The sequence below is a fragment of the Pocillopora damicornis genome, chromosome 1 (assembly GCF_964200805.1).
Source record: "Pocillopora damicornis chromosome 1, jaPocDami1.2, whole genome shotgun sequence".
Taxonomy (NCBI): domain Eukaryota; kingdom Metazoa; phylum Cnidaria; class Anthozoa; order Scleractinia; family Pocilloporidae; genus Pocillopora; species Pocillopora damicornis.
In genome coordinates, this window is record NC_142670.1 from 10,090,758 (window position 1) to 10,210,860 (window position 120,103).

At 38.2% G+C, this 120,103-nt stretch overlaps 9 protein-coding genes and 1 long non-coding RNA gene across 19 annotated transcripts; 4 read left to right on the forward strand and 6 right to left on the reverse strand.

The window, feature by feature from the left end:
* Positions 1 to 2,970: 2,970 nt before the first annotated feature.
* On the reverse strand, positions 2,971 to 16,654 carry LOC149051890 (stimulated by retinoic acid gene 6 protein-like). 2 transcript variants are annotated; one of them, XM_089200359.1, is made up of 20 exons: positions 16,552 to 16,654; positions 15,760 to 15,817; positions 15,156 to 15,241; positions 14,442 to 14,584; positions 13,693 to 13,813; positions 12,579 to 12,627; positions 12,097 to 12,237; positions 11,677 to 11,759; positions 10,461 to 10,522; positions 10,196 to 10,257; positions 9,914 to 9,995; positions 8,812 to 8,887; positions 7,880 to 7,955; positions 7,396 to 7,444; positions 6,942 to 7,050; positions 6,723 to 6,833; positions 5,382 to 5,545; positions 4,689 to 4,805; positions 3,897 to 3,953; positions 2,971 to 3,767 (listed from the first exon to the last, which is right to left on the reverse strand). In XM_089200359.1, the coding sequence occupies exons 1-20, from the start codon at positions 16,578 to 16,580 to the stop codon at positions 3,583 to 3,585; spliced, it is 1,860 nt and encodes a 619-aa protein (XP_089056485.1). In that variant the 5' UTR covers positions 16,581 to 16,654; the 3' UTR covers positions 2,971 to 3,582. The 2 variants fall into 2 exon arrangements, with proteins under 2 accessions (XP_089056485.1, XP_089056535.1); XM_089200409.1 differs by lacking the exon at positions 15,760 to 15,817 and having other exon boundaries at positions 16,552 to 16,634.
* Positions 16,655 to 18,498: 1,844 nt separating this feature from the next.
* LOC113680304 (ras-related GTP-binding protein C) lies at positions 18,499 to 32,097 on the forward strand. The gene is made up of 17 exons (XM_089202239.1): positions 18,499 to 18,592; positions 18,694 to 18,758; positions 20,192 to 20,266; positions 20,977 to 21,071; positions 22,516 to 22,547; positions 22,754 to 22,855; positions 23,622 to 23,678; positions 24,961 to 25,030; positions 25,496 to 25,568; positions 25,730 to 25,769; positions 26,342 to 26,416; positions 27,355 to 27,419; positions 27,861 to 27,938; positions 28,540 to 28,638; positions 29,571 to 29,620; positions 30,405 to 30,451; positions 31,225 to 32,097. Exons 1-17 carry the CDS (start codon positions 18,587 to 18,589, stop codon positions 31,354 to 31,356), a joined length of 1,161 nt encoding a protein of 386 aa, XP_089058365.1. The 5' UTR covers positions 18,499 to 18,586; the 3' UTR covers positions 31,357 to 32,097.
* A 133-nt stretch (positions 32,098 to 32,230) lies between these two features.
* On the reverse strand, positions 32,231 to 39,846 carry LOC149051891 (uncharacterized). 2 transcript variants are annotated; one of them, XR_016185671.1, is made up of 5 exons: positions 39,539 to 39,846; positions 38,411 to 38,731; positions 36,251 to 36,562; positions 34,587 to 34,859; positions 33,389 to 33,931 (listed from the first exon to the last, which is right to left on the reverse strand). XR_016185671.1 is itself a non-coding variant. In XM_089203142.1 (4 exons), exons 3-4 carry the CDS (start codon positions 33,687 to 33,689, stop codon positions 32,332 to 32,334), a joined length of 642 nt encoding a protein of 213 aa, XP_089059268.1. In that variant the 5' UTR covers positions 33,690 to 33,931; positions 34,587 to 34,859; positions 36,251 to 36,526; the 3' UTR covers positions 32,231 to 32,331. The 2 variants fall into 2 exon arrangements, 1 of the variants encoding a protein (XP_089059268.1); XM_089203142.1 differs by lacking the exons at positions 38,411 to 38,731; positions 39,539 to 39,846 and adding an exon at positions 32,231 to 32,672 and having other exon boundaries at positions 36,251 to 36,526.
* A 5,789-nt stretch (positions 39,847 to 45,635) lies between these two features.
* Positions 45,636 to 78,947, reverse strand: LOC113670538 (uncharacterized). 5 transcript variants are annotated; one of them, XM_089199820.1, is made up of 6 exons: positions 64,493 to 64,868; positions 63,402 to 63,722; positions 49,668 to 49,979; positions 48,862 to 49,134; positions 47,953 to 48,471; positions 45,636 to 47,238 (listed from the first exon to the last, which is right to left on the reverse strand). In XM_089199820.1, the coding sequence occupies exons 1-6, from the start codon at positions 64,815 to 64,817 to the stop codon at positions 46,898 to 46,900; spliced, it is 2,091 nt and encodes a 696-aa protein (XP_089055946.1). In that variant the 5' UTR covers positions 64,818 to 64,868; the 3' UTR covers positions 45,636 to 46,897. The 5 variants fall into 5 exon arrangements, with proteins under 5 accessions (XP_089055946.1, XP_089056074.1, XP_089056036.1 ...); XM_089199948.1 differs by lacking the exon at positions 64,493 to 64,868 and adding an exon at positions 67,249 to 67,582 and having other exon boundaries at positions 45,637 to 47,238; XM_089199910.1 differs by lacking the exon at positions 64,493 to 64,868 and adding an exon at positions 78,382 to 78,720 and having other exon boundaries at positions 45,640 to 47,238.
* Positions 58,962 to 63,722, reverse strand: LOC149051892 (uncharacterized). Its single transcript, XM_089203273.1, has 5 exons — positions 63,402 to 63,722; positions 61,699 to 62,010; positions 60,867 to 61,137; positions 59,731 to 60,258; positions 58,962 to 59,404 (listed from the first exon to the last, which is right to left on the reverse strand). The coding sequence occupies exons 4-5, from the start codon at positions 60,029 to 60,031 to the stop codon at positions 59,064 to 59,066; spliced, it is 642 nt and encodes a 213-aa protein (XP_089059399.1). The 5' UTR covers positions 60,032 to 60,258; positions 60,867 to 61,137; positions 61,699 to 62,010; positions 63,402 to 63,722; the 3' UTR covers positions 58,962 to 59,063.
* On the forward strand, positions 69,980 to 72,396 carry LOC149051893 (uncharacterized). The gene is made up of 2 exons (XR_016187074.1): positions 69,980 to 70,259; positions 71,540 to 72,396. It is a non-coding gene; the product is annotated as an uncharacterized LOC149051893 (long non-coding RNA).
* A 2,062-nt stretch (positions 78,948 to 81,009) lies between the features above and the next one.
* LOC113670545 (uncharacterized) lies at positions 81,010 to 83,702 on the forward strand. Its single transcript, XM_027186700.2, has 3 exons — positions 81,010 to 81,386; positions 81,811 to 82,110; positions 82,487 to 83,702. The coding sequence occupies exons 1-3, from the start codon at positions 81,254 to 81,256 to the stop codon at positions 82,876 to 82,878; spliced, it is 825 nt and encodes a 274-aa protein (XP_027042501.2). The 5' UTR covers positions 81,010 to 81,253; the 3' UTR covers positions 82,879 to 83,702.
* LOC113670544 (uncharacterized) lies at positions 83,294 to 89,919 on the reverse strand. Its single transcript, XM_027186699.2, has 7 exons — positions 89,436 to 89,919; positions 87,979 to 88,188; positions 87,045 to 87,311; positions 86,453 to 86,653; positions 85,446 to 85,616; positions 84,312 to 84,563; positions 83,294 to 83,731 (listed from the first exon to the last, which is right to left on the reverse strand). Exons 1-7 carry the CDS (start codon positions 89,707 to 89,709, stop codon positions 83,487 to 83,489), a joined length of 1,620 nt encoding a protein of 539 aa, XP_027042500.2. The 5' UTR covers positions 89,710 to 89,919; the 3' UTR covers positions 83,294 to 83,486.
* A 5,850-nt stretch (positions 89,920 to 95,769) lies between these two features.
* On the forward strand, positions 95,770 to 107,758 carry LOC113670535 (uncharacterized). Of its 4 annotated transcripts, XM_027186690.2 has the most exons (6): positions 95,770 to 96,048; positions 96,608 to 96,678; positions 100,645 to 100,711; positions 102,544 to 103,221; positions 103,464 to 103,708; positions 104,079 to 107,758. In XM_027186690.2, the coding sequence occupies exons 2-6, from the start codon at positions 96,628 to 96,630 to the stop codon at positions 104,982 to 104,984; spliced, it is 1,947 nt and encodes a 648-aa protein (XP_027042491.2). In that variant the 5' UTR covers positions 95,770 to 96,048; positions 96,608 to 96,627; the 3' UTR covers positions 104,985 to 107,758. The 4 variants fall into 4 exon arrangements, with proteins under 4 accessions (XP_027042491.2, XP_089056242.1, XP_027042493.2 ...); XM_089200116.1 differs by lacking the exons at positions 95,770 to 96,048; positions 96,608 to 96,678 and adding an exon at positions 97,762 to 98,375; XM_027186692.2 differs by lacking the exons at positions 95,770 to 96,048; positions 96,608 to 96,678 and adding an exon at positions 97,763 to 98,365.
* Positions 107,759 to 109,391: 1,633 nt separating this feature from the next.
* Positions 109,392 to 119,790, reverse strand: LOC113670534 (chitinase domain-containing protein 1). Its single transcript, XM_089202098.1, has 14 exons — positions 119,549 to 119,790; positions 117,314 to 117,457; positions 116,511 to 116,596; positions 115,882 to 115,928; positions 115,509 to 115,553; positions 114,791 to 114,897; positions 114,220 to 114,281; positions 113,169 to 113,261; positions 112,705 to 112,803; positions 112,361 to 112,497; positions 111,894 to 111,909; positions 110,952 to 111,032; positions 110,193 to 110,235; positions 109,392 to 109,573 (listed from the first exon to the last, which is right to left on the reverse strand). Exons 1-14 carry the CDS (start codon positions 119,678 to 119,680, stop codon positions 109,475 to 109,477), a joined length of 1,191 nt encoding a protein of 396 aa, XP_089058224.1. The 5' UTR covers positions 119,681 to 119,790; the 3' UTR covers positions 109,392 to 109,474.
* Between the last annotated feature and the right edge of the window lie 313 nt (positions 119,791 to 120,103).

The window sequence follows — 120,103 nt, forward strand, 5'->3', positions numbered from 1 at the left end:
GGGAAAATTAACTTATCGCAAGCACGTTCATCATAACCCGAGCACCAAGTACGCCTCGAGATGTTGAGCGAAGAGAAAGTGGCTCCATGTTTTGAGAGACAAACCATGTCCTGAAGTTCGAACAAATCGAGTAGAAAGCATGAAAAAGCCTTCGAAAAAAGGCCTTCGAAAAGGCCTTCGACTCAGTTCCTCATGACCGTCTTCTACTCAAACTAGAACGCTTTGGCATTACCGGCTCTCTACTTTCCTGGCTATCCAATTTTCTCCAAGGTCGATCTCAACGTGTTGTAATCGAGGGCTGCCAATCTGACTGGGCGCCTGTCACATCTGGTGTTCCACAGGGGAGCATTCTTGCCCCCCTGTTATTTATCCTATACGTCAATGACATCCCTGAATCTTTATCAAGTCCTGCAGAAATGTTTGCTGATGATATGTTAATCTATAATTACTGTACTCCATCTCAAACGTCCATCACTGCCCAGGAGAGTCTAGATAAAGTCACTGATTGGTGTGGCTCGTGGCTTTTAGGAACAAATGCTGACAAATGCGAGTCCATGAAGTTCACCAGGGCTAGAACTCCCTCTCCGTGCAACTATTCTATTAATAGCAAGCTACTTACCCAAGTATCTACACACAAACATCTTGGGGTAGTTCTTTCCAGTGATTTATCTTGGAAACCCCACGTACTGTCTGTTGTTGCAAGATCGAACAGATTATTGGGCTTACTCAAGCGGACATTTGGATCTCACTCTGGGGCTCTATTTACTGGTTATAGATCCATGATCCGTCCAATACTCGAGTACGCTTGTCAAGCGTGGAATCCTCACCAAGCATATCTCATTGAAAAACTTGAATGCGTGCAAAGGAACGTTACAAGATGGATCATTGATAAAGACACTCCGTATGAAGACCGACTGAAATCCTTGAAACTAGCGACACTAGTTCAGCGCAGAGAGTTTCTTAGTTTGGTTCAGCTTTTTAAGTTCATTAAAGGACACTCTTCTGTAAACACTAATAATTACATATCCTTCAGTAACAGGCAATCAAGAAAAAGTCATCAGTTTAAACTATATAAACCATTTAGCCGTACAGACATCTTTAAGTACTCTTTTTGGCACAGACATATCGACACATGGAACAGTTTACCGTCATCAGTAGTTGAACTTGACTCAATTAATGCTTTTAAGAAAGCTCTTAAATCAACATTTTTTAACTAGGCCTATGACTAAAAATTAAATTATTCTATGTATTATACATTATTTAGTTATAATCTTAAACAAAATAGTTATCTTAGATATGTCTTCTTTATTTAGATTTTATATTTATATAGATATATGCCTGTATGTAAAATGTGTCAGTATGTATATGTATATTGCATAGTATTAAATTTTTATATCTGGGGTATAGTTTACAATGAGGATTAAGTTCCTCCCTTCTATAACCCTTTTTTAATAATAATATGTTATATGTTATTATTTAAATAAAGTTGTTATATATATATATTAAAACATATCGCTGAAAAGTACTAAGACCAAACAATGAAATTGCACCCGTAATTTAATTCTCAGATGTTTGACGGGTTCTCACTTGACAGTATTGTCAAAATCAAATTACCGCGTCAGACTTAATGTAAACATTAACATCGCTGACTCAATCTCATTTTATTCCAATTTCGAGAAAGGCCATTACTTCGTTCTTAGGGTAAAACAACACATCTTCGACAAAGCGCGATTTTCTAATAATTAATGTAAACCCTACGATAGTTAAGTGAAGAGAGAATAATGGAAACTTAATTGCTCACGCCGTTCGCTATCATTTGAAAACTTTCTAAGCAAAATATAATCCGTGAGATAGCTTCTCTTCCCTTAATACCACGACTTAATTAAAGATTCCAAACGATAGGACAAGAAACAACTTAAAGAATACGAACACTTAGAAATGTTATTCGAGCGATGAACCGGCGCGAGAATTTAAGGCTACGAATGCCAAAGTCATTGTTTTACCGAAACGTGATTTGAAATATAAACTGAAGCTATTATCAAACGACGATTGGTGAAAGAAGATTTGAATTTTTCTAGGCCTTAGCGTAAGAGAAAAAACCCAGATAGGACACGACTTACCTCCACTTCTCTTCAGCGTCCTTTCTAATTTCTTACACGATTTTCTTGACTCGCTTTACGCTTTTCACCTCTTCCTTTCTTTGGTCGCTCTGTCTCTATAATTTCTTTCCAGTCTATTTCCACTCAAAACCCACGAACTTGAATTATAACAATTTCCTCCGTTTGAAAAAACTTTAGTTGTGCCGGTATCGTTGCTTTGCGAGTTGATTAAAAATTGCAAAATACTAAGAATTTCTGTTCAACCACGACCTCACCAGTTCGATTTCCCGCTTAAAACGCGGGCTGCAAACTATTTGCTTATGCGGCTTCACATTTACTGACACACGTGAAGCACTCGTGTAATGTCTAACCTTGTACTCACTATACGCTGCACTAAAGCTCGGTACACGAGTATGTGCACTTCATTGTTATTTGTAGGTGTCTCCTGGCGCACACTAAAGTGGTATCGAAGATACGCACGCTATCGCGCCTGCGCATCCCCTTTTCCCTTACCCTTCCATTGCGTGAAGGCTAGAATGGTGCCTGCAATACAGTTGGCCGCGCATGCTAAAAGTAACACCTTGTACGGTCGGTCGTAATATAGTAGTAAGTCCACATTTCTTCGGCGGGGTGAGGTGCTCCTACTTCCCATAATTATGGGGTTACGCTGCACGCTGCAAAATGGTAACGAGATCGTTAACCACATTAAAAAAAAAAGATCTTTTTTTTATTTTGAATCAATAACTGGCTGGCGACGAATTGGCTTCACTTAGTCTTAGAATCGTAGTTTAACTTTGAAAGTTACAAAAGTAATGTTAAACCATGTTAAGAAAAACCAAATAAAGCTCCATTTACCCCATACTTGTCACCAGATTGCAAAATTATCAGCCTTATAGCCGAGCAGTCGTTTTTAATGCATAAATGTAACATAGAATACAACTCATGTTATCCAATACTAAACTGTCTAACTTAGTCTTAAAGACGCACTTGAACTTTGAAAGTTTCATGATGATAAACTATGTTAAGAAAAACAAAAGAAAAAATTCTATTTTCTTTTTACATGATGGGCTTTTTTTTTTATGCAGTATTTAATTTGGAGCATAAACCTATCATGGAATATACAGCTGTTTCGAGAGAGGTGGTCCGACAAAAAGCGTAAAAATGCACACGACAACCATGAAAGGTATTGAGGGTGGTTTTCAGATCACGGCACCTTGACTTCAGGATGCAAAGGAAATCTGAGAAACGTCATTGTACGGACGAGGTACAGCGAGTTTGATTAACTAATATATTTTCCTTTACTTAATAAAATTCATTAGTTACCGGATACCCAGATTATTTTCAGAGATTGTCGCCTGCAGTTTTGTCCGTTTTTTTCCGATAACCTTTCTCGTAACAGCTATATATCTTGCAATACTTGGCTATTACAATGCCCTTCATTTAATCCTTAAAATATTTATGTGCTATGAGCTAAGCCTTACGATTAGACCATAGAATCGACTAAAACTGATACTGAAGACGTGTCGACCTCACTCTGTTCAATGGGTACCGAAAAGGAATGGTGACGATACTGTATGATTGTGGGATTGCGAAGGAGAGTTACAGCTAGAAGCCAGCGGTTGACCACCCTCTGTGACAGGCGTGGATGGCGGATTTCGCGTTTGAATCCTGTTTTAAAGTACATAAACTATATTACTGAAGTGCATTTGAGAAAATCCAAACTATATGTAGACTCCCTTAAAAACGGAACTCATGCACTGTCCGGTAAGGCTACGATACATTAATTAAGTGACATACCAGTGACTTGCTTTGGCTCCTCAGCGTTGTTTGGCTGCACAGAAATGCTGGAATGCCCTGTGACGGACAGATTTTTAAGTCAGTTTGTTAAACACAGCTATATTTAGTTGTAGAGGTGCGCGCAATCTGATTGGTCGAGGATTGCGTCATATCTCGCCTTAATCACTTCGTTTCCACGGAAGTGATAAATGTGATAGGAAAAAAATTTCAATTGAAAAAAGCACAAAAGATGCTATCATACTGAGTTTGGTGGAATACGGCTTTCAATGGCATTAAATGACACTGTTAAATTTTCTTTCTTATGTACGTAGATATAAGTAATCAACACAGTTGTAACAAAATATGCGAAATGCTTTCTTTGTTTAAATAATTTGCAAAATTATTCGAAAGCACCTGAGCAACTGTACTAAATGTTATTCGCCTCAGGTTCAGTGAACATTGATACGGGAATTATTCAACAGTATTCACTTCGCCTTCGGCGAATAATTGTTAATAAAAGACAGTTCGGGTGAGAAAAATATCGGAATAACAGATAGACAGACAAACAGAGAGGCAGACTGAATAACTGACACGCTGACACATTTACTTATTGCTTATTGACTGACGGACTGACTGACTGAGTGACGGACGGACTGATGGACTGACTGACTGACTGACTGATTGACTGACGAATTGATTCACTTGGTTACTGACCGAGCGACTGATTGTCTGATTAACCAATCCTTCTCGAGTTGATACTATCAATGTGTTCTTCTGAGATCAGAAGAATTTAATTTCTTAAAAGTTGCTTACGTTTCTCCTCCGAAGTTGTCCCCTTGTTGCTTTCAATGAGCAATTGGCAGAACATTAACACAACAGGATGTCTGTGGGCTACCAACACATGAAGAAATCCAAGATACGCAACAAAACCTGTTCGTTAAGTTGAAGGGGAAAATGGGCGTTAGATGGGGATTTAACTGAAGTCTGCGTTGCCGTTGAGGTCCTTTTAGTTGAAGCATGGCTAAAGTATCTTTACCAATCATAATTCATCACTGGGGTTGAGAAGGGGAAAGAGGATTTTGCAAGTGATCGCATGGCTTTCAGTGGGGGAGGAAGGGGAATCAGTCGTCTCTTACAGAGTTGAAAGGGGGGAACTATAGCAAATTGACTGCCAATAAGGATTAAAGGGGGAATTCATTAGAATACTACGGAGTCTTATTGAGGGTCGGGTAGATTATATTGTGACACAACCAAAATCCTCCGATCCCCTTCCCCCAGGCCAAAAATTATTAACAGTCCCTTATGCTGTGTTCCATTTTTATTCAAATGCTTTGTTAATTTGAGAAAATCAAACGCAGCAAGAAACAAAGTCTGAGAAGCAACAAGCAGTTACCCAATGTTTCAACTTTTTGGCAGAGATACCGCCGTTTGGCAAGCACTGAATGGCAGATTATAGGTACACGGAGGAATTAACTTTCTAAGCATGCGTTTTTTCGGAGAGCTTACCTTTGTCCCAGCTCTGAAATCCTGGCATTAAAACAGTTCGGTCGAGACGCGAGATGAAGAAAAGTCCGAGAATCGTAGCTTTAGCTATGCGAAGAAGACCTGACAGGAATCCAACAATGGCGTTGAGGAACACAAACGCATACGACATGATAGAGAACAGTCGTCTAAAAAATGATTCCAAAACGAGAACAAAATAGAAAAAAGTGAAACAGAAATAACTAATAGCTGTTTATAGTAAGAGGAACAATGTTGAGTAGAAAACGTGGCCTATTTTCAAGAAGGTAAACATAAAGAAGAGCGTCTAAGTGGGGTTAACCATTAGCGGTTACGTGGCGGAAAAATTAGCTGTTTGGCGTAAAAAAATGTTTTCTACCTACGATCTGTCGTTTCGAAAGTTTTCAAGTAAATGTTGCTCGATAAAGGCCAAGACCGTCAAGAAACCTGGAGGCAGCCCCATGTGCTGATTCCCGATAAGCCTCTTAAAAGCAGAATGACCTTCTTCAGAGAAGAGGAGAGGTAAATTATTCAGGTGATTTTCTATAGAGCTGCAGCATTCTTATTGGTAGCACATTATGAGAAACTCCGCACAAACAAATTTTTGTGCCAAAATCTCGTGCCTTTGGCAAGACTAGCAGCATTTGCTTTAGTTGCAGATGGCAGATGAGACGAACAGCCATATTCTCTATAAAGTGTCAAAGCCACTATCTTGGACAAATTGTGTTGGAAAATTCGCATACACAGCTAATGTTACATAGTGCAAGAATGCAAGCTTTTGTGACATAAATTGATTCATTTAACGTGAAGGAGGTGAAGAGGATTAAGACTCAGAATGGCACACCCACCCTAAACGCCAATGTAATCTCTAACTAACACATAGACGCCATGTTAACTCGCTTCTGGTCAGTAGCTCACAGCTGACTTTGCAGTGCAGGCGTCTCATTAAGGCGAGCTAACGTTATAAGCTCGCGATCGTTCATCCGACCGGCCATTTTGATTTGGAGCTAGAGTGAACGTCACTCCTTATTTTTGACCGTCGACCGCCCCCTTAGTACAAATTTCTTTCTCTCCCCAGCCTTCTGCTGCTATTAAAAAAAAAAGTTGGCGGCCAAGAAAATACTGAGCACTCGCTCGATAAAATTGCCGAGTGGTTCAGCGATTTTCTTACCATAAATTGACGTCTTTTGTGATCTATAACTGAACACAGCCACGTTAACAATCAATGATAAAGCAACGAAAATGTGTTTATCATGACGTCATCTATGTGTCAAGAACCAGTCAAAGTACGTGCGCAGCTCAGCTTATCACGTTATTAGAAACAGAAACTGTTTTTTTTTAAGTTACCTGTTGTCAATCACGACTGAGAAATTTGGGTATTCTCTGTCACGAAAGACATATCGAGATAGGAACATGCGCTGGAACACTCCTAATATGACAGCCAGCACTATCGATGGTCTGGAAAAAAAAACAGCAAACAGCTAAACAAACAAAAACGATTTAAATACCTGAGGGAAAATGTAAACAACATATATGACAACCTATTCACATTATCAATCTACTTACACAAGTCCCTTTGCAATTGATAAAATCGAATCGCGTATTATCTTGAAATGAATTGGTAAGCTTAGAATGAGAGAAAGAAGGAAGCCCAAATTTGACAACACAACAAAACCTGCAAAGAGAAACAAGCGAAAAATTGAAAAAACAATACTAGAGATCTGAATATCTCACAATTTGCATACTGATTAGAAACTGCTTTGCACTCTACGAAGCCTTGTTTTAACACAAGAGGTGTTTAGAACATACGTGAAAGTTATGCAAACCCTCAACTTATTCCAACTCTTAATTATCTTAGGCAAGGTAAAAACGAAAAGAAACCTCTTTTGCGTTAATAAAGGATCGCGCCAGATCTGTTACTCTGGATGTTCCTGTGAAATTAATAATAAAAATGGATAATTGGAACTACAGCTTTTGCATTGCTTTTAATGCTTTTAAGTTTGAGGAACACCATACATACCGATCACGGAATAGGCGATTTGGTATCCGGTATAACTCAAACTTCTCCCCTTCAAGACAAAATATTCAGTAGTGAGAAAAAATGTACGTGACCTCCTTTAAATCATGATCGTGACCATGACGATGAACGCAGCTGTAACTGTGATGACCGTGACCGTAAGCCTGAACGCGAACGTGAAGGTGAAGGTGAAGGTGAAGGTGAAGGTGAAGGTGAAGGTGAAGGTGAAGGTGAAGGTGAAGGTAAAGGTGAAGGTGAAGGTGAACTTGACGCGTTTTGACTGTTGTCGTCAGTTACATTCAACCATCTTTAGGCTATTCATGGAGCAAATTCTCAATTTTCTGGAAAAGGCTGAAAGCTTTCCAACCTTTCAAATCATCTTGCCCTTCATGTAAGGTAATGTTTCAACAGATATCGGTGTAGGCAAGTGTTAGTCATTTCCTCTTTAATTTTTATAGGAGTATTGAAAGCAAATTTATCGCCATACCACAAAAGAGGCCGGTGAGAGGCAAACATTTTGCATTAGACGTCTATCTCCACGGTAAAGCTGGAGCACGTGGTCCCTTGGAGAAAGAATTACAATAGACGTTGTAACAATCTTTCAGTCCGAATTCAAAAGAAAGCCTTAAAACGAGTAAGCGTTGTGTTGCAGGAAAAGACTTACACAGCAAGAGTAATACCATCTCACGAGCCAACATTGAGCCCGAGTCAAGCTCGAGTAACGAGTCAAGTTCGAGTCAAGGAGCTATAGATCAATGCAGAATTAACCCTCACAAACGGCCGTCAAAAAGCTTAAAACTAGGTGCTCTTGTATCCCTCACATCATTTTGACACAGAAATCAAAAAAAAAAAAGAGAAAAAAATCTAAAAGCTAAAAGAAGGGAGTAATTTAAATTGACTCGAACTCAACTCGTGACTCGAACCCGAAATATTTTAACTCGCATTGGGAAGAAGGGACGTGTCATTATTGATCACCCGGTGGCGGTGGGGAGGGGAGGAGGGAGAGAAAGGGGGGTGGTCAGAGGGTTTTCTTTTCCACAAACACGTATTGAGGTCGTTCTCAATAAAATATATGAGTTACCTTAGCTTTAGAGCTTTAACCATAAAGAATTACGAATTTTGAAAGAAATACTGACAAGCGATCGAGATCGGACAGTGTCTTAATAGAAATTTAGCAGTGGACATTCCATGTGGTGACTCTCCTTGTTCACTGTTTCCACGAGGAAAATCAGAGGACCCGGAGGGAAAAAACCTTCAAAGCATTTAACACCGGATCCGGTAAAAGAACCCGGGTCGAAGCGGAGGGAGACGGGCGCTTTCACTCAGTACTGTGCCATCCCTGATCCCTCACAAAACTCAAGTGTCCTGTTGAACAGTAATGCTCCACACGAACACGTCTAGGAAACTAGTCATAGATACCTGTGGCACTTCATGAAATGAAGTGTTGTTATGACATAAATCAGAGCTGCGAAAATGTACGATCCGTAAAGACAACCTAAAATCAATATAAGAAATATATAAATCTAGCCAACAAAAGATAGAAAACAGACCTAAACCGTTCCAAACAAGCAACTGGGTAATAAAACAGCGGAATAGGGAACAGCGCATTTCTAAACAGTGCGATTAAAGCGGCGGTGGAGCAAAAACAACCAGAGGAATTTGGTTGGTTCACGTAACGATCCCGAGCCAAACCTTCCTCGATTTTACTCGTCTGTAACTATTGCGTCGTTTACAATCGTTTCATTAACTGAGCGCCTAGAACAGGCTAAAATAACCCGTAATACTGGAGCTGACCTTCTCGATACGACGTCGGAATGGAATTCTCCTCACTATATGGAAAGAGATCTCTATGTGCACGATAAAGGCTTTTTGCATGAGCGACCTTCTCTCGCTGAAGTTTCAAGTTTATAATCATCTCAGCACGATTTAGAACGATTTAACCTCTGCAATATAGCAAAATTTTCTGAGGAGATCTTCGACTCCTTACGTGGTCTTTTTTTGTGGGGTGTTCTAATAGTAATGTTCACAGGAGTAACAGTTTCTAAGAAATGGCGCAGAAATTACAGCCTATCAGAGTGCAGTTATCCTATTTGACATATGACAATGAACAATAGTAATATGACTAATTTTTATGAAGCAGTTTCCGTGGATCATAATATGTTGAGTCGTTTTCGGAAAAGTTTTGATTAATTGACTGATGGACTTAGCGACGAAAAAACTGATCAAATATATTAAATTTCACATGGCAACCAGGTGGGCAATCAGACGTGGTTTGATGCTACTCTAACTTAAAGATTTAATGAATGTAACCCAGAGGGGTCTATGAATTGTGGGCTCTATCAATTCCTAGGGTCTATGAACTTCTCGCTTACATTCATTAAATCTTTAAACCAGAGTAGCATCAAACCATATCAGACTGATGAAAGATTGTCCGCCTCACATGGTCAAGTCCATCAAGGCTTTGACCTTGAAAGATTTTAGGAACCAGGTAAATTATCATATTTTACTGCTAATACATCACCTCTCAGAGTATGAAAACTCAAATCGAAACCCCTAAATGCGCCCATAATTTCTTCAAACCCTGAGAGCAAAAGCACTAATACCTAAATACAACAAAGAGAAATAAAATATATAGGAATCATTTTATGGCAAAAATTTGTTATAGATAATATGTAATTAATATACACACGCGTGTCTGTTATAAAACTTGAATCCTTGCCAAAGACAAATCAAAATGCAGAGAATAAATAACTCCAATTCCATATCGATAGACAAGGCATCTTCTGATACACTGAGTACTTACTTCAAAGACAACTATCCCGACGAGAAACACTGTTGATATCAACTGAGTGGAGAACTTGAAATCTGAAATCATACAAGTTGTCCATGTCATGAGTCCAATCTCTAAGTCTATAAGCTCGTTATTAAAAAAAAATATTGAAATAAATAAACAAAATGATAAATGAATCAGGGCCTATATACGATTGAAAATCATGAAGTAAAAACCAATAGATCGACCGAAAATACAAACGTTAATTGTTTATGTTATAATGGAATACCATACACACCTTGTCTTGGTGTATAAAAAAAGTAGAAGACCTTCCAATACCACTCTGTCTTGTCCGGGTATCTAAAAATTTCCGAAGACGACACTGCTGGCAATAACAATAACTCTTATTCTGATCTATAGCTCACCATGACTAGAAGGAAAAGAACGAGGACGGGGACTTGGAGGATAAGGGCAAGAGCTAAGGCTAAAGTCGGGTCAGGTCAGGTCAAGTGCAACGACAAAGACACTAGAACAAGGACAAACCAAGGAGTAGGAGAAGGACTTGGACAAGGACATGGACAAAACGAGGATGAGGACGAGGAGGAGGACGAGGATAAGGACAAGGACATGGACAAAGACAAAGACAAAGATAAAGACAAAGACAAAGACAAAGACAAAGACAAAGACAAAGACAAAGACAAGGACAAGGACAAGGACAAGGACAAGGACAAGGACAAGGACAAAGACAAAGACAAGGACAAGGACAAGGACAAGGACAAGGACAAAGACAAAGACAAGGACAAGGACAAGGACTAGGACAAGGACAAAACAAGGAGAAGGAGAAAGAAAAGTACAATGACAAGGAGAATTAGAAATACAAGGACAATAACAAAAACAAGGACAAGGACAAGGACAAAGACAAAGACAAGGACAAGGACTAGGACATGGACAAAACAAGGAGAAGGAGAAAGAAAAGTACAATGACAAGGAGAATTAGAAATACAAGGACAATAACAAAAACAAGGACAGGGACAAGGACAAAGACAAAGACAAAGACAAGGACAAGGACAAAGACAAGGACAAGGACAAGGACAAGGACAAGGACAAAGACAAAGACAAGGACAAGGACAAGGAATGGGACAAGGACAAGGACAAGGACAAAGACAAAGACAAAGACAAGGACAAGGACTAGGACTAGGACATGGACAAAACAAGGAGAAGGAGAAAGACAAGAACAAGGACAAGGACTAGGACAAAGACGAGGATGGGAAAAAAGAGCACAAACAAATATGAGCACAAACACAAAGACAAGGACAAGGACAAGAGCAAGGACAAAGACAAGGACAAAGACAAGGTCAAGGACAAGGACAAAACAAAGAGAAGGACAAGGACTAAGGCAAAACAAATCAAGACAAGGACAATGAAAGATAGTGAAATTTAACTGTTTTTAGTCGTACACTAAACAAGAGCTTGTTTAGAGGACCAACTTCTAGAGCTTTAAAAAGATATTTTACATTGGAAGTTTTTGCCCTAAAATGAACTTCACGTGAACAACGTCAGCATCATGAGCCAGTGAGCGGGAGCAGGAGTCCTTTCCCTAGAGAAAAAGATTTGAGGGACGGTTACCAATACATTCAATCCTTTAAATTTGTACCTTCCTGTTGCCATTTTCTCCTGTTTGTTTATAAAGTCTTGAATACTCCCAGATCTCATGATATTTGGTAATTTTCTTTTTTATTTCGATTTTAAAGCGTCATTGAAACCTTGCTCCACACCCTCCTTTGAATTTTATGATGTTATTATTGCCTCGCCGTGCTAAACTAAACAGGGAATGATCTAAAAACTCCAACCAGTCGAAGACACATGCAAAAATTACACACTTCTGTACTTGCTGTAAAGGGAGGAAAACATACATGTATGAAACTCTAACTTACAGCTGACTCTGTAGAAGATACAGACCACATCTGTCTAACTCGTCGAACAATAAGGAAAGCAAATCGCGCTGTTATAAAGATAAGGCACAGTGTTGTAGGCAGGTTATAAATAAGAACCCTTGTTCCATAGTATCCTGTTTTCTAAAAGGAAAAGAAATACATTAGTAAGTAAAGACATAAAGGCCATAATTTTGTTCCATGACACATTAAAATCTAATTTATAGCCAACTGCAATAATGGCACTCGAAACAACAGCGAAAAAAAATTCCCGGGGAGTGCTCTCTAGCCTTTTCTACATAAAACAAATATATAGCAAAATTTATCCACGTATTATATTAGTATTTTGGATGACTTAACTCTTTCTCTGTAATTCATCCCCTAAGGTTTTAGTCGTTCATAAAAACATAGCAAGCAGCTTTATCTGCGTGATCATAAAGAAACACAAGTACTTCATGCTTGTTGATGCATTCCAAAACTAATACCTTATACGCAACGTGGCAACGTATCTGTGTAGCAAGTTGGAAAGAAAACCTGAAAGAAACCATGAAAATCAATTAGTTGCCTATCATCTGGCCTATATAGTGCGCACAAGTCCTACGTAATTCCTAAAAAGCTACCATGGTAAAAATCTTTATGTACGCACAGCCGTGCATCCATAACATGACGTTTGCAGTTTCACTTCGGCTAAAAGTTCCCGTCGATCGAGGTTAGCCGCGAGCTTTCAAAACTTTCAAGATTTCTTCCGTTTTATCGCAATAGACATGGACCTTTTCCAGCTCAAGATGAAAAGAAAATATACTAAACAAACTCGCGTCGCATTACAATGGGCATGTAGCTCTTTCAAGCGACGAAATTAGTGTTCTAGTTGACGATACTTCATTCCTACACGCGATGCGAGTTATGGCCGAAAACAAAACTGAGTTTCCTCACCTCAGCTAAGGCTTTGTGGCGTTAGGCACTCTTCATTAGAATGGTAAATATTATTTTGAAGTGTTGATATGTTCCAAAACAACTCAAGCGCGTAAATCTATCGCGCGGGTCTTGTTAATCCAAGAAATTTGTAATTTTTTCGTACGTTTTTCGAACGGTTCATATTATTTTTCGGTGCTGACATTTACTAAAACTATTTTCGAATAGAAGATTTTGATTTTCAAACCATACGATAAAAAAAATCAAAACTTTTACTCGAGAAGGTAGACTTGGTTTCGGCTGCGCCTCGAGCAACCCTAACGCATCTCCCGTGCTCTGTAAACTTCCAGCGTGCACTTATAGTTCGATATATGTACGCTAAGCATAGTACTCAGCGTGTTTAATGTAAAGAAACCTGCATCAACTTCGAGGAGTTCCGATTTTTTTTAGCCCCAAACCCAAAATGAACGTTCATATCCCATGCAATCGCAGGTTTTCAACTCACTGATGTAATTGAGAACTAATGTCAAAAGCGTTTTTGAAGTTTCAAGTAAAACACCCAGCATTAAAAAAAAAAAAAATTGAGATGACCGGAATTTCTACACCGTCCTACCGATGTAGATGAAATCTGACGTCATTAACTAGTGTAAAAAATCTCATAATATAAGACAATACTCATATACACACCTCAACACACCATAAAGAAAGCCAAGGATAGAACCAACGAACTTGTATTCAGTTGTGAGGCAGACAAAATATGGATAGAATAGTATTGTACAAAGGAGGACGGCCAACAAAACGTCAATAACTGAGTAAATAGAAAGAAAGAAATGCTCGAAGTTTTAATCAAGGATTCTTGGACCTCAAATACTTCTTCAATTACCATAAAGGAACTCTTTTAATTCTAGGTTTTTGCAATTACTTTGTCGTTTCTCTAAAATACTTTTGGTTCAGTCTCCTAGCTTTGGTTGTCTCCTTGCAGAGGTTGTTTTTGTATGGGTGTGTTCTTGTCTACTTGTTTCGTTTTTGCTATCAATTTCTAATCAATTCATGTTTGGCTAGCTTGTTTAAATTTTGGTTTTGTTTGTTTTCTAAGCCTTATTTTGCCTCTATATAATGATTTCGTTTTGAAGTTTGGGATGTTATTACAGGTTTAAATGAAACATTTAGTAATATGGCCATGCGCTTGTTGTGATGATAGTGTTGTACTTTGGAGACCACAAGGGTTTAGCTTCTTATTACAGAGCAATTTAATGGAACCTGCATTAGACATTCATCGTGCATTATGCGCATGACAGAGAGATTTCTGAAGGTATATGCTTTACATGTGTTACTGTACTTTTTATTTCAAAGCTTTTCCTGGGAAAGGCTCCGTAATGATTCTTACTGTCATCACCGCTAAGAAATTCGATCATAATACCGTTAGAGTTACCTACTTTTTACCCAGGGAGATTCAGATGGGACAATCGAGATACCGCCTTTTCCAACTATTGCCATGGTCATAACAGTGCTACCTGTGGCTCCAAACGTAACAGCAATAGTCCACCTGTTACTGAGACCACCAAGAAAATTCATCGGTCTAAAGAAGAATGATACAGATATGTTGTCACTATGGAAAATTGTACTGCTGCTTGATCAGAAGCCACATAACCAGCAACTTGCTGATAAATTGCACCACTACCCTTTTTTTGTTTTTTTTAAAATCCTGGTTGGTGTTACACTAGCCTGCAGACCAAGCATAATTTTGGCGACAGGACCAGAGTGGAAGTTAGTCAGTCATCAGTTGAAACAACTTACCGCACCTATGCTTGAAATTTGGAGTCAAACACACTTTTACATGTGATAAACAAGCTTTTGAGACACACTTTCAGTTTTGAACCTTTAGCTTTTGAATGTTAGGGGTAAATTATACATAAATTGTGGCGTCCATAAAGATTTGAATTATTTTGCAAGGTAGACACTTTTCATAATATACGGGATAAATTGTACTGCAAAACGAGACGGGTTACAGTGGAGCAAATCACTAGGGCAGAGGCTTTTATCTTAATAGGTGCACATGCGTGCATGTGTATGGGGGCCAAATCGCTCAAATTCTAGCTTTGCTATGAAATAATTACGAAAAGATCTATTTTCATACACGGACAACATACATCAGTAGTCCTGGGCGCCCATCCCAGAGTTCCAATTTAAGCTTAGTGCGTCGCTTCAGGAATGAAAGAACAAAAATAATAACCAACTGAAAAGAAAAACATAAAGAAACATTAGATGATTCTTTAAAATGAATCTTATCTCAAGGATTATACAAACAACACCAAATGAGTAGAAAAATTAACTTCCCATTGCCTATTGTTCCACCTATTGCCAAAATGTTGCGGCGCTTCACAAACAAGTATCGCACACAAGCTAGCGACCTTTTATTACAAGTCTTATCATTATTACTTTTCAACAGACATAACTTAGAACACTCAGAGCAATGAAATTATTCACATTTCTTCTCTATTCCAACTTTAACCAATTATGGCTCCTTTCCAAGTCCATATCCACTCGATAAAGAGCAAAGAAAAAAGAAATCCCTTATCGCTACCGTTTACGTCGTCGTCATAGTCATCATCATCATCATAATTATTATTATTTCATCATTCTTATTATTATTATCATAATCTTCAACCTACTCATCGTCATAATTGTTATTGTTATCATTATTTCTTTAATGGTTTACCCGACAAAATATTAGAAATTTAACAGAGCACTCACTGCGGGAGCAAGACATCCAAAATTAAATTGTCTTAGCTGGCTGACAGCCTTAACACAGCTACAACAAGAGGAAAGTGAAATTTAGTAGCTCATGCATCCATAACTTTCAGTACGTATCATCTCGCTATGTAAATGTTTACCTTTCTACATATATCCAGAACTGAATAATCAAGCGGTTACTAACTGAATTCTTTTCAATAGGAGCAATGAACCGATGAATGGCAATGGCAATCAAGAGCGAGTGGAGTCCAATTTGGTCTGTAATCATGCAACCGTGAATCGGTGGTGCGGTTTTTTTGATCAATGGTATTAGATTTCTGACAGAAATGGATGAAAAAAATTCTATTTCACTTTCCATTTCTAAGCATGGCGCATATGAAACAAATGGAAGAAGAAACTCTCAAATTAGTGGGGATATATTTGCAGCTTTAAAACAGTAGTTGGCCTATAAATAAACTAGTCTAAAGAAGCTGTTATCAATATTTGCGTATTATAAACCAAGCATGAAGCAACCAAATTGAAATCTCTAAACATTGCGTTTGTGAGAACAGATCCATTTTATACATTTAATTTCAGCCAGAGACTTTGCCAATAAACTCTTGAATTCATTGGCACCTTTCGATGTTATTTCTTCTCTTTTTCTCTAACCGACTTGAGGAGCTTTGCTTTGAGACACTTCCCGCCATGTCAGTTCACGTGCGGTATCAAGTCTTAGAAACTTTTTCAACGAGATATATGTATTCGATAAACGAGACACATTAACAACTTGTTACAACTTTTTCTATCACTTACTCATTCTCACTTGTCGCATCTGAAGCCATTATGACTGCTTTTCTGAACCCAGTAGGTTTCTGCTTTGCTGAAAACTAAAACTTGTCTAATTTTAGAAGGCTCCCTCCCTAGGGTTTTTTAACCGCGCGAGATCTGGACTCCAACGACACCCAATGTATTTTTAGGCTTTTTACGCCTGAAATAGGCCAACACAACACCCGTGGCGCGTTTGGTCGCTTCGAGAATATTTCAAAAATTAGGAAAACAGGGGAATCATTACGTAAAGGCCACAAAATCTGGTCAACGAAAACTGACTTACAAAGACGTTTGCGAGGAAAAGGAAACACCTACAAAACGGGCTCTAAGGTTATCTCGGGTATGTAACCTACGATGTTAAGGCTATTTGCTTTTTACCGTCCTCGGAAGGTAAACATTATTGTTCTGATCGATCGCGAAGTAAAGGTCTCAAAAGTGGCTCACCAACCCAAAGTGGCCCACCAACAGGCGGCAGCTGAAAATCTACAGGGAACTGGAGTGGTTGATATACAAACTTTTGCACAAGGCCTCAAGGAATGTTTTTTCTGTAAGCGTGGTAAATGTGAATAATTTTTATTTTTACAACAATAATAACCGAGTGACACGCACTGTTTGCCATAGAGCAGCATTATTTCGATGATGCTTGCCAGGATTCCTCGAAATGCAGCTTTATAATAAGAATAAGCATGCCAAATGAGTACTCGTGGTCCTTGATTCGAAAGGCTACGCATGCTCAGTTACCGATCTTGGCGAATTTCTATTCCATTACGTAATGTTTTGCCACAAAGAAAATAGTTATCTTTCAAGCAAAATTTATCGTGTTTCCTTCGGTGAAATTTCGTATGATTTGTTGGACCATTAAGCATATTTGTGTCCTTCCTAGTGCCTGTTAATAAAAAAAATTAATGGGCCCAAATTTGAGATAGAGGAAAAGAGGACAAAGTTGCAAACAGAGGGAAAACTGCCTTTGTAACCCCTATTTTTGGGAGCTTTTAAATGGTCGGCAGGACAATTTTCACTACTTGCGGAAATTTTGAGAGATTTCACCGAAGAAAATTGAAGAAAATCAAAGGCAAAACCCAATTGTCATTGGCGAGCGCCTCCCTTTGTGGAGCCTTGGCTTAATAACTTAAATTATTTTCTTAATATTTACTACAGCAAACGATAGTCCAAACCTTGCTCATTGGCTTTTGATAGCTCTCAATGACATAGAAAAGCGAAAACGTAGAAAATTTTCTGGAAAAACAGTACGCTGGCGCACGCGCCAACGTTGAGCAAAAACCATCCGGAGCCACCTAAAATAAATAAATTAAAATGAATTAATTAACAATAAATTAATTAAAATAATTAATTAAAGCGAAAATTGGACAGTCTCACTCCCAGTCTTCTCTCTCTTTTCTTTCCCGTTACGGCTCTCTGCTGTTTTCAGGAGTTCTCAAATTCTAGACAAATTTCTAGGTAGGGGCAGGAAAGCCAAAGTTTTGAGAGTGTGAGTGTTCCTAATCTCATACCCAGATCCTATCGTTTAATTCTAATTGAAATGGCGTGGAAGGTCTGGGTACGATGCCATATTGATACTTAAGTCCCCCCCTCGAAGCCAGAGAGGATGATGGGAAGCTGTGAGACATTTCAAAAAATAATAATTGGTACAAGCTGGGGATGCCACTTGTCTGTATAGCAAAAATCTTGCATCCATATTAAGTTACCATCTATTTGCTTTTTCCTTTTTTGTTTTATCTCAATCAGATATATGTATTATGGAGTCGACGCCCCTGCATCCATAGAAGCCCGTCGTCAACTGACATTGGGTCCGCAGTCCGAAGTCCCGAATCCACCTGTATATTTTTACTGCCGAGTTAGCGAAGAACGCTTCGTGCACTGTCGGAAGAATTCCGCTGAATCGTGATACTTTCGACACCGGAAGCTTGTTTGAACGTGACTGACCGTCACATGACCATAGGAAAATTTTACTCGTGAGGAACCGCACTCGAGATTCGTGCTGAAGAAGGTTTCCTCTAAGATGACGGTATACACATGTGAATTAGTCTCATTTAATACCCATGATGGTTATTTGGAGAGATAAATTAACAAACTTTCTTATTTTTACTTCCTACATGGGGTAAACAGTCGTACGAGGATGATGAAAACTTTGGAAGTTACAGCGTGGTTGGTTCATTTCCCAAAGATTTCGGGTAAGTTCTCAGTCTGTATCGATTGAACCTGTGTCACAGTGGACGATAGAAAGTGCAAGTTGTCTTTTTTCAACACAGCTAAGAGGTACCATTTCGTTTCCGCGATTAAGTTTTGTTTTAACGTTCAATAGCCATGGAAATATGAAGTCTAAGCGTAAAACAGTTTCTAACGAGCCAAGCCGGTGTACAACTGTACACAATTTCTTAGTTTTCTCAACGTTTTCGAATGTTTATTCTTCGCTGGAAAAATTGCAAAGGCTACTTTTCTTAACTTACTCTCGAATTGTTGGACAATTGGAGTAACCCTAGTGTTCAATGGCTCATAACGCGATGATTTGTGCAATATCTGTAATTCTTTGTATCACATGAAATTCATGGCGAGGGTTTTGAAGCAATATCATTGATCAAGTAAACTGAAATGGTTTGTACATGGTAAATAAAATTGCTCAGCTCTAGATGTATCGTGACCTAAACTGCATGCGAGTGACATTGATCACATTGTGAAATAAATGGGATTATGTCACTGAACAATTAATAGATATATATACGAAAAAAGATGCTCACATAGGGTTAAAGGAATTTGTGGTGGAAAGTTGTGAGCTCCTTGAAGATCTTTTTGTCGATTCTCCTTACTGTCTGTTGAGGGGAATGTTTAAGAGCTAATTGGGAGAATTGCAAGCTAAATTTTGGGAGTTCAATTTAAAGAAAACACTTTTCATGAGCTTGACTATAAATTTAACCTCCAACAGCAAATATCTAATGGTTAATTCTTGGCTGCAGCTTATTTCCTTGTTAATAAGCTATGAGAATTTGGTGTGAGATCAGGTTAACAATTTATGCCTGATAAGTTTGAGCATTCTCATTACCAGTTGCTGGATAATATATGGATATTGTGAGGAGAAGTTATGCATTGATCACTTCTGAGAGTAAAAGGCGTTTAGTGAGTGGCTGTGCAGATTTGTTTAAGCAGCTGATATACAGGAAAGTTGTTTGTCCAGACTCAATGCTTTCTATTTTGCACCCCACATGCAGAATGCCAATTCTATTACCACAATGTAGACAACTTGTAATCTGTTTTGGTAATAACATGATTTCGAGTGCTATTTGGTGTAAATAAGCACAAGCAGTGTTTTCAATGACAACAAAATTGCATAAACCTGTAGGGCAAGTCCAATTTGTAGTCTTCGAAAAATGTACAAGTGCTTATTACATCTAATTAGACCTAAAATCATGTTATTACCTTTTAATAATATACATGAAAAAACATTACAGTCAAGAGAGAGAACATTTTAAAAGCATGCAGGATAAATTTTACTTTGCACTTGTGTTACATCTTTGTTCTCATGGGAATGCACTCATTTTCAGCCAATCAGAAGTGCTTAATTTTTTTTATGTATATTATTAAGTGAAAAATATCTTTATTTTGTGTTTAGCTATGGTCCAGAAGACCAGGATGAACTCTCAAGCAGTGACAACAAACCCAGGATTCTATTGCTGGGCCTTAGAAGGTGTGCAAATTACAACGCTGTTATAGTTTCAAGAGCAAAATGTTAGAAAATATAACTTAACCCTTTAACTCGCAAGATCTCATTAGAAATTCTCCTTACTGTCTGCTATACAATTCTCAAGATGTTATTTTGGAGAATTTGGTATTGGATCGACTGATAATCTTGTAACTGATATTTCTCTTTATTCTCATTACTTGTCTGCTTGATGTTGTTTTTACTCAAAGGGTTAAGTACATGTACACCTGTATTCCTTCTCTGTCCCCCTGATGATCCTTTACACCCTAAGAGTGATGAGTGTCTTATTTCTTCTTACTGTATCACCCTGAATTGCACATTAAGGTGAAATGTATTTACTTTATCATCTCAGTGGGAATCTTGGATCCTCAAATCCAATCAGCAAATTGCTCGCTTGTAACTGGTCCAGTTTTTTTCCTTTTCTTTACAATACAGAACAAGGTTTCAAATTTTTTTTAATGCCATTAGCTGCGAAGCATAGCAAATAAGGAAACTAGCAGAAAAAGACTGCATCCTGTCTTCAAGATCTTAGGAACAGTTTTTTATTTTTCTATGTCCTCCTGCATAGTACATAACATACGTACCTGATTTGTGTTACAGTGTAAGACACTTTGTTAACTCCCACTTAATTTTTTAAAATGGCACTGTGTATCAGCTGATTATAATTAATATCTCTGCTTTCAATTTTCTTGAAGGAGTGGCAAATCTTCCATCCAGAAAGTTGTTTTCCACAAGATGTCTCCAAATGAAACACTTTTCTTGGAAAGCACCAATAAAATAGTGAAAGATGGTATCCTTGAAAACAAAGGATGGTGTAACATTTTAGGTTACAACTGAAGTACAGAAGATTTCAAACTATCTAAAAAATAATTTACCAAAGGCAAAGTGAATAATTGTGTTGGTATAATTGCTCTTGATGTGCTTTCAAATTCTGTTATAGATTTGTTTTTTCTTGTTGAAACACATTGTAACATTCTGTGACAATTGTTTTGATAACTTGTATCTAGGTACATATAAGAAGCCAGTCTCCAGTAGAATTTAACAGGTTTATTCAATTTCATCAGCAAAAACTTTGTATCTTTCTTTGAAATTGTTTTGCCAAATTTAATAGAACTTCCTCTGCATTTCAGAAGAGTGTTTTCTCCTAAATAGCATTTATCGCTTCCTACGTAACATTGGCAAAACGTAAAGCAACCATTTTGACATTTAGCTCCTCTGCTATAATCACCTTGTGCAAGGTGATTATAGCAAGATATGATACAGTCCTCAACCAATCACAGGGCAGGCATCTCTATAATCACAAGAGCAATTATGCTTATAAAAGAACCTTAATTTAATACACAGAAGTAATAAATGTATAACCTCTCCTTACAATATCCCAAGAGGTAATGAGAATATCTACATTTATCAGGTTGAAGTTGTTATCTTGAGCGGACACCCAAATTCTTGTTGCTGTATGTAATCTACCAGACCAAGTGAATTTGTAACAGCTAAACAGGAGAATTGTCATGTACTTTCTACTTTTAATATCCATATATTATCCCAACAAACAGGTTAATGAGAATACTCAAACTTATCAGGTAGAAGTTTTTATCTTGATCTGACACCAAAATCTCATGGCTAATTAACAAGTAGATGTGTACCAGTTAGAGGGGAGAATTACCAATTGGGTCTTGAGAGTTTTTAAAGGGTTAACATGATGATGTTCAACACTGGTTCAGCTGATGATACCAACATATTACAGATAACCTTCAGCCATTTTCCTAAATAAAAATCTTAAGTTCTTAAACTTATTTTTTAGTCTTCATCCTCATTCATCCTTGCCCACAGTCCCTTCATGTAGTATTTTGTTGATATTAAGTAACCTCACTTGCTTCTCATGTTGTCAAATACTCCATGGATTTCTCCAAATTGATAAAAGTATTTTAAGTGATTTGTTCTCAACCCTTTTACTCCATAACATCAGTATGCTTATTCTCCATACTACTCTCTAGACATTTCCTGGGGTTCTGACAAGGAGAATTTGTTCATTAGTCAAGAGCTTCCTTGGGTGGTGATCATTTCCTTTATTCTCATGACCTTAATGTGTGACTCAGGGGTGATATTGTAAGGAGAAATTAGATGCTGGTCACTTTTAGGGGTTATAGGGTTAAAATTGATTTATGTAGGAATATGGACCACAAAAAATTGTTTACTTGAAGCATATTTTTTTCCTTAACTTCATGATCCCTAAGACATATCAAATAGCTCCTTTGTGCAGTTCCAGGTATGTTATTTGTACTTTCTGTTTTGTATTCATGTTTTGAATATATGGTATTTGAACAATTTTTAAGCAGTGTACTGCAATTTCTATAGGTTTACCAATGAAATCACACACAAACAGGATCTTTGTAAATCCCAAGCCTAAGTTTTACGTTGTGAAATGGTCCATCAAGTTCTCGTTTATCTCAATTTTTTCTTCTTCTTGCATAGATTTGGGACTTTCCAGGCCAGATTGATTTTTTTGACCCAGCATTTGATTCAGAAGTGTTGTTTGGCCATTGTGGAGCTCTTGTTTTTGTTATAGATGCACAGGTATGTCTATGTTATTTATTATTCATGGAGGGGTATGTTGCAGATGAAAATCATTTGATTGATGTTGTAATTAAATCATGTAGGGGAGGGCACTTGTAGATCTTGGACTACCTGAGCTGCTGTGATCTTGAATGTCTGACATGATGATTGCATTAACTCAGGTTTTAAAAATGATGGACAGTCTGCAAAATATGATAATTTGGTTTCATCAGCCTAGTATTTTCAATTAGTCACTGTTATGTAAAGAGTTTCCAAAGCTGACATTTTTCAGTGCTAGCCCTTTGATGAAGAATACTTTCTCTTCATGGTGGCCAATTCACATCAACCAGCTCCAAGTTGATGAAACCAAATCATCTTGTAATGCCCTCCACAGTCTCTTTAGAATTTTACCCCATTACTTGCCAGTAATCTTATGAATATGAGCGGAACATTCGAAGCTTAGTAACCGCGCATTAGATCGGACAGGAAAATGGAAATGTTCCCACAGATAAGCTACACCCCCAATTTCTTGCAAAGATTTTTGGAAAAAAGATGCAGCTTATCTGCAGGTTTTTACAGTATACTGCTCCTTTTCTGGACTACATTCATAGGAAAAATTTATTTACAAGACACTTCTACTGGTATTCAAACTATTTTATCTCTCTACTGGCGCCCACAATGACTTGATTTTTGCCTTGACACCTTGTTTATGGTATCCCAAACAGCAAGGGCATTTTTTTCTTGATACCATTTTTTTCTCAGAATTAATTTTCTTGGTATATTTTAGGATGATTATATGGATGCCCTTGGAAAGCTCCATATGACTGTAACAAGAGCATACAAGGCAAGCTTGAGCATCAGTCACCATTTGAGAATGTTTTTATAATGTCCCTTTGACACTTATGATGAACTAGAAACGAATTTGTCCCCACTGCATCACCCTTGAATCACACATTAAGGTCATGAAAGGAGATGGTCAATCGCTAAAGAAACTCTTGATTGATAAACAAATTCTTCCTGTCAGCACCAAGAATCTAATGTCTCCCAACAATGTCTGCCCTGAATCACACTTTAAGGTCACAAAAAATAGAGGATATGACCACTAGCTAATGAAGCTCTTGATTGGTAAACAAATTCTTCCTGTCAGCACCAAGAATCTAATGTCTCCCAACAGTGTCTGCCCTGAATCACACTTTAAGGTCACAAAAAATAGAGGATATGACCACTAGCTAATGAAGCTCTTGATTGATAAACAAATTCTCCTTGTCAGCACCTTAGGAAATGTATAGAGAACAGTGTGGAGAATATGCTTACTGATGTTTGGGTGTAAAGGGATAAATGCATTGCGCCTACCATTGTGAGCATGTTGCTCTAACTCCCAAGATTTGATTGTAAATTTTTCCCTCCAGCAGCTTCACATTTCCTTGTAAATAAATTAGGAGAATGTGGTGTTAGATCAAGATAACAACTTCCTCTGTACCTGATAAGTTTGAGTATTGTTGTTACTTGTTTGCTGGGATAATGAATGAATGTTATAAAGAGATGTTACATATTTACCACTTCTGGGAGTTTGTGCCACTGAAACTGGGATGAGCTTTGACAGGAAGTGGCCTTACAGGAAGTGGCCTGACAGGAAGTGACCTGATAGGAAGTGGCCTGATAGGAAGTGGCCTGATAGGAAGTGGCCCGATAGGGAGTGGCCTCACAGGAAGTGGCCTGACAGGAAGTAGCCTGACAGGAAGTGGTCTGCAAGCGCACTTTACCTTACTTTCCACCCAATCATCTAGGTATTCACTCTGTTAGCCTTTAAAAGGTTTTTTTTAACTTAATCCTTTAATCCTAGAGGTGATTGACATAAAACTTCTCCCTATAATATCCATACATCATCCAGCAAACAGGTAACAAGAACACTCAAACTTATCCGGTGGAAGTTGTCATCTTGATCTAACACCAAAATATCATAACTAATTTACAAGGAAATGTGTAGCAGCTAGAGAGGAGAATTAATAATCAGATCTTGGAAGTAAATAGTTAAAGGTGTGAGCTTATATTTGTGTTTATGGGAATTTCACTGCAAAAGCAAGATCTACACGTATCGACAGAAATCCTTTCTTGAATCTCTCCAGGTCAATCCAAACATAAAGTTTGAAGTATTTATTCACAAAGTAGATGGATTGTCTGATGATCATAAAATTGGTAAGAGAACTGGTTACTTCCCTCACAGTGCAGTGCTCCACAATGATCCCTGAATTTTTAAGTGAAAGTCGGCAAAGTTATGTTTGTCAAATGGTGAGAGTGTCCACAAGTACATTTATATGTCCATGTGGGAGTGTGTTTTTATCAAAGAAATATCTGGTAAAAACTTTGTATCATTGTATTGTGTGGTAAGCTACACTTTCTTGTTTGCAACATACTGGTCAATTTAGCCTGCAGAGCAGTGCTCAGTATTTTTTTGCTAACTAATTTTTTTTTTGGCCGCCATCTTTGATTTTAATGGCAGTGGAAGGCTGTGAGAGAAAAAAAAATTAGCACCAAGGGGGTGGTTGACGGTCAAAAATAAGGAGAGGGGTGGGGGTGGGGGGATTGAAGATTACTGGTTTCTTTTGATGTTTTTCTTTGAGTCCTTGGTAAATGCTCTGCAATTTTGTATTTTTAACACAGAAACTCAGCGTGATATTCACCAAAGAGCGACAGATGAGCTTGCAGATGCAGGTCTGGAAGGCCTTCACTTGAGGTAATTCAATTTTAGTTGACATGTAACGCGCCTTGCTTGATAGTGTTTTCACACTTATGTAGACCAAATTAACGGTAATTATGTAAACATAGCACTAGACTGACATTGTCGTGCTCTGCAATATGTAATCCGTTTGATGGATTTTCCGTCTTATTTTACAGCTTTTACTTGACGAGTATATACGATCACTCAATATTTGAGGTAAGGTAATATGGTGCTCATAGGAACTTAAATTTTAGAGCTGTGATCATATACATGTATAGTACACAGAGTGATGCAGAAGCGTGCGCAGAAATTGAATGTCTCTTCGAGCGTTCAACTCGAGTTGAACACGCGAAGAGAAAGTAAATACCATTTATACAAGGAAACATGTTTTTTTAAGATTATTATACATGTGCATAAACTTCATATGCCTTTACTGACTTAAAAATTCGACAAGCGACCATGGATTGAGAATGGTGACCGCCACGCCATTCATTCATCAATCTGACAGAGTAACGCCTAAGGCGAGTGACGTGTCAGTAGCTGATTGGCGATATCAAACACGAGTGATTATTATCGTAATTTTTACACATGTGCTGTTAAGGCTTTTCTCAGGGCTGGAAATCCTTGTAAAACATCGCATTTTATATAACAAAGTTTATTGTAGTTCATGTGAAGGACTGCTCTGGCTGCTACAACTGTAGATCTTTCCTGCATCACTTAAAACACAGGGTCACCAAGTTTTTATGATTTACTAATTGTCATCATGTTTGTCGTCTTTTCATTATCAGGCTTTTAGCAAAGTAGTTCAAAAACTCGTCCCTCAACTTCCAACACTGGAGAACTTATTGAATATTCTTATAACAGTAAGTACAGCGCCTCGGTTCTATAGTTGAAATAATTTGGTTTTAACAATTGAGTTGATAATGTAAATTGGCCACCGTAGAGAAAGTGTACATGTGAAGCTGACGTTTCTAGCATTATTCAGCCCGCCGTCTGAGTTTTATTCTGTTTTTTTCTAACAAAGGGCAAATGTCAGCTTTAGAAACTCTCCGCAATGGCTAATTTTCAACTCAGTCCCTAAAACCAACTCATCTTGTAATACTTCCACCGACATAGTACCATGGTATCTCTAGAAGCTTATCCTTTAAGTTATCTCTCAACTCAAGTCTTATCATTTCATATGAGATAATTTGAAAAAAAAAAAGTTAGTGAAATTACTTTAAACTGACTTGAAACAAATGGAGGGGTATTTTCTACATATATGTGTAGAATATACAGAGCATGTTGTATCTACAACATGCTCATTTCTAATAAAAAAAATAAATAATGGGTCAGAGACTGCTTCTAGCAAATTCTGCCCTGTGATCCACATTTGTTGTAGAAAAATTCAGAGTATTTCATCTTGGGAGTCTTGTCTGCGACTCTACGTCATGAGGCCAAATCATGTCGTATTGTTATCAGCTGTTCAACATTTCGCAATGTTTACTTCATTAGGGATTGAATTGCTAGAAGCCTCGATAAATCTTTTCCCCTTCCTATTTTTTCTTTTTATTTCTAATGAAATAACAGAGATATATAAAAAAAACTTTGTGAAGATGGAAAAAAAATGCGTAACTTTGAAATGGCATCAAAATGTACAGAAGCCATTTAAGCTACTACGACATGTGTGCTTTAAAATGCTCGTTTTTGTATTCCTGAATTTCAACTCTGTAAGCGTTATGTAACATTTTAAGTGCACATGTAGACACCATCTTTAATGTGAGATTTACCCTGTTTATCTGTTTTGTTTTCCTTTTCCAAGAATTCAGGCATCGAGAAAGCCTTTCTGTTTGATGTTGTCAGCAAGATTTATGTGGCCACGGACAGGTAAGTGGCAAAATGTCCGCGTTTATCTTACGCTGAACCATCGAGTAAGGTTTATGTGTACGTATGTACAGTTTGGAATAGATTCAAACTAAATGCAATGAGTAGAGGACTTTTTTCCTAATTAACATAGCGTCATCTAATCACAAGGGTGGTTGGGAAATTCGAAGAAGTGATGCAACCCAGGACACAGTCAAGGGTCTGCTTAATTTTTTTTTTAATTCTTTTAACCATTCTCATGTTTTTACAGGATGTGTAAACACGGAAATAAGTCGTCCACTCTGTGAATAAAATAATTCTCCGAAAGCATAGAAATAGTGTTGACAAAATCTCGTGCAAACTCGCTTGTGCAATGAGAGCGCGCTTACTGTCTTAATATTTGATAAATGTGGTTATTTTTATACTGTGGTCCTTGATTGTGTTGTGCTCTTTTCTTGTGCTTAGTTCACCGGTGGACATGCAGTCCTATGAGCTTTGTTGCGACATGATCGACGTTGTTATTGATATTTCATGCATTTACGGGTAAGGAAGTCAACACTGATGTTTATTACACGTGCACTTTGCAGTGAGGTTCTTGATTTCAGCTCTGTGGATGAGGTCCTAAAGCAGAGGTTACTGGCGGTCTACCACCGCTTATAAGACTTCTCGCCTCCGCTTGTTTAGCATGCGAGTAGGATTCTCGTTTTTGGATTTCGCCTGACGCTTCGGTCACCAATTACACCATCGGCAGCCGGTTGTGGAAAAAGTTATTGAAACCTCTGCCAAAGTGTGTTAATTTACGTGTCGTTTTGAGCCATTTAACCAATTGTTTGTGTATTAGGCGTGTTTAATGCAAATTTGCCCAGATTTGTCTAATAAAAAACTCGTTTGCAACAAAAAATCAATGCCCCTTGAATTAACGCTAGTTGAAGGAAAATTGGAAATTACTTCCCCATGAATAAAATTAACGCAGAAGAGGCGCTTGAGTTTCAGAGTTAGAGAAATCGACGTTTGCCTCCAGTTCGTAACTTTACAAACTTTTCTCGTGTTCTTCCAACATCCCGCGTGTATTATTACGCATGTAAACCGATAGAAACTGCAATCTGTTGCTTAAAAAGAATCAATCGTATTTGGTCATCAACAGGTTAAGAGAGGAAGGAGATAGCAGTGCATATGACATGGAGTCTTCGTCGATCATCAAACTCAACAACTCGACTATTCTGTACCTTCGAGAGGTGAACAAGTAAGTGAGCGTTTCCATGGCGCAGAGTGGTCGTGCACCCTTAACTTAAGTATTGCATGACCCGTTAGTTTGTTTACTTCAGACTTCAGTCAGGTCGTGGCAGTCATCTGGTGTTTGATAGCTGGTTTGTCGTACTGCAATGTATATACTTATTGAATGAGGGAGAGGACCCAGCGGACGGGGCTAAAAGTCATGACGCACGAACCGAGCGCCAAACGTTTTCCCGTTCAGCCCGACCAAATTCAGTCAATAAGCACTTAATCATTTGACTTTAAGTGCAAAACATTTTTAAAAGTTTGTTTCAACCTGAATATAACGCACTTGCATGCAAAAGAAGGGCGCGCACCAGACAACTAATAAAAAGATTCTTCAGTAAAAGCCGCTTTCCTTTTATTTCAACGAGTCAGAACGAGAACTCGTAATTCATTGAGAAGCGCAACTCATTTTGTCGTTTGTTATATTTTCAGTTAAAGAACGCAATTTTAATTCACGCCCTCGGAAAATGCAAAAGGGCCGTGAAAGTGCACGGCAGAACGGCTTTTTACCGGGCTGGCTCACGTTAACCCGCCCGTCCCTAACACGTCATCTCTTACTATGGTTTTTTATGGGATTACGCGCGCGGGGCTATACGTATCATAAGAGAAAGCGAGATATGGCATGAAATACACCAGCTTTAAATTGCGGTTGAAATCACGCACTTGTTTTGAGCATATTCCGGGACAAAGAACCAACCATTATTTAGCTTTGCTAGAAGTAGCGCCTAACTAATATTTGAGTTGCATGGGGTAGGCCTTTTTTTTCTGCAGTTTCGTTAATTGAAGTTTCACTGTGAGTAACGTTTCTAATTATAAAGTAGGCCACATTTTTGTCAGTTATTACGGTCATCTTTTATTATATTCAGAAACAATTCAAGTTTACTGATTTCTTCACAGATTCCTTGCCCTTGTCTGCATTCTAAGAGAAGACAACTTCGAGAAAAAAGGTCAGTGCACAGCGTGCAATGTAGCTAAATGAATGTTGTACACTTTTCAGTTTTGAGAGCGACTAATTCTGGAACAAATGCTGAACGACCCTTTTTCTCGCATATATTGCTATTGTTTTCGATTAAAACCTGAAAATTTCGTAACCGTTTACCACCAAACATCAGTAAGCATATTCTCCGTTCTATTTTCTCGACATTTCGTAAGTTGCTAACAAGAAGAATTTGTTAGACAATCAATAGTGTCTTTATTTGATGATCATGTCTTTTATTCTCGTGATATTGTGAAGAGAAGATAGATGTTAGTCCTTCTAAAGGGTCAAAGGTTTAAAGATACGTGTTATGGTCTTTAAATAAATTAACGCAAACGTAACCTGGAAGTTTATTGAAGTTCCTTTTTTTTTGGTGTGATATTGTATAAAGTTGCTTGTGGAGTGCTTTTACGACTTGTTCTGATGCTATATACAAGATGTCAGCCAGCTGCTTTCGCTACATCTAGCTTTTCAAAGAGGACTAAACACACCTCGTCGCCATAGCAGTGTGTGAGTAGTCCTTCATAATCAGCGCTTCCGCACATGTGTTTCTTCGCCTGCGGGAAATTACGAGGTCTTTAAAATTGCGAGTCAGCGAAGGGTCCGTCAGGTGTTTAGCAATGATTATTTTTAGTGCCAGATCCCCGGCAAACTTCTCCTCGATTCGTCTCCAATCTTTCCCAAGGGTGAGAAACGCGTGTCTTGAAGCGCTAATAATGAAAGTCAGCTCCAACATTTCTTATGATTTGTCGTAGGTCTGATAGACTACAACTTCTACTGCTTCCGTCAAGCCATCAGTGAGGTATTTGAGATTTGTTTCATGTACAGCTCTTAAAGTGAAAAGATATATCAAAAGACCGAAACAAGAATAACCACTATGGCCAAGAGATAATGAACAGAATAAGTGTTCTCATGAGAACTCAGGTTAAAAACAGGCAAACTACTAAATGCGCGGGAAAACGCGGGTGACCAAACCATGAGTAGTTTTCGGTGTACGGCTGATTGGTCTAGAGGAAGGCGCGAGTTTTTTGGACCAATCGCAGGGCAAGGTTTACAATGGTTCAAACGGTGCGCGGAGATGTTTTGTTTCATTTGTTGTACAAAATATTTTTCACTGATGTTTCCTGTTCTTCTTCTCCGCTCACACCTAAGTTGTTCTTGGCGCGATTTGCGCAAATCTAGGTTTGTACAGGGTTTATAGGCGGTAAACCCACGGTTTGTGCTGATTGGGTTTCGAGCGATCAGGCTCAGGCTCAGGCCCAGGTCTCTTTTCGCTCATTGCCGATGAACACTCATCCTCAGGGGCACCGAATACTGTTGTTGCAATAGTAGTTTAAATTTGTTTCTCTCTGTTTGTTTTTTTTTTGTCTGTGTTTTTGTTTTATTTGCTGGTTTTGGTTTTTGTTTGTTTGTCGATTTTTGGTTTTCAATCAATCAGACATTAGACACAGTAGAAAGGCAGTTCTTCCCTGTTGAACTTTTCTAAACCTTGACCTTGTACACCAACTGACTTTATGTTCTCGAATTAGTCTTAGTGATCAATTAAATTGTTGAAATTTCGTTTCCTTTTGTCAGGTGTTTGAAGTCAAACGCCAGATGAGGTCTGTGTCCGATACTGGCTCCCAGTCCCCTTCAGCCGCGTACTCAAACGGCAGCGCAATCCCCGCCCTGGATCATGAAAGAAATGACAACGCTGTAGTAGTGTAGCGCAGGCTCAAATGTGCTGTTTTGCAATGTATTCAGTAAGACAAAAGCGTCGCTGTACTTGTGAGGGAGATTGTCTCTTACTTTAACAGGCCTTTCATCTCTAGAATATGAAACAGCTTTCGCTGTCAGTTTTTGTCAAGCTGACTGATCGTAGTTCTCAAAATGCTAATAATGTGATCGTTGTAATCTTGAACCATGTCGAGTCTTGCGTGGTACTGTATACCGTAGACTTGACGCTGTTATAATTGTCTCGTTTTGTTTTCGTTCTTGTTTGTCAGGGTTGTTGTATAGTTCTATGTTTGAGGCAGTTTGATAAGCCAAACAAAACAAAAACATAGGCAACGGGAGAAAAAAAAGTAAATATAAAATATGTTTTACCGAAGCCGGGCTTATTTCAACCTTGCTTTCCGATAATTTTTCACTCCCAAAATTTCCAAGGTCTCTCCTCCGCAAGTTAATAAAACCAACGTTACGTGACGGACTTAGCACGAGCCAAGAGTGTAGCGTGACAAGTTAAGAACCGACGATGAGCGGACCACCTGTTTTGGCAAGGAGTTAATATGAAGTAGGAAGCTGTCAGGTGATTTAGTTCATGAACCGGGCAGGTCTCTCAATTAGTGTAATTTAATGTACTAATTGTAAATAATTATGTAATTACGAGAACCCTGTGTTTCTTAAAAGGAGAAGTTTGATTGGTATTCGATAGCAAATCGTAACAAATAAAGAATCGCTTTCCCTCGATTTTTGTACAGAATTTTGCACTTTGAAGTGTTTCTCCTTCGCCCGCTTTTTCTTTCAACTGCATTGAATAAGAGCCTGGAATGGGAATGTTTTTGCATCAGCCTCTCTAAATTTTAGACCAAAAAAACGAATATTTTCAAGGTTGTCACACTTTTTTATTTCCAAGGGCTACCAATACAAGCAAGCGGTTTGAAATCAAAGATATAGTTTTCGAAGGTTATCGATCTGATCTTGCTACAGCAGTGTAATGATCACCCGACCGTGACCAGCTGCATTATAACAACATTCACTCTGCTGATCTTTACCAACATTATAGGAGCCTCCCCCACCCCCACAGGCATCATATTCATTATCTCCACTGCTTCCCCCAGAGTACCCTCCTCCTCCTCCAGCGCCTCCTGATCGTCCATATGAACCGCCACCACCTCCAAAACCACCCACAATATTGTTAAATTTGGCTCTTCCACCCACCCCTCCCTGAAGGAAACCTTTGCCACCTTCTCCACCATCTCCCATGGTGCCACCAAACATCTTTGAACTTCTTCCACTGGAGTAAAAACCGCCCCCGCCGCCACCTGTTATAAAAGTCATAACAAGAATGAAATAAAGAAAAAAAAAAAGGAAACAAATAAATTAATAATAATTTCTCTTCACAATCAACCGGGCAAAGTATTTTGAACCAAAAATGCAGTAATTATCAAATACACTTTATGGAAGAGGTGGGCCAGAGGAAAGGAAGGGAAATACATCATAATATTATTATCACCAAATCTCCTTTAATATATGCTAAACTCAATTTTCCGATGCAAAACGACATTCTTTAAATGCTTGTTTTCATGTGCTGAACCATTCTTGCAACTATCAACACAAACTTTTTCAAATTAAGCTAAATTATCCTAAAACTCCTCTTATTAATTCCACCTTTCGATGTATTTTATGTTTTTTAGAAAGACCCCAGAGTTCAAATAGATAAGACTTACGTTAAAACCTTTTTCAAAAAAAAAAGATAAGAAAACATAAAATGAAAACAAGAAAATATCAAATTCACCATACATACATACATATATATATATATATAGGAAGTCTGTGTATTGATTTTTCCATTTTACAGTGCTCGACACTTAGGAGTAGAGCGTGATATACGTTGCGATAGGGGGAAGGATCTTTGGTTACTATTTAGAAGCAATTAGCAAGATCCCATTTGACTTTGTACATTTCTACCGTATGAGAAGGCATAGCAATTTCAGCGTACAAAGCTGAAAAGGGTTACGTGATCGTAGTGCAACCTTACCCGAATTATCATTATCAGCAGTCTGTGCACCATGTCCATTGCTCCCCCCTGACCATGATCTGTATCCAGGATTCCCTGATGTGCTTACACTGGCGTCGCATCCAGGCTGCCTTGAAAGTAATGTATCCACGCCTCCACCACCTCCAGCTATTATTAAGGGTGTACTACCACCTCTAACGACAAATGTCCCTCCACCACCTCCACTAGCTAACGGAAACTTTGGACTGTTGTTGATCGTTCCTTCTTGACCAACAAGTATGTGAATAATCTCACCTTTGGATAAACTGAAACTTCCAACCATTCTTGCACCTCTTCCTCTGTAACTAGAGGTGCTGCTCTTTTTGTCCTTGGTCTTACCGTACCCTCCAGCTGCTCCTATTGCTTCTACTCTGTATTCACCAGTGTACGGCACAGTCCATTGTTGAATACCGCTCGACAATTTCACTTGTCCGTCGTGATCCTGACCTGTATAGTAACTGCCCAGCTTTGCTGGACCAAATCTTCCGCTCGCACCAAGATTTGTAAAGACGGCCCTAAAGGATGCTTTATCAACATAAAATAGCGTATAATGTTTAGAATTGAATGATTCTGAGTCGCGTAAGTAATTGATAAAAGTTTGTTGTGCTAATTTACTCTTGATGAAAGAAATAAGTTTCGGGAGGAACCCATTACTTGGAGTAATTACTTGGAGTAATTGGCTCCTGGTTTCGAGGACTAAAGTTTCAAATTGAATGCAGGGCTAGACTTTGCAACCGTCAGTCGCAAAAGGAGAATTCAATATGGTTAAACAATTTCCCTTTGGAAGTCGAGAGAATTACTTGGTAATTTGGTTTCTGGTGAATTTGCCCCATTGGAAGTTCGCCCCCAAACGTAAGACAAGTTCGCTCCACCCTCACCAGTTCGCCCCAAAATATTCCGACTCGTTCACCCAACCAAAGAGCGTATTAATTTCTTACAATGAGCAAAACAACGTTTTCTCAGTCATCAATATGAACAAAGATGTCACTTTCAACTTAACTCAGTCAAGTGGTCTGCCTCGTGTGCGTCTAAGTGGATATTAACTTACAACTATATAGTGTCTGCCAATAGTACTTTTATAAAATGCTTTAAAAGTTTTTCGGTCGGTGAAAAGTTCGAAGGTAAGACGACATCGCTAGTTCTCAAAAATTGCCACGAACAAAATCGTCCCCAGACATACCTGTGTGTATATAATTTAAGGTTGTCAAAGCATTAACAGATCCCAGCTTGTTGGACGCGGTACATTGGTACGTGCCAGAATCTTTAGGATCAAAGTCTGATATATGTAGAGTTCCATTGCTGACACTTGTTCGACCTTGTGGTAACGGGACAAGTCCTCTTGACCAGACTATTTTTGGCGAAGGAAAACCAAACGCTTGGCAAGAAGCAGATGCGTTTGTACCTCTATTGACTGTAATAACTCTGTTTGGAGTTTTAGTGAATCGTGGAGGAACTGAGGAACATAAAGAAAAAACATGTTTTTATCTAAGTTCACTTAACAATTCTCAAAAATTTGGCTCACTTTTTTTAAAATAAAGGAAAAAGATACAAACAAAAACTGTTTTTCTATGCTTTCCAACCATTCATATTCGAAACTGTGATCACCAATAAGCTTTCCTCCCTTACCAGGGTCAAGTAGTTGCTTAGAGGACTAATTCGAGCCTCATGATATATTATTATTCCAACTTGCATCTTCCTCTATCTACGTTTAAAATTGATTTAGTAAGCATTCCGAATTTTCATCTGAAATCCAGGTATAAAGTTCAGGTCAAATATTATTTTATTTGTTGGAAAGAGTTTTAGAAGACCTACGTCAGTAAAATTAAAAGCTTAAGACAAAAGAGAAATTATAATTGCAGTAACGATGAGAGAAAAAATACAGAATATAGACCATGAATAAAGACCTTTAGTATTTTCATCATTAGAGTAATTATTATTATCTTTATTGTTGTTATTATTATTAAAATAATTATCATCGTGATTATCATTGATATTTATCATAGATTTCATTATCATTATCATTTTTGCTATTATCAAACTTACTATCATAATAAGTAAAGAGTTACGGTGATTCTTGGTAATGCACTGTGCATCCTGTTCTGCGCACAAAATCACGCAATCAGGCGAATAAGCGCACACGCTTTCCGAGAGAATAGTATTGTTTTTCAATCAATGGACCAGGTAAAGAGGTGTGATGGTCTTATGCTCTTAAAAGAGCACAGTGAACTATATTTTTTATTGCATGATTTTGGTGTACAAATTATCCCCTTTAAATTAGAAAATCTAAAGAAAAAATTCAGAAAAAAAAACAGAGATGCAGCTAAAAACGTGCACGGAGCCCGTTACCCACTGATGCAAATTATAACCTTGAAAACAACGACTCAAGGAACGTTTTAAGTAGATGTCGTTTAAAATTGTGTGAGTTTTCCCTAAATTGTATATCAAAATGTTTCAAGCGCTCGAGACGTTCTACTTATAAACTTTATTTCCTGTTACTTTGAAAACCCTTGCTTCCAGGTAAACGAAAAATGTACCGTGAACCGATAAAATAACTTGCGTGATTAGTGCCAGTACAGGCATAAATGAGGTAAGTTTGGCCGATCGTATCTCTTAAAGAAGCATGGTGACTTATCGTTTTCATTATATATTTTTTAAACAGACATGGCTAGGAAACATTTTGGGGAAGTTAAAAAAAAATTGCTGGGTAACTTTTTTTTCTGAGGAATCACCTTAATTGAAGTCTTTCCGTGAAGATTTACATCAAGTAAGATAAGAAATCAAAGAAAAACTCATTACGGTCACAACTGCTAACAGTAAATACTTTACTCTCCAAAGCATGCTTACCTTCGACAAAGAGCTTCACCTACCTTTGCACCTCACCCAATATGCTCTTGGCCGTGCAAACGTAAGCTCCCGAGTCATTATACGTAGCTTTTCTGATTTCCAACTTATTATGTGGGCTTGAAATTGGTTCCGTATCACCTGTTCTACTCCAGTTGACTGTAGGCGTTGGATTCCCATCAGCCGAGCAATAAAACGTGACAGTTTGGTTTTCAGTAACAGTGTCTGAAGTCGGTGATACAGTCACCTTTGGTGCAGATAAGGACTCGCCTGGTTCACCTTTGGCTCCTGGTTGTCCAGGTGTCCCTGGGTTTCCTAAGAAAAGGAGAGTTGCCATTCAAAGGAAATAATTAAATGATAATCATTAAATATTGTTAAACGATAAAAATGGGAATATATTTAATCTAAAAATATTGTAACGGTTTCCTATATTGGTGTTGGGAGAATGAATGTAAGTAATATATTAGCATAAGTCATTCCTTAAACATTGTAATAAGCCAGTTGATCATTTCCTATTCCTTTTGGCGGTCTTATCTTACCGATAGAGTTTGGTCACCTTTTCCTTACTGTGATCGTGAATTTGACATGGAGACAGATGTTTTTGCGTAAACTGCGGTTTGCGGCTAGTTACCGGTACTTTTTCATTATGTTGCTCAAAAAAATAATTAATTACCAAGAAAATGACTCCACCCTATAAAAATTGATCCTGCACAGGAGTTTCCTGGAAATAACCCCCCTTTACATTTTATCCATTTAATACTCTCGCTTTTAAGCTAAATCCATGTCGAATTTCCGATCAGGAAAATAGTTTTCAGTTTTTAATTTAACAGATTCGACACCTCTTTTTCTTAGAGGTGATTTAAGGTGTAAACGTGAAATACTTTCATGTTCCGCACTGAATTTGTAATTAGATAACTTATACGAATAGCTCGTAACTCTCTTAGGGGCGGCACCTTGGGTACGCCCTTTCTTCTCCGAATTTTGTGGTCACTCTGCTATTATGAAACAACCTTCGAGGACAATTTTCTTTTAGGATACCTTTCCAAGTATGATTTTAACTCTGTTACTAAGTTTATTATAATTTTTATATTGTCAATCTTGTTTTTGTTTTGGCTAAACTTGACTGCAAGACCAAGAAATTTAAGTTAGAAAGACATTTCGGAAGGCGTAAACATCGCGAAGGGAGCTACATATATAGTATGCGAACTCCGTCCTACGTAGCCCAATGTGATTCGCTATTTAATATAAGTGTAAAAGCATGACGAAGGTTAGAGATTGACAGCTCTGTAAGTGTCACCTTTATAAACGGTGACCCTCTCTTTCCTCGAGAGATCAGAGCTAGTCCCCGTTGTGACAACTAGTGTAAAAGGATAGAATAAAGAAAAAGTCAACAAAACGAGTGTTAGAGTAAATTTTACTCTTAACAATGTAGCTACTTTAGGTAGAGACATGTAAAAGATCCTGGGTTTCCTGAGGAAAGGAGAGCTGCCAGTTAAGGACACATGTAATGAAATATTAATCATTAAAGATCGCTCCTTTAGATAGAGACATATGAAAGATCACACTTGTAACGTAAACTTAACGACAATGACGAAAACGGCTTTAGTATCATATGATTGTAAAAACAAAAAAAAGAAACTCTGGTACTTCTCTTGTGCTCTCCAAACTTCCCCCTTGTATCGATACCTCGATATACGCACGCTTAACATTAGGCAATGTTGCAAATGAAGCGATAAATAGAAATGTTTACAGATAAAAATGAATGAGTTGTTAAAATCAAACAAAGGCTCATCCGAACAAAACTATCATTGCGAACTATTATTGTAATAAGAAAGATGTTTTTTCGTCTTGTCACGAGCGTGGGACAATGAAAAATTCTGAGTCCCCATGAGGAATCGAACCTCAGACCTTCGGATTTGCGCTCCGACGTTCGGAAGGTCTGAGGTTCGATTCCTCATGGGGACTCAGAATTTTTTCTTTTTTCAAGTCGAAAAATCATCTTTAATTCTTTACTGAGCTCAAAACTCACCATCTCTATTATTTCTATTATTGTAATAGTTTTTGACCACAAATTGTTTATTCTTTTCTTTCCTTTTTTTTTTTAATAAGTTTTACTTTAGTCGTTATCATCGTTATGATTATCATCGTTATCCTATTATTTACCTTTTTCTCCCTTGATTCCTTGAGGGCCAATATCTCCCTTGATGCCTTGCTTTCCCGGTCCTCCTGGAGGTCCCACAACTCCTCGCGTTCCCTTTTTTCCTCTAATTTCTTTGGGCCCTCTCTTTCCGGGAAGACCACGAGCTCCTATTGGTCCGGGGGACCCTGCCACACAAACCCTATCTGGACTCTGACAGACATATCCTTTCATAGTCGATCGCACATATCTCTTGATAGCCGCTCCGAGGTCATAGAGGCTAATCGATTCATTGCCGTTGACGGTATCCACGCTGCGACGAACAACTGGAATTTTGTATTGGATGGCTAAAATAAACAAAGTAAAATCATTGACTGATGTTTTAAGTATATTTCAGCAGCATTTAAAACTGACATATTCTCCAATAACTTTGTAAGAGTAGACAACATATCTGGATCAGGCGATTTGAAAAGGTCCAAAGAGATTTTTAAAGCGTTTATACTCGAGCCCAGATGCTTCTGGAAAGAAAGAGAACCTTTTGGTAGTTGACAATGGTTCTTTTTGGAGATTCTAACATATCAGTGTAGTATAAATCTTACTACCGTTCTAAAAATATTTCTGCAGTCTGATTGGCTTCGCTATTCGTTACTTGTTTCGTAAAAAAAACTACGCGCTGAAAACGGATAAATCCTCATGAAACACGAGCAAAATTGTAATACAAATGCAAATTACGAATAGCACACGCACGCTTTAACTTGCATTATCGGTGCGGCAAATTTTGCTGTCTTTAAAAAAAAAATTTACTCGTTCTTATTGACATAAAATTGCACTCGAAATCATATTATTTCTTATACATATGGCGATTAAACCTACTAGCCTAATTCTGCGTGCCTGTAGACAAAAATGAATAAAAACACAAGCCTGTCTTGACGTTAAGTGAACGACTGGTGAATTGATACTAAAACAATTACATTAGTCGCCCATGGATCAAATGCGAGATAAAATTCTCGTGCCCATTATCTTATTGTACTTCTATCCAATGTCCAGAAGAAAAACACAGATGCCGTATACTATATCAAAGAGAACATATACACGATAACAAAATTTGGGCTAAAAATTGGAAAAATTTCAGAGTAAGTTCTCAGTCACCCTACCATTTGATGTGTCAAAGTTTTCACTCCCGTGGGAAGAGGCTGAACTTTCTTTCAGAACGTCTCGGATTTGCTGAATTTGCAGCGAGAATTTCGTGTCCATTGTCCTCAAGTCCCGGGCGACAGTTTCTATTCTCGCAAACAAAGCAAACACTAAAACAATTGAAATGATCGATAGCGTAGAAGAGCACGTGTAAAATATTTCGCTTCGTTCTCTTTTTCTGGTGGTCATTTTTGTATCTCGTACGTTGTTATCCATGGCGAATGGAAATACAAAGGTGAAAATTCATGTACAAGTTCGTTGAACGCTTCGGGGGCCCCTAGAATGTGTAGCAGGAGCGGAAGGAACTTCTACAATCTCCATTTGATTATCTCATACGTGACCTCAGATATATACTTCCTCTTGATACATCGCGCACAGCATTCCCACAGGAGCACTTTTTGCTCTGCTTACAACTTAATTCGTTATGACTGTGAATATATGAACTACGGATAAAGACGTGAATATGAAAGCGATCTTCACAGTAATGAACACTACTTTAGCAGTAGTGAAAATGAGGCCTAAAAAAACAATAATAATAATAAAAAGGTTCAGGCCCTATTTCCACTACTGCTCATTGTGTTCATTGCTACGAAGATCACTTTCATATTCACGCCTGAATTCGTTATTTTCACGCGTTGAGGTCATACACATCGATAATGCTGTCTTGATTGTCCTGTTCTGTGGCCGCTTCCTCAGCTATTAATCATTGTTTTGCTTGATTGCGACTTAAATTTATAATCTTGTATGCCCCCTCCCCTCCCACCTTCATTGGCGATAATGTTTGCCTTTCGTATGATGTTTTGATGCAAATATTATCCTGTGAGCGTGTCTGCTGAAGCGATTCGGTTGTTTTTTAAATCACAGCTGACCCTACGGGGAGCCTTTCATAAATCAATAACAACGTCTGCGTTAGCTGTAGTTTGCGACCTTTCAGTTGACCCGTGACGAAATCATGTTTACAACATGATTTCAAGACATCGCGCATCGTTAGTGAGTTCCGATAGCGTGTCAAGCGGTTCTGATCGAAGTATGGATTGCAATTTTGCGTAACCCGGTCGAGCCAAAGTAGTAATGGCAAAACTAGACGGCGCTGTAATGCCGCCGAAGCGTACTAAAAAGGTACCCAGATTAAGTCCAAAATCAGTAATGAGATAACGGCGTCTATAGAATATACGATTTTACGCCACTATCTGCGTCCATCGTTATATACTGTAAGATTTTAAACCGTTAACTAACGGCGTCAAATCTCTTAATATGTATATATAACGACTGGAAAATTTTACGCCGTTAGTTACTGGTGTAAAATCTTATATGTATAAATTACCAACTGAATAAAATTACGTCGTTAGCTACTGGCGTAAAATCTTACAGAAATCTTAAAAATCTTAAAATCTTATATATATATATATATATATATATATATATATATATATATATATATATATATATATTATGAGAGGGAAAAAAGGACGTAACTACATTTCCCGACAAGCCTGTTTCGTGAATCGCTTCACTCTTCAGGGGCCTTTCTTGTCAAATTCACGCTTCACATATCAATTTTAGCCGCAATCACGCGTCAATCGCAAACCATTTTGCTAGCCACTTGACGAGTACATGTAACGTCTCGGTACGCGAAATATGTTGGTTGAACCAAGCCTAGCAGCGGAGCTACAGTTTATTTTCCAGTCCTTCACTTTATCGGAATTTCTTATTGGACTAATGATGTACATAAAAAATCACGCGTTTCTGATTGGCTGATATCAAGTGCATTCTCATGTAACACGAGTACAAAGTTGTAATATGAGTGCAAATTACAAATATCAAAATTTCGTTTCTCTTGACTCTCTGTGATGTTTTTTTCATGCACTTTACTAACAAATAACATTATGATGTCCCTTGGTGGTGCAATGAGCACTTGTAAATATTTCGAAAACTGCAAATTGCATTTGCCCTGCGGGCTGGTGTAATTCTGTTGCCTTTAAAAAATGTATAAGTGCTTATCAAACAAAATTGTACCCGAAATCATGTTATCACCCAGACTAATTACGTCAAGCAAAAACAAAACAAAACCAAAAATGTATTCATTTTAGCGATTAAAATACATATCTAACAATCCCTACGTTGGGGGGGGGGGGAGGAGCATGGAGGGGCGTGGAGTTAAGGGTTTTTTGTTAGTGATAGCAGGAGCTATGGTTTTCCTTTCGACAGTCAACAAATGAGGAGATTATCATCTTCTTGTAGGTTCAGCGGAAAATTAGAGTGAATGTTTCATTGATAAAAGTTATTCGCGCAATTATCCAAACGAGGATAAAATGCAGGATGTTGTCTGCTCAGCTCTCCTATTTAAACTCGGTACCGTCGCTGTCAAGCTAAGGCAATCATATTGATAAAGGTGAAACCTTGACACACTGGTGCGACGTTAATAAGTCAATGAGCAAACTGTTTGCTATTTTCTTTTTAAATTCTGACAGTAACTAAATAAGTTTTAAGTTTACATCTAAAGACTGATGATTTTACGCTTCATTTTCGCTAATTGTGACAGTTATGAGAGACGCAGACTAACAGTTAGAAAGTGTTCAGAAAAGAGCCCTGGCGTGTATTTTTCCTAGAATACCGTACAGGGAAGCGTTAGAGCGCGCCTGTTTGATCTCCATCAGGGAACACCACGAAGACATTACAAAGTCTTTATTTAGATCAATCAGCGAGAATCAGGACAGTAAACTACATCACCTAATTCCTGAAGCCTACAGCCCTCATTATAATTTCAGGCGCCAAAGAACGTACAATGTACCAGCAGCCAAGACAAAGCGTTTTGCTAATTCGTTTTTCGTGAAGTGTGCGGCTGTAACCAACTCAAGTTTGAGATGAATGAGAACCCCCTTTTAACAGAACTTTAAGCCATTATATTTATAATTGTACATTAGTAGCTTGTAAATAATTACGCAATTCAGTATTTTACTGCGATGTGATTTAATAATAAACCAGTCTATTACCAGTCTATTATTATATAAGTAGGGAAAAGCGGGCAATCTCTCGAAATGAATTTTGATTAAAGATTTATATTGCTGCTTTAAGTTTGCCTGGAGTGCATTCAGGCCTGCAATAGTATATCTTATCTTTCATTTCTTTTAATTAAAACAAGGAGATGTAAGACCTTCTCCTATTGATTAGTTTTAGAAATCTTGTCACGGTATCGCCTAGTTACTGGGATTCCTGTGGTAGCCCAGTCATAAAATGCCTTTGTTTTTTTGTCGTCTTTTTTTTTTTACTGGGATACCTGTGGTAGCCCAGTCTTAAAATGCCTTTGTTTTTTTGTCGTTTTTTTTTTTTTCCTCCGCCACAAAATGGAAAAATTGCGCAATAGTACCCAGAGGTCATTGGGCCCTCAACACCATGACAACTAACTGTGATCCAATGAGGTGTTCACATGCTGATCACGCGTGCTATCTTGATGATGATTGACGTTGTAATGCACGGACAGGGCCGGGTCACATGACGAACACGAGATTTTTGCCCATAAAACTATTTTGTCAGTCGTTTTGTATTTCAATGTAATTTGATTACGATCATCTGGAGCATTATGGGGCAAACGCTCAAAATACTTATAGATGCATACACAAGTCGTATTGTTCGCGGCCAATCCACACAAAAAGATGTTATTGAGCGGTAACCGTGAGACTGAAAAACAAAATTCAAATGGATGCAAACTGCTTGTGAAGAAAGACGCCATGTTGGATTCACTTGATGCCAGGGAACGTAGCTAAGATAACAGTGCGAATGGTATTAATTTCACGATCAGAAAGGTGAATCTTATGTTTGTTTCCATTGTAGTTGTATGGATATTCTTTTTTAATAAATACATGATCCAAAATCCCGTGTTTTTTGTGTATAATGTTATTATGTCAAGTATTGTTTACGCAATTGTCTTGTCACAGGCGACCCAAGGTCACGTTTCGAGAAAGAGCCAACGATTAATTCACGAACGCGTCACGCGTTGTGTGACTCAGAGTAAGTTATTCTAGGAACCGTTGAAAATTTGAACACGTTATCAGGAATAGTATAGGGAACGAAATATGGTCGATTTACAACGATAAGTATTTCGAAATATGAAAATTTTTCTCGTGAAATCAATAAAACTTACTCATACCCTGTGTATCCGTTGTAGTTTCTGGTGATTGTTGCCGTTTTAAGCTTGCTTTACCATCACTATTATTCACGTCATCTACTTTTATTACACTGGTAAAATCTGTACAGACATCACACCAACCAACTCGCGCGCAAAGTAAGAAGACTATGTTGAAGGCTTGAAATAATATTACGATCGATTTTCATCAAGAAATGGGCCAGGAATTTTCCACAATTGTGCAAATTATCGTGAAGGCTGATCGCGGAAAAGCGATTGCGTGACGCTCGGTAAGCTGTAAGATGACATGTTATTATATACCAGACGTAAAAACTCTTCAGATTCTCAGTCTGCATATTTTACCCACTCTGCAATCTATATTTTGTATCCGGTCTGCAGTCTGCTGTCTACATTTTGTACTAACAGGTATCCGTGGCACAAATACAGTTTATTTTTGGTTACATTTATTCGTACAACACACATAATCTACCACAAAATACTTGTGTGTGAGGTAATTCGACATTTTCATTCTTTCCCGCGTTAATAATCTTCTTTCCTTTTGTAAGAACGTAGACCACTTACAATGTTTCAAGTAATCCAGCCACCCTAGAAAAAATAACTCTTGCATGCATAGCATGCCTATGTTTTGAGACAGGTGTATGCCCTTGGCCAGACTTGAGCTCACTATTTCAGTATACTAGTCCGACACGCGTAGTATCACTACACTTGATTCCACGGATCCAGTACCATCCAGGTATCCCAGTTACCCTGCTCACAGGGTCTAGTTTCTTTTTTTTTTTCCTCCGCCACAAAATGGAAAAATTGCGCAATAATACCTAGAGGTCATTGGGCCCTCAACACCATGACAACTAACTGTGATCCAATGAGGTGTTCACAAGCTGATCACGCGTGCTATCTTGATGATGATTGACGTTGTCATGTACGGACAGGGCCGGGTCACATGACGAACACGAGATTTTTGCCCATAAAACTATTTTGTTAGTCGTTTTGTATTTCAACGTAATTGGATTACGATCATCCTGAGCATTATGGGGCAAACGCTCAAAATACTTATAGACGCATACACAAGTCGTATTGTTCGCGGCCAATCCACACAAAAAGATGTTATTGAGCGGTAATTTTGGATCGGACAGAATCGCGAACGCTTGAAAGCCATGAAAGCATTGAATGCCTTGTATGTCTTGTATGCCAAGTATGCCAATGTCTTAGTTGAAAACGTAAACTCGTTGTAAAAAGCAAAATCTAAAAACTGAAAGCAAACTGCATATACTCTATGCAATCTATTGAACAACACTACTACCGTGAGACTGAAGAACAAAATTCAAATGGATGCAAACTGCTAGTGAAGAAAGACGCTATGTTAGATTCGCTTGATGCCAGGGAACGTAGCTAAGATAACAGTGCGAATGGTATTAATTTCACGATCAGAAAGGTGAATCTTATGTTTGTTTTCATTGTAGTTGTATGGATATTCTTTTTTAATAAATACATGATCCAAAATCCCGTGTTTTTTGTGTATAATGTTATTATGTCAAGTATTGTTTACGCAATTGTCTTGTCACAGGCGACCCAAGGTCACGTTTCGAGAAAGAGCCAACGATTAATTCACGAACGCGTCACGCGTTGTGTGACTCAGAGTAAGTTATTCTAGGAACCGTTAAAAATTTGAACACGTTATAAGGAATAGTATAGGGAACGAAATATGGTCAATTTACAACGATAAATATTTCGAAATATGAAGATTTTTCTCGAAAAATCAATAAAACTTACTCATACCCTGTGTATCCGTTGTAGTTTCTGGTGATTGTTGCCGTTTTAAGCTTGCTTTACCATCACTATTATTCACGTCATCTACTTTTATTACATTAGTAAAATCTGTACAGACATCACACCAACCAACTCGCGCGCAAAGTAAGAAGACTATGTTGAAGGCTTGAAATTATATTACGATCGATTTTCATCAAGAAATGGGCCAGGAATTTTCCACAATAGTGCAAATAATCGTGAAGGCTGATCGCGGAAAAGCGATTGCGTGACGCTCGGTAAGCTGTAAGATGACATGTTATTATATACCAGACGTAAAAACTCTTCAGATTCTCAGTCTGCATTTTTTACCCACTCTGCAGTCTATATTTTGTATCCGGTCTGCAGTCTGCTGTCTACATTTTGTACTAAAAGGTATCCATGGCACAAATACAGTTTATTTTTGGTTACATTTATTCGCACAACACACATAATCTACCACAAAATACCTGTGTGTGAGGTAATTCGACATTTTCATTCTTTCCCGCATTAATAATCTTCTTTCCTTTTGTAAGAATGTAGACCACTTACAATGTTTCAAGTAATCCACCCACCCTAGAAAAAATAACTCTTGCATGCATAGCATGCCTATGTTTTGAGACAGGTGTATGCCCTTGGCCAGACTTGATCGAGCGCACTATTTCAGTATACTAGTCCGACACGCGTAGTATCACTACACTTGATTCCACGGATCCAGTACCATCCAGGTATCCCAGTTACCCTCCACACAGGGTCTAGTTGTAATTAATTCTTGACTTTTCTCAGAAATAGCGCAAATCCAGCGATCTTTAAGTCTGGAACACTTATGACTTTTGTTTTTGTTTTTTGTTACCCCTTCAAAGATTTGATGTCGCATTGAGTCTAAAATCCAAAAAAAAGTTAAAAAAAAAAAAACAAAAAAAGGACACAGCGATAGGGCCCACTTCTCTCAAACTAAATATCTTCAGCTTAATAAACTAAACTAACGCACTGATTTCTACAAGAACCATGGGCAAGCGTCGACCTTGAGAAATTTAGGGATAAAATACGATGAAATGAAAATATCGACTAGTACAATTACATGACTTCCTATTTGTCGTTAAATGAAAAATTACAATCCACTCGATCTTTATGATATTTTAAAAAAGCCTCGAATGGCAAACTGGTATGGTCCCCTTAAATCCAATGATTAATATGATAGCGTTTCCTTGCAATACACTGTTATTTCATTAATTGGCAAAGAATTTGGATAAAAAAAGGAGAACTGAATGTTGACCGACTTTTGCCTCGAGGAACAGATATTTTCCCACTCGGCTCCGCCTTAGGAAAAAAGGCTGTTTACGTCGGGATCAGTCTATAAGTGTTTAATAATGCCCAAAACACTTTTCTCTTTTCACAGTAAGGTTATAATCACCTGACCATGGCCAGATGATTGATAGCAACATTCGTTTTGTCGATTTTTACCAGCATTATAAGATCCGCCACCGCCTCCACAGGAATCATATTCATTATCCCCACTGCTTCCTCCAGAGTATCCTCCTCCTCCTCCTGCACCCCCTCCATTTCCGTAAGCACCTCCACCTCCACCAAATCCACCAACAGCATCGTTAAACTTGGCTCCACCCCCCACCCCTCCTTGGAGAAATCCTTTTCCTCCTTCTCCACCTCTTCCCATGGTACCGCCAAACTGCATTGAACTTCTGCCACTGGAGTAGAAACCTCCGCCACCGCCACCTGTCGGTGTTAACAATAACAAGAATGGTAATTATATGCAGTTGCTTCTAAATCTGTACATTTGGGTTCAGAACTTAGTATTATCGTTCATTCTTTGACTGATTAGACTAGAAGTTACTTTCGTGCGTCAGAGATTAGCGGAGATCGATGATGGTTGCTCAGAGAGACCGAGTCATTGAATGCAGGTCGATATCACAATAATGCCGGAACAAATGAGTTAATGTTCATGAAAAATCTATGTGAAAACTTCATTAATCGGTTTGCACTTTGAAAAAATAAAAATGAAGTAAGAATTTAAAAGATAGCAATGCCTACGGGCCAAAATTGAAATGCAAAATTGCAACATAAAATACATGACGATAAAACTCATCTTCAATTAGATTTCTAGCGACTATGATTAGGTGATATGACAAATGCGAGAATATCAAATAAACAATCTGTTCTCAGGTTCCATTCGGTAGCATTAAAGTTTTTAAGCTTTGCTTAAAAAATGAAAAAAAAAGGAAACAACCACCAGACAAAAGAAACAAAAACCAAACAAAAACAAAATAATTTAACATTTAACAATTATAAATCCCTAGCCTTCATATCATGTAGTTCGCCATTAAAATGACTTATCATAACTTTAATAATTTTTACTTTCCGCTTTTTTCTGGCGATAATTGACCGACATGCGGATGATACACATAAATATTTTGGTTCAGTTCCACTAACCAGAATTACTAGCATCAGCAGTCTGTGCACCATGTCCATTGCTCCCCCCTGACCATGACCTGTACCCATGATTTCCCGATGAAACAATATTAGCATCACATCCTGAATGCCTTGAATGTGCAGATTCTATGCCTCCTCCACCCCCGGCTATAATCAAAGGTGTGTTGGCTCCTCTAACTACAAATGTTCCTCCACCACCGCCAGAAGACCGACGCGCCTTGTTTATTCCTCCTTCTTGACCGACGAGTATTCGAATAACTTCACCCTTGTTTAAGCGGAATGTTCCAATCATTCTTGCTCCTCTTCCTCGGTACTGAGTACTGTTGGAGTATGTATCATAACCTCCTGCTGCTCCTATTGCTTCTATTCTGTAATCACCAGTGTACGGCACAGTCCACTGTTGAATACCGCTGGACAGTGTAACTTGTCCGTCATGATCCTGATTAGCGTAGTGACTACCAGGCGATGTTGGACCAAATCTTCCACTTGCACCAAGGTTGGTAAAGACGGCCTTAAAATCTTTTTAGTTAACACAAAAAGATAGTATCTTTTTGAAAAATTGATCGATTCTTCGTCGTGTTGGTAACTGAGAAATATTTGTTATGTCAATTTACCGTTAATGAAAATGACGTTAATAGTCCTAAACATACTCCTTCCTCACACTAGAAGAAACAAAAAAACAACCTTTTTGAAGTTTTAAAGCTGAAATCGAATGCAGTGTTAGACTTTGCAACTGTTTTTAGTTGCAAAAGGAGAGATTAGTTTTATTGAAAAATTCCTGTTTTCAAGTCAAGGGGATTACTTGGTAATTTTGGTTGAGTTTGAGTACACCGATTTCATTCATCAATAACAATCAACATCCTTAGCTTTTTTTCGAAAAAAAAAGAAGGGTAGCGTTTTCAGACATACCTATGTGTATATAATATAAGGTTGTTAAAGCACTGACAGATCCCAGCTTGTTGGACGCGGTACATTGGTACGTACCAGAATCTTTAAGATCAAAGTGTGATATATCTAGAGTTCCATTTCTGACACTTGTTCTACCTTGTGGTAACGGGACAAGTCCTCTTGACCAAACTATTTTTGGCGAAGGAAATCCAAACGCTTGGCAAGAAGCAGATGCTTTTTTGCCTCTGTTGATTTTAATGACTCTGTTTGGAGTTTTTGTGAATCGTGGAGGAACTGAGGAAAGCAAAGAAAAAACACGTTTTTATCTAAGTTCACTGAGCAATTCTTAAAAATCTTGGCTTACTTTCTGAAGAATAGGAAAAAAAGACAAGTAAAAGAATTGATGATCGAAACTGCTTGATTTAGTGAGCATTCCAAATTTTGAACTGAAATCCAAAGATAAAGTTCAGGTCAAATAGTTAATTCCTTAGGATGTCAGTGTTCTAGGAGATCTCAGTCGGTGGTAAAATCAAACGCTTAAGACAAAAGAAACAAAATCATAACTGTAGAAACGTAAGAGAAAAAATAGAGAATATAGACCGTAAATAAATATAGACCTTTAATATTTAATTAATTAATCATAATTATCATCATCATTTATCATAACTATTATTGTTAATATAAAATCTATTATCACTATCATTACCACTATTATCGAACTTATTATAATAAATGAAGTTACCGTGATTCCTCAGTATTGCAATGCGCATCATCATGAGGCTCGCAATTTCAGACTGTAAAAACTCTATTCATTAAAATATGCTTACCTTCCACAAACAGCTTCACCTGCTTTTGCACCTCACCCAATACGTTCTTGGCCGTGCAAACATAATTTCCCGAGTCATTATATGTAGCTTTTGTGATTTCTAACTTATTATGTCGGCTTGAAATTGGTTTCGTATCACCTGTTTTACTCCAGGTGACGGTAGGCATTGGATTGCCATTAGCCGAGCAATAAAACGTGGCAGTTTGGTTTTCAGTAACAGTGTCTGAAGTTGGTGATACAGTCACTTCTGGTGCAGATATTGACTCGCCTGGTTCACCTTTAGCTCCTGGTTGTCCAGGTGGCCCTGGGATTCCTTAGTATAACAATGAGAGGAGGAAAATTTTTAAAAAAATAGTTAAATAGCAATCATTAAAGATCGCACCTTTAGATAGAGACATTAAAAAAACACACGATTAACGTAAACCTAACCGCAATGAAAAACACCGGTTTTATCATCGCATTCTACGATTGTAAAAAGTATAATACCCGTAATACGATGATCGTCTCTCAGAGGACTTATAAAGGCAGTGTCATAGAAACCTGACAGAAAAAAAGGGTCTAACCGCGCGACCGGTTCTGTAACCAACAAATCGACAGTGGGCTGTACTTTAATCGACAGCGATGTTCGTCATCACAGCGTTCTAAATGTTGTAGACTCGCGAGGCGCTGCCGTTGAGTCCGCAACAAATTTTAACCTCCTCCTATTGAGCTATCGTTGGAAATCTCTAAAGACGTTCGTCCACAGCATAACGTGTGGAGTTGCATTTAAATGCCAAACTCGCGTCAAGTTTCGGCTCGAGTTTCGAGACTTCCAAGTGAAACGAATTCCCTTTCCATCATAATTGGAAATGACCTTTAGAGCTCAAAATGAAAATAATTATTCTACATGATAATCGATTCGGAAAACCCAGTTAGTTTTGGGGTTAACGCTTTAACAACGCTTTAATTCTCAAACGCGATATGAATTACAGCTGGAAAATTAAAGCAACTGTTTGATTTCAAGTGAGGCTCTTCGATCTTTTAACTGTGCTTAGGACCAGTAAATATTATTTTCAATTGGTGATATATTCTAAACATTTCATTCAATAAAGGATTTTGATTGAAAATGGTATAATTTTCGGAGTGTTCAACAAAAGGCTATGCAATACTTTTGTTATGAACTCTAGTAAACATCAATTCAAGCAAGGTGAATTTATTGGACTGATGTCGCATACACAAGACATTCCTACGTCTTTCGATTTCAAACAACACAGTTAGCACTTCTTTGCGAAGATCTTTGATCTTTTCCCTTGCTTTTTAATTGGTGTTTGGGTTGCACGCGATGATCTGGTAAAACTGACATAATATTGATAAAACAGTTTTTCGTGCACAGGATGTGTCATGCCTTTAGTTGTGCGTACATGTGTTGTGTATGTCTAGGTTAAGATTCATTTTAGAAGTTTAGAGAACAATGAAAAAAATAGATTTTCTCTCGGCGCAACTCTGATACTTCACTCGTGCTCTAAAAATTCCCCCTTGTTTTGATATCTCGATATACGCACGCTGAGCATTGAACAATCTTACAAATGAAATGATGAAAGGCATTATACACTAAAGAAACGAATTAGTTGATAAAATCAAACAAAAGCACATCCAAATAAAATTATGGTCGCAAACTATCATTGCTTTAGTATTTGACCACATTTTTTTCGATATATTTTTTTTAGCAAAAATAACTTGTAATTTTGTCATTATTTTGATTATTAAGATTATTTTATTGTTCACCTTTTTCTCCCTTTATTCCTTCAGGGCCAATATCTCCCTTGATGCCTTGCTTTCCCGGTTCTCCCGGAGGTCCCACAACTCCTCGCGTTCCCATTTTCCCCCTAATTCCTTTAGGCCCTCTCTCTCCGGGAAGACCACGAGCTCCTGTTGGCCCGGGGGACCCTGCCACGCAAACCCTGTCTGGACTTTGACAAATATATCCTTTCGTAATCGATCGCACGTATCTCTTGATAGCCGCTCCAATGTCACAGTGGCTAATCGATTCATTCCCGTTGACTGTATCCACGCTGCGACGAACAACTGGAATTTTGTATTGGATCGCTAAAATGAACAAAGTAAAATCATTGACTAATGTTTCAAGTATATTTCGGCTGCATTCAATATTGACATATTCTTAATTGTATTATTAAGAGTAGTTAGAATTTCCGCATTCAATCGTAGGAGCAGACGATATAGTCTGGATCAGGCGATTTGCAAAAATCTAAATACATTTTTAAAGCGTGTGAACTCGAGCCCAGATGCTTCTAGATAGAGCGAGAACCTTTAATAGCCGATATTCTGCCCTTCTAAACAATGTAACATAATTATGTAATATAAATCTTACTAGCTAAAAATATATCTGCAGTCTGATTGGCTTCGTCATTCGTTACATTCCGTTATTAATAATATACATGAAAAAATTACACGCATCTGATTGGCTGAAAACGGATGTACTTGTCATGTGACACCAGTGCAAAGTTGTAACACGAGTGCAAGTTACATACAACGCGCGCACGCTTTAACTTGTCCTACGGCTCAGGCAAATTTGTCGTCTTTACTCGTAATTATCGACACCAAATTGCACTCGAAACCATATTACTACCTTTATGCATAACGAGTAAAGCTACTAGCCCAATTTTGCGCGGCTGTAGATAATCAAAGTGCTCTGTGAGCAAACTCGTGAATTGACATATGATTTGTTAGATTATGTTTAATGTTATCTGGTTTAGGGAATTTTGTGGTTGATTATCATATCTAGAGTACGAGCAGTAGTTCAGTGTTCGCTAATGTAGCAAAGAAACAAAGTAACGTTGGGATAAGAAGGCATTACAATTGAAATGATCATACTATTACATTTGACAAGGGTGGATGATGTCATGTGTTTTAAACGTCTATCATTTTTGTTTCTGGTTCAAAAGAAAAGGTTGGAAGTAAATGTGGGTGAAAAGTGCAATTTACTGTCTTTCATTGTAAATATTAGAAAATCAAGGCAATATTGTCTAATGAAAACATTAACGATTCCCTCTTTATCAAATGAGAAAAAAGGGGACGAGTTTTGAGTGATATAACTAAGCCAAGCCTGCCACCGTCATTTTGGATCTCCGCCTGGGTAGATTTGAGTCACCAACTAGGCAACGTATAATCAATAACAAGATAGAATTTCATTTCAGGCCTATTTATCAATTTTGTGGTGTGTAACTTTCGCATTTTAGTACGTTGTATGTATGTTGAATCTTCAAATTGTCTTGAAACTTAAAAGAAAATTGTTCTTTAAAAATTCACTGAAAATAGGTAGCTAAAATTGTTTGTTTAGGTGTTATTTGATTTTCGTGCTAACTTGTAATTTCGTCAGTCGTCGGCATTTTTTGTTGCTTAACACAGGAAAAATACACGCGACGAAACGTAATGATCAATTTTGTCCTCAATCTCACGCCATAACAGAAAAAGCTTTTGAACATCTGTAAACTCCGAGCGCTTCGCAGTAAGTGATATTTTCAATGAATCCTCGGATTGTTTTCAAGTTCAAGGACTGTAAATTAAATTATGAAAAACGAAGGTTGTTCTGTTATTTCAGTGTGAATCCTTGCATGCCTGCCAATCGCTGGCGCCGCTTGTTGAAACTAAAACGAAAAAAAAAACTCTTTTAAGATTATCATTGGCTTCTTTTTCACCCCACCACTATTCTTAGCAACAAAAGTGGCCATTTCGTCAGTTTATTGCTCGCCAAAAACTATCAAATGCACTCAAAAGCCTAAAATCTAAAAAAAGTTTACAGGAATCGACCAATCGAGCGAGCGAGCGAGCGAGCGAATGCCATTCCCCACATCGTATCTACATTTCGCTCTTGCGCATGCGCGCAATTCACGAGTCAAAAATGAATAAAAACACGAGCCTGTCTTGATGTTAAGTTTTAAATGATTAGTGAGTTAATGCTAAAACAATTACATTAGTCACCCATGAATCAAATGCGGGATAGAACTATTGTGCCCGTAGTCTGATTGGTCTTTTACCATCCAGTTTCCAGACAACAAATTCAGACACCGTATATTACATAGAAGGGAACATATACACAATAAAGATATTTGGGCTAAAAAACTGCAAAAAAAATACGAGTAAGCTCTCAGTCACCCTACCATTTGATGTGTCAAAAGTTTCGCTCCCGCGGGAAGAGGCTGAACTTTCTTTCAGAACGTCTTGGATTTGCTGAATTTGCAGCGAGAATTTCGTGTCCATTGTCCTCAAGTCCCGGGCGACACTTTCTATTCTCGCAAACAGAGCAAAACCCAACACAATTGAAATGACCGATAAAGTAAAAGAGCACATGGAAAATACTTCTTTACGGTCTCTTTTTCTGGTGGTCATTTTTGTATATGGTACTTTGTTATCCATGGCGAATGGAGATACAATAATGGAATTGTTATTTATGTGCGATTCAGTTGAAGCGCTATGGGGGACCATCTCCAATTGCAAAACTTCCCCTCTAGATTTAGCTTATTTACGTCAAACGCGACCTCAAATATCTACTTCCTTCCACATTCCATCACGCAAAACATTCCCACAGGAGCACTTTTGCTCTGCCCACTACTTAATTACTTATGTTCACGCTTTAAGGTCATGAAGCGACCTTAAAGTAGAAGAGCACATGGAAAATATTTCGTTACGGTCTCTTTTTCTGGTGGTCATTTTTGTATATGGTACGCTGTTATTCATGGCGGATGGAGACACAATGGTGAAAGTATTAATTCATGTACGAGTCAGTTGAAGCACTATAGGGGACCATCTGTAATTGAAAACCTTCCTGGCTTTAGCTTAGTTACGTCATACTTGACCTTAGATATATACTTCCTCTTTCTTAACATCGCGCAGAGCATTCCCACAGGAGCACTTTTTGTTCTACCTATTACTTAATTACTTATGTGCGCTTTGAGGTCATAAAACATCGATAATGCTGTCTTGATTGCCTTGTTCTAAAGCCGTTTCATCAGCTCTTTATCATTGTTTAACACTTGATTGCGATTGAAACTTATAATCTTAAATGGGCCCCTTCCCCTCCCCCCTTCATTAGGGATAATGTTTGCTTATCGTATAATAATACGATGAAAATATCATCCCGTGAACGTGTCTGCTGAAGCGAGTCAGTTGTTTTTGTGGTCACAGCTGACCCTGCGGGTAGTCTTTCATATATCAATAACAACATCTGCCTTAGCTATAGCTTACGACCTTTCAGTTGACCCATGAGGAAATCATGTTTACAACATGACTTCAAGATATCCCGAACCACCAGTATGTTCCTGCAGCGTATCAAGCGGTTCTGGTCGATGTATAGTTTGCAATTTTCCGTGACCCGATCGAACCAAAGTACTAATGGAAAAATTAGACGGCGCTGTAATGACACCGGAGCGTACTAAAAAGGTACGCAGATAAATTCGAAAATCTGGTGATACCTTTAAGCTGTTAGGGTTAGTTAACATCTCTTACACATCCTGTCACGAGACCCAAAAGGAGAATTAAATAAGTTTGTGATCAAATTTCGCAGAAGGTGACGCAAAAGAAATTGTTCACTTTAATTTTAACAATTGAACAAAGTTATCAATTGATTCCACAACCCTTCCCGCAAAAAGAAAAAGATAAAAATGGCCACTGCGGTTCTTCGAAAGCCTGGTAAAAACACCAACTAAATCCCACTAGCGTGTGTGTGCGTCATAAAACGAAAACAAAAATAAAAAACTGAAATGACTCATATCAACGTCGAAAGTCTCACATGTATTTCATGAATCGTTTCACGCAATATCCAAGTTATCCCTAAATATCAGCGAAAAACTTTCCACACTGTACCTCATAAGCCGACTTTTACCTGTTTTGATTTGCATTGATGAAAAGAATTTTATGAAATTAAAAATTGTTCAGACGTTTTATAAAATTGATATCACTTAGCGGCCTAAGTACTTTGCATCTGCTGGCAATCTGCCTAGGAATATTGCGAAGAGCAAATCTGAGCTAAAATTATGATTTTTTATCTCTGGCCACGATTTGGCCTTGGGCGAATAGGCTACTTGCTTTTTTTCAGGTGAGATCAGTCCATCTTGCTCGCTCGGGAAGAAAGTCAAAACAAAGAAAGCGTAAACGACTCTCGTGGGTTTATTGTGCTACAATCCTATTGGCTTCTAGTAACCACTCTTGTTCGGTCAAGAAGGCTGGATTCAAACTCAGTCAATAAGCACTTAATCATATGTCCTCTAAGTTATTTTTAAAAGAAGAACACGCTCCAGACAACTAGTAAAAAAAATCTTCAGTAAAATCCGTTTTCCTTTTTATTTTAAGGAGTCAGAACGAGAACTCAAAATTAATCGAGGAGCGCTACTCGTTATGTCGTTTGTTTTATTTTTAACTCGGGAATTGCGCGCATGCGCAAGAGCGAGTTATAGATACGATATGGGGAATGGCATTCGCTCGCTCGCTCGATTGGTCGATTCCTGTAAACTTTTTTAGATTTTAGGCTTTTCAGTGCATTTGATAGTTTTTGGCGAGCAATAAACAGACGAAATGGCGACCTTTGTTGCTAAGAATAGTGGTGGGGTGAAGAAGAAGCCAATGATAATCTTAAAAGAGTTTTTTGTTTCGTTTTAGTTTCAACAAGCGACGCCAGCGACTGGCAGGCATGCAAGGATTCACACTGAAATAACAGAACAACCTTCGTTTTTCATAAAATTGTAATTTACAATCCTTGAACTTGAAAACAATCCGAAAATTCATTGAAAATATCACTTACTGCGAAGCGCCCGGAGTTTACAGATGTTCAAAAGCTTTTTCTGTTATGGCGTGAGATTGAGGACAAAATTGATCATTACGTTTCGTCGCGTGTGTTCTTCCTGTGTGAAGCAACAAAAGATGCCGGCGACTGACGAAATAACAAGTTAACACGAAAATCAAATAACACCTAAACAAACAATTTTAGCCACAGATTTTCAGTGAATTTTTAAAGAACAATTTTCTTTCAAGTTTCAAGACAATTTGAAGATTCAACATACATACAACGTACTAAAATGCGAAAGTTACACACCACAAAATTGATAAATAGGCCTGAAATGAAATTCTATCTTGTTATTGATTATACGTTGCCTAGCTGGTGACTTAAATCTACCGGTAAAGTAAATCTACTAGGCGGAGATCCAAAATGACGGTGGCAGGCTTGGCTTAGTTATATCACTCAAAACTCGTTCCCGTTTGTCTCATTTGATAAAGAGGGAATCGTTAATGTTTTCATTAAGACAGTATTGCCTTGATTTTCTAATATTTGCAACGAAAGACAGTAAATTTCACTTTTCACCCACATTTACTTCCAACCTTTTCCAGAAACAAACCAGAAACAAAAATGATAGACGTTTAAAACACATGACATCATCCACCTTGTCAAATGTAATAGCATGATCATTTCAATTGTAATGCCTTCTTATCCCAACGTTACTCTGTTTCTTTGCTACCTTAGCGAACACTGAGCTACTGCTCGTACTCTAGATATGACAATCAACTACGAATTCCCTAAACCAAATAAAATTAAACATAATCTAAAAAATCATGTGTCAATTCACGAGTTTACTCACAGAGCACTTTGATTAGTTGAGGGGCGCAATCTCGGAGAATGCAAAAGGGCCGTGTAACTGCAAGGCCGAACGACTTTAGCGCACCGGGTCACGTCAACTCGTTCGTCCCTTCACATGTCAGTTTTCACTATGGTTTTTTGTTTTTGGTTTTTTTATGGCATAATGCGCGCGGGGCCACACGAATCATAAGATAAAACATGATATGGCGTGAAATATACCAGATTTAACTTGCGGTTGAAATCACTACTTATTGTTGCGCATACTCCGGGATAAAGAACTTACCATTATTAGCATTATTTCACACTGAAGGCTCAAAAGCTCGGTTAGTAGAAGCACCAAACTAGTGTTTGAGTAGCATGGAGTAGACTTTTTTTTCTGCATTTTCATTAATTGAAGTTTAATTGCGAGTAATACTTCTAGTAATGAAGAGGGCCACATTTTTGTCAGTTATTACGGTCATCTTTCATTATATTCAGACACAATTCAAGTTTACTAATTCATTCACAAATTTCTTGCCCGTGTGTGCATCTTGAGAGAAGACAACCTCGAGAAAAAAGGTCAGTGTACGGTGTACAATATAGCTCAATGATTGTTATACACTTTACAGTTTTGAGGGCGTCTTATTCTGGAACAAATGGTAACTGTACCACTTTTTCTTGCATATATTGTTATTATGTTGGATTTGAACCTGAAAATTACGTAACCGTTTACAATCTAAAATTAGTAATCATATTCTCGAGCTCCATTCTGTTCTCTCAAACAAGAAGAATTTATTTAACAATCAATAGAGTATTGATGATCATTTCTTTATTCTCGTGACCTTAAAAAGGGTGAGAAAAAAGAGATGCTAGTCCCTCTGAAAGGTCAAAGGTTCAAAGATGTTAATTGACGCGAACGTTATCTGGAAGTTTATTGAAGTACCTTATTTGTTGTGCATGATATTTTATCAAGTTCCTTTTCAAATACTTTTGCGACTTATTACCATAAACAAGATGTCAACGTGCTGCTTTCGCCACATCTGACTTAAAAGAAAAGCACTCAGCACAGAGGTTTAACCATGTCGCCATGCTTTTTCTAGTGTGCAAATGTGTGAAAAAAACAAGAAATAATAATAAGAAAATATGAAATATTTTTTATAAAAGCCCGGCTTATTTCAACCTTCCTCTCCGATAATTTTTCGCTCCCAAAATTTGTATGGTCTCTCCTCCGCAGCTTAAAGAAACCAACGCTACGTGACGGTCTTTGCACGAGCCCAGAGCGTTGCGTGACAAGTTTAGAGCCAACAATGAGCAGACCACCTGTTCTAGCAAGGAGTTTGAAATATGAAGTAGGAAGCTGTAGGTGATTTAGTTCTTGAATCGGTCAGGTCTCTCAATTAATGAGAATTATTTACTAATTTTAAATGAGTAATTAAAAGGATCATTTATTTCTTGAAAGGAAAAGTTTGATTGGTATTCGATAACAAATCGTAAAATAAAGACTAGCTTTCCCTCGATTTCTGTAAAGTGTTTTGCATTTGGAAGCGTCAAGCAACAAACCACTATTTCTCCTTCGCCCGCATTTTCATTCAATTGCACTGATTTAGAGCCTGGAATGGGAATGTTTCTGCATTAGACCTGAAAAAATAAATACAACTTCCTTTGTAAATTTTAGACAAAAAAAAAAACGAATTTTTTTAAGGTGTTCACACTTTTTATTTCCAAGGGCTACCAATACAAGCAAGCAGTTTAAAATCAAAGATATAGTTTTCGAAGTTCATCGATCTGATCTTGCTACAGCAGTGTAACGATCACCCGACCGTGACCTGCTGCATTATAACAACATTCATTCTGCTGATCTTTACCAACATTATAGGAGCCTCCTCCACCCGCACAGGAATCATTTTCATTATCTCCGCTGCTTCCCCCAGAGTACCCTCCGCCTCCTCCGGCGCCTCTTCCCTGTCCGTATCCACCACCACCTCCTCCAAAGCCACCGTCGACAGCTTTAAATATGGACTTTCCGCCCACTTCTCCCTGAAGAAATCCTTTGCCACCTTCTCCACCCATTCCCATGGTGCCAGCAAACCACTTTGAACTTCTTCCGTTGGAGTAAAAACCGCCTCCGCCACCACCTTAAATAAATGAAAGAAAGAAATGGTGATGGAGTTTCGCATAAATTCCCCACAAGACACAATTTCGATATGCAATATCATCTTGCATACAGTGTATACTACTCCTGAAAAGGCAATAATCATCCGAATGCAGAGGCTCCCATCATACTGCACGCTTTGGTAATGTCTAACAGGAAATTGTTCCTCAGGCATTCGGAGGTTATTACGAATGTAAAAGTCTAGTATCGTTGTAAAATCATCTACCAGTATCATTTAAAATATGTGAGATGCTAAAAATTTTCTGCATGCCTAATCTAGACGTAAAAAATATCTCTATCTAATCTTACCTGAATTGCCATCATCAGCTGTCTGTGCACCATGGCCATTGCTTCCTCCTGACCATGATCTGTACCCAGGATTTCCCGATGTGCCTGTGCTGGCATCACATCCGGGTTGTCTTGACTTTAAAGTTAGTATACCTCCTCCTCCCCCGGCTATTATCAAAGGTATATTGCGACCTCTGACGACAAATGTTCCTCCGCCACCTCCACTGGCGAACGGATATAGTGATCTGTTGTTGATCATTCCTTCTTGACCAACAAGTATTTGAATGATCTCACCGCTGGATAAAGTGAAAGTTCCAATCATTCTTGCTCCTCTCCCTCGGTATTGAGCACTATTAGGGTGCTTATCATATCCTCCAGCTGCTCCTATTGCTTCTATTCTGTATTCACCTGTGTACGGCACAGTCCATTGTTGAATACCTCTTAACAGTTTTACTTCTCCGTCATGATCCTGTCCTGTGTATTGACGGCCCAGCGTTGTTGGACCAAGTCTTCCGCTCGCACCAAGATTTGTAAAGACGGCCTTAAAGTCTTATTAGTTAAAATAAAATTAGAATATAATGTTTAGAATTGAATGATTCCGAGTCGAGTAAATAATTGATAAAAGTTTGTTGTACCAATTTACTCTTTATGAAAATAATAAGTTTCGGGAGGATCTCATTACTTGGAGTAATGGGCTTCTGGTTTTGGGGACTTAAGTTATAATTTGAATGCAGGGCTAGATTTTACAACTGTCATTCGCAAAAGGAGAATTTAAAATTGTTGACTAATTTCCCTTTGTAAGTCGAGAGAATTACTTGGTTATTTGGTAACTGGTGAGTTCGCCTCTTTGCGGCAAGTTCACTTACACGAGTTCGCCCCCTAACGTGAGACAAGTTCGCTCCACCTTTATCGGTTCGCCCCCAAAATATTTCGACTCATTTACCCAACCACAGAGAGTGTTAATTTCATTCAAAATATGACGAAAGATGTCACTTTCAACTGAGCTTCTAGGTGGATATTAACTTACAACTATAAAGTGTCTGTCAATAGTATTTTATGTAATGCTTTGGAATTTTTAGGTCAGTGCAAAGTTCTAAGGTAAGGCGACATCACTAGTTCTCAAAAATTGCCACGAACAAAATCGTCCTCAGACATACCTGTGTGTATATAATTTAAGTATGTTAAGGCACTGACAGATCCCAGCTTGTTGGACGCGGTACATTGGTACGTGCCAGAATCTTTGGGATCAAAATCTGATATATGTAGAGTTCCTTTGCTGATAATTGTTCGACCTTGTGGTAACGGGACAAGGTCTCTTGACCAAACTATTTTTGGCGAAGGAACACCAAATGCTTGGCAGGAAACAAATGCGTTTGTACCTCTACTGACTGAAATGACTGTTTGGCTTTTTAGTGAATCGTGGAGGAACTGAGGAAAACAAAACGAGGCAAATGCATGTTTTTATCTAAGTTCGCTTAGCAATTCTTAAAAATCTTGGCTTACTTTCTTAAAAAGTGGATTGTTTTTCAATCAATGGACCAGCTAAAGAGGTGCAATGGTCTTATGCTTTTAAACCAGCATGACCTATATTTTTTATCGCATGATTTTGATGTACAATTCATCCCCTTTATATTGGAGAATCTAAAAGAAATTACAATAAAATACAGTTAAAAGTGTGCAGAAAGCCCATTACCCGTTGATGCAAATTATAATCCTGAAAGCAACGACTCGAGGAACGTTTTGAGTCGATGTCGTCTAAAATTGTGAGAATTTTCAGACCTGTTTTGTATTTTTTGAAAAAGACATTGGTAGAGAGCATTTAAGGAAAGTTTAATACTTGTTCCATGACATTTTTTCTGAGGAAAACCTTAATTGAAATCTTCCGAACATTCCGTGAAGATTTACGTCAATTATTGTGAGAAATAAAAAGATAGCTCGTTGGGATCATAATTACCAACTGTAACAAACTCTTCTCCAAAATATGCTTACCTTCCACGAAGAGCTTCACCTGCTTTTGCACCTCACCCAATATGCTCTTAACTGTGCATACATAATTTCCCGAGTCATTATACGCAGCTTTTCTGATTTCTAACTTATTTTGTGGGCTTGCAAATAAGACTGTACCATCTGTTCTGCTCCAGGTGACGGTAGGCGTTGGGTTCCCATTAGCGGAGCAATAAAACGTGGCAGTTTGGTTTTCAGTAACAGTGACTGAAGTTGGTGATACAGTCACCTTTGGTGCAGATATTGACTCGCCTGGTTCACCTTTAGCTCCTAGTTGTCCAGGTGTCCCTGGGTTTCCTTAGTGTAGTAATGAGAAAAGGAGAGTTGTTAGGGGAAATAATTAAATGATAATCTTAAAGATTGCACCTTTAGATAGAGACATAAAAAATTAATAAATAATAATAACATTATTTAAATAGTACTTTGTACAAAAGTTCTAATACACTTCACGATATAAACAAAAATATATATAAAACAAATAAAAATGAAAATAAAATAAAATAAAGCTTCAAATAGCCTAAGATATAAAATATCGTTTTAAAAGATAAGTTTCCAGAAATGACTTAAAGGTACTAACATTGGAGCTACGCTTGATATAACTAGGAAGACTAGGGGGCCCATATAGGGAGTGCTCGATCCCCGTAAGTTTTCAGATTTGATGGAAGAACTTGAAGTTGAAAACTAGATGAAGACCTTAATCGCCTATTTGGAGTGTACATATGCAGAGGGTTATTAATGTAAGAGGGAGCCAAGTTATTCAGAGCCTTAAAGGTTTTCAAGAGTGATTTGAAAGATCATATGTATAACGTAAACTTAACAACAATGACGAATAACCGTCATATTATGGAAAATGACATTTGGAGCTCAAACGAAAATAATTATGCTGGATGATAATTGATTCGGAAAACAAATTACTTAGTTTTTGGTTAAAGTTGTTGCGACGCTTTAATTCTCAAACGCGATACGAATTACGGCTGGAAAATTATAAGTCAAATTTTTGACTTCAAGTAAGGCTTCGCTATCTTTCAACTGTTTTTAGGACCGGTAAATTTTATTTACAATTGGTAATATATTCTAAAAATTTAATTCAGTGAAAGATTTTGATTAAAAATCATACAATTTTCGGAGTTTTTAACAGAACGCTATGGTGTGAACTCTCGTAAACATCAATTCAAGCAAGGTGAATTCATTGTAATGGTCTCGTACACGCAAGACATTCCTACATCTTACGATTCCGAACAACATAATAAAAACTTCTTTGCATAAATCTTTGATCTTTATCCTTGCTTTTTAATTGTAGTTTTTGGATTGCACGCGATTATCTGATACACCTTACTTAACATTGATAAAACTATTTTTCGAGCACAGGAGGTGAAAGGCCTTTAGTTGTGCGGACATGTGCTGTATGTGTTTAGGTTAAGATTCACTTTGGAAGTGCTTTCCAAAGTTCCCCCTTGTATCGATACCACGATATACGCACGCTAAGCATTAGGCAATGTTGCAAATGAAATGATGAAAGGAATTATACACCAATGAACATTAAATAGTTGCAAAATCAAACAAAAGCACATCCAAATAAAACTATCATCGCAAACTAACATTGTATTATTATTTGACCACATTTTATTGACAAAAATAAGTTTTGCTGTTGTCATTATTATGATTATCATCATTGTCTTATTGTTTACCTTTTTCTCCCTTGATTCCTTTAGGGCCAATATCTCCCTTGATGCCTTGCTTTCCCGGTTCTCCTGGAGGTCCCACAACTCCTCGCTTTCCCTTTTTTCCCTTAACTCCTTTGGGCCCTCTCTTTCCAGGAAGACCACGAGCTCCTATTGGTCCGGGGGACCCTGCCTCACAAACCCTGTTTGGACTTTGACAAATATATCCTTTTATAATCGATCGCACGTATCTCTTGGTAGCCTCTCCAATGTCACAGTGGCTAATCGATTCATTGCCGTTGACTGTATCCACGCTGCGACGAACAACTGGAATTTTGTATCGGATCGCTGAAATAGACAAAATGAAATCATCGACTAATGTTTCAAGTATATTTATACTGCATTCAATATTGACATTTTCAGTAAAGATTTTTTTTCAGTTTTCAGAGTGGGTGGCTCGAGCCCAGATGCTTCTGATTGGAACGAGAACCTTTGATAGTTCATATGGTGCCCTTTTAACCAATCTAACATATTAATGAAGTATAAATCTTATTAGCGTTCTCATACAATTTCTGCAGTCTGATTGGCTTCGCTATTTGTTACTTGTTCCGTTATTCATAACCTACATGGAAAAAATTACGCGCCGAAAACAGATGCGTTGTCATGTAACACGAGTGCAAAGTTGCAACACGAGTGCAAATTACATGTAGCGCGCGCACGCTTTAACTTGCCCTACGGGCTCCGGTAATTTTGTTGTCTTTAAAAAATATACTCTTGCTTATAAACACCAAATTGCACTTGAAATCATGTTATTACCTATACGTATAGCGTGTAAAGCTACTAGCCTAATTTTGTGAGGCTATAGACAAAATTAAATAAAAACACGAGCCTGTTTTGACGTTAAGTTTTGAAAGACTGCTGAATTAATACTAATTAAAAAAAATTACATTAGTCGCTGCGTGATAAAATTCTTGTGCCTGCAGTCTTATCGTTCTTCTATCCAATTTCCAGGAAAAAAAAACACAGGTACTATATACTTTTTAAAGAGAACATATACACAAGGACAAAATTTGGGCTAGATACCAAAGAAATTCAGAGTAAGTTCTCAGTCACCCTACCATTTGATGTGTCAAAAGTTTCGCTCCCGCGGAAAGAGGCTGAACTTTCTTTTAGAACGTCTCGGATTTGCTGAATTTGCAGCGAGAATTTCGTGTCCATTGTCCTCAAGTCCCGGGCGACACTTTCTATTCTCGCAAACAGAGCAAAACCCAACACAATTGAAATGACCGATAAAGTAGAAGAGCACATGGAAAATATCTCGTTACGGTCTCTTTTTCTGGTGGTCATTTTTGTATCTGATACCTTGTTATCCACGGCGAATGGAGATACAATGATGAAATTGTGATTCATGTGCGATTCAGTTGAAGCGCTATAGGGGACCATCTCCAAATGGAAAACTTCCCTTTTAGCTATAGCTTATTTACATCGTAGGTGACCTCAAATATCTATTTCCTTTCTCTTTCTATCACGCAAAACATTTCCACAGGAGCGCCTTTTGCTCTGCCCACTTCTTAATTACTTCTGTTCACGCTTTAAGGTCATGAAGCATACATATTGCTGTCTTGATTGCCCTGTTCTGTAGCCGCTATCAATCATTATTTCAATACTTGATTGCGACTAAAACTTATGATTTGTATAGGGCCCCTACCCTCCCCCCTCCCCTCCCCCCTTCATAGGCGATATTTTTTGCTTATCGAATGATATTATGATGGAAATGTTATCTTATGAACGTGTCGGCTGAAGCGATTCGGTTGTTTTTGTAATCACAGCTGAACCTGTGGGAAATCTTTCATGCATCAATAACAAAGTCTGCCATAGCAAAAGCTTCCGGCCTTTCAGTTGATTTTAAGATATCACGCACCACTAACAAGTTCCGGCAGCGTATCAAGTACTTCTGGTCGAAGCATGTTTTGAAATTTTGCGTGACCCGGTCGTGCCAAATTACTAATAGAGAGTTTAAGATACCTGGACGGCTGACCTCGAGGACGGCTGACCGGAAGTAAATTTCGCGTGTAGACCACAATGCGCATGCCTGGTCCACGCGGATTGCAGTCCTGTTTGTGTCGAGGACGTGAGAAGTGGTGTTTTGCCGTCCACCAGTCAACGTGAGTACTGTTACTATTATTTCCCCATAAACTTCCGCATGTTTTTAGATTTTCGAACTTCATTAGGTGAACATTGTTTGTCACTTTTTTGTTTTGGGCAATAAAACCACTGACAAGCTGGTTAAAATTGTAAAAGTGATGTGCACTGTGCACAGCCACGGTGGAGCATTTCGACTGAACACGTGCGTTAAATTTACTTGCTTTACTAAAAAAAAGTCCCTAGCACTTGAACCCACTTATCCTCTGAGTGAAAGATGTCTTATCTTGTATTAAACTTTAATCTACACGGTCCAAATGCTTTTCCCTTGGTCAGTTAGGAGCGAGAAATCAGAGAAATTGTTTATCTGCCTTCTCTTTATTTACAGGATTAGCGAGCATGGAATGGAAGGAAGAGCACGATCTCCTTCTCTGCCGGGAAATACTCGTCTGTCAGCCATACAAATTCAAAGAAAGAACGGTCGAAAGAGGCAAAATTTGGGAAGAAATTTCGAATCACCTTAATACCTGTGAGACCGCCAAATTCCGTGTAAACAAGCGATCTGTAAGAGAGCGATTCAAATTGATCAAGGAAAAGTTTAAGCGTAAAATTCGAGAGGAGGAAAATTCGTCGGGGATTGACGTGGAACCCACTTCGGAGCTCGAAACTCTAAACTCTTCATCCGTCAATAGCCCTTCCGCGTAAGCAATAACAATCATTTCACGAGTCTTTCTTAAAGATGCCATGATGAACAAAACGTTGTCGTCCTCAGCTTGAAATCTGCTCCTTAACGTGAAAAGTTTCCCGCCAAGGTAGTCGTCATCGACCCCGTCCCTCGCGCTCAATTTTAACGTCCTCGAGGTCAGCCGTCCAGGTATCTTAAACTCTCTAATGGCAAAATTAGACGGCGCTGTAATGCCACCGAAGTGATTTAATACTCCATTGTGTGCCTGAAGTCGCGGAGGAATTCAGACACTGAATCTTCGCATATTAATAGTATTAATTAATCTATTTTTAGACAACTGCTGCTTTCGCCAGGTTAGGCTCTCATGATATAACCACTTGAGTAAGGGTAGCAAAGAAGGGTAGGGTAAGGAAAATTTTTCTAGAAAATGAATGCGTCACGTATAAAAAGATTAACTTCAACTCTCTCCTCTTGTGTGCGAGGTTTCAAGAAATTTGATAGTTGACATTGTGCCCTTTAACGAATCTAACGTATTAATGTACGTAATATAAATCTTGTCAGCATTCTAATACAATTTTGCAGTCGGCTTGGCTTTGCTATTCGTTACTTGTTTCGTTATCAAAAATGTAAATGACAATTCCCATGTAACACGAGTGCAAAGTTGTAACACGAGTGCAAATTAGAGATAGCGCGCGCACGCTTTCAGATGCTCTACGAGCTAGGGCAATTTTGTTGTTTTTAAAAGTATCCTCGTGCTTATTAACGCCAAATTTCACTCGAAATCATTTTATTACCTATACATATGGCGAGTATAGCTACAAGCCTAATTTTTGTTTCTGTAGATAAAAAAATTAAATAAAATTAGTCGCCCATTAATTAAATGCGTGATAGAATTCTTGTGCCTGTAACCTTACTGTTCTTCTATCCAATGTTCAGACAAAAAACACAGATTCCTTATACTATAATTATAGAAAAGAACATATACACAATAAAGAAAATTTAGGCTAAAAACTAGAAAAATTCAGCGTAAGTTCTCAGTCACCCTACCATTTGATGTGTCAAAGTTTTCGCTCACGCGGGAAGAGGCTGCACTTTCCTTAAGGATGTCTCGGATTTGCTGAATTTGCAGCGAGAATTTTGTGTCAATTGTCCTCAAATCCTGGGAGACAGTTTCTATTCTCGCGAACAGAGCGAAACCCAACACAATTGCAATGACCGATAGCGTAGAAGAGCATATGTAAAACATTTCTCTACGGTCTCTTTTTCCAGTGGTCATTTTTGTATCTAGTACGCTTTTATCCATGGTGAGTTGAGATACAATAATGAAAGGGTAAATTCATGTACAAGTTATTTGAAGCGCCTCAGTGGACCATCTCAATTTGAAAACTTCCCTTCTGGCTTTAGCTTATTTACCTCTTACGTGACCTTAGATATTTACTTCCTCTCTCGTTATATCACGCAAAGTATTCCCACAGGAGCACTTTTTGCTCTGATTACTGTTAAATTCATAATGTTCGCGCTGTGAGATCATGAAGCATCGCCGAAGATATTGCTGTCTTGAGTGTCCTGTTCTATAGCCGTTTCAATAGCTATTAATCATTATATTTCTTGATTTTGACTATAAATTATAATCTTGTACGGGCCCCTTCCAACTGTTCCCCCCCCCTCCCTCTTCATTGGCGAATGATGTTATGATGGAAATACTATCCTATGAACGTGTCTGCTGAAGCGAGTCGGTTGTTCTTGTTATCACAGCTGAATCTACGGGAAGTCTTTCATACATCAATAACAAGGTCTGCCTTAGCTGTAGCTTACGACATTTCAGTTGACTTGGGAAGAAATCATGTTTAAAACATGATTCAAGATATCACGCACTGCTAGTAAGTTCCTGCAGTGTATATAGCGCTTCTGGTTGAAGTTTGGTATGCAATTTTGCGTGACCCGATCAAGCAAAAGTACTATTAGACGGCGCTATAATGCTGCCGAAGCATACTATAAAGGTGCCCAGATTAAGTCCAAAATCAAGTGATACTGTTAAGCTGTTAGGGTTATGTTAGTAAACATCTCTCAGGCATCCCTTCACGAGACCCAAGAGGAGAATTAAATGAGCGAGTCATCAAATTTGGCAGGAAGTGACAAAGAAGAATTTTTTTACTTTAATTTTGACAAGTGACCAAGATTTTCTTCCCCTAAATCGAACGAGAAAAATCGTCCACTGCAGTTCTTCGATAGCGCGGTAAAGAAATGTTTTTTCTCTTTTTAAGACTAGAAAACATCAACTCAATCCCACTAGCGTGTGCGTCATAAAAGGTAAACAAAAACAATAAACAAAAAGAAAGAAACAGACACACTTAAAGGGAGACAGAAAGAGTAACATGACCTATATTTATGTCAAAAGCCTCACATGTATTTCATTAAGAATCATTTCACGCAATTTTATCCCTGAATATCAGCGAAAAACCTCCCGCATTATACTATATAAGCCGACTTTTACCTGTTTTGATTGTGAGACTTTTTATGAAATTGAAAATTGTTTGCACGTTTTATAAAATTGAGGTCACCTGGCTTTGCATCTCCTGCTAATCTGTCTAAGAATATCGCGAAGAGCAAATCTGAACTAAATTTCTGATTTTTATCTCCAGTCACCATTTGGCCGTTAATGAACTAGCTACTTGCTTTTTTTCAGCGACACCTATGTTCTGATTGGCTTCCAAGGCAGGTACGGACCGGCTCATCTTGCCCGAACGGGATTGCGTGCAATGACCCCGCCAAAGAAAAAGAGAAATTGGTGGAGCAAATAACAAAGAACCTAATTTTTGGTAAATTTTTCCAAAGGAGTCGTAAAAAGTGGCCAAGAAAGTCAAAACAAAGTCAAAACAAAGAAAACGTAAATGACTCTCGTGGGTTTATTGTGCCGATCCTGTTGGCTTTTATTGACCAATCTTGTTCGGTCAAGAAGACTGGGTATTAGCCTCGTTCTTTTTGGCCTTTGTGGACCTCGATTTCGTCTCGGTCCATTAAAACAAAAAAAAAAACAAAAAAAATCAGCAAACGTCAGGCAATAAAAGGGGTAAGTTTCTAAAGAAACTGTGGTCATTCGCCCTGACGAAGGGCTAAGGCTCGAAACGTCAGCTTTGTAAACTCTTCACGGTGACCAATTTACGTTGTCAACTCAGTTTAAAATTATCCACCCACGTTGATGTCACGCTTGGTCAATAACACATATTTTCAGCATAGTGGAATAGAAATTTCGAAAGGTTAAGCTGTTCTTTGGAATATTTAAACGCCGTGAGAAGTACAAAAAACAATGACTATAATTTCTAATGGTGGAGATGAAATCACATGGGTTCTGAATCTTATTTCTCATTTGATACTTTCATGGTTTCTAAATTCTATAGCGTTAATGACTGACCCACTAGCCTGAATCATCCCCTAAAGATAAAATAAGTTGGAATTTAGGGACCTTAACAAGCTCTGAAAAATTCCTCATTTCATTAGTAAGGAAATGTTCCGAGTTCCAGACCAGCTCATTTACAGTTTGAAAAGTCAAGCTCAATTGTTTCAGTTAGTTGTGGCAAAAGTAACAATTGAATTAGCATTTTATGATCTCTTAAAGGGTTCAAGAATCCATTTTACTACTTTGTACTTTAGCTGTTTGCATAGATTTCATATACACCCGTGATTTCCCCACCCTTGCCACAATGAATAACCTGCAAACTTTCAATGCCATTGTCTTATAAGAAATAATTTACGGGTGTAGCTTGTAGACGAGATTCCATTTGAATTTGGCACCGAATCCTTCAGAGTTTAACCAATGTCGCCGTTTTCATCAAATCACCAAACATTTGAACACCTTGTCAGGATTTAAGATGCTTTCGTTTAAAATCCTTAAAATGATTCTGTCCAAATATGAGACTTGAAAGGAAAGAAGCGTAAGCAGTCAAGCTTCAAAATGCAACGTGAACTTTGGTCTGTTCTAATCACTTTTCTTCAATTGATGTCAAGTACCAGCTCAAATTTTCTATCCGTTTCGCAGCATGGTCCTCGTGTACTCATAGGTAAGCTAACAATTTTGTTTCGTACCGTTTTTAATAAGGAATAGTTCAGAAAAAAACAAAACAGTTTTCGTTGAACCATGATTAAAGTCTGTCGAGGAGTTTAAATAATTTACAAATACGCGCTAAAACTGTGGCTTTGTTACGTTTAAAGTCTACTTCCATGAAAAGAACATTGGGTGTTCTTTTTTATCATTACTTTTGTGTTTAATTTTGTGCGCTGCCATCACCGTATTTGAGTCCATAAAGAGACAACACACGAAACCGCCCCATAAAGAGGGGGCCACTCCCCACTCCTTAGCGGTGCAGGGTCTGAATTTTTAGCAATGATTATTTTTAGTGCCAGACCCTCGGCAAACTTCTCTCCAACTCGTCTCCAATCTCTCCGAGGGTAAGAAACGCGCGTCTTGGAGCGCTAATATTGATAGCCAGCTCCAACATGTCTTTTGATTTGTCGTAGGTCTGATAGATTACAACTTCTACTGCTTCCGTCAAGCCATCAGTGACGTATTTGAGATTTGTTTCATTTACAACTCTTAAAGTGAAAAGATATATCAAAAGACTGAAACAAGAAGGACCACTATGGCCAAGAGATTATAAACAATTTAAAACATCTCTCTTTGGCCAATCATAACAAAGGAAAACATCGTTAGCCAATGAGAATTCAGGGTAAAAACAAGCAAACTACCAAAAACGCGGTGACCAAACCACGGTTAGTTTTCGGTTTACGTCTGATTGGTCTAGAGGAAGGCGCGAGTTTTGTGGACCAATCACAGGGCAAGGTTCAGAACGGTTAAAATGCTGCGCGGAGATAGTTTGTTTCATTTGTTGTGCAAAACATTTTTTCGCTGATGTTTCCTGTTCTTGCAATGGCTCTCTCCGCTCACGCCTAAGTTATTCGTGGCGCGATTTGCGCAAATCTCGGTTTTGCATGGCAACATACATGTACAGTGCTTGTAGGCAGTAAACCCAGGACTCTTTTCACTCATTGCCGGTGAACACTCATCCTCAGTGGCACCGAAAACTGTCGTTGCAATAGTAATTTAAAATTCTCTCTTTGTTTGTTTTGTTTTGTCTTTGTTTTTGTTTTATTTGCTGGTTTTTGTGTTTGTTTGTGTGTCGGTTTTTGGTTTTCAATCAATCAGACGTTGGACACAGTAGAAAGGCAGTTCTTCCTTGTTGAACTTTTCCAAACCTTGACCTTGTATACCAACTGACTTTATGTTCTCGAATTAGTCTTAGTGATCAATTAAATTGTTGAAATTTAGTTTTCCTTTCGTCAGGTGTTTGAAGTCAAACGCCAGATGAGGTCTGTGTCCAATACCGGCTCCCAGTCCCCTTCAGCTGCGTACTTAAACGGCAACGCAATCCCGGCCCTGGATCATGAGAGAAATGACAACGCTGTAGTGGTGTAGTGCAGGCTCAAATATGCTGCTTTGCAATGCGTTCAGTAAGAAATAAGGGTCGCTGTACAGATGATGGTCCCTTACTTTAACAGGCCTTTCATCTCTAGAATATGAAACAGCTTTCGCTGTCAGTTTTTGTCCAGCTAACTGATCGTAGTCCTCAAAATGCTAAAAATTTGATCGTGAACCGTGTCGTGTCTGACGTGGTACTGTATCAGTTGTATACGTGACGCTGTTTTAACTCTCTCTATTTTTATTTTTCTGTTTTGCGTTCTTGTTTGTCAGGATTGCTGTATAGTTTTGCGATTGAGACAGTTTGAAAAGCCAAACAAAACAAAAACATAAGCAACGGAAAAAAAAAATAATAAGATAATATGAATTATGTTTTACAAAAGCAGAGCTTATTTCACTTCCCGATAATTCTTCACTCCCAAAATTTCCATGGTCTCTCCTCCGCAGCTTGAGGAAACCAACGTTACATAACGTTATTAGCGCGAGCTTAGAGCGTAGCGTGACAAGTTCAGAACCGACGATGAGGCGGACCACCTGTTTTGGTAAGGAGTTTTAATATGTAGTAGGCAGTTGTCAGGTGATTTAGTTCTAGAATTGGGCAGGTCTCTCAATTAATGAGAATTGTAAATAAGTAATTAAGAGGACCATGTGTTTCTGAAAAGGAGAAGTTTGATTGGCATTCTATAACAAATCGTTGCAAATAGAGAATAACTTTCCCTCGATTTTTATACAGAGTTTTGCACTTTGAAGCGTCAAAGGATAATAACATCCTTCTACCTCTGTAAATTTTTAGACAAAAAAAATAAGCCGAATTTTTTCAAGGTTGTCACATTTTTTATTTTTAAGGGCTACCAATACAATCAAACAGTTTAAAATCCAAGATATGGTTCTCGAAATTCATCGGTCTGATCCTTTTACAGCAATGTGACGATCACCCGACCGTGACCAGCCCTGTTAAAACAGCATTCACTCTGCTGATTTTTACCAACGTTGTATGAGCCTCCTCCACCCCCACAGGAATCATATTCATTATCTCCACTGCTTCCCCCGGAGTACCCTCCTCCTCCTCCGGCGCCTCCTGCCTGTCCATATGAACCACCGCCTCCCCCAAAGCCACCCACAATATCGTTAAATAAAGCCCTTCCACCCTCTCCTCCCTGAAGAAAACCTTTGCCACCTTCCCCACCATATCCCGTGGTGCCACCAAACTTCTTTGAACTTCTCCCGTTGGAGTAAAAACCGCCCCCGCCTCCTCCTTAAAGAAATGAAAGAAAGAAATGATAGTGCAGTTTCGTATAAATTCACTAAAAAACGCAATTTCGATATCCAATATCATCTTGCATACAGTGTGCGCTACTCTTCAAAATGCAACAGTTATCTTATGCAGAGGATCCCGTCATATTGCACGGTTTGGGAATGTCTGACAGAAAATTCTCCCTCGGGCATTCGGAGGTTTAAACGAATAGAAAAGTCTAGTATGGTTGTAAAACCATATACCAGAATCATTTAATGTAAGGAAGACGCCACAAAATGTTCTGCATGCCTCTTCTAAATGTGAAAATGATCTCTAGTTAATCTTACCTGAATTACTACCATCAGCTGTCTGTGCACCATGGCCGTTGAGCCCTCCTGACCATGATCTGTACCCAGGATTCCCCGATGTGTCTGTGCTGGCATCACATCCGGGTTGTCTTGACTTTAAAGTTTCAATGCCTCCTCCTCCCCCGGCTATTATCAAAGGTGTACTACGACCTCTGACGACAAATGTTCCTCCACCACCTCCGCTAGCGAACGGGGAGTGTGGACTGTTGTTTATCGTTCCTTCTTGACCAACAAGTATTTGAATGATCTCACCCTCGGATAAAGTGAAAGTTCCAATCATTCTTGCACCTCTTCCTCTGTAGCTCACAGTGCTGCCTTGCTTGTTGCTAGTCTTTCCGTACCCTCCAGCTGCTCCTATTGCTTCTATTCTGTATTCACCAGTGTACGGCACAGTCCATTGCTGAATACCGCTCGACAATTTAACTTGTCCGCCGTGATCCTGATCTGTATAGTGACTGCCCAGCGTTGTCGGACCAAATCTTCCGCTCGCACCAAGATTTGTAAAGACGGCCTTAAAGGATCCTAATTTAACATACAATAGTGTATAATGTTTAGAATTGAATGATTCTGATTCGTGTAAGTAATTGATAAATGTTTGTTGTGCTAATTTACTCTTGATGAAAATAAGTTTCGGAAGGGGCCCATTACATGGGGTAATGGGCTCTTGGTTTGTAGGACTTTTGTTTCAAACTGAATGCAGGGTCAGACTTTGCAACTGTCAGTCGTAAAAGGACAATTTAATATTTTTGAACAGTTTCCCTTTGAGAGTCGAGAGGATTACCTGGTACTTTGGTAACTAGTGAATTCGCCTCATTGCAAGTTCGCCCCAAGACACCTTTGCGAGTTCTCTCAACCTTTACCAGTTCGCCCCAAAATATTTCGAATCGTTTACCCAACCACAGAGCGTATTAATTCTACTACAAAATATGACCAAAACAATGTTTTCTCATTTATCAATATGAACAAAAATGTCACTTTCAACTAAACTCAGTCAAGTGGCCTACCTCGCGTGTGTCTAAGTGGATATTAATTAAAACCATGAGGTGTCTGCCAATAGTATTTTTAAGCAATGCAAAGTTTTTCTGTCAGAGCAAAGTTCGAAGGTGAGGCGAGATCACTAGTTCTTGAAAATCGCCACGAACAAAATCGTCTTCAGACATACCTGTGTTTATATAATATAAGGTTGTCAAAGCACTGACAGATCCCAGCTTGTTAGACGCGGTACATTGGTACGTACCAGAATCTTTAAGTTCAAAGCGTGATATGACTAAGGTTCCACCGCTGACACTTGTTCGACCTTGTGGTAACGGGACAAGTCCTCTGGACCAAACTATTTTTGGAGAAGGAAAACCAAATGCTTGGCAAGAAGCAGATGCCTCTTTACCTCTAATGACTGTAATGACTCTGTTTGGGGTTTTACTGAATCGTGGAGGAACTGAGGAAAACAAGACAAAAAAACATGCTTTTTTATCTAAGTTCACTCAGCAATTCTTAAAAATCTTGGCTTACTTTCTTTAACAAAAACGACAAAAATATAACCAAAAACTTCTAAGGAATCTCAATACTTTTCTTTACTCCCCAACCATTCATGTTAAAAACTGTGATCAGTATTAAGCTTTTCTCCCTTACCAGGGTCAAGTAGTTGCTTAGAGGACTAACTCGAGCCTCGTGATATATTATTGATGCGACCTGCATCTCCTCCTTTCTACGTTTTAAATTGATTTAGTGAGCATTCCAAATTTTCATCTGAAATCCAGGTATAAAGTAGGTTCAGGTCAAATATTATTTTATTTCTTGGAAAGAGTTTTAAAAGACCTACGTCAGTAAAATCAGACGCTTAAGACAAAAGGAAAACCTAGTAACGATGAGAGAAAAAATACAGTATATAGACCATGAATAACAACTTTTAGTATTTTCATCATCAGAGTCATTATTATTATCTTTATAGCTAGAATTATTCTTAATTATCATCGTCATTATCATTAATGTTTGTTATAAATTTTATTATAATTATAATTATTACTATTTATCAAACTTACAATCATAATAAGTAGAGTTACAGTGATTCCTTAGTACTGCACTGCGTATCCTGTACTGCGCACAAAATCACGTAATCAGGCGAATAAGCGCATGCGCATCCCTAGAAAACAGTATTTGCTGGTCCATTAAATCACTGGACCAGTAAAAGAGATGCACTTATGCTATTATGATCTTCTGCTCTTAAAAGAGCGCGATGATCTTTTAAGTACTATGTTTTCTATTGCCCGATTTTGGTGTACAATTCATCCTCTTTAAATTGGGGAATCTAAAAACAAATTCATCGAAGGAAAAAAGATGCAGCTAAAAGCGTGCACGAAGCCCCTTACCCGTCGATGCAAAGTATACCCTAAAAGTAATGACTCGAGAAAAGTTTCGAGTCGATGTCGTTTAAGATTGTGTGATTTTTCCTTAAATCATATATCAAAATGTGTCATACGCTCGAGACTTTCTACCTATCAATTTTTTATTGTTACTCTAAAAACCCCTGCTTCCAGCTACCATAAAATGTACCCTGAGCCGATGAAATGACGCGCGTGATCATTACCAGTACAGGCTTTAATTGGATAGGTTTTGCCCATCTTACCTCTTAAGCAAGCAAGGAAACCTTTTTTTTATTGTATCTTCTGAAACTGACATTTGAAGGGAAAATTTAAGGATAGGTAAAATAAAAAACATTGTTCGATAACCTTTTTTTTTCCTGAGGAATAACCTTAAATGAAGTCTTACGAACATTCCGTGAAGATTTACGTCAAGTAAGATAAGAAATCAGAGATAAACTCATCAGGGTCATCTTCATGTAATAAACTCTATTCTCCAAAATATGCTTACCTTCCACAACGAGCTTCACTTGTTTTTGCACCTCACCCAATATGCTCCTAGCTGTGCAAACATAATTTCCCGAGTCATTATACACAGCTTTTGTGATTTCTAACTTATTATGTGGACTTGCGATTGGCTTCGTAACACCTGTTCTACTCCAGGTGACGGTAGGCGTTGGATTGCCATTAGCCGAGCAATAAAACGTGGCAGTTTGGTTTTCAGTAACAGTGTCTGAAGTTGATGATACAGTCACCTCTGGTGCAGATAGGGACTCGCCTGGTTCACCTTTAGCTCCTAGTTGTCCAGGTGTCCCTGGGTTTCCTTAGTGTAATCATGAGAAAAAGAGAGTTGTTAAAGGAAATAATAAAATGATATTCAATAGATTGCACCTTAAGATAGAGACATAAAAAAAACACATGTGTAACGTAAACTCAACAGCGGTTTTATTGTTACAATGTAAAATTGTAAAATAGTCTTTAAAAATTCAGTATTTTTTTGTTTTGTTTTTTTTTGCAACTACAGGCATTGGTTTGAAGAAAAAGTCTATTAGATTTTTTGAAAGCAATATCCGCTATAAATGTGACTGAATTGTTTTGTCTATGCGTATGTGGTGACACTGCGTTCTGATTAAGAATAACTTTTGAGTTTCATGTAAGATAACAACAAACTTAAGCATCATACAGATGCTAGCTCAAAACAATAGCCCGTAATATTGATGACCATCTCTCAAAGGGCTTAAAAAGACAATGTAAAGGCAGTGTCATAGAAGCCTGAGAGAAAAAAAGGTCTAACTGCGCGACTGGTTCTATAACTAACAAATGGACAGTGATCTCTACTCTCATGATCGACAGCGATATTCGTTATCACAGTGGTCAAAATGTTCTGGAATCGCGAGGCGCTGCCGTGTGAGTCCGTAACAAATTTTCACCGCCTCCTATTGAGCCATCCGTGGGCAAAATCTCTCAAGACAAAAATAACTTGTAATTTTGTCATTATCATTGTTATTATTATTATTATTATCATTATTATTATTATCATAATTATCTTACTATTTACCTTTTTCTCCCTTGATTCCTTCAGGGCCAATATCTCCTTTGATGCCTTGCTTTCCCGGTTCTCCTGGAGGTCCCACAACTCCTCGCGTTCCCTTTTTTCCTCTAATTCCTTTGGGCCCTCGCTTTCCGGGAAGACCACGAGCTCCTATTGGTCCGGGGGACCCTGCCACGCAAACCCTGTTTGGACTTTGACAAATATATCCTTTCATAATCGATCGCACGTATCTCTTGATAGCCTCTCCAATGTCATAGTGGCTAATCGATTCATTGCCGTTGACTGTATCCACGCTGCGACGAACAACTGGAATTTTGTATCGAATCGCTAGAATAAACAATGTAAAACCATTGACTGATGTTTCAAGTATATTTTGGCTGCATTCAGTATTGACATATTCTTTGATCATTTTGTAAGAATGGTTAGAATTTCCGCATTCAGTTATTGGAGCAGACGACATAATCCGGATCAGGCGATTTGAAGAGATCTAAATACATTTTAAGCGTGTGTACTTGAGCTCAGATCATTCTGGGCTCGAGAAACTTCGATAGATGACATTGTGCCCTTTTAACGAATCTTACATATTACTGCACGTAGTATAAATCTTATTAGCGTTCTAATAAAATTTCTGCAGTCTGATTGGCTTTGCTATTCGTTACTTGTTCCGTTATCAAAAATGTACCTGACAAAAATTACATCCTGAAAACGGATGCATTCTTATGTAACACGAGTGCAAAGTTGTAACACGAGTGCAAATTACATACAGCGAGCGCACGCTTTAACTTGCTCTACGGGCTCGGGTAATGTTTGTTGTTTTTAAAAGTTTCCTCGTGCTTATTAACGCCAAATTTCACTCGAAATCATTTTATTACCTATACGATAGCGAATAAAGCTTCAAGCCTAATTTTTTGTCGCTGTATACGTAGATAAAATTAAATAAAAACACGAGCCTGTCTTGATGTTAAGTTTGGAACGACTGATGAATTAATTCTAAAACAATTCAGTCACATTAGTCGCCCATGAATTCAATGCGTGATCGAATTCTCGTGCCTGTAATCTTACTGTTTTCTATCCAATGTCCAGACAAAAAACACAGATTCTCCATTCTATATAATTACAGAAGAGAACATGTACACAATAAAGCAACTCTGGGCTAAAAACTAGAAAAATTCAGAGTAAGTTCTCAGTCACCCTACCATTTGATGTGTCAAAGTTTTCGCTCCGGCGAGAAGAGGCTGCACTTTCCTTAAGAATGCCTCGGATTTGCTGAATTTGTAGCGAGAATTTCGTGTCCATGGTCCTCAAATCCCGAGCGACAGTTTCTATTCTCGCAACCAGAGCAAAACCCAACAAAATTCCAATGACCGATAGCATAGAAGAGCATGTGTAAAACATTTCTCTACGGTCTCTTTTTCTAGTGGTTATTTTTGTATCTCGTGCGCCGCTATCCATGGCGAGTGGAGATAAAATAATGAAGGGCTAATTCGTGTACGAGTTAGTTGAAGCGCCTCAGCGGACCATCTATATTTGAAAACTTCCCTTCCGGCTTTAGCTTATTTACCTCATACCTGACCTCAGATATTTACTTCCTCTCTCGTTACATCACGCTAAGTATTCCCACAGGAGCAATGTTTGCTCTGATTACTTTTAAGTCGTAATGTTCGCGCTGTGAGATCATAAAGCATCGCCGATGATATTGCTGTCTTGAGTGTCCTATTCTGTAGCCGTTTCAATAGCTATTAATCATTATATTTCTTGATTTTAACTAAAAATTATAATCTTGCTTGGGCCCCTTCTAACTGCCCCCCCCCCTCCCCTTCATTGGCGAATGATGTTATGATGGAAATACTATCTTATGAACGTGTCTGCTGAAGCGAGTCGGTTGTTTTTGTTATCACAGCTGAATCTGCGGGAAGTCTTTCATACGTCAATAACAAGGTCTGCCTTAGCTGTAGGTTACGACATTTCAGTTGACTTGGGAAGAAATCATGTTTAAAACATGATTCAAGATATCACGCACTGCTAGTAAGTTCCTGCAGTGTATCTAGCGCTTCTGGTCGAAGTTTGGTATGCAATTTTGCGTGACCCGATCAAGCCAAAGTACTAATGACCAAATTAGACGGCACTGTAATGCCGCCGAAGCATACTATAAAGGTGCCCAGATTAAGTCCAAAATCCAGTGATACTTTCAAGCTGTTAAGGTTATGTTAGTGAACATCTCTCAGGCATCCTGTCACGAGACCCAAGAGGAGAATTAAATGAGTGAGTCATCAAATTTGGCAGGAAGTGACAAAGAAGAAATTTTTTACTTCAACTTTGACATGTGACCAAGGTTTCCTTCCCCTAAATCGAAAACGAGAAAAATCGCCCACTGTAGTTCTTCGATAGCGTGGTAAAGAAATGTTTTTTCTCTTTTTAAGACTAAAAAACATCAACTAAATCCCACAAGCGTGTGCATCATAAAAGGTAAACAAAAACAATAAACAAAAAGAAAGAAACAGACACACTTAAAGAGTAACATGACCTATATTTATGCCAAAAGCCTCACATGTATTTCATTAAGAATTATTTCATGCAATTTCTAAATTATCCCTGAATATCAGCAAAAAACCTCCCGCACTATACTTTATAAGCCGACTTTTACCTGTTTTGATTGTAAAGCTTTTATGAAATTGAAAATTGTTTGCACGTTTTATAAAATTGAGGTCACCTGGCTTTGCATCTCCTGCTAGTCTGTCTAAGAATATGGCGAAGAGCAAATTTGAACTAAATTTCTGATTTTTTTTATCTCCGGTCACCATTTGGCCGTAAATGAACAAGCTACTTCCTTTTTTTCAGCGAAACCTATGTTCTGATAGGCTTCCAAGGCAGGTACGGACCGGCTCATCTTGCCCGAACGGGATTGCGTGCAATGACCCCGCCAAAGAAAAAGAGAAATTGGTGGAGCAAATAACAAAGGACCTAATTTTTGGTAAATTTTTCCAAAGGAGTCGTAAAAAGTGGCCAAAAAAGTCAAAACAAAGAAAACGTAAATGACTCTCGTGGGTTTATTGTGCCGATCCTGTTGGCTTTTATTGACCAATATAATCTTGTTCGGTCAAGAAGACTGGATATTAGCCTCCTTCTTTTTGGCCCTTATGGACCTCGATTTCGTCTCGGTCCATTAAAATACACAAAAAAAGAAAAAAAATCAGCAAACGTCAGGCAATAAAAGGGGTAAGTTTCTAAAGAAACTGTGGTCATTCGCCCTGACGAAGGGCTAACGCTCGAAGCGTCAGCTTTGTAAATTCTTCACGGTGGCCAATTTACGTTGTCAACTCAGTTTAAAATTATGCACCCACGTTGATGTCACGCTTGGTCAATAACACATATTTTCAGCATAGTGGAATAGAAATTTTGAAAGGTTAAGCTGTTCTTTGGAATATTTAAACGCGGTGAGAAGTACAAAAAACAATGATTATAATTTCTAATGGTGGAGATGAAATCACATGGGTTCTGAATCTTATTTCTCATTTGATACTTTCATGGTTTCTAAATTCCATAGCGTTAATGACTGACCCACGAGCCTGAATCATCCCCTAAAGATAAAATAAGTTGGAATTTAGGGACCTTAACAAGCTCTGAAAAATTCCTCAATTCACTAGTAAGGAATTCGAAATGTTCCGAGTTCCAGACCAGCTCATTTACAGTTTGAAAAGTCAAGCTCAATTGTTTCAGTTAGTTGTGGCAAAAGTAACAATTGAATTAGCATTTTATGATCTCTTAAAGGGTTCAAGAATCCATTTTACTACTTTGTACTTTAGCTGTTTGCATAGATTTCATATACACCCGTGATTTCCCCACCCTTGACACAATGAATAACCTGCAAACTTTCAATGCCATTGTCTTATAAGAAATAATTTGCGGGTGTAGCTTGTAGACGAGATTCCATTTGAATTTGGCACCAAATCCCTCAGAGTTTGGCCAATATCGCCGTTTTCATCATATCACCAAACCTTTGAACACCTTTAAGACGCTTTCGTTTAAAATCCTCAAAATGATTCTTTCCAAATATAAGACTTGAAAGAAATGAAGCGTAAGCAGTCGAGCTTCAAAATGCGACGTGAACTTTGGTCTGTTCTAATCACTTTTCTTCAATTGATGTCAAGTACCAGCTCAAATTTTCTATCCGTTTCGCAGCATGGTCCTCGTGTACTCATAGGTAAGCTAACAATTTTGTTTCGTACCGTTTTTAATTAACAATAGTTCAGAAAAAAACAAAACAGTTTTCGTTGAACCATGATTAACGTCTGTTGAGGAGTTTAAATAATTTATAAATACGTGCTAAAACCGTGGCTTTGTTACGTTTAAAGTATACTTCCACAAAAAGAACATTAGGTGTTCTTTTTTATAGTTACTTTTATGTTTGGCAGCCGCGCCCCTAAATACTCGATTGGTGGAGTGATCGGCTTTATAAATTGTCTTTATTTATGTTTATTGGTTTGGATTTGCATTTTGGCAGCTTAAAGATTCAGCATTGTGGTATTGAGACCAAGAAAAAAAAAATTGGAAGCAGTTGTTATTTTCTAAGGGAACTAAAGCTTTTAATTTAAACTGATATTCATGGAGACATTTTGTGTCCTCAGCAAAGTCCTACGGCGCTCCCTTAAAATTGACCTGCGAAGACGTTCTCGCGAACAAAATCATTTTAAGCGGTATCTCCCTCTTCAAGATGAAACGAACAGTGGAAGCTAATCACGTGTTCCCTGGAATTTACGCTCAGTCTCAGAGTGAATGCCAACGCAGTTTCCGTCTTACGAATAACACACAAGCTGCAGAATGCGAGCTAAGTTTTGTGGGAAGAAAAATTCCTTCTGACGTCATGATAGTCGCAGTATATCAATGCGCGCAAGATGGTGACCCGCGGAGGCAATTGGTTCATACACGTAAGTTGTATGTGATTCAAATATGCCATACATGTTTGTAGGGTGCAGCTCTGTAAAAACTGTACAGAGAGGTTGATAGAGGGTGTGTGAAGGGGGGCACAGGAAGGAGGGGGAGGGATTGGGGAGATGGAAAAACGTTGCAAAGACACCAACAGTTAGCTTGAAATGATTGGTTCATACTTATCACTTGTACAAGGAGAGTTTTACATAATGTATTAGTCAATCCAATAGTCAATATACCATTTGCACAGCTCTCATGGATTTCTTTCTTGTTCTGTTTTAAAAATGGGTCCAAACAAATTTTGAATTTTGAGGTCGGGCCTATTAGTTCTAACTACAGATAGATAACGTCATCAATTTTTTACACCAATTCCAGGAGCTTCCGAATCAGGAGATTTGATCTTAAGATGCGGAATTAACGGAATGATCGACATTCTGGACATCAAAATGAATAACACTGATTTCAAAGAACAGGAAAGAGAGAGGATCAAGCAACAGTGTGCAATGAAAGCCTTTCAAAATAATCAAGCACCTCAACAGCGTATTGGGCATAAACAAGCCGTGTTCTGCCCTGTGTCGAGACAGGGAAGAGATGGAAAACTGAAAGTGAGGTATCAGTGTCTACCAGCTTTACGAAAGGTCTTGAATCCTGTATTGGTAAACAAAACGAACACTACGGGATCTGTAACGAGAAGATTTGCGAGACAATTGAAAAGACAGAGCAAGCATAAAAGACATACACCGAAGATTTTTAAGAAAAGTCTCTAAGCGCGGTGAGAAACGAGTCTATCTTCAAAATCAAACGTTTTTAATGGAGAGAAAGGAGGCTTAGTAGAACTCTCCCACTTTCCAGTTTTCTACATTAGAGAACGAGTTTTCTCTCCATTTTGCGACAATTTAAATTTCCTACGACGCGGTAGTGTTGTATTCTGAGACCGGAATCAAACAAAGAGTATCAGTGCTCAAAAAGAAGAGCAGGGGCTTTACAAAATCTTCTTCCACCTGAGAGAGGGATTCTCTGGCTTTTTATCAAATATGTCTGAACTAAAACAAGCAACTTATTTGAATTAATATTAGTGGGGAACTGTTTGTGATTATATTGAACCTATATGCAATTACTAGCAATTGCAGCCAGGTATACCATCATTCATCTCTTAGGTGTGTGAAATATTGATTGGTCAAATGCATTCAATCGCTTTATTTTTCATTTAAAACAAAGTGACAATCATAGTTTCAAAATGATTAGAAACATTCTTTGCCTTAGGACTATCTTGAGGTGGGGAGAATCATCGGTTATTTCTAAGAAATCGAAACAGGAAAAAAAAGCTCGACTAGTTTCATTTGAAAACTCGAATGTAAAAAATTCAACTTTGGAACTATCTGACGTTGAGAAGTTTGATGATAACGTAACCAGGACCGGCGTTAGAACCAGCTTGGTTAGACTGCTCCTTGCCACTGTTATGCGATCCACCACCTCCCCCACAGGAATTAGATCGGCTTCCACTGGCACCCCCAGAGTAGCCACCACCACCACCACCACCACCGCCGGCTCCGTTTGGTCCGCCGCCGCCACCGAATCCACCTTCTATTTCATTCTGATTAGATCGACCTCCAACACCACCTATGGGATGATTGACATATGTCAGTTATCCGTAGAATAACTTAGTTTAATGATTATTCAATAATGATTAATTGTTATAGCAATAATCATAAATATTTCTGTGGCATGAAGATTTTTCATAGAATTTTATGAAAAGTCTAGTACTAATAAAAAAAGGGGAATATTTTGGGAGGCTATCAAATCGAGGCTCATCAAGTGCTCTAATACGCCTCTATCCTTATAAGTTCTCTGCAGGGACCTGTAAAGAATCTTTGTTTTAGATTTTGAAAATTATCTTTGTCTGCAGCTGTTTCTAGAAAGAGTGTCGGAAAAGAAGGAAAAAAGTGCACGCGATAATCTCAAACGGTAATCTGGATGTTTGGTAATCAATAAATTGTGATACGTTGAGTATGTACAAAATTCCTTAAACCAGCTTTGCCCCCATAGAGGGACGTTTTTTCAAATATTTCCCTGAAATCCTGAGGAACAATCACTTTTGGGGTTGGATTGCCTGCAATTTGACCCTTTTTTGCCGACAGCCTCTTTAAAAACAGCCATATCAATCTGTTTAAAGGCTTATAACGGTTAACTCGTCCATTACCTTTGTAGAATGATTTTCCTCCTTCACCACCTGTTCCCTTAGCGCCACCGAAGTTTTGGTTTGAGCGTCCGTTAGTCTCAAATCCACCACCACCTCCCCCAGAGTAATTATTGTCGCCTTCTTCAGCTCCCTTCCCTCCAGTGCCTCCCTGGAGCTGTGAACCACCATATCCCGCGTTTCCATCGCTAGAGCCTGACCCGTGACACCGCGGGCTCTCACCCTTCATTTTATCGACACCACCACCTCCACCGGCTGGATAGAAAAGAAGAAACCGTCACAACTATGAAATCTAAATGATGCATTATCATCGATACCGCAGTTGTTTTTGCAATACTTCTCACATCAGAGCTTTTCCACCTAATTCATCGCAAGAAACAGTTCTCATTGAACAGAACAGAAGTGTACGGTTAAATAAAAAGGTTTATGTCCCGCAGAACGGGTATGAAAAAATCAATATGGTTGCAGTTTTGTTGTCTTAGTGCAACAAGGCGATGACATGAAAAACGGTTTTTGTCTGTAAATGTGGCTTCCCCCAGCAATCCCTGCAAAATTCAGGGCTTTTTTACACCTGAGATAGATGGTATGTTTTGAACTTCCGTGGAGATACCCTAAGGTTTAATTTCAATTTTCCTTAAGATTTCCTATTGCTTTTACCAATAGTTCACTTTCTCAACTTAAACGACTTAAAGTAAAACGTTATTTCTTTTCGGAATTGACTGGTGAATCTCAATAAACAAACCACTAAGCTATGACAAAACAATATGATTGTTAACTAAAACATGAGCTGAACGCGTTTTGAACTTGGTTAGCTCCTTTAGATTGGCTGCCTGTTCGAAATTATGGAATGATTAACAACTATTCAACAAACAGGAGGTGGCTAATGGTAGATTTGTACCGAGCCTCGAAATATCTACCGCTAACCACTTGCACCAAGGTAAATAGTTTTTACTAGTATATACTAAAACAGTGAGATGATATAGCAAAAAAAAAGATGGCACAAATCCTGTACAGGTTGCTTTGAGATGAACATCAAAGGATATCAGGAACTTGAGTGGCCAATCAAAGTGTGTCTTCAATGCTGTCCAATTTTTCAGTATTATGTTTACTAATAAAAATTATCTCTTGCTCACTCACCGATTAAAAGAGGTGTGTTGTCATCAGCAACTACAAAGCTTCCACCGCCTCCCCCTGCTCCTCCAGAAACAGTGTTAACTCCTCCCTCCTGACCAACGAGGACCTTAAGAACATCCCCTCGTTTCAGATGGAAATTTCCCTTAACGCGAGCTCCCTTTCCGCGCTTGCTTGCTGTTGGATTGACACAAAGCTTAGTTAGTCAAGAAGACTCAAGGTTCGGCTCACTAAAACTTTAGTTTATATTCAAGATTTTAAAGCAAACATCTAAGCTTTTGAAGAAAATTAAGATTTGCTGCCTTTAATCGTTGGCACGGGACAAAATTTAAGAAAAAAGTCGCATAGAATAGGGAGAATGGTAGATTCTGATCTTGGTAATGAAATTAGGCCCGACGTCTTTAGGAATCATTCGTCATTAATCGCCTAAGGAGATGGGGGGCGGGGGGGAGGGGAGGGAGAAAGAAATTTAAAATAATTTTTTTGGGGGGGGGGGTGGAGATCACAGGGGGCAATCAGAAGTCGCAAAAAGATTTTATAGGGGGACTAAAGAATATTGACGGCCAATAAGGGGTTCATTTGAATACTACAAAGCCTTATGGGGGGAATCAGGTCAATTTCATTGTGATACAACCCGAATCCTTCACCCCCTGACAATAAAAAATTATCGGTCTCATTGTATCATAGGTTAACCAAAACGAGCAGTTTTCAACCGAGAGTCAGGTTGGTTAAGGTTCAGGATTTAATCAGTGCCCCGTGATTATTGAAAGAACCTCGCACTAATTACACCATTCTCTGGAAATTTCATTTCTCCCCTTTATTTCTTTCTTCTTTCATTTCTTTTGACCCCCGATTTTTCGTTCCCTCCGGAGTTGAATTTTTTTTTCTTAGTCTCCTGGCTGAGAGAGTCGTTTTTCATGACATCTGTTAAGTAAGATAGAGGTAAGGGAAAATTCCCTAATATGGCTGCCTTACTCAAGCGTACACCACTAGGACAGATTATATTCACTTACATGACGTGAACTTGTCGTGTCCACCAGCAGCTCCTGCAGCTTCAATTGTGTACATTCCGGTGGCTGGGATCTTCCACATCTGAATTCCCTTGTTAACGGTCACTTGTCCCTCGTGATCTTGACCATGATAGTAATTCCCCACTGATGTGGGACCCAGGCGGCCTGTGGCTCCAAGAGTTGTGAACTTTGCCATAGAAAATACTGGGGAAAATGGTTCAACGTTAATCAAGAGCAGATATTAGCTGATATTAACAAAGCGGCGAACGCCCAGCAGAGTTTAGGGGTCTTGAGGAAAAGGTATGGAATTTTGTTTAGTTTCTGGAAGGAGAAGTCTCGCTATACTGGTGGTTTTAAATGGTATGAACTAGATAGAGTGCAATGCACATATCACGTGCAAGAAAACTGTTCGTTTTGATGTCAAATTTTACGAATAACTTTAAGAAATTATCTCGGTGTGCTTGACGAAACACAATGCATGAAAAAAATGTTTTTTCTTCTATCGTCAATACAAACACAAGGAAATCAGGGCTTCAAAACCATGGCAAATTACCCTCCCAGTGAGCTTTCTAAAAGGAGAATTCCGTAAACTCACCGTTATATCGCTTGTTCACGCTATGCTCAGGGTTGAAAATAACCCACTGAGTGACAAAATTTCTGAAGTACTTCTCACAGGAAGCCTCCACATACATCAATGAAGGCATCCGATCGGGTTTGTCTTCCTCTGATGCGATGTGAATCGAGCCTACAAAGACTGGGTAGGGAAATTCGTACGCAATCCACTGCATGCCCGGAGGAGCAGCACCGTTGGAAATCCAAAGGCTCTCGGGATTATTATCGAATGCCATGCTGGGAGCATATCCTGTAAGAGTAATCGTAATGCTAAGTTTGAGAACGGTCACTATTTTCATGTCCTTTAAACGCTAGAAAAAAGACCAAATTTACACCCAGCGTGAAAAATATAAGAATCCAAGGAAATATAAACTGTTCTCTTGATGGATCCCAATATACTGCGTGACATAAAATGTGAGTTATACCATTTCACATTACTATGGTGCAAAATCCCGCACTTTTATTGTCCTCTTTAGGAAAAAAAGATAGAATGTAAAGAAGGATAAGAGAAACAACAAACAAAAACAACACCGATAACAAGAAAAAATGATAAAAAAGAAATGTTCAGCACAATTTTGCCTAAAAAACTGACTAGAGTAGTCAGGAATTGCCTTAGTCTCGCAGCCACGGCCTTTCACGGCTAAGCAATTAGAGTTACATGGTAGGATCTGGCTACGATATTATAATTGTCCTTTAAAGCAGAAAATCATAAACAAAAAGTCTATCCTTTTTCCTTTCCAACACCACCACGACCACCACCACCACCACCACCACCACCCAGTTGCCAATTGGTAACTTTTTTTTTTGACAATTTCTCCTAGAGCTGCATCAACAAACACATATTACATCTACTCATCTCTACACACAATACAATAGAGACGTTTGCCGTAGCCTTAAATGATGTGCACTCGACTCACCAGGTCCAAAGTAGCTGCTGGCATAGCCTCTCTTGGGCTCAGCGTTAAGCGCTTTGGTGGACGCTGCGGTGTCGTAAAACTTTATGCCTGATACAACCCACAGGAAAGGTACATCCGCTGCGTTACGTATTCTCCAGTAAGGATAACTGCCGTTAGTGTAAGGACATTTATCGGGACAGAAACCAGACTCCGAGTCACATTCGTGCTTGCCTATTGAGAGAAAGGTAAAAGGTAAAGTGTGCACTCGAACCAAGTTAGTGGCCCGCTTAGCCGGAGCCTGTTCCGGTTTCCTTAGCAGGAAGCAATTAGGAGTATCACTACTTGCTTTCAGTGTAATTTGACGAGAAAAACATGAAGAAAGGACAAAAAACATGTTCCTGCATAAAATTCATAGATTTATTTCAAACTAGAGATAGCGGTCCTCGTGAAACCGCACCCGCGAAGTTTTAGATTATTGGCCAAAATAGAAAATATTTTTTTCTCAAAAGACTTACTTTTAGCTAAGAAGTAGAAACATTGAAGCTGCACCCGCGAAGTTTTAGATTATTTGCCAAGATAGAAAATATTTTTTCTCAAAGGACTTACTTTTAGCTAAGAATAAGAAACGTTAAAAAAAATTGAAAAAGGGTTGAATCGAGGTAATGTTAATATTGATATACTGCACATTTAAGTGTCATCAAAGACAAAAGACAACTACCTGCTTTTAGAGGAAAGGCGATAAACTATGAATAAGTCATTGAGTAGTTCGGTCGATATTTTCTTGGAATAAGTTTTGCCCACGCGTTTACCGCGTTTATAGCGCTAACTGATAATTACCAGGAAATTTCGAAAATGAAAATAATTTATATATTGCTGAAATCTGCTTCAACAAGATTTCATGAAAATGTGAAAATGTTCTAGGAAAGAGATTCGTTTCAGCCTTAGCGTAAAATTTGACGTATGTACACGTATTACTTGTCATCGAAGTCGTTGGGTAGCGGAGATTTCAACTAAGCAGTAGGCAATTTTGAAGCGAAATCAAATTTAAAAAAAAAAAGCACGTTAGATCATATTTGTGATTTAACTTTTTGACAAACCTGATTACAAAAGTTCGAAAGGCTTTTTTGGACCCAGCTCAAGAAGTGTTTTGCACATTGTATATCTATTCCAGCAAAAGAAAGATAGCTGACCTCAATATTCACAGCATCTACCTCTACCAGGGGTTTTAACGAAAGCCGCGGTTTACCGGCGTTCTATCGCCGCCTATAACACCTCTTACCACCGTCTGTTTAGCTTGCGAGCTGGCTCTTGTGTTTTGGTCTCGCCTTTCAGCACAGCTGGCTGTTATATACCCACGGCAGCCGCTCATGGAATAAGTTCAGTATTGAAAAATTTGCATTCGGATTTGAGCCAATTGGTGTTTGCCTGCAGTTTGCCTACAATAATTCCAAGTAACAGTATAAGCAAGCAGAACGTACCTTCGTTGTATTGCTTGCAGATGGCCACTCTTTTATCTCTGTATTTCTTGTCTGTGTGCCATTCCCAACTAAGACAGTATCCTGGTTTGAATGGTCTGTTCCACGGAGGAATTACGAAATGCGCATAAACGTTAGGGTCTTTTTCAAAGCCAAATTGGCTTCCTTTGTGAAATTGTACCTTAGCACTGCTCTCAGAACCACCAAGTCCCAAAAACCCACTACAAAGACCCAAGAAAGAGCTTAGAATAAGCGCTAAAAAGGTTTGTTTGTCCATGATGGCCTAACAGGATCAGTGAACTGACTGGTTCGTCATCGGGAATGATGTAGTTTTTGCCCTGCGTTACATGCCACGCTGGAAGAACCAAAATCTGTCTGTGATAGGCTGAATTTTGCAAACGTGTAAGATTACTAACTTTGGTTTTGAATTTTAAAACGATTTCATCCTTTTTTCTGCATTTTAACAGCGCTTTGTTGGCACATTTCTTGCGCGAAATTTTAGTCGCTAAGGAACACCTCTGAGCCCGCTGTATCACAAGAGACCAAAACTGCGGATGAACGCATGATACCGCGTACAGCAAGCTTTGAAAGTAGTAGTCGGCAAAATAAAATCAGATGTGTTGCGGCTTCCTTTTTGCCTTAGGTTACCAAAATAAATTTTTATGACTTCATTTTCATCGGTCAAAATAAGTACTGCTTACTTGAGAAATTCGTAAGATTTGACTTTTAAATCAGGTTTCTTCATAACCGTCCTAAGCCGAATTCGGTTCAGAAAAGCCAATTACAGGCGAAAAACAAATTCAAAGAATATCGTTTAAAAGCTAGAGAAAATTATTAGGAAATTCATGTACCGAATACTCACGGATGATGCAAAGTTGTAGCAAAATTCTCTCTAGTTCTCAAGTGCGTGCGTGATTAACTTTCTTAATTTTTCAATAAGTTTTGTTCAACAAAAAATGCTCAATAAGACACGTATCAGCACCTCTTAAGCTAAGAATCTATCGTAGAGCGAACTTTACGGACGCTGTTTCCGCTATAATTTGGAAGAGAAATAGAAAAAAATGTATTTTCAATAGACTTGCTATTGAAAATTGACCCTCATAAGTGACTAACGGGTTTTGCTTTTGTTCACAGCACGAAGTGATTGTGTGACACACGTGTTGGAAATATGTAAATTTTTGGAGGCACGGAAAATTAAAAATTCTTTTGTAATGAAACAAGCTCTGTCCTTAATTATGTCTCTGAGGGCGATTATACCAAGTAACGTAACATGTTGGCATGTTTCTTAGAATAATTTGAGGATGATTTCGTAGTGCAATTTTTATTCAGTCATGTGATGAGAGAAGGTAACACCAATAAAACAGCAAACGACGCTATAAACGACGTCAAATTTCCAATAAGAAATTACCAGTTGATAACCTTTACGAAAGAGATGTAATACCTAATCTCCCTGTTTTTTTCCGTCCTTTTCAAAACAGCATGATATATGTCAGGCCTGTTTTTCGATCAGTGAACGAGGCGAAACGGGAGGGAATCAAGAGACAATCACAAAATAGAAGAAAAAGACAATTATAGTAATAACAATAATAATAAACGCATGGGATGCAAGCTGTATGATTAGTTCTAGTAACAAATTCGCTGTTTTGTGGATCGCCCATAATACATATATTTTACATTATTGGTACTTAGCGTGTCGGTTTGCTCTCGGTCATGCCAAATTAGCCATGCGCATTTCTTAATTTTAAGCTACCAAGCCCCCCCCCCCCCTCCCTTCCCTCTCCAAACTTCTAATGTCTATTTTCGATCACTCTGGCGAGCATTGTTTCCGTTCCGTACCACACGAACTCGAAGGAAAAAGGATACATACATACAAAGAAATCAAAGATTCCATCTGCTGGAGTACCTGGAAGGAGTTGTCTATGATTTAGAGGGCTGGAGCAGTGCTGAGACTTGCATCCAGCTGCTGAAAGTTTTCTTGAAAATATTATATTAACACAATTAACCCCCCTAAGTATGATATTCCCCGCAAAGTTTTCTTATCTTGAACATTTAGGAAAATTGTAAATGTCAGTACGAAACGAATGGTTCAGTTTACTGCATCCACTGAAATAAGTGAACACAGATTAATCGTTTTGATTTTCTTAAGACCGTTCATTTACAAATGTTAGCCTACTGTTACGCTGTAGTAAAACAAAAGTCTCAGATTTGAAAGGTAAATATATCTTGAAAGGAATATTTTTACAAACTCGCTCTCCTCTCGCGAAAATTTCTAGGTTGAAAGGAACCATAATCTAAAATTTGAGAAAAAGAATCTTTCCACCAGTGTTCCAACTTCATTTTTGTCCAATATCATTTATTTCATCATTTGTCGTTTCAGTGTCCTTTAGTAAAAAAGAAAAATACCACTTATGATAATAAAAAAAATTGGAATGGTATTATTGGTATTTGGTAGATAGAAGTTGATAGGTAATCTCTGTTTGGAGCAAGTGGTCCAGTTTCAGCAGCATGAAGCGACTCATGATGAAAGCGATCTTCGCAATGATAAACACTACCTAAGCAGTAGTGAAAATAGGGCCTGAGAAAAATTCAGGTCTGTACGGGATTTGAACCCATGACCTCTGCGATGCCGGTGCCGCGAAGATCGCTTTATAATCATTTCCTAAACCGCAGCTCGCCTAGATGTGATTTTCATAAATTCACAGTCATCGATTCACAACTTCACGGCCCTATTACAGACCAACATGATAACCAGCTCCCAGTTGGCTTTTTAGCTCAGTTGGTAGAGCACTACACCGGTACTGCAGAGGTCATGGGTTCAAATCCCGTTGCGGAAGCCTAATGTTTTTTCCAGGACTTATTTTCACTGATGTTTAAGTAGTGTTCATCACTGCGAAGATCGCTCATTTCTTGAACCGCAGATTTATATGATTTTCATATATGTGTAGTCACTAGATGAGAGACAGATAATTCGCCGGTAACCATTTACACTCCTTAGTGGAAAGGGGGCCTTTGTAGAAGTAAAATGATTTGCCAAAGAACACAACACACTGGCCTCGTTTTAACTCAGTGCAAAGAAACTGAAATAGCACCACACTTTGCTTCCACGATGTTGGTTTTAACAAAACTTAAAACAGCTGCCCATAGTTCTTAACTCGGTGGCTTACTTGTTCCTCATTTCATGGTTTTAAAAATTCAGTGACGATGAAACCTAGGAGATCTAACGAAATACGTCTCACGCAAGCGCGTAAATGGATGTGGATTATGTAAACTTGTGACCTTCTTGACAAAAACAGGGCCTAAAATTGAGTGGTCACGTTTTAAAAATAGATGCCGCGTAAACAAAACCTATTTAACCCAGATTGTGTTGTTATCCAACTTAAGAAATCTTTGACATGGAAACATACTTTATTTGTATGGGTACGAAACGACGGATCCAATTGTTGACGAACGCTCCTAACTGGTGTGAAACGACTGTTAAGCCCACAAGCTACTCAGTCCTGTGGCTTGATGTATCACTTATCTGAAGGTCTTTATCAGGTTAACCGTCAACCGTCAAATATCTAACTCATTGACCGTCAAAAGAGCAAACGTCACCCGTTCAAAACGCAAACCAATATAATCCGTCAAATCCTTCAGACATTCCTTACGAGCAACTAAAATGGCGTCTGTGTATCGGAAAGAAGCACTGCTGTGGGTCTGTTTTAGATGGCTAAAGCATTGAAAAATGTTTTTTTTCAAAGTATTCAGGGAATTGTGTCTTGCTGAGAAATATCAAAACTTCATTTTTCGTCACGAACTGTTAAGTTCCACTTAGAAAAATTACCTGTTGACCATCAAATGGCCAAAAATTTAGCCGCCAAGAGTCCAAACTGCCTCTCCTTGACCGCCAACCATTAAAGATACTAACCCACCGAGAACCTTTTATTTACTAAATCATCATTTTGTCATCACAGCCTCGTATTACAGGTGAACCATACTTTGTATCCAGCTATCACTTAGACTGCGCGAGACTTGAGCACCACTTCCGGCTAAGCATATAGCGTAGACTTCCGCTTTTCATTTGGACGCTGCTTTGTTTAGGTCGGAGACGCATCAAAACCTCACCGCCGTTCACTGCGTAATGTCAGCAACGACGTTCATCGAAGCGTGTAATAAATTTAACAGGTGTAACAACGTACCAGCCATGTTTTCACCTGTTACATAATAATAATATGTCCACTTAAGCAACAGGTTGTTTACACAGAATGATCAACAGATCAAAGACCATCTCCTAGGCAACGTGCGTCGATAAAGCTGTGTTTTTTTCCTGTCAACAAAATGGAATCACTTCCCTTGATTAGTTAGTGCGCTCAAAGGAAATTTTTTAAGCAAATTGTGCATTTTTTAATTAATTGAGGAAGTTACCCAGACTCCTACTGCCATAACTGCACTTTCAAATGAAAATTAGTAGAACCATAAGTTGTTCAAATCGATCACAGCCATCTCTGAGCTTGTTACCTACATACAAGAAACTTGAAACTCAAATTTTCTCTTCGTCTCCCATCCTTATCACGCGATCATTGTGCAAAATAAAAAGCGTCTGCTCAAAAATAATACCGGTTTGCTTATTCCTCCCGCATAAGTAACCACAGCGACTCGATTGTTCAGTGGGCTTAAATGGTGCGGTATCAGCTGCGTTCAGCCGAGTGAACACCTATGAACTGTTAGTTTTGGGACCTTTGTTTCTGGCCTTGTGAAGTATATGGACAGCTTATTCACATTTCCGTTCACACGGTTATGGCTCCTTCGTAAACCATAGAATGAGGAACGTTTGAAAGTTTTGTTCCAAAAATTAAAATTTGCTGCGGCCGCTGTTGTCGGAAATTCATGGTAAATGAAAATTGGCCTCTAAAAAAGTATGTGCTCTGAAAATGGACTCTACTTTAAACCACCGATGGAGGAGACTTTTGACTGATTTAGAGATAAAAGCACGTTTTCGTCCAAAAAATTGAATGAATTCTGCATCAGGAGAAATCAGACAGAACAGGGATATTTTAATGACAAACTCTGATTCCCATGAGTAGAGGTAAAAAGTGTCGATGAAATTAAGAAAGTCGTCAGAATGGGAGTTTCTCGCTTTGAAGGTAATATACCTTGGGATTGTTTCTTTTGTCTCTGTGAATGTAGTTGAATTCAAGTCGATAACACAGCCACATCATCTCTATGGAATGCAGCGTAAATCCTGCTCGCTCTATGCATGCTTGAGTCTTCTTGCTTGAGTAAATTGTGCATTCACATGGAAGAGTTACCATGAAGCATCAAACTGAATAATTAGAAAATGCGGTCTTGGAAGAAATAATCTCAAGTTTTTTCAAGAATCCCAATTAGGTGTTGCTCTAAGGAGCTTTTCGTCTAGGTAGAAGTTGAACAAAGCTGACTTTAGGGGTTAACAACCACACGGAGAGTTAAGTTTGGCGGTACCTTGAGCCAACCAATCACATGCGTTCTGGAACAATCTCCTTTGTTCTTTGTGTCGCCGTGTGTGGGCTGCTCGTGCCCCTAGGTAGTACCACCTGGGAAATCCTCGGTATCTGAAATTCGATGATCCCACATGTATGGGGGCTTTATATAGATTCCCTGGGAATTCGCTCTTTCTGATGCGACTGATAGAGACTGGCTCATTTTATACAGTGACACTTTCAAGGCCAATATTCGTATATATTATTATGTACATGAATGACCGTGACTGTCGTTCGTGTAAAACGTGGTTGATTCGCCTGGAGGCTCAATGAGACTCACTGAAGCGAAGTGCTGTTTTGCAAGTAGTTGAACTGTATCAAATAGCGGCAAAAATCTACCCTGATTATCCTTCCTGGGTGGCAAAATGGGGTCGATAAGTTGTGATTGTTAGGTTTTAGGTTGCAAATAGACTAGTTTTATCTTTCCTTTGGTGGTTAAACGTGAAACACAGGCATACACTGTTTGTAAATGGTAGTTTTTGCTGGTCGTGATCGGCAAAATTATCGGAATTTGAGAATGTAAGCTTACAAAATAAATTGCTTATGTTTCAAACAGGTGATTAACTTTTGATCCTATAAAGGGTTGTGCCTCTAACACACGCTGCATTTGAAGTTCCTTCGAGCGCAGCCTCTTCTCTCGATCCGCTAATTTATTTGTTAAAGCTTGCTTCCTTTGATCGCATCTGGAATCAAACGGCCCCTTACTAACACCTCCCCGGGTGCCATCTTTTTCGATTTCACCCTCCATGCACGAGAAATTTGCTTTGTTGCTGGTCACCAGCCACGAGATTTGAGAGCGAATGCATTAAATTTACATCAAAGCTTTCGTTTCCTTTCAAGATGTCCATTCATGTGTGACTGGTCGTTAACTCACCTCTAGCGCAACTTTAGTCCTAGATTTTAATCTCGTCTCTGCGGAGATGTGCCAAGGAAAGAACGCTTAGAGAGATAATTATGAAGTAAAATCATCTGGACAGTCTGGTAATTCAGTGCGACTTCGCTTGGTTTGCCCGTTTAGGAACTGGAAGTCAAGATTTTTCTTGGTACGTTATTTTCAAAAAAAGGAAAAACTCAAGGAAGTAGGCAAGAGTTGAAAAACAGGATTCGACCCTTCCAAGGTAAGGCGAAATATACTTAGAGTTAATAGACTTATTTCTCATTGCACTAGGCGGAGTAGCTGCAAAAATATTATTGCGGAAATTTCCTAGGGAGGAATTGCGAACCGATAGCTACTTATAATCAGAACGCCCCGTTTGAACTCAACAACACCAGTCCAGGGATAGAAATGAATTTTTCTTGTTATTTAGAGAATAAGAATGAGATACGTTGATGCTATCTTTCGCCAGATTTTTAGAAGAAAAGAGAAATCATTGCATATAATTTGTTGAGATTTTCTTGAAACCCAAGACAGAGATATCTTGATGGGCGCTAGCCAGTATGGCCTTGACAACTCTATCCAACAATCGTTTATGCTCACAAATCAACACGGAAAGAATTAACAATACCTGACTTCGCTTGGTATCTATGATCTAATGTTATGGAATACGAAAAAATGTAGCTTAGAAGATAGATTTGAAATAGAATCAGGACTAGATGAGAGCCATGTTTACTTGGAGGCAGTAATTAATAAGTAAGCAAGGTGTCTTGAACAGCGCCGTTCAAATTCTTCCTGAACAGTTGGTCGACCCTTCCTTCGGATGGCATTTTTGGACTCGCAATTCAACAAGGCCAGTTTATCCCAAATAAAGGTAAGCAAATATACACATTTTGACTTTTTTCTTGACAGGACTTCCTGCTATTTTTGTATTTATTATCCTTGATCAGAGCCTCTCTTGTACCACCAGGCAAATTGCTTGTATTGAATTGATCAAAGTGACAAAACCAAAGAGAAACAAGTGTCTATTTTCTTTCCCAATTATCCTCGATAATCTTTGAAAATACCATATGACTCAGTGTAAATATTAGAGGAACAGCAGAAATGAAGTCAAATTTTGCGCGCTATTCAAACTTTTCTCGGTAAGATTTCCATTTGCTTGGACGCGTCCTGAAAGAACTCATAACCGTTGTGTCACGTAGATGAACTTTCGATGAATACAAATGTGAAGACATTTTCTCGACAAAAAAAAATTCCTACTTTAATTTTTAGCCGACTTTTAGAGCGATCGACATTAGAAGGCGAAGTTTCTTAACGGAGGTTATTTGTTTGTCCTCTGCCATTTGAAGGACACTTTGTACCAATTTTTCTGTGTCAACATGATTTGATTTCGGGTTAAAATGTTCTGACCTCACTTATTCGTAACTGCCAAAAAGAGTTTGTCTTGTACCCAAAGCATTTGACGACAAAATGAGACAAAAAATTGCCCAGCGTTTATAAAACAACTTACTGGTCACTAGCGTTGGAAAATACGATGCCCTTCATACAACGCTCTAAGGCAACAGACCTAGTTATGGCCTCGAAGGCAATCATCATGAATTATTAATAATCCTAGCTAGTTCAACCCCTGGATATAATACCTCCCAATAGCTTTTTATTTTTTACATAAATTCTACAAGTTTACACGAAGGAGCTTACTCATGTTAAAACATCGTTTTCGTTTCCAAATTCAAATTTTATTCGATGAGAAAAACGAGCATGGACTTTCGTTGCGGAATCAATTTAGTCACCCGACCAACATAATTGACCGAGTTCGATGAAATAAAGGGTCATGTGGACTTTCAAAGCACTCGTGGCCAGGCGACACGGAGATTTCGGAGATATGGTTACAACCCTATGTAACGTGTCATAAATCACGAACTGACACACCGGGTTCAAAACCATCCTAACTAATTATAAATTCAATCTTTAAATTGGTGCTACTTATTTAGACACCTATTTCGCCAACCAATAAAACAGCAGTTGCACTGTTGTAACTTTGTTGTTCAGTTTGTTGGATGCGATAACATAGGCGTATAAAACATCTTATATTGTTTTCTTCACGGATGGACAATGGAAGTAATAGTTTCTCTAAGCAAACATGAGCGAACTACTGTGCATGCCCTCTATCGGCCTGTCACCTAGAGAGTAATTTAGTTTGCTCACTTCATTTTTCTCTCCATTTGAGTTTTGTGACCCATGTTAGTTATGATGTAATGGTTAGGTAAAGTGGTGGACTGCACTCGGGTGTAATTGCTTTAGACAATTACAGTGATCAGTTGATTCACTTGGTTAGGCCGATCACACAGGCTAACCTTTTCGTTTGAAATTTCACCAACGAAATCCGACCTTGATACGATTTACGTGCATCAGCAGATGCCTTTGATTTAGCTCAGACAGCTAACCAAAGTAAGGGCAAACGTTTGGGGTGTTTTCCCTCATAAATTGAGGATTTCCAAAGGAACTTTTCGCAGCTATAATAGACAGCCGCTGCTCTCTGAGACGCATCGAAGGGATCGAAGGTAAAAAAAGGTATATTCTGACGAATTTTGAAAATTCTTACAACGATAGGGCGTTTGCGTTTTGTTTTACAATAACAAAAAATATTATTTTAGCTACTTTAGTACTTTTAAAACTAGTTTTGACCCAGTTTATTTTCCTTGCCACTTGTCTGTAAGCATGACGTCAGAAACACCTGGGTCGTTCTGCTTCGAAACAATAATTCATGTTAGACTACCTAATTTGAGCGGGAAAGAAATCGGGTAGCTTTCTCTAACTTCTTTGTTCATATAATGTTTAGTTACAAAATATCTTTATTACAAGCGATGTTGTATCAAATTCGACTGAGCACATATTTGCCTGAATTAGTTATTGCATCTCTGTTACCATTTTGACAGCTGCATTTAGTGATCAATTCACTTCGATGGCGACGAGACGCAAAGAACTAGAATTATATCCTGGAATTCATCGAAGCATTTAAACTTATTTTATTTTAATTTTTATTATTTGTTCTTCTCACTAAATTTCGGACACTTTTAGGATAAAAACAAGTTTTTCTCTCCATCAGGAATACAAAAAAAGATTTCTTAAGCCGCAACAATGTATTCGCAATGTATCCGAATTTCTTTTCCGGAAAAGCCTATTTAACCAGATAAAGCAGTTTGAATTTCTTACTATTTTTAATCAATAGCTGTAAGCTTCTTACATTGATTATAAGGAAAAGTGGTGCGTTAAAAGCATTTGAATGTGGAAGAGGAAAATGTCCTGCCACAGATCGAGATATTTAAAGCCCTTTCGGCCGTATAGGAAAATGGTCTTACCTAGCTGGAGTGGGTCCTTTACCGGAATCTCCACTTTGAAATTCTCCGCTGAATTAAAAAAAAAAAAAAAAAAAAAGGCAGGCGGATTTTCTCAAAATGTTTCATTTTATATTTCTCTTTTTCTTTATTTTTTCCCACGCAACGTTTTGTAAAGACGACTGCTTACGAGAATCAAAGCCGCTAAGAAAAGCTGAGTCAGTTAAAGTTAAAATCCTCTTCCCGTTTTTCTATGTATAACTTATGCGTAAGGTTAATTTGATGGTTCATGAGTCAGTGGTTATCGAAATAACACTGAATAGACCTGAAGACATAACAAACAACTTTGCGGAAGACGATGTAGAAATGGAGTCAACTGTACGATACAGATGATCGTGAAGTAGATGCAAATTTTCAGGAGATCGTATCCATCAAGAAAAGTGTTTTACTTTTGAGTAATATCACAATTTTTCTTCATCTACTTTGACTCGCTCTGACGAAGGGCTAAGACTCGAAATGTCAGCTTTAGGAACTTTTCACGGTATTCAATTTACATTATCAACCCAATTGATAAAGCTAATTATCTTGTAATATCCCAACCGACGCAGCAACATAGTTTCTTTAGAAACTTGCTTCCTTGACACCTTGATTCGCTCTGACGAAGGGCTACCACTCAAAATGTCAGCTTAAGGAACTCTGTACGGTTGTCAATTAACATTTTCAACTCATTTGTTAAAACTGAATAACAAAGTAGCAAATTGACAGAGAAAAAAAAATGGCTGTATTGTAGTTTCAAAAACGACAGGTTCCTGAATTCAAACTTAAATCGTACCGTCAAGAGCAAAATAGTCTTTCTGAAAGCCATAAATTGCATCCTTAAAATGAAAAAAGAAGAGGTTTAAATTTGGGGCAACTCTGAAAACAGTGATTAAGATCGTTCTCATTTTTAGTGGTTGCCCCGCGTTGAATAAATATTTAGATTTACTGTTGTGTTCGACACAGCTCTAAAATTTCGGTATTACCTCATTTTTTCAATAACGTTGAACTTTGAAAAGAAATGTTCTATGCCCTATTTCACCTCGACAGAACTTCCTGACATTTTCCACAGACTTATTTTTCAAGAAGCTTCTTACAAATTCTCGACATTTTTTCTACGCCCCCATGGCATGTGGTAAGCGGTGTTGCTACTAACACACTAACTAAACCTGCTGGTGTGTGCCATATAAGGGAATAGGTAAATAGTTGGGTTCAAGTCCTGGCTACGGGTGGCGAAGATTTTTCCAGATGGGTTCAAATCGAGCGGGAATATGACCGCTCAATAACAAGACGATTAACAACGGGCTCATAGAATTCTCACATTTAAATCATCATGGGAAAGGAAACATTATGAAATATTTAAGGTATTAAGTGAGTTTGGCTTGCTGTTATTTTAAATTTTTCTTAAAAGTGGAAAATGAACAATCGCTAGTAAAATGTATTTGATGGCATTCCTGCTATTGTTTCAGAACACGATCCGAGAATTAAGTGGAAGAGTCGCCGGTTGGAGTTGCGAATCAATGATGCCCCACAGAGGTAGACTATTCTTTATCTTATCAACATTTTCTATAATTTCTTGAGCGATGGGAAAAAAATATCCCTTCCTTCTTTTAAAAGCCGCTTGGTTTAGCTGCTTGCCAAATGATTTATTTATTCATTACATTCCTTAGCTTGTCATGCAAACTCACCGTAGTTATACAAACGGTCAGAATTTATGGCAAACATTTTTGGAAATATTTTGACAAGATTCCGTGAAATCAAAATTCCAGGCGAAGTAGCTGTCAGATTGAAATTAATTTTGAGGAAGTTTATGCCCTTATTTGAAGGCCGATTAAGTTGTCAGCCCAGTTATACAATAGAATATTTAATTACCCAAATATCTGGTCATGTTTAGATTTGAAATTTTTAGGTTTAACCCTCGAGTTTACGTCTTTCCTAAATTGAAACACCACAAGAGACGAATCTCCTAAACTAATACAACGACAAATACTTCCGAGAAGGCAATAAATAGTGAAGTATTTTTGAACTGAAATTTTCATTTCTTGTTGTTTTGATTGACAAAAAAAGGGGACACCCGAATTTGTTTTGGGTAAAATAGAGATTTTGTTACTGTGTCATTTTTTCCTTCAAGAAATATCACTGTAGTAAAAAATCATATCATTGCAAGCGTTGACAGGAAATCTAATCTCGTTTGATCTCCGCTGTATCGTCGGTTACTAAATGATCTTTGATTCGTCGGCCGGAATCGAATCAAATTTTGCATTATTTTAAAATACTGAAATTCTTCCTTGAAAAAAAGAAAAACTTTTAATGTGGCAGGATCAAAATAGGATAGCCTTTCTCTTAAGTGACTGAATCACTTTAAAAGGCATTGAGTTCAATCGTAACATCTTTCGTTTTTGTTTACAAGGAAATGATCTAAATTATGTAAATTAGCCACGCGGGCAGACTGTTGAGGAATTTTGATCACGGTCTTTCAAACAAACCATGTTTTTGCCGTTTTCTATCTTTAATTTCAAATGTCATTAAAAAATCCTTTAACCAAACAGAAATATAAAATCTAGAGATTCAAATTTCAGATTAAAACGGAATACTTAATCATAACTGAACGTAAACTGGAAATGTTACTCATTCACATACAGTCCTCTTCGGTCCAGTTATAGAGATTATTCCTTAAAATCGCTGACCAAATTTACGCAGGGAAGTAGTTCTCGTTACAGAGAAAATAAACGCGAACAAAGGAGAAGCTATTGACAGGTTTAGTCGGATTTGTTTTCATTCTCTTGTTTTCAAACTGCGTTTCCAAGATATGGAATAAAAGTTGTATTAGTGAACTGAAGTTGGATATCCAGTTTTTTCATTTTTTTTTCATTTTCTTTCGTCTGAAACACTTGTTTAGATATGCCTTAACATTGTCTAAATTAGTTTAATAATCTTTCAACCATAATTTATCACGGATAAAGAAAAAACATTTGCTTTAGTCTGCTCATTTAGTTGCCATCTAACAGGCAAATTCTACGTTGACTCTAGTTTTTTCGGCGAACTATTTGAAAAGTAGTAGATTTTGGAGAGATCACAAGAGATCATTCGACCATTCTTACTTGATAAGAATGGTAACCATTCTAAACAATCGGTTTATCAAAGGTTTGATACAGTAGGACCAAGAATAATAATGATTATAAAAAAAATAGATTCCTCCTTCATCCCATTGGTTACTTTTTTTTCAGGTATCGTTGACTACGTCGACCATACCTGATTGGCGTTAAACATAAGATCACCTGATAGATTTACTCATAGATTTAGCCCTTATTATCAAAACATAACTTAACTGAAATTTATGCGATTTGATGAATTTTATCCCAACGAAGGACCGGGTGGAGTCAACCAACTCGGAGGTGTTTTCGTCAATGGCCGACCCCTACCGGACTACATGCGACACCGAATTGTTGAGTTGGCTCACTGTGGCGTCCGACCATCGGAGATCTCCCGTCAACTGCTCGTGTCCCACGGGTGTGTGAGCAAAATTCTCGGAAGATATTATGAGACAGGTTCGGTTCGGCCCGGAGCGATCGGAGGCAGTAAACCAAAAGTGGCTACTCCACGAGTGGTGTCGAAGATTCTCGCGTACAAGGAGGAAAACCCTTGTATTTTTGCGTGGGAGATCAGAAACAACTTGTTGAGTGACGGAGTCTGTGACAAGAGCAATGTACCGAGTGTCAGTTCCATTAACAGGATTCTGCGCAATGCGGCTTCGGAGAAAGAACAACGCGCGGCGCACGAGAAAGCAAAACAGCACGTGCAACACCTTCAGCAGCAGATTCCAAATGCACCTCAGATGAATGGATTTCAAGCTCAAATTGGTTTCGCTCTACCACACAACGGTCAGACAGCACTACCTACTACTCTTCAGACCCTTGCACAACAGCTGCCCAATCCGCATCCCATGCCACAAGTTCCAACACCTGTCGAAAAACCCACGCAGGCTCCGGAGGTTGTGCAGAGCGTGGAAAAGAATGACAATGAACATCGTGGTACGCCACAAAACGGTTCGTAGCCAAAGACATAAAGTCTACATTAATATCCTATGTAATTAATTTCCTAATGTAATTTCAGGTACTGAACGTGATATGCAACAAAGTTCTCACAACTGAAAAGAATACCACTTTCCTAACTCTAAGAGAAGGATGCACCTTGCACAGACATTTAGAGGCTCTCAATTGCAATTAGTTTGAGTCAAGCAATTTCTATCAAGATACAGCTTCAGAACCATTTTTTTATTCTCGTGCAGGCACGGATCACAATGGGAAATCAGAAACAGAATCAAAACAGAATGGTCACCCAGAGAATGGCGAAAATGGAACAGTGGGCGAGGAACGCAAGAGAAAACATGATGACACATCGGTGATTGGTGATCAAAGCGACGAGGACGTCAAGAAAGAGAGCAACGGTACAACAGACGTAAATGGAAACGAAGGTCCAGACGCTAAGAAAAGAAAACTTGGACACATTGAAAATGGACACAAAAATGAAGTGGTGAGATACTATGATATAATCACTTTTCGTGGCTATACAACAAAGGAAGCTGCGCTTTTCTATACCATGTGGTGTGTACACATGAATTATGGCCTTAATTGTGTAGTTTTAGACACAGGGAACTTTAGTTTCTTTATCTTTACAATATAGCCTATTAGGTAACATGACTTGCTGTAAATGCTATAGCTTCTCACAAAGGCGAAGAGAAACTTCAAGCTACTGTCAAACGCTACTGAAAAGAGAGTTCTGTCTCGTCCTTACGGCAACATTTAGCTAAACGACACCTTTAGTTTTTTGTCTATGAAAATATAGTTTGCCGCTTATTTTTTTTCTTCTTCTTCTTATGCTTTCTCTATACAATTCCAATTAGCCCGTGTACACTCGCGTATCACCGACATGGATTAAATACAACCCCGTGATTCCGAGTGGATTTGCCATTGCAAGCAGCCTCAATGGCTTGAACGCAATCGCTGGTGATCTCAATGGTTTAAACGTCAACGTGAATGGCATGGGCGGTTTGAACGGCGTCAACGGGCTTGGAAGCGTTGGGGCGGTAAATGGATTGAACGGCATAGCACAGATGAACGCTGTTAATGGGATGAGCGGGATGAATGGAATGGGAAATGGTCTGGGAAATGGAATGAGCCTAATGAACGGGAACAATGCCATCAACGGAATCAATGGTTTAGCAGGTATTAGCACCATAAATGGTATTAACACTTTGGGCAACATCAGCTGTCACAATGTGAACGGAATGAATGCCATCAGTGGGATGCATTCAATGAATGGCATGAACGGCCACGCCAATGGAGGAATGACACATCCTGGTATGGACCAGGATAGGTCACTCGGACAAAACGGGATTAACGGCCACACAGAGAATGTCCACTGGTCGCCGCCCTACCCCATGGTGTGTCTACCGGATTCAAATAATTCCAACGGAATGACCCAAACAAATGGCATAAACAAACAAGATTCCTTTGCACCACAGATTGCCTTTCAGATAACCAACACACCCAGACCAGATCTTCAGAACAATTCTGCTAACTCAACCACTGTATGCACATCGGTTTTTGCACCCATAACTACGGCAACGCCAAGAAATCACTCTCTTACAATGGCAAATCCTTTGACCAATGGCATCCAAGCCATGCAGTTCTCTCGACCAATGGCGACCGAATTTACACAGCCAATCATGAAGATTATGGCACCAGCCACGTTCCTGCCATTAAGACCGTCTGGAATAGCCTCCCTTGATACCATAACTCATGGGTGAGCAAACACGCAGGAAAAGAGCGATTAAAAACAAGGCAAAAATTAATGGCGTTGCCTTTTAGAGGGTTCTAAGCCCCTCGACATGCGTTTTGGAGAAAATGCGCATCCATCCGTTTATGTATCCTGAAATTTTGTCAAGCACGTAAGATGTCATTGTTACTTCGTAAGAGGTCAATGCTTTTGTTTATGACAAGGAGAAAGATCAATATATTTTTCAAAAACATTTTTGACACCGGAATATTGTATTCCAACGAATTCGGAGATATGGTTTACGCTTGTATTTAACAAGAAAAGGTATTTATTCTTATCTCATTTATTTTCACCGAAAGGTAAGCGTTCATTGTATGATATAGTCAGTATTTAGAAACACTTTTACTGTAGAGTGTCTTTACATGCACTAACATACCAGTCACGAGTTACTAGTCGTTAGCCGATATCCTTAAAATTCAAGGACCTGTCAACATTACCCGTCGTGTTTAGCCGTGCACATGCTTGCAGTCTTTTCTTATTCATGTCCTCACCTGCCTTTTAGTAACTATAATTTGGATTGAACGTATTTCACGTACTCAAAAGTCACATAAACGATATCGATCGAAATATTAACAATCATTCCGAAATGAATTTTATTTTTCCTAGACTCGATTAATAAATTTTCGGCTTCTCTAAAAGCAAAAATTATAAAGCCAGATATGCATGCTAAAAACATTGGTTATCGAACCCGAAATGCTTTCAGCCAATTAGGAGCACGATTGGCAATAATTGCGATGTGTCACAATAGCGCAATCATTTTCCACAAACCATATATACAACATTTTCCTATAAAAACATGAGAATGTTGAGGTTGAAGTCAAAATACTGTTGCATCTACCTTTTTAACTTTTTTCTTTAACATTTGAAACTCATCATAGCAGCTGAAACTGCTTTGGCGACTTGTCGAACCAAAAATATATGCATATCCTAATATACCATTTTTTTTGTCGCTCTTGCCTTCGATGAAATGCAAGTGTTTAACAAACGAAAACCTTCTTTGTTTTCTCGGTAACATAGTAGCCAGTTATCATGACTTCATCCATGTAATTTTGCGCGTCAGAGCATCATGTACATTGTCGATTGCACCTAATTTTTCATTAGAGGACTTAAAATAAGTGTTGCCGAATATAATAGATTTAGTGCCTCGCTGCGCGCGCGCTGAGGGCTCCGCTCTATTCTGTGGCTTTGTAAAAATAACACAGAAATATGCAACTGCCCAATAAGGCTTCTTCTTAGCTTTAAATTAGGCGTAAAACATGAGGAATAAATAGATTTGTAGCGAGTTCTTCATTGAGAGAAAAAGAACTGCAGGAATCCAGTTGGTTCTTGCCATAACTGTGCTTAACGCTGATATCCTTACGAAAGTATTATCTTTACGCTCCCACTGATGCTTGAGTAAGTCTATTAAGCTTGTTTTGTCTATCTGATAAGCCATTTTCACTTTTGCTTTGCTGTATAAAAGTAGTTGAACAATTATCATAAACCAGAACAAACTGAGTAAACGTTTTATTAAAAAATAACCGCTGAGACTGAAGAAATTGGGAATAAACTTTACTGAAGATAAAAGTAGGGAAGCCTTTATCTGATTTAAAGAGGATTTTTCCTATTGGCTGAAAAGTAGAAACTCGACTTCTGATCCATACGCCAACAGATAAATCAGGTGGAATGCAAAAGAGGGTTAAATTGATGTTCCGAGCTCGTAGCTAATCAGTATATATCTCACAGGTGAATAGTGATTTTATTGCGCATTGATTGGCTGGTTTGAAAGTGATTAGCAAGTACTATTTATCTTTGAGCACCCACGGAGACAAAATCGTGCGTCAAAACCTGAATTTCCGACCATTTTTTGACAGAAATGAACCATTATTTTTGGTTTTTGTGTGGTTTATACTAAAACAATTATTCACCTCAGTGTCGGTGAATGTGGTGGATATTTATCTTGTTGCTTCGTGGCTTCGTGGCTCGGTAAATATCCACTACTATTAAACATGAATTGTCAATGGTTCTTAAAAGTATGTGCCTTTCTTCTGATAGGCCGCTGCAATTACTTTAGTTCGGTTTTACGACACTCGTATTATACACCAAAAACAAATGCTCAGATCATCAGTTTTTCTGTTCCATGACACATTCCTCCTGGTTTCGTTGTGATAAGTTACGTACGCCTTTCTTATTAATAAATTATCATACAGCCCAACCACAGTGTCATGCTAGGCATGCCGGGTAATATGGCGGCTAGCCCGCTGGGGAAACTGGACCGAGAATGTACAAAGTGTTTATCAAGAGAGAATATATTTTTCCATATTGCGTTATTTATCTGGTTAATCAATTAATAGATGTTCTCGTCGAACATTGTTCAAAATAATTCCAAATATTTATTCGTTAATGTTAAGTTAAATTTTGAGATCAGCGAGCTTCTTTCAAAGAAAACATTTCTCCGGTCTTCAAATCAGAGGTAGTTTAGGTCCATCGTTTCATTTTATGTTTGTTGGCAGAACATCCAGCATACTAGTTTCAGTTTTTGTAAAAGAAAAACTATCCAAGTTTCTTTGAAAGAAGTTCGGAGAATCATCTTTATTATTACTGTTAAAGAGACGCATTCTTTATAAAGGAAACAAGCGAAAAATTATGTATTTAAATTTTAAAATATTGCAATCGTATGGATTGCCCATTGTTTATTAGAAGAAATGTGTAAAGATCATTGAGGAAGCTCCATGAAATATATTAAAACTGTTTTCTTGTGTGGAATTGTTATCTATCTCTTTTGTTTTAAGTGGCTCGCGAACTTTGACATCACTGTCTGACTCCATCATGTCCTTTGACCCTTTAACTCTGAACTGTGACTGCCATTTATGCCACCTGTGAATCAAAGTTAACGTAACGAGACTAGAGGAAATGATTCGTTCTTGATCGCTTTGGAAATTTTCCTTGTTAATAGCAAGGGAAATGTGCAGAGAAAAATGCGAAAAATATACATAATGATGTTTTTAGGGTAAAAAGGGTTCATTCCAAATTCTATTTGTATCGTCATTGCTTTTCTGAACTCTACTGATCGAGCAAGCCGTGAAGCAAATGGAAGAAACACTTGCTAAACCCAAAGGAATGAACACGCACAACTGGAATGAATTAATAAAGCGGCTTTGAAAGAGGTAAAATAAACAGCACTTTGATTGTCTTGTGAAAAGGCGGGTAATTTGAAAGTCCTCAACTCATGTTTTCAACTCTAATGAAGTATACGCACACCTTTTAGTTTTTGTGGTGCGTGCAAAAATTGAGCAAAGAAAAGGAATATCAGTGCGTGATCCCATCGGCGCTTTCGTCTTTGTTACATGCCTTGTTAAAACAAAATTAGAAGGAATAGTTTTCTACTCATGCGCGCAATAAAAAAGCAAACCTGTTGAGACATAAGTAGTTGTAAATTATTGTGTTATATTAAAGTACTGAGATTCTTGTCATCGCGTTCGGTAAATTTAACCACAACTTAAGTTTTTGTGAGCGTGAAATAAAAAGTTATGCACAAGGAAAGTTTCAGGTACGCTGTCTGTCGTACAAAGAGTGCTATGGTTCACTCAATAAGAAAACAATGCGATCAGGAAGGTTATTGTTTTTTCTAGTGTAAGACAGCATGGAGTCCAAAATAAAGGCTAGTCGCATGCTTGCTGAGTTCTTCTTTCACAAGCTCTCCTTTCCCCTTCTTTCAATGTACTCCCCGAAAACATGCTTCTCTGGGTAATGCCCCCTCATGCCTTTGATAAACCTTCAAAACTCCAACTTCCACTCGACCAAACTACCTGACGTCACAAAATATTCGAATAGTATGCATAGTCTTTGCTTACTAAAAAGGAAGTGTAATTCTAATAGAAATTCCGCCGATCTTAAGATGAACTTCTGGTGTCGCGTAAATTTTTCCTCACGTAAAAGCTACGTAAAGCAAACGTGCGTAGGCAATGTCCACTGCTACGTAAAATCAATACTATGTGTTTTGTTTCAAGCGCGAAAACCGTCGTAAAAGTTGAAGGCTGATCAACTTTTCATTGCACTATCGCGATTGCCCCGTGTGTAAAACGCGCGTTAACGCCTGAAATGAACGTTGAAGTGGAAATACGGTGACATTTAGTCGAAGGATGCGTTTGCGCACGCAAACGGTCACTACGCTGTACATAAACCGACATATCGCTGAGCTGCAGCGACAAATTATAATTGAGCTGAAACGATATGTCGCTCAAAGAAAACAATCATTTGCGAAGATCTCATCAAGGAAACGACAACATACGTCGCGGCTCTCAATAGTCCTGGATGCATCATTCTAATTAAAGTATCGCTTAAACATCGTCTAGAAATCGCAAAAAAAATTAAAAAAACAAGTAAACAAACCCACACGTCTGATATGAATAATTTATTACATTTTTGTTGCTGTTATATTGTTCACAGGTGCTTAAAACGTAATGAAGTAAACATAAGCCTTCAGAATAAATCGTAAAAATAGTCCAGCCCTTGTCCGATCTCCCAGATGGAGATTCCAACTTCAAGTTCCTTGGCGAGATCCAGTCGCACTTGAATAGACTAAGACACAAGGAAATGAAATGGAACTCATTTGTGGTATGTTAAATAAACTCAAAAACAGGCTCCTTCTTGTTGTAGAAGACACGCGACTCTTCACGTCACGTTCTTTGTCTTTTTGTTTTCTATTGCCTTACGTCAACTGTGTCTTCTACACCAAGTAAAAAGCCAGAAAACACCACCCAGGCTTAAATGATCTTTATGGATATCATCACTGCGCAAAAGCATCAAATATCGATATTCCTATATTAGGAAGTTCAGGCTTAAATGATCTTAATGTATATCACCATTGCACAATAGCATCACATACCGACAATCCTATCCTAACAGTATGCAAGAGGTTCGTCACCATGGACTTACTTAAACAACATAGCCTATTATAGGTTTTCTAGAGCATCCGAAGTAATAATCGAAAGGTCGTAGGTTCGACTCCCATTGGGAGCACTCGAGAGTCTTCTATTTCCGTTTAGGCCCGTGTCATTCAATGAATGACATCATATTTTGCCACAGATTTTCTCTAAAATCTATTTCAGTGTAGCTTAAAGAAATTTGTCGTGGGTGGGCACGAGTCATGAAGCTGAGAAGTAAGTCGTAGGTTCAAACACCAACAACAATCTCTCACCTTAAGCGTTGGGTAAAACACAGAGTGGTGGGTCCCAGCAGCACTGTAAAATATGACGTTGGAAGTTTAAGAGTGAGTAATTTTTTATTTGGAACGCCAATTTAAGATCTCACTCTCCACAATGATTCCGTACGGCAACACTCGGAGGTTTCGTTCCCGAGTATCGCAGTAAACTCACCGACCAAAATAACGATCTCCTCCGGACTTGTTAACCGAATAGTAACGAAGTTCACCGAAGTATCAAGTACGAAGAAAGCCTCTCGAGAGAATACTTTGTGATTTTAACTTAAAATCATGAACGCGTAATGACGTCTTTTCCCCTTTTGGCACGTTTGTTCGTGAGAACTGTCAGCAAAACCTGGCGAGTTCTAAAGCTGAAGTAAAATCATCCCCTTCAACAAGCAAATGACTTTACAAAAAGGAAACCATCACATGACGATAAATTTTTCCGACGAGTACCTTGCAAAACGGGAAGAAAGAATAGTCACTGCAGTAAAATCGCCAGAAAATTTACACCTCTTTTCTAATCCATTTTAACTGACGAAAATCAGACGGTGGCTTGAAGATTCGAATTACCACTTTAAAGGGAACGTTTATTCCCCCGCGGTGCTCGATCGAGAAATTTTGTTCTTACCACTCGAAAATAAAATTTATACCTTCGCACCGCCGCACAATATTCTCCGTGTTCCGTAGGATTTCATAAGAACAAATGAAACAACATTATGTGAATACAAAGCACAAATTGGTGACTTTACTTACGTGAAAGCGAAAGAATGCTCCGCCACTCCGTTCTCCCAAGTAAGTTTTTCCGTTTTGTGTTTTGTTAACACCTCAATGTATCTATGAAAGGAAATGTGTATATGTGGATAAGTTCTTGTCTGTGTTGCGTCGGTGAGAGAGTATAACAAGGTAATTTTGTATTATCAATTGAGTTGATAACGTAAATTGACCACCATAAGGAGTTTCAAAGCTGACCGCGTTTCGAGCGTTAGCCCTTCGTCAGAACCAAAGTCAACACAAGAAAACTAGTAACAAAGAAACAAAACAACAAACAAAGAAACAAATAAGCTTACTCCCTAGAGCGCGGGAAAACAAGAGAGACTAATATTCGATTGGGTTTTAGTCCCGCATCTAAATCACCGATCAATCGAAGCATCAACATCCCCTCCCCCACCCCCACCTCCCAGGTCAAGCCGCGTCATTTGACCCTCGTCCGGGCCCGGGGGGGGGGGGGTGGGAAACCTGAACCTTGCCTGGTGAGGGTGGGGAATTTGGACCAGTGGTGTAAAGTCTTTCCAGCGGAGTAAAACGTTACAGTACATCTTTAAACATGGAGGGGGGAGGGGAAGGGGTTATAGTTCACTTTTGGGAGCAAATGGCACAGAAGAAAAGGTCTACAAGGTGTAGGTTTTAAAACTTGGTTAACGTGTAGAAAGTTACGGTCACCGACCTCGCCTTAACGGGAAAAAAAAATCTCTAAAAGTTCAAATGCCTGGGGAGGGGTGGGAATAAGCTTTGAAATGATCGACGCATAATTGGCAGCTTGAGATAACTTGACCTACCACGTGATAAAGTAAAGTGAAACCACGTGGGACACTCGTTGAAAATTGCTCTCTTTGCACATCATGCATAAATTTATGTGGAACTAAGCATCTCAAAGCAAATAAAACAGTGATCAACATTTCTTCACCACTCACTCACCTTGATCCTAAAATAGCTGTGTTGTGGAACCACAAAGTATTTAAAGAAGAGAAAAAAATAAAAGAGAAGAATCAGCAAAAATTGGAACTTGAACATTGTTTGTACATTTCGCCGGTACCCATTTATACTCCTGAGTGGAGAGACGGACTGAGAAAGTGTCTTGCCCAAAAACACAACACAATGATTCTGCTATCGGCCGCCAGTGGGCCATTAGGTGTGCCTTGAAACTGTTAGCCGATGTTCAGCTGTAAGTCGACAGACAAGTTTTTTTTAGGGAGTTTTTCTTCACAATTACCGAATTTTTAAGCACATTTGAGGACAACTTTCGAAGATAAGTTTACTCGTTATTTCTAAAGTCCGGTCAGTCCCACCATTCAAAATATTTTCCAGTGGCAAGGATGAAAATCCTTTCGTCTCTGGTGCATATTTCGAGTAATTTAACTTATCCTTTTCTTGTTTCGACTTACGTCCACTTCCCGTCGCTGCGAATTCCTGGCCGTAGAAGTTGAGGCCCATTAGAATTTTCGATCGCTGCTTTCCTTTCTCTGGACTCAACGTTAGCACACAGTCTTTTATCCATTGTAGAGGGGCATTAGGACCCGGCCTACATAGAAAGCAATAGGGCAGGTTAAAAATAATTGTATTTAACGAATTTATTATGTTACCTTGGGTCTCTCAGTAATATGTCACAGATGACGAAAAGTGGTAAGAACAAAGAACAAAAAAATGGCACACGTGGCGCAGACTTCGTCCTAAAGGAAGGCCGGCTCCTAGTCCAATAAAGTTACGCACAGCGGAAACAATTACTCACCTCCCTTGAGAAGAGTAATCATAAGTCATCAGACTAAAACCATCCAGGACTGGCGCTAATAATTCAAAGTCATTTTTATCAAACGAGCCCGGCTTCTTCCTGAAAGGAAAACAAAATAAAGGAAGCGATACAATGCAAAAATTACCGCAAAATAAATCAATAGTTGAATAAATATATACATAAATAAATAAATATGAATATTTATGTAAATGATGATGTTAATGACTACCACAATGATAGCGGTAATGTCAGTGTGAAGTATCGCTAATAAACGAATAAATTTTAAATCATAAGGCTAATGATGATGACAAGTTTGACTATTATAATGACAGTGGTAGTATTCATGGTAATGATATCCATAATGATGATAACTATGAGGCGGTTTTTTTCCTAATCTTCTCTTGTTTCATCAATCAACCAATTGCTGTAACAATCCGTTCAACTGAATTTGGATTGGAGCTTACCCGGCATAAAAGGGAGGCGGTATTACCAAAATTATCTTGAGCTTTTCTTTATGAAGAGAGTCAGCCATTTTACTGACTAGAAGATACAAGTCCCTGAAAGACATACACGTAGGTACAGGTTATGGAGAAATAAACATTTTCCGTTACACTACGCTTTAACTGTTAGTTACGTGGGATGCCAGGGGCAGACCACGTTAAAATTTCGGGTGAGTGTCGTCGTAATCAGACATGGAAATTAGTCCCTGATGGCTGAGGTTACTATTATTTTGGATGGGTGACCATACATAATATCCCGAGTTGTTTTGTCTTTATTTTTCGATTTCATTCCTACACTTTGAAGATTCAACATCAAATCCATATTTTCACCCGTAAAACCAGAGTGACTGTTGATAACGACTCACGCAGCCCACGTTAAAGCCTCTAGGCTTCTTGTTTAGATAACAATGATGTTTTGTCAGGGAAGCTTGTCTTTTCTTAAGTACTAAGTAACTGACTGATGGACAGAAAACCAGACCATCTTTTTGTCTGTGTCTTTTTGTCTGTCTAATTTGGTTAATTTGTTGATCTGTGAGTTTCTTTCTGTCTTTCTGTCTAATTAAGTAATTAACTAACTGACTGACTAAGAGATACTGAACATAAAATGACTGACTGACTGACAGATACTGAACATAAAATGACTGACTGACTAACAGATACTGAACATAAAATGACTGACTGGCAGACTGACTGACTGACAGACAGATACTGAACATAAAATGACTACCTGACTGACTGACAGATACTGAACATAAAATGACTCACTCCCTGACAGTGACTGAACATAAAATGACTCATGGAATGACTGCCTGATTTAATGTCTGACTGCCCAACTTCAAAATGATTGATTGACAGGTTAAACTGAGTGATCAACTTATTCTGACTGGCTGCGTCTGACTGAACATATGAATGACTGACTCCCTCACAAATAAACAGTGTGTCTGAGTGATGGAATGGAGAGAGAACCAATCAATAAATGAACCTACTAGCCCAAAAAATACTAAAAAAAACCTACTCTTTTGTGTCACCATTATACTGACTCCACACCTCTAGAGTAAGACCATCAAAATGATTTCCCTGAAGAAAATCGAATAAGAAAGAAAGAAAGAGGAAGAAATAACTTAAGAAATTCTAAAAAAAATTCCAATGAATGGACATAATGATTTACATGACTGTATTCGATAGTTACAGGAATAATCCAGGTACAGGCATATTTATTATTTTGAATCACTTTTGACACTAATGTAACTTACAGTTCCTGTTGGTTCTTAATTTAGCTTGGAAAAATAAAGTAGATAGATATCTTTCTTCCTGAATAAATATTTAACCTCTTACCCCACCCCCACCCCCACCCATCCCCCCCAAAAAGCAAAAGGCAGTCTTTTTTTTTCTAAACAAGTTGCTATTGGCAGACTCCCTTTCAATGGACAGTACACATTATATTAATGTCAAGGTAATGTTAAGCATAAGGCAAAAAATACATTTTAGCAGCTGAGAAGGTTTTCATTGAAGGACAGACAAAAACCTTTTAATTCAATGCAACCATTAAAACACAATTTTTTGTGAGCATTGCACCCCTCACTCACCTTTAGGTAGGAGACTATTGTGTCAATTAAGGACTGTAGTGCAGTGTCACTTGAAAAAATTATGTGATAGTCATTAAATGTCCATTGATCAAACAATACTCTGGGAACTGAAAAGAAATGAAACTAAAGTTAACTTACTTTTTCATCCTTAACATCTAAAACTCAGTATGCATATTCTCCATACTGTTCTCTATACATTTCCTAAGGTGCTGAAGAGGAGAATTTTATTTAACAACCAAGATCATAGTCGGTGATCATTTTCTTTATTCTCAAAACTTTAAAGTGTGATTCAGGGGTGATATCGTAAGGAGAAATTAAATGTTTGTCACTCTTCGGGATTTAAGACTTAACTAAAGTAAACTTGTTTTCTTTTATTTACTTGACTACATTATGGATGTTTTTACTGTTGTAGCTGTTTTTTGTTTTCATTCTTGACGTTGCCATTGTTTTTGTCCACATGACAAAGAAGATAAAGAAATGAACCCTTTAACTCCCAGATCAAATTTGTAATTCTTTTTACTGTCAACCATACAGTTCTCATAATGTCAGGTAAGAGGATTAAGTATTGGATCAACTAATTATCCCCAAATTGATATTTTTCTTTATTCTCATTACTTATCTGGTTGATATTGAATTGATATTGTAAGGAGAAATTCTGTCTTGGTCACTCATGGGATTTAAAGGGTTAAAGAACTTACTTTAAATTTCATTTCCTTACCAATCTTAACATGATTTCCTCCTTTTTTAACATCTGACATCCAACCTAAAGAAAGTACGCAAAAGATAACATTCATCAATGACTAACTCTCACATTATGAGCAAGACATTTCATAAAAATTACCCCTTGGTAATCAATTTCCACAAATTACCACCACTCTCAAAGATCCTACAAGATTCTGAAAGATCTCATGAGGACCTTCAAGGATCCTATCAAGGATCTTGGCAAATATCTCTATGAAATATCTTACAGGATCTTCAAAATTCTTGCTTCAAGAATTATTCAAAGATTTTTTAACATGTGGAGGGAGGTGCACCACATGTTTAAGTTTGTGGTTTGTATGTTTCTCTGTTGTTCTGCTGTTCTTCAATACCTTGATCAATATCATGGCCTCCCTCTACAGAAAAGGTACCAGTTTTCCTATTGAACAACAACAACAGCAAAAGAAATTAGCATAAGTTTCAAAAAAGACTTACACTTAAAACACCTTTTTTTTTTTGGGGGGGGGGGCAGGGATTGAAGGCTAAAATCTCAATACAAGTTCTTATTTTTAGAAGGTAGAGTTTGTTCAAATTTGATACAGTACATTGCATGTAATACAAAAAGGTAACAAAAACTTGACAGAGCACCAGTAGTGTTGTAAGAATACAATACTGAACTGTCAATACATCCATAGCTGTGTAGCATATCTGACCTTGTGTACAAGTAAGTCATGTAAAACATGGCACTATGAGGCTGCCATACGGTGCAGAATCACACCCACACCTGACAAATTTATTACACAAAAATTAAGAACATGATGAAAAAACCTAGGTAGCCTAGTTTTACAGTAAAACAGTAAACACAATTTATATATTAAGAACCTATGAAGTCTAACTTGAAAAAACCTAGATTCTGATCTACCAGTTTTTACTGTTATATTTCCAATAATATTATAATTATTGTGACCAGTGCCAGAGTTGGCCTAGCTGTACCTAGACTTCTGAATGACAATGACATTACCTTCTCTTGATTTGGAGCCACACTGGTGAAACATAAGTAAATTTTGGGCTAAAAATTTTTGCTACATCATAACCATGAGAGTTCCACTGAAAAAAGGAAAATGAGATAAAATTTGGTCACAAAAAAAAAGGAAGACATTCATGTTAGTGAAAAAATTTAATTTTTGCAAAAACAATCATGCAATTGGTAAAAGTTTAAGGGCCTTCGATAGGTGGGTATGGTCCCTGGTGTGAGGTCTACACAATTAATGGTAGCCCTGAACTGGACTGATCTGTCAAATCAGTGAAAATTTTGAGACATTTACCAGTTAGCTTTCCCTTCATGTAATAAGCTGTAGGAGTTCAAAAAGAGAGCTGTGAAAAAGAAGTGCAATTGACACAGGGTGCATTTTATGATTATATAAAGAGTTCCAGAGCTTTAGAACTCCTTACTGTGGCTGAGCTAAATTTATTAGCTCAGTTGAAAAACCAAAATATCTTGTTATACCCCCAACTGATGCAGCACTGCAGTCTCTTTAGAAACTTTCCCCCCTTACACCTTATCTTTCCAACAACTTTGCCACTTTGCATGAGATATTATTGGGAAAGCACAAAATCCAATCAAAACTTCAAAAGCCACGAAACAAACTTTCAACTTTCAACATTATGGCATTCAGAAAACTTGAATCACTTTCTATAAGAGGCAGAATTGACAACTTATACCAAGTTTGATGGGACATAAAAACTGTAGATAAAACAGTATCCTAGCTGTAAAGAATGCTTTCATGATATAAGTTGTTGATAATTATTGATGTTTCCACTTACTGGTGCAACATATACCAGGACATCTCCATTAAAGTTTACTTCTGATACATTTTTATAATATGAGCTGTGGAACTTGATGATATCTCTTGTCCTTGGATTTTCCACAACTAAGCCTCGTGCCGTGACATTTGAATCAGGACGTCCCTGATAAACAAATATCAAATGAAACAAAGATTAATATACAAAAAATAATGTAATATATTTATGGCTTACCCTTTCACTCTCAAAATCTCATTGGTAAAATCTCTTTACTATCTGCTGTAAAATTTTTGTAATCACATTGGTTCAGAGAATTTGGTATTGGATCAACCAAAAATCTTCTTGTGGATATTATTCTTTATTCTTTATTATCATCACCTGTCTGCTTGATATTGTATTCATTTGATAATTATAAGGAGAGATTCTGTCTTGATCACCTTTTTTCTCTTCTTTTCTTTCCCTCTTTTTTTTTTCACTTACATGCACCATATATAAATCTTTTTGAATACATGCCCGATTGGTATCAAATACATGCCTGATTGGTATCAAATGCATGCCCGATTGGTATCAAATACATGCCCGATTGGTATCAAATACATGCCCGATTGGTATCAAATACATGCCTGATTGGTATCAAATACATGCCCGATTGGTATCAAATACATGCCCGATTGGTATCAAATACATGCCTGATTGGTATAAAAAAAAATTAACAAAAAAACAAAGAGGGCAAGAGAGAAGGAATTGTTTTGTCAGGGCAAGTCATAAGCTCTAACAAAGGGCTAATGCTTAAAAACATCAACCTTGAATCACTCTGTGCCAACCAATTTTTATTAGCAACTTGTGATTATTTAAACCCCCACCAATTATTACAGCACTACGGTTTCTTGAGAATTAGTAATACCTCCTTCATGCCTAATTGAAGGATTCTAATAAGTACTTTCTTTTAACAAGCTGTGACTTTACATTTTAAGTTTTCATCACCTCACAGTGATCTTTACTTTGCCTGCAGATTGACTCACCAGGATATATTAAATAAAGTCTGGTATACTGCCCCCTGCCGTGTAGAATACCTCTTGACAGTATCAATACATCATCCTTCCAACAGGTGATGATGGTCATGGATATGAATCCTAATTCTCTTAACTCTTATTCCCATGAGTGATCAAGACAGAATTTCTCCTTACAATATCAATACAATATCAAGCGGACAAGTGATGAGAATAAAGAAAAATATTAATTAGGGGATTATAAGTTGATCCAATACCAAATTCTCCAAATTAACTTCACAAGAACTATATGGCAGACAGTAAGGAGAATTACTAATGACATCTTGGGAATTAAAGGGTTAAACTCCTATGAGTGGCCATGATAGAATTTCTCTTCCCAATATCAAGAAAATATCGAGCAGTCATGTGATAAGGACAAACGAAAATACCAGTTAGGAGATTATAACATGCAGTTGATCCAATGCCAAATTCTCAAAACTCACATCATCAGAATTGTATAGTAGTAAGTAAGGAGAGTTACCATATAAGATCTTAGGAGTGAAAAGGTTGACAAGGAAAAGTATGGCAGCTAATAGGAAAAATTCAGATCAGACATTGTGAAGTGAAGAGTGTACTTTTTATTTTAAATTGAAGTAAGACTCAGTAAGGGAATTTACTGATCTGGCTTTTTATTTTGTGTTAAAGCAGAATTTGAACTGGCTGGTTCTCAGAGAGTAATTACAGATCTTGAATAATAAATTTCAATGTTTTTATTTAAAAACATGCTGCAGCTGTTATGTGAAACTTTAACAGTTTTCGTTTCACTTACTTTGCATTAATTAACACTTGATTTAGTTTGGTTTGAGTATCACCACGCTAATACCAGTAACTTCAATTTTATTTCACCAAATAAAATTTAAAGATAACAAAATAAATAAGAAAAATCAGGGTGAATCTTTCAGAATTCACTCTTACGTCCCTTATTAAGATGGGCCGATTCCATATTCAGCCAGATCAAGAACAAAATTTAAATAATGAATAAAACATTAACACTAAAGTTAGCCCCTAATGCATACACAAAATGTTTTAAGATTATCAGTCTGCAACTCATTCAGGGCACGCAAAATTGTTCACGACAGAAATACCTCTCTGATTCGAATATCCATGTTGTTTTATCAAGTCCATTTCGATTCTAGAAGAAGAGATAGCCCATGGATCTATTTCATTTAGTGTAGCTTCACTTAAACAATAACAAAACTTCACTTACCGCTCGGCTAGGCTCGGAGCCTTTCTTATTTTTCTTGTCTTTCTTCGAGAGTGTTCCAGCCACGTGCGATACATTTGTTATCCAACAACCAGTTACCACACAAAGAATAATCCCGAATAATACCCTATGCATTTTCGCCGTGAGATTAATTTAAAACGATAACAGTCCGTTAGCTGATAGCAGATGGAGACAGTTGCATTATTGAAGGTTGTTTGGGTTCCCAGTGGACGTATTTCATTCATTGTTAAGTAAATGGAGTGATAATTTGCATTGGCAGTTACCGCTGAACAAAGTAAATACATATTAGAAATAAAATCTTACTTACCCTGGGAGGGTCAGGTAGACTTATCAGTTACACAACTTCTGTTTGTTCAGTCTGCTTTTTAAAAAATATAATAATTGTTATTATTCAATATATTAATAAATACGAATTCTAAAGATAATAGCTTTCTATTAAAAAGCAGATTTTTTTTCCTTTTTCAGGGATCGTTTATTATTTATCGCGCGGACAGGGGGAGGGGGGCTGGAAGATTTTGGTTGAGTCAAGTAGTTTAC

Excerpts from the sequence above, each read along its gene's own strand:
- LOC113670535 (XM_027186690.2), top strand. The coding sequence starts at position 96,628 with ATGGCATTTTTGGACTCGCAATTCAACAAGGCCAGTTTATCCCAAATA. Across the intron at positions 96,679-100,644 it reads CCAGTTTATCCCAAATAAAG|AACACGATCCGAGAATTAAG; the intron begins GTAAGCAAATAT and ends CTATTGTTTCAG. Across the intron at positions 103,222-103,463 it reads TCGTGGTACGCCACAAAACG|GCACGGATCACAATGGGAAA; the intron begins GTTCGTAGCCAA and ends ATTCTCGTGCAG.
- LOC113680304 (XM_089202239.1), top strand. Across the intron at positions 18,759-20,191 it reads TCATTTCCCAAAGATTTCGG|CTATGGTCCAGAAGACCAGG; the intron begins GTAAGTTCTCAG and ends TTTTGTGTTTAG. Across the intron at positions 25,569-25,729 it reads CTGGAAGGCCTTCACTTGAG|CTTTTACTTGACGAGTATAT; the intron begins GTAATTCAATTT and ends CTTATTTTACAG.
- LOC149051890 (XM_089200359.1), bottom strand. The coding sequence starts at position 16,580 with ATGGCTTCAGATGCGACAAGTGAGAATGA. Across the intron at positions 11,760-12,096 it reads TATCTTCTACAGAGTCAGCT|GGAAAGGACTCCTGCTCCCG; the intron begins GTAAGTTAGAGT and ends CTTTTTCTCTAG. Across the intron at positions 4,806-5,381 it reads ATTTCAGAGCTGGGACAAAG|GTTTTGTTGCGTATCTTGGA; the intron begins GTAAGCTCTCCG and ends CTTAACGAACAG.
- LOC113670538 (XM_089199820.1), bottom strand. The coding sequence starts at position 64,817 with ATGGTCCCCTATAGCGCTTCAACTGAATCGCACATGAATCACAATTTC. Across the intron at positions 49,135-49,667 it reads GGTGAAGCTGTTTGTGGAAG|TTCCTCCACGATTCACAAAA; the intron begins GTAAGCATATTT and ends TGCTTTCCTCAG. Across the intron at positions 48,472-48,861 it reads CTTATATTATATACACATAG|ATTTTAAGGCCGTCTTTACC; the intron begins GTATGTCTGAAA and ends TTAACTAAAAAG.
- LOC149051891 (XM_089203142.1), bottom strand. The coding sequence starts at position 33,689 with ATGGTTGGAAGTTTCAGTTTATCCAAAGGTGAGATTATTCACATACTT. Across the intron at positions 32,673-33,388 it reads TGCTGATAATGATAATTCGG|GTGGCGGCGGGGGCGGTTTT; the intron begins GTAAGGTTGCAC and ends CTTTTATAACAG.
- LOC113670545 (XM_027186700.2), top strand. The coding sequence starts at position 81,254 with ATGAAGCGTAAGCAGTCGAGCTTCAAAATGCGACGTGAACTTTGGTCT. Across the intron at positions 81,387-81,810 it reads TGGTCCTCGTGTACTCATAG|CAAAGTCCTACGGCGCTCCC; the intron begins GTAAGCTAACAA and ends TTGTGTCCTCAG. Across the intron at positions 82,111-82,486 it reads GAGGCAATTGGTTCATACAC|GAGCTTCCGAATCAGGAGAT; the intron begins GTAAGTTGTATG and ends CACCAATTCCAG.
- LOC113670534 (XM_089202098.1), bottom strand. The coding sequence starts at position 119,680 with ATGCATAGGGTATTATTCGGGATTATTCTTTGTGTGGTAACTGGTTGT. Across the intron at positions 115,554-115,881 it reads AGGCCATGATATTGATCAAG|GTTGGATGTCAGATGTTAAA; the intron begins GTATTGAAGAAC and ends TACTTTCTTTAG. Across the intron at positions 110,236-110,951 it reads GAGCATTCTTTCGCTTTCAC|TGCTGCTGGGACCCACCACT; the intron begins GTAAGTAAAGTC and ends CATATTTTACAG.
- LOC113670544 (XM_027186699.2), bottom strand. The coding sequence starts at position 89,709 with ATGGACAAACAAACCTTTTTAGCGCTTATTCTAAGCTCTTTCTTGGGT. Across the intron at positions 87,312-87,978 it reads CAGCAGCTACTTTGGACCTG|GATATGCTCCCAGCATGGCA; the intron begins GTGAGTCGAGTG and ends TTACTCTTACAG. Across the intron at positions 85,617-86,452 it reads ACACGACAAGTTCACGTCAT|CAAGCAAGCGCGGAAAGGGA; the intron begins GTAAGTGAATAT and ends TCAATCCAACAG.
- LOC149051892 (XM_089203273.1), bottom strand. The coding sequence starts at position 60,031 with ATGATTGGAACTTTCACTTTATCCAGCGGTGAGATCATTCAAATACTT. Across the intron at positions 59,405-59,730 it reads AGCTGATGATGGCAATTCAG|GTGGTGGCGGAGGCGGTTTT; the intron begins GTAAGATTAGAT and ends CATTTATTTAAG.